This window comes from Hypanus sabinus, chromosome 3 (genome assembly GCF_030144855.1).
Source record: "Hypanus sabinus isolate sHypSab1 chromosome 3, sHypSab1.hap1, whole genome shotgun sequence".
NCBI classification, from domain to species: Eukaryota; Metazoa; Chordata; class Chondrichthyes; order Myliobatiformes; family Dasyatidae; genus Hypanus; species Hypanus sabinus.
In genome coordinates this window covers 53992891-54137069 of record NC_082708.1, presented here as the reverse complement: position 1 = coordinate 54137069, position 144179 = coordinate 53992891, and the positions used below count along the sequence as shown (strand labels likewise).

Genomic DNA, 144179 nt, shown 5'->3' with positions numbered 1-144179 from the left:
CCAGCTTTTCTCGTAAATAAGCCTTTAATTGAAAATAACAGAAAAGAGTGTTATTTGATATTTTATATTTATTTTTTAATTGATCAAATGACATCAATATACCTCCTTCAAAACAATCACCTATATATTTAATCCCCTTTTGGAACCAATTATGTAAAAGTTTATTATCCATTGTAAAAGGAATAAGTCTATTTTGAATTAAAGTTCTTTTTGCTAATAAAGATTTCTTTATCTCATCATCCATATTTACCTTATTCCATAAATCAATCAAGTGTCTTAATATAGGAGATTCTTCTTTTTCCCGTATCCATTTGGATTCCCATTTATATATAAAATCTTCTGGTATGTTTTCTCCTATCTTATCTAATTCTATTCTAATCCATGCCGGTTTTTCTTCATCAAAAAAAGACGCAATAAATCCAAGTTGATTTGCTTTATAATAATTCTTAATTTGGAAGTTGTAACCCTCCTAAATCAAATTTACATGTCAATTTTTCCAATGATATTCTTGACATCTTTCCTTTCTAAAGAAATTTCCTTACATATTTATTTAGTTCTTGAAAAAACTTCTGAGGTAGTTGTATTGGTAAAGTTTGAAATAAATATTGCAATCTAGGAAATATATTCATTTTTGCAGCATTAACTATGCCTATTAATGTTATTGGTAACATCATCCATCTATCAAGATCCTCTTTTATTTTTTTTTTTAAATAATGGCAAATAATTTTGTTTATATAAATTTTTTACATCATTATCAACTCTAATACCTAAATATTTTATCCCATTTATTGACCATTGAAATTGAGTTACTAATCGACATTGATTATAATTTCCTTTAGTAAGGGGTAAAATTTCACTTTTATCCCAATTTACTTTATACCCTGATACTTTCCCATATTCTTCCAATCTAAAAGATAATCTTTGCAAAGATTGCAATGGATTTGTTAAATAAATCAAAACATCATCAGCAAATAAATTAATCTTATATTCTTCTTGATTAACTCTAAAGCCCCCAATGTCTGAATCTGTTCTGATTAATTCAGCTAATGGTTCTATTGCCAATACAAATAAAGCAGGTGATAATAGGCAGCCTTGTCTAGTTGACCTCGTTAAGCAAAATGGTGTTGAACTCTGACCATTTGTAACTACTTTAGCTTGAGGATTAGTATTTAAGGTTTTAATCCATTGTTTAAAAGATTTTCCTAACTCATATTTTTCCAATACCTTAAATAAAAAATCCCATTCCAATCTATCAAATGCTTTTTCTGCATCCACCATTCAACAGTCTTATCACAGTTGGAAAGAAGTTGTTCCCAAATCTGGCCATACGAATGTTCAAGCTCCTGAACCTTCTCCCGGAGGGAAGAGGGACAAAAAGTGTGTTGGCTGGGTGGGTCTTGTCCTTGATTATCCTGGCAGCACTGCTCCGACAGCGTGCAGTGTAAATTAAGTCCAAGGATGGAAGATTGGTTTGTGTGATATGCTGGGCTATGTTCATGATCTTCTGCAGCTTCTTCCGGTCTTGGACAGGACAACTTCCATACCAGGTTGTAAAACACCCTAGAAGAATGCTTTCTAAGGTGCATTTATACAAATTAGTGAGGGTTTTAGGGGACAAGCCAAACTTCTTCAGCTTTCTCAGGAAGTTAAAGGCGCTGGAGAGCCTTCTTGGCAGCAAACTCTGCTTGGTTAGACCAAGTCAGGTCATTTGTGATATTCACCCCTAGGAACTTAAAACTTACATATCAATGTCCAACAAGGTTTTAATACCAAAAGAGAAATGTCCGAGACAATCACACTCAGATACACTGCATGCCACGTTCATGCACAAACTCCAATGCCTTCGAGTAGCAGGCAGCAACACGGTCTGCACACAGGCCACCTGCTCTGAACCCAGCCCAGCAAACCCGACACCCCGGCTGGCTCCTCTGACACACGGACCGGCTCCTCTGATCAATGAGGATGGGGCAGGTCCACAGCCACTGGAGCCCAGCACCATCTTGCGAATGTAAAAAAGACACATTTAACAAAGAAAATAAACACCTTTGGTTGGTCCCAAGAGTAGCCATCTTACCAGAAGATTTCCCCATAACTTCAGTCTTTGTGTCCTAATAACATCTCCACAGATCTCCTCTCGATCCTCTCCAGTGCAATCATATGGTGATGAGAAGGGTACAAGCTGTAATTTAAGAAATGTTACATACTTTACTAGCTTGACTTCTGCTCTTGAATGCTATGTCTTGGCAAATAAAGGAAAGCATCCTGTATGTCTTGTCAACTACCTTATTAATTTGTCCTGCAACCTTTAAGGACCATTTACACTCATTGAGGTTTTTCATGTAAATGTGTGCTGTAAATTTAAACAGAAAACTTCACTCAAGGAGGTGATAGAAGAAAATGTGAAATGTATATCTGGTATAGGATGCTCTTGGTGTTTAATTTGTTGATCAGACCCGAAAACTGCAGATAACTTTCCTAGGTATTTCCTCTTTCAATTATTATATCTAAAATCTTGAAAGAATTTAAATTTGACCTTGATGCAAACATTTCAGCCAGGCCTATTATTTGGTTTTAAATCCAAAACTGTTTTACTGATAATTGACAAGAAGGTACATTAGTCATATTTAATGGAGGATGGAAAATGCCTTTTGCAGATTTTACTCTGTCAAATTTCTTTTAGCTGCAGACATAACTGGATCATACTGAACTCCTCTGGGCCACTGTGTTCCTTGTTGTTAAACTTCCTGGTGATGTTACTACATAACAAAATGTCAAGTGTGGCTCAGTCAGTGATTTGAGATGTTCAAGAATGATATCACTACCTTTGACACACCAATTCACTGGCATTAGGAGAGCTGCATAGTTTCCATAGTCTGAAATACAAACATCCATGTTGATACTTCAGTGCAGCACTGAGCATGTGTCACTCTGCCACAGGTATTGCCTTTTACAATGTGATGTTAAACCAAAGTCTCTCCCAGTCCTGCCTTCTTTCTCTCTTTATCTCACTTTTTCTTGCACATGTTCCTTCTCTCTTTCACATCTTTCTCACTCGTGTTCTCTATCTCTTCTCTACTTTTCAACTTGTCTTTCTTTTCCTCAGCTTCCTTTTTCTTGTGTGCATCTCCGAATTTACTAATTTCTCAAGAAATTAGTTTTTCTTTATCTTCTTCCATTTCCATAGTGCTTTTGTTATCCTCCTCTTTCTTTCTTCTTTCTAGGATGTGCATCTTAATCTTGAGATAGAACCCATAGTTCACCGGCATATTCTCTTAATTAATTTACAATTTGATCTCTCTTGGTTTCCTCAGCTGCAGAATCATCTGATGAATCCTCTGTTTTTGTGTTCCATTGACTTTTCTTTTTGGCTTTCATTCATCCAGTTGGGTTATGGTCTTTGCATCCTCTTTTACAAGCAGCTTTTTATCTCCCATTTGAAGTTCATGCAATAATCGTAACACACACAGTGTAGATTCTGGCTCTCCATATTCACAAAAGCCGAGTGCTTGCAACTTTCCTGAAACTCCTTGAACTCTCTTCCAGCTTTAAACCAAGCCACATTTCACAAGTAACTGCCTGATTAACATATCGGAGGCTTTCTCAGATATGCTACCTGCAAAATCTGTTGTAGTCAATCCACTGCTTTCATCACTTTCATACTTCCTCTGAGCAGCATGGTCTTTTCATAATCCAATATGATTTCAAACCAGAGGCACAGAGGTTGGCATCAACATCTGTTTGCCCTCTGTTGGGCAACAGTTGATGGTGTACAGCATTGAGGTGGTTGAGGCATCATCCAGTACCTTTCTTAATTCACTTTCAGTTGACTCATTTACAGAGATGTGACATGCAAATGTTGGATGGATCTCCAATCAAGTTGTTGTTGTCTCAAACACTCACAACACCACAATGCTGGCCCTCCTGTTTATATCACACACAAGCCCAATGTGGCTTGTTGACTGTTGTATTTCATTGTCATGAATGTCTTTCCCACGAAAGTCATCTTTTCTCAGTACAAGTTCTTAAGTGGATAGCTGCGAGCTTCAGATTTCGCTGCCCAGTCTGAAGCCACTCTCAAGCCTTTAAATCAACTTGGCACCCAGAGCCATCCAACCTTGCACCTGGGCCAGTTTTACAGGCATTGAATCTCCTCTTCCATGCCCCCAACCTCTCCTCTCCAAACAGGTCACTCCTTCTGCATAGATTCTGCAACACACCAACCCAGCTCCTCAACCAAACTTGCTTTGCCATTTCTCACACCCTTACTGTTTGTGGTAACACAATTTACCTCAGAGAAGGTGATTTTTTAGTCGAATTCTTTGCCATTTGAACTACTAATGAGCTGTCGCATGCATTTGGCAGCACCATCTTAACCAGAAGTCAAGGCTAATCTCCCTTTCCACTTTAATTCTCAGTCTCACTTCATGTTGACCCAGGAAATATAAGACCTATTTCCATAAATGTTCTGAACTCACCGAATTCCTTCCCTTTCCTCCAAGTAACCAGTAAAACCCTGCAAAGATTCTTGGGCTGCCACAGTTGGTAGTGGTAATGTTCAATATTCACAATCAGTAATATTCAGTACATATAAGCAATAAAATACTCGTCTTTATTCTTTAAATTTTGAAAGCTAACTAGCATGATCACATACCAAATACAAATTAAAACATGTAAATAATAAAACTCACCCTACCTTTCTTCCAAGAGCCAATCTCTCCCATTCACTTGAATGGGGACTATGTATAATGTTAATAATTTAGTCTGCTCAGGCAGCTTCCAAATGTCAGAAATGGAGTGAAAATAAGTCATCCCAGACATCCAAGGGAATGCTTAAGAAGAATATTTCTACACTCACACCATTTAACCCAGCATAGGCTCAGAAGCAGATTTACCAGTTTAAGAGCTGGGAAATATGTGGATATGGCTGCTTTATTGGACTTAATTAGGAGCCCCCGGAGCCCTAAAAGGGCAGCTGGCAAAGCAGGTAGCAGGATGGATAACGTCATTAGTGATTTAAACAGATTCCACCAATAGAAACCAGGAATACTCAAGGCATGTCCCACCATCAATACTTGCATTAAGTGAAAAATTTGCCATTGAACTAGTACATATAATTTTCATTATCATATTGTTGTTTGCAGTAACGTGCTGAGTCCAAAGGAGGCAGCAACATTGCCTACATAACAGCAGTGAACAAACTTCAAAAGCATCATTGCCTGAAAGGCACATTGGGGTGTAATTCTTTTCCTAAAACCATTAAAAGGCTTCTTCTATATTCTCAGGCCAACAGGAACCCACAGGAGAAGAGTAAAAATCAAATAAACACACATTGGGCATAACTTCTGTATACACAATAAGCTTTGAAATCAGCTGCTTAAAGAGTCACTGATGTTGTGGCACAATATTTAATGAACTACCAATACTTGGGTTTTTATAGCAATAAATGCAACACATCACAATAACATACTTGTCCTTGGTTCTACTATAATTAGCTATCTTTCTCAGATTTAAAGACATTTTTAGAAGATCGAAGGTTATTAAGTACATGCATTTGAAAAATCATCACAGTGCAAAAAGGAATGACAAAGTAAACCATTGAGAAAAGATGGTATGGAATGACACAACCTTAGAACTTCCATTGACAATTTATGGACACTCAAGCAGAGTAACAGTTGAAGAAACACAATTACACAGATTGCCTCACTAAAGATGCAATGTTTGAACAAGGCATTTGTTCTCGTTCTCTGTCTCTCTCTCTCTCTCTCTCTCTCTCTCACTCGTAGAGCAAGCACCTTATAAATATAATGAGCAAACTGCAGTATTGCTGAAAGAGCCTGGCTTCAATTTTTTTTCTCTATTATATTACTTATGATGTGAAGGTCCTTCCCATCCACTTTTCTAATATAGGACAATATTGAGAAAGCCTCCAGCTTATCGAAATTGGGTAAGGCAAATGTCATGGTATATTGTATGTCAGTACACAATGCAGGGAGCATGTATTCTTGACCATTTTCAACTACAGTAACTACATTATTAATTCCCTACCTTCCCAAGCATTTCCTCAATAATTTTGTGTATAATTAATGCTTGTTTTCCAAGCAAGGTTGCTTATCTGTTTTCCAGAATTGAGCAATCCCTGTCACTTTGTAAAAGCATTAATAAGCTAATTCTCTATGAGATTGATCCAGATGTACAAAAAAAAGCTTCCAAATGGCTGGTAATACTTAATTGCGTTAAATTGAATCATGAGTTGTTATGTCTTATTACAAATCAAACAGTTTATGGTTGTGGCTTGCCTTTTACATTACATTCTGCATTTAGTTAAAGCTAGATGGTAAACTGAACACAAAAAGAACCAAAACAATAGTGTATTGTACTTAGCTTTTTCTATATGCAATGTCAAAGAAGCTGGCAGGAGCCTCTGGCAGAATTCCTAAGTGTACTGCCGAGAGTATGTGCACTGACTTTAAAAGGCCTTTTCTATGCCATTTTGTGCTTTGTGCCTCAATAACATCTTAGCAATGATAATGGCTGTAGGCTGACTGACAAAGTTCTCGATCAATGAATTCTGAAAGAATTCTATTTTTTTCTGTTGCAAAAATATAAATACTCTTGAAACGTCTCATACAATTAAGTTTATAACAAATGACAATACAAGAGGCCAGTACTGAAGAGTCAATACACGGAATTTCCAAGTACAGAGCTGAAGATGTCTTTCAGATCTCTTCTGTAATGCAAAGAATCACAACAAAGTATTCAAGAGCATACCCACAGGGAGAAATAAACCTCGAAAAAAGCAGCCAGATCTAAAATAGGGGGTTTTAGGTTGCAAAATAATCCTCAAACTAAATGATTAATTAGTCAATTTCTATTTTCAATCTGTAATTTATTTTATCATTTTCATCAGCAGATGACCTCACTTACTATGGACACAAATACACATGTTTTTACTAACTCTTTTAAGAGAAATAACACATCTGAATTGAATTGCATTTGTGAGATTGCTTCTACGTTGGATCGAGAGGCAAGATGACGCCACAAATGTAATATTTCAAATGGCACCATTAAATCTTTAGTGAGGTCAACTTCATTTTATACATTAATATTGAAATACATAAAGATAATTTTCCACATCTGAATTACATCCTATTGTAATTAGACCTTGATAGGCTGAATGCAGTTCTATGTCATAGATTTCTGTATTTTTTTTCTTTAGTAAATACTTTAAGTAGCTTGCATTACCAATGAAATATGATGAATTTTGGACAAAATAAGGAAATCATGTGGCAAATACAGAAAATCGAGTGAGGTGCCTTTCCCACTGTATAATCAGGGAGTCCAATAGCAAATGAGCCTTGGTCAGGAAGGTGACAATGAGCTTAGAATGTAACTTTAGTCTCACTTACTATCTCGGCAATTTTAGTCTCACATTAGTCTGATCATTTAAGAGGCTATACTTAAAGGATACATTTCTCACTTCCTCAAAATATTGTGAAAATATTAATGAAGAATAGTGAAATAATCACTTGGCTTTACTTATAACTCATTTTATCAAAATGACAGTGATTTATTATTTGAAATGACTGCCATGTCAGCTGCTTACTAGTTATGTTTTAGTAAAACAAATTTAGGTTTTAAGACAACTTAAACATCTCAAATTCACTTAATTCTATTACAATATTCCACATTTCCAATGTAATATTGCTAATAAATAATAAATTTACATGCATAGCAGGCATTTAATGCAAGATTGTATAACATATCTGTATTTTGGTCCTTTGGCATCCGAAGATAACTATTCCATTGAACACAGATTTAGCTACAGTGGCTGTTTCAGGAAGAGCAGAAGCTATCTTATCAAAATCTATTGAAAACTAGTGTTTTCTATTATTACTGCCCAGATGAGTGGAGTTTGTTGTAAAAATATATATCTAATACATTCACTGTTTGGTGTAATATATGTGAGTACTACAATAGCCAAAATGGTTCAGCTTTCCTGAAACCCTGAATTTCTGTGTGGACAGCCATTAGCCATGATTGAAAGGGAACCCATCAAGATTAAGATCTGGCAGGAAAATAGAGAGCGTCATTTTTATCCTGGAGACATCAGCTGTTGTGAACGATAAATGTCAGCTGAGCTAGCCAAGGAGAAAATCACTGCAAAAACTCAGCATAAAAGTGCAGTCAATTAATTGTTAGCATAGTACGTGCCAGAACACATAATTGGTCATATTTTATTTGCAAATAAGCTATCAGGAAAAAGAAGATGCAAAGTGTAATATATCCTGTGACACTGTGAAAGCACGGAGATACAAAAAAACAATTAATAATGGATGGTTTTGTGTATATGGATATTTTCTATAGTAATATAATTGACATGGATGCAATATACAAGTTATGATCATACAAATGAAGATAAAATTCTGCTCTGGTGTTCATATTACATAAAGCTTGAGGATCACTGGTTCTAGGTATTCAATGACCTGGTAAATTCATTGTAAATTCAGCTGCTACAGAAATCAGTGTTATTAGCATTGTACATATATATTTGATATATTTCACCTCTTCAATAATTTTCATTAAAGACTCATAGGTATAACATGTAACTTTGCCTAAATTCAACACATTCATAAATAAGCTAATGTAACTGAATTTTAAATATACTTTCAAACTTAGAAGAGTAATGCCTCGACACAAGAAAATCCTGAATGTGTTAAAATTGTAAGATTTTTAAGATATAAATTTTGCACTCTATTCCTCTTGCACCTAGCATGCATGGAGAACTAAATAGGTTTTAATAGACAATCATAATGAAAGTCTATTTAAAACATTTAAACTAATGGAGCAAATTTAGTTAGTTTTCTGGTAGGAATGGGCTGGAAGAATCCAATACGACACAACAATCCCTATTGATTCTCACTAATAACTGCCAGCTGTAGGCTCCCACCATTCTAATGTGCCCCTCAGAAAATTAGCAGGAGCCATGATGAATACACTAACCTGTGTTCCCAAACGTATTGTGAGTTGTACTGAGCTGGGTGTGCACTCCTCATTGTTGAAATGAATATTAAATAACCAAACTACAGTCCTTAAATATGAAGGCAGAGTGGTGGGATCTCCTGTAGACTTAGCTTTTTCAAAAATATTCCTCAGAGTGCCAATTTATTCTTCACACCCAATGGAATCCTTATTTTTCTTCCCACTTTTAGGTGTATCTTCTCTAAGAATTTATGTGCGGGTGGGAACTGAACTAAAGTGACAAAAGAAGAAGCAGTTGGCTCACAAATAGAGAAAGTTTGGAGACAGTGCAAGAGGGAGGATAGGCAGGTGATAGAGAAGGGACACGCTCAGACCAATGGTTTGAGATGTGTCTATTTTAATGCAAGGAGTATTATGAACAAAGCAGATAAGCTTAGAACATGAATCAATACTTGGAGCCATAATATTGTGGCCATTACAGAGACTTGGATGGCTCAGGGGCAGGAATGGTTACTTCAAGTGCCGGGTTTTAGATGTTTCAGAAAGGATAGAGAGGGAGGCAAAAGAGATGGGAGCATGGCATTGTTGATCAGAGATAGTGTCACGGCTGCAGAAAAGGAGAAAGTCATGAAGGGATTGTCTACGCAGTCTCTGTGGGTAGACGTTAGGAACAGGAAGGGGTCAATAACTCTACTGGGTGTTTTTTATAAACCACCCAATAGTAACAGGGACATCGAGAAGCAGATAGGGAGACAGATTCTGGAAAGGTGTAATAATAACAGGGTTGTTGTGGTGGGAGATTTAAATTTCTGTCAGGGTTCGGAATCCGCGTTCCAGTTCTCGATCTGGTCTGAGGGCCCCGGACTCCGGGTCCTGCAGTTGCCCCTCCCATCACTCGTGAACTAGTTAGGACCCTCCTGGCTCAAGGAGGCACACCTGTGACTCATTGAGCTGCAGGTGGTTACAAGGGGCTTTGGGACTTGGACCAGGGGGTGGTCGTTTTGTTCTGTTTCCTGTTTCTCCGCTGGCTCTGAACTCTTCTCTGCATTCTGTTATCCTGCCCGGGCTCAGATCCACTCCTCATCACGCTTCTCTGCCCTGTACCAGTACTGCCAGGTTGGTCCTTTCCCCCACCTTTCTTCCCATGCGGTGGTCCCGCTTCTCCGCTCATTTGTTTTGTTCGTGCGGTCGCGCTATCTGCTGGCCTTTCTCGATTTTCCTGCTATCATGGCTGTTGTGTTGGTCACCCTAGACCTATGCCTGTTCCTACCCCTTGCCTCCATCGGGCAGGCCTGGCCAGTCTGCCGCTGCCCGGCGGGGGTTCTGCCTCATCCTCCTCTTCTGCCTGAACCCTGGGATTGTGTCCTGCACCCGCCTAGGGGTTCGCGTCGTGCCCAGGCCTCTGGTGTTTCCGCCTGGGAGGCGGCCCTACCCGGGACATATGTGGCCCACCCAGGGAGGGCTCTCCTCTGCCCTGTCCTCCTCTTCTGCCCAAACTCTGGGATTGTGCCCCGCACCCACCTAGGGGATCGTGTTGTGCCCAGGCCTCCGGTTGCCTGCCCAGGGAGGGCTCTCCACCAGCTTATCTAGCCACCTAGACCTGCCTGCCTGCCTGAACCCCGGGGACCTGCCTGCCTGCCTGCCTGAACCCCGGGGACCTGCCTGCCTGCCTGAACCCCGGGAGCCTGCCTGCCTGCCTGCCTGACCCCCGGGAGCCTGTCTACCTGAACTTGAACTCTGGGAGCCCGCTCCGCCCTCCCTGCCTGACACTCTATCTACCTGAACCCCAGCTCTACCCTTAGATGGCATGGCATCCCCATCCTGTCCTCCCTCTAGTACTTCAGTGTCTGCGTCCTGCGTTTGGGTCCACCCAGCCGCGTTCCTGACAATTTCCCAAATATTGATTGGCATCTCACTAGACTGTGGGGTTTAGATGGAGTGGAGTTTGTTAGGTGTGTTCATGAAGGTTTCTTGACACCTTATGTAGATAAGCCTACAAGAAATGAACCTGTTCAGGTGTCAGATCTCTCGGTGGACAGCATTTTGGAGGTAGTGATCACAATTCTATCTCCTTTATCATAGCACTAGAGAGGGATATGAACAGACAAGTTAGGAAAGTGTTTAATTAGAGTAAGGGGAAATATGAGGCCATCAGGCAGGAACTTGCAAGTATAAATTCAAAACAGATGTTTTCAGGGAAACGTACTAAAGAAATGTGACAAATGTTCATGGCATATTTGTGTGGGATTCTGCTTGGGTAAGTTCCAATGAGACAGGGAAAGGATGGCAGGGTCAGGAACCATGGTGTACAAAGGCTATTGTACATCTTGAGTCAAGAAGAAAATAAGAGCTTACGAAAGGATCGAAAAACTAGGCAATGATAGAGATCTATAAGATTATAAGGCTAGCAGGAAGGAGCTGAAGAATGAAATTAGGAGAGCCAGAAGGGGTCATGGAAAGGCCTTGGCAGACAGGTTTAAGGAGAACCCAAAGGCATTCTACCAGTATGTGTGAAGAGCAAGAGGATAAGACGTGAGAGAATAGGACCAATCAACTGTGACAGTGGAAAAGTGTGTATGGAACCAGAGAGATAGCAGAGGTACTCAAAGAGTACTTTCCTTCAATATTCACTACAGAACAAGATCTTGGCAATTGTAGGGATGACTTACAGTGGATTGAAAAGCTTGAGCATGTAGATTTTAAGAAAGAGAATGTGCTGAAGCTTCTGGAAAGCATCAAATTGGATAAGTCACTGGGACCGGATGAGATGTACCCCAGGCTACTGTGGGAGTCGAGGGAGAAGATTGCATCATCAATAGAGATGGGAGAGGTTCCGGAGGATTGGAGGTTTACGGATGTTGTTCCCTTATTCAAGAAACGGCATAGTGATAGCCCAGTGAGTCTTAATTCAGTGGTTGCGAAGTTGATGGAGAAGATCCTGAGAGACAGGATTTATGAATATTTGGAGAGGCATAATATGATTAGAAATAGTCAGCATGGCTTTGTCAAAGGCAGGTCATGCCTTGCGAGCCTGATTGAATTGTTTGGGAATGTGACTAAACAGATTGATGAAGGCAGAGCAGTAGATGTAGTATATAAGGATTTCAGCAAAGCATTTGATAAGGTACCCCATGTAAGGCTTATCGAGAAAGTAAGGAGGCATGGGATCCAAGGGGACATTGCTTTGTGGATCCAGAACTGGCTTGCCCACAGAAGGCAAAGAGTGGTTATAGATGGGTCATATTCTGCATGGAGGTCAGTGACCAGTGATGTGCCTCAGAGATCCTACTCTTCTTAATTTTTATAAATGACCTGGATGAGGAAGTGGAGGGATAGGTTAGTAAATTTACTGATAACACAAAGGTTGGGGGTGTTGTGGACAGTGTGGAGGGCTATCAGAGGTTACTGCAGGACATTGATAGGATGCAAAACTGGGCTGAGAAGTGGCAGATGGAGCCAGTTAAGTGTGAAGTGGTTCATTTTAGTAGGTCAAATATGATGGCAGAGTATAGTATTAATGGTAAGGCTCTTGGTAGTGTGGAGGATCAGAGGGATCTTGGGGTCTGAGACCATAGAACACTCAAAGCTGCTGCGCAGATTGACTGTGGTTAAGAAGGCATAAGGTCCATTGGCCTTCATTAATCATGGGATTGAATTCAGGAGCCGAATGGTAATGTTGCAGCTATATAGGACCCTGGTCACACCCTACTTGGAGTACTGTGCTCAGTTTGGTCGCCTTACTACAGGAAGGATGTGGAAACCATAGAAAGGGTGCAGAGGAGACTTACGAGGATGTTGCCTGGTTTGGGGAGCATGCCTTATGAGAATAGGTTGAATGAACTCGGCCTTCTCTCCTCGGAGCGACAGAGGATGAGAGGTGACCTGATAGAGGTGTACAAGATAATGAACGGCATTGATCGTGTGGATAGTCAGAGGTTTTTTCCCAGGGCTGAAATGGCTAGCACGAGGGAGCACAGTTTTAAGGTGCTTGGAAGTAGGCACAGAGGAGATGTCAGCAGTAGTTTTTTTATGCAGAGAGTTGTGAGTGCGTGGAATGGGCTGCCAGCAAAGGTGGTGGAGGCAGATATGATAGGGTCTTTTAAGAGACTCCTGGACATGTACATGGAGCTCAGAAAAATAGAGTGCTATGGGTAACCCTCGGTAATTTCTAAGGTAAGGACATGTTCAGCATAGTTTTGTGGGCCGAAGGACCTGTATTGTGCTGTAGGTGTTCTATATTTCTATGTTTCAGTCTGAAGTGGATCTCCCACCATCAGCAAAAGTTCATTCAGGGAGCCAGTGAGTGAAATGATTTTAATGAGATCTCATCATGAGAATTGGTTGAGCTTTATACCAAATGGGGAACATCAAATATCCTCACCCACTCAACAAATTTAGACACATATGTCTTAAAGGTATATGTTTTCTGTTAACTTAAGTGTATCTGTCAACTGTTTACTTACTTAGTTAAGGACAGTAACTATATTCATCTTTAAATTTTTTCAGTAAGAACACACAAGTTCACACTTAATTAAAGATGAATAAAGTGTAACAGAATTAATCTATATGTAAAACTGGGTTTCTAGTAAGCAAGTAGGTGTTTTATTGGTAATTATGAGTGTATAGTAAATTATAATTAAACATAATTGCCAGAGAATGAATGTGTTCTTGGATGTGTAATAACATGTCAGACAGCTACTTGGATTGGACTGCTTAGAACCTGTGCCCATTCAGAAGGTTTAAGCTCAGAATATGAAGGAATATTCAACATCTATTCAAAAATGGCAGAAATGAAAACCTACCGATTATATCATTTCAACGAGTATGAGGAGTCTTTTGGACCCAGAATCCAGGAGTTATGATACACGGGTTAGTGAAGGAAAGTCAACAAAGATTTGTTAATGGCAAATAATGTATCATTTAACCATGTACAGATAATTGCGTGCTTATCAGTGGAAAAGTGTGTATGGAACTGGATGAGATAGCAGAGGTACTTTGTTTCACTATTCACGACAGAAAAAGATCTTGGTGATTGCAGGGATGACTTACAGCTGATTGAAAAGCTTGAGCATGTAGTTATTAAGAAAGAGGATGTGCTGTAGCTTCTGGAAAGCATCAAGTTGGATAAGTCACTGGGACCAGATGAGAGGTACGCCAGGCTACTGTGGGAGGTGAGGGAAGAGATTTGCTGAGTCTCTGGCAATGATCTTTGCATCATCAATGGGGATGGAGAGGTTCTGGAGGATTGGAGTGTTGCAGATGTTGCAGATGTATTCAAGAAAGATGCAGAGATAGGCCTGGAAATTATAGACCAGTGAGTCTTACTTCAGTTGTTGGTAAGTTGATGGAGAAGATCCTAAGAAGCAGGGTTTATGAACATTTGGAGAGGCATAATATGATTGGGAATAGTCAGCATGGCTTTGTCAAAGGCAAGTCATGCCTTACGAGTCTGACTGAATTTTTTTTGAGGATGTGACTAAACACATTGATGAAGGAAGAACAGTAGATGTAGTGTATATAGATTTCAGCAAGGCATTTGATAAGGTACCCCATGCAAGGCTTACTGAGGAATGAGGTATAGGATCCAAGGGAACATTGCTTTGTGGATCCAGAACTGGCTTGCCCACAGAGGGCAAAGAGTGGTTGTAGACAGGTCATATTCTGCATGGGGGTCGGTGACCAGTAGTGTGCCTCAGGAATCTGTTCTGGGACCACTACTCTTCGTGATTTTTATAAATGACCTGGATGAGAAAGTGGAGGGATGAGTTAGTAAATTTGCTGGTGACACAAAGGTTGGAGGTGTTGTGGATAGTGTGGAGGGCTTTCAGAGGTTACGGCAGGACTTTGATAGGATGCAAAACTGGTCTGAGAAGTGGCAAATGGAGTTCAACCCAGTTAAGTGTGAGGTGGTTCATTTTGGAAGGTCAAATATGATGGCAGAATATAGTATTAATGGTAAGACTCTTGGCAGTGTGGAGGATCAGAGAGTGCGAGTCTATTGGACTCTCAAAGCTGCTGCGCAGGTTGACTCTGTGGTTAAGAAGGCATACGGTGCATTGGCCTTCATCAATCATGGGATGGAGTTTAGGAGCCAAGAGGTAATGTTGCAGCTATATGGGACCCTGGTCAGACCCCACTTGGAGTACTGTGCTCAGTTTGGTCGCCACACTACGGGAAGGATGTGGAAATCATAGAAAGTGTGCAGAGGAGATTCTTGAGGATGTTGCCTGGTTTGGGGAGAATGCAAGTAAACCACGCAGCAGCACCAACGATTAGCTGGATAATCTGTATGCCTTACTAGGAGGCCTAAATTGTGTGCAATAGCATCATAGAGCAATACAGCATGGATACAGGCCTTTCAACCAACCGGTCCATGCTGTTCAGCTCGTCCCAAGTTCCTGCGCGCAGCCTATCTTCCTTTAAGCCAAGGGTTCCCAACCTTTTTTATGCCATGGAGCCTTATCATTGAGCAGGGATCCATGGACCCCAGGTTGGGAACCCCTGCTCTATGCCCCAGCTCTCCATTTAATCTAACAGTGCTTTTTAAATCATACTATTACGCCTGCCTCAACCACTTCTGGCAGTTCATTCCATGTATTCACCATACTGTGTGAAAAAATTGCTTCTCGGACCCCTTTTAGATCATTCCCCTCTCACCCTAAAGTTATTCCCCACAATCTTGGCCTCCTTTGCTTTGCCTATGCTTCTGATAACTTTAAAGATTTTTATAAGTTCACCCTTCATTCTCCTATGTTCCAATAAATAAAGAAGTAGCCTGGCCAACCTCTCCCTATAACACACGGCTTCTAGTCCTGTCAACATCCTTGTAAATGTTTTCTGCTCCCTTTCCAGTTTAGCCACATTTTTCTATAACATGGTGATGAAAACTGTACACCCTGTGTCTTCCATGTGCAGCCTCACCAATGACTTATAAAACTGTAACATAATATCACAACTCCAATATTCAGTGCCATGACTGACGAAGACCAGCTTGCTAAAAGCGTTTTACAACACCCTGTCTACCTGTGACACAGCCTCAAATGAATACACTTATACATCTCTGACTACCCCAGAATTCATAGCATAAGTATGAGTTTACTTCACAAAACTTTCCCTCCAGTAACTTCCCTCTCATGATGTCAGCTACCCTTCTTAAACAATTGCACAGCATAAGCAACTTTCCAGTCTTTGGGAACTTCACCAGTGGCTGCTGATTAGGGTATCTATCTCTGCAATTTCCTCTCCAGCCTCCCAAAAAGTCTGAAGATAACCCTTGTTCCAATCCTGGGGATTTATCCACCTTAATGCACTGTAAGGTCGCAAATACCCTCTCCACGATAACATGTACTCCAGAACTTCTCCACTTGTTTCCTTTATTTCTTGAGCAATCATGATTTTCTGCTCAATAAATTTGCTCTAAAAACACAAAATAGAAATATTCACTAAAAATCCCAACCAATTCCTTCAGCTTAAGATCTATGAAGCCCTGCTCTCTAGTGACAGTTTTATTCTTGATATAGCTATAAAACCTTTTGGGATTTTCTTTAATCTTACCTGCCAAATCCATCTTATATCCTCTCTTTACCTTCCCAATTTTTCTCTTAAGAGTATTCTTAATCTTTTTATTGTCATCAAGGGTTTTGCTCGATATCAACCTCCTAAGTCTGATGTAGACTTCCTTCTTTTTGTTGACCAGAGTCTTAACTTCTCTCATCAGCCAAGGTTCCCTAAACCTGCCAGGTTTACCCTTCATGCTAACAGGAACATGTTCCAGAACACTTTTAATCAACCTCTTAAAAGTCTCCCATGCCTTTCCTTTCAAACTGGTTCACCCAGTCAACTACTGCCAGATCCTGTATAATTCACCGAAAATTAGCCCACTGCCAGTTCAGAATCCGAACTTGTAGACTTGTCCTATTTTTTTCCATCATTATATTCAAACTGATAAAATTATGGTCACTAGAGCCAAAATGCTCCCTGAATGCCACTTCAGTTACATGATCTATCTCCTTCCCTAAAATGAGATCCAGTATTACTATATCTCGAGTACAGACCTTTATACAAGGGTAAATTGATAAGTTCATGGCTTAAGGTAGAAGAAGCCAATTTTAGAAAACCTAGCATATTTATTTTTCAACATAGTCCCCTCCTACATTTACACACTTAGTCCAGCGGTCGTGGAGCATACGGATCTTGGACCTCCAGGAAGTGTCCACAGATGGGTGATTGATAAGTTCATGGCCTAAGGTAGAAGCAGATGAGTTATTCAGCTCTCTTTACATACACATGCAGGTCAACTCTTTGAGTGATTATGCAGAGAGTTTGAAGTTAATAACTCATCGGGGTGATTGATAAGTTTGTGGCCTAAGGTAAAAGGAGATGTTATTAACTTCAAACTTTCTGCATAATCACTCAAAGAGTTGGCCTGTACATGTATGTAACGTGAGCTGTATAACCCATCTCCTTCTATCTTAGGCCACAAACATCAATCACCCTGCTATGGACACTTTCTGGAGGTCCAAGATCCGTATGCTCCATGACTGCAGGACTAAGTGCGTAAATGTAGGAGGGGACTATGTTGAAAAATAAATGTGCTAGGTTTTCTAAAATTGACTCCTTCTATCTTAGGCCACGAACTTATCAATCACCCCTCGTATATTGACCCAGAAAACTTACCTGGGCACATCTCACTAATTCCACTTTGACTAGGTTTTTTTATCACTCTGTGTGGCCCAGTCAATAGAACAGATTATGGTGGAGCCCATTAAGGAAAAGGCAATGCTAGATTGAGTAATGAACCAGATTTGATTAGGGAGTTTAAGGTAAAGGAACCTTTAGAAGACAGTGGTCATAGTATGATATACAGTAATACATCCTGCAAAATGAAAGGCAAAAGCTAAAGAAAACTGCATGACAAATACACAGAAATAAAGGGAGTTAGGAAACCATGAGGAAGGAGCTGGCCAAAGATGACAGGAAGGGAAGGAAACACCAAAAGGGATCATGGCAGAACAGCAAAGGCTGGAGTTTCTGGGAGTAATTCAGAAGGCACAGGATAAATATAAACAACGATGAATAAGTATTTCTAAAGGGAGGATGACACAATCGTGACTGGCAAGTGAAGCCAAAGACAACATAAAAGAAAAAGAGAGGGTGTATAATATTCCAAAAATTAGTGGGAACTTAGGAAATTGGGAAGCTTTTAAAAACCAACAGAAGTCAACTAAAACAGTAACAAGGAGAGAAAAAATGAAATATGAAAGTAGGCTAGTCAATACAGTAATATAAAAGAGGATACAAAAAGTTTTCTCAGAAATATTAAGAGTAAAAGAAAGTGAGAGTGGATGTTGTACCACTGGAAAATGATGCAGGAGAGGCAGAAACAGAGGACAAAGAAATGACGGACAAACCTATTATTAGTATTTTATGTCAATGGTCACTGAATGAGGATCAGAATCAGATTTAATATCACTAGCATATGTTAAAAATTGTTTGTCACACTAGTACATTGCAATACATAATAATCTAAAAACTATAAATTACAATACAAAGTATATTGAAAAATAAATTAAATAAATAGTGTCACGGTGTGCGCTGACAGATGACTACATCCAGTTGCGGAGAAATGACAGACTCCCGTGCAGAGACAGAAACACCAGTTTACTTATTGGAATTCCAACAGAACAGCAATGATTTGGCCAAGCAACACCACAACACGGTTGAAACTCAAGGACACCGCAAACAGTGTCAATTGGGAGCCTGCTTTAAATAATCTTAGCAGAAAACCCATGTCAGTCAAAATAAAACTTTCAAGATTAAACAGAAAGCACAAGGGCTTAATGACTCTAGATAAGACAACAAGTAACAAATATAGGTGCACAGGCCTGCAGGGCTCATGTCAATACCTTCCTCCCCAATGCCGGCACCTGACGGCCCAGGGAGCCTTGGAAAACTCAAGACAGGGCTGGTAAACTCAGGAGCATCAAATGTACCTCAGAACCATATGCATATATGTCAGAGCCATAGGCATATACCTCAGAACCATATCCATATAACTCAGAAACATTGTGAATAACTTGGATGCATAGAATCAATCTCAGGAACATGGAATCAAACTCGGAAACCTGGAATAGTTCTCAGAAACATGGAGGGCCATGGGAGATGCAGGAAACCTTGACGATCTTGAAAATAGACCAGAGAAACTCAGAGTGTAGCCTTGGGCCAAGCACTGAGAAGGGAAGGCACCATTGCCTTGAGCTGACCAACATCCAAGCCACTGTTGAACCTCCGATGGGTCCATTTAAGCTGTGGGCCCTACAGTCACAGTGACAGATGACTGAACCCAGGTTCAGAGAAATAACAGACTACCATGCAGAGGCAGAAACAACAGGAATTCCAACAGAACATTATTTGGCTTGACTGAGCAACACTGTGAGATGAATCATTCTCGAAGCACAAGGATCCCACAATAAGTGCCAATTGGGAGTCTGCTTTAAGTAATCACAGGACTCAGAAAACCTGTGCTAGCCAAAATAAAGGACAAGATTAACAAGAAAGCACAAGGGCTTAATGACTCTAGGCAAGACAACAAATACAGGTGAACCAGTGCACAGGGCTCATGAAAAAATAGTGCAAAAAGAGAGCAAAAAAAAGTGAGGTAGTGTTCATGGGTTTATTGTCCATTCAGAAATCTGATGGCAGAAGGGATCTGAAATGTTGAGTGTGTATATTGAAACTCCTGTACTTCTTCCTTGATGATAGCAATTTGATGAAGGCATGTCCTGGGGGTCTTTAATGATGGATATTGTCTTTCTGAGATATCACCTTTTGTAGATGTCCTTGATGGTGCCCATGACAGAGCTGGCTGAGTTTACAACTTACTGCAGCTTTTTCTGATCCTGTGCACTGGCCCCTCCATACCAGACTGGGATGCAACTAGTTAGAATGCCCTACCTGGTGCATCTGCAGAAATGTATGAGGATCTTTGTTGAAATACCAAGTCTTCTCAAACTATTAAGAAATATGGTTGCTGCCATGCTTTCTTTGCATGTTGAGCCCAGGATAGATCTTCAGAGATGCTGAAACCCCGGAATTTGAAACTGCTTATCTTTTCCTCTGCTAATCTCTTGATGAGAACTGGTATGTATTCCCTTGACTTCCCCTTCCTGAAATCCACAATCAATTCCTTGGGCTTACATATGTGGAGGGCATGGTTGTTGCAACACCACTTGAAAAGCTGATTTGGAGCTTTTTGATTAGAAATGAGGGTATGTTTGTGTTGAATGTTGAGCTGTAATCAATAAACAGCAGCCTGACATAGGCATTACTATCCAGGTGATCCAAGGAGAAGTGAAAAGCCAGTGACAATGCTGCTTATTGAAGCACCCATGACTCTGACTATGGATTTCAGCTGTAGTAGTCCTAAACAGGAATATTTTATGATTCCCATTGGAGCTGCATACAAAGAGTCGCCTCCTATCAGCACTAACTTCAAGTCATGTGGAAGACACTAGCAGTATGCCAGAAATTCAAGATTATCAGGGGGCTGAAGTGAGTGTAGTTGCTATAACTTTTTTGAGTCGCTGAAAGGTTTGGAGGTAGAGAAGTCACGTTGACCAGATGGACTGCACCCCAGGGTTCTGAAGGATGTAGTGGAAGAGATTGTGGAGGCATTTGTAGATCTTTCAAGAAGCACAAAATTCTGGAATGGTTCTGGAGGACTAGAACTTTTGCAAATCCCACTCCACTAACTGACTAATCAGTTGGTATTCTTTGACAAAATAACAGGCAGAATAGGCAAAGGAGAGCCACTGGATGTTGTTTACTTGGATTCTCAGAAGGCTGTTGACAAGCTGCCAGACATGAGGCTGCTTAATAAGATAAGAGCCTTTGGTACTATAGGAAAGATACCAGCATGGACAGAAGTTTGGCTGACAGGCAGGAGACAAAGAGTGGGAATAAGTGGGGCCTTTTTTGTTTGACTGCTAGTGACTAGTGATGTTCTGCAGGGGTCAGTGGTGGGACTGGTTCTTTTCATGTTATACGTCAATGATTTGGATATATTTAAATGCAGCATCTCCAAGTTTGCGGATGACACAAAGCTGGGCAGCGGTGTTAGCTGTGAGGAGGACGCTAAGAGGATGAAGGGTGACTTGGATAGGTTAGGTGAGTGGGCAAATTCATGGCAGATGCAATTTAATGTGGATAAATGTGAGGTTATCCACTTTGGTTGCAAGAACAGGAAAACAGATTATTATCTGAATGGTGACCGATTAGGAAAAGGGGAGATGCAACGAGACCTGGGTGTCATTGTACACCAGTCATTGAAGGTGGGCATGTAGGTACAGCAGGCGGTGAAAAAGGCAAATGGTACGTTGGCATTCATTGCAAAAGGATTTGAGTACAGGAGCAGGGAGGTTCTACTGCAGTTGTACAAGGCCTTGGTGAGACCACACCGAGAATATTGTGTGCAGTTTTGGTCCCCTAATCTGAGGAAAGACATTCTTGCCATAGAGGGAGTACAGAGAAGGTTCACCAGATTGATTCCTGGGATGGCAGGACTTTCATATGAAGAAAGACTGGATTGACTAGGCTTATACTCACTGGAATTTAGAAGATTGAGGGGGGATCTTATTGAAACGTATAAAATTCTAAAGGGATTGGACATGCTAGATGCAGGAAGATTGTTTCTGATGTTGGGGAAGTCCAGAACGAGGGGTCACAGTTTAAGGATAAAGGGGAAGCCATTTAGGACCGAGATGAGGAAAAACTCCTTCACACAGAGAGTGGTGAATCTGTGGAATTCTCTGCCACAGGAAACAGTTGAGGCCGGTTCATTGGCTATATTTAAGAGGAAATTAGATATGGCCCTTGTGACTAAAGGGATCAGGGGGTATGGAGAGAAAGCAGGTACAGGATTCTGAGTTGGATGATCAGCCATGATCATACTGAATGGCGGTGCAGGCTCGAAGGGCCAAATGGCCTACTCCTGCACCTATTTTCTATGTTTCTATGTTTCTATGGATGATGGAATTGATGGCTTTATGGGCAAGTCTGTGGACAATGTAAAGATAGATGGAAGGTTAAAAAGTGTTGAGGAAGCAGGGAGTCTGCAAAAAGACTTAGACAGATAAGAAAAATGGGCAAAGAAGTGATAGATAGAATAGAGTGTAGGCAAATGTATGGGGAGAAAATTCTTGATAGTCCTTGTGCAGGATTCCCTAAAGGTTAACGGAAGTTTGAGACAGCGGTAAGGAAAGAAAATGCATTGTTAGCATTCATTTCAAGATACCTAGAATATAAAAGCAAGGATGTAATGCTAAGGCTTTATAAGACATTGGTCAAACCATACTTGATAGAAATAGGGAAACTTCTTTGATCATTCTTGTCATGCTGCCCTGGAATATTTTATGTTCTGCTGTAAACAGACCAATTGAGCCTCTATTTATCTTATATGAAGATGTCATCTCAAATGCTGCAATCATCATCCTTGAAATAGACTTGGTGCATTAACATTGAAATTTCTGCACCAAAAATAATTTAACCTTTTAAAAAGTACGACTCATATGAAAGTTAATTGATAATTAAAGTCAGTGCTACAATCCAAAAACTGGATTGTTGATAAATGAATCATTTCAGTGTGGAACTTACCATCTCAACTCATCGCTGTGGCATGAATTAATCACACAGTTATCTGGCTCATATTGAGAAGAGTAAACTCATGAAAATATATATCTGCTGTCACATGGTTGAGACAGAAGCCCTGCTGATGAAATAGCCGTGATAAGTTTGTTGGATGGCAAAGTTATGCCCATAACTTTGCAATTTTCCACTGCTCAAGTTTTTTAAATGTTTCTGAGTGCACATTACACTCAAAAATCAGAGTAATTTAACAATTGCATAACTTTCAAGCGTTACCTTTAAAATATAGAAAATTATTCTTATTGTTAGATTATTAACTAATAATCCATTGATAGGTATTCTTACTGTTCTTTATAGTCATACTAATGATCCAAATGATTGAACTCATGGAAGCCGACTAAATGAGACTTGGCACATACATCCTCGGCAGACTTACAAGCATGAGTCGTGAATTCAGCTGGATTCTATATAAGGGGATCTTTGTTTCCAAAACAGTTATATTGTTGTAGGTAAGATTGAGTATTTAAGAATCATTCTAAAATGCACTTCTATTTCAATCATTTGCCTTATAACTCATAAAATCCACACTGCAGATGGAAAATAATTTTTTAAATGAAAACATGCCAAAAACAAAAATATTTGAGAGAATAAATTAGGCAATATAATTTTGAAATTAATAGTGCTTCATAATAATTTTAACAAGATAATTGAATTAATATATACAAGTCTGCATTATGTAACTAAATTAAATCAATATTCAATAGAAAAGGTCTATTCTCTCAGGGATTTTAACCATCCCCTATCCTCCTGACACCTTACCCCTTCTGTACTGCAAATGGATCTCAGCTTCACTCAGGGAACTGAGTATACAAACTGTAAATGCTGGGAAGTAACTGGATAGTTGACAAGAAATTGAACAGCATGGAATAACACAACCAAATGATCATATTACTGCAATACAACATCTAAATGATGTCACATTAAGATAAAAAAAAATCTTATAATCAGCACTAAAAGGGTGGGACTGAAGTATTGAGCAGCCATGACCCAGAAATCTGTAGAATGCCTCTTCACTAGTCAACAACACTCTTTAGTTCAAGATTCTTTAGCATAGTTAATCCCACTCTTTTCTTAGCCATACACAAGTCACAAAAGCTTAAGAAATTTTATTTCTACATGAATATAGATTCAAAACTAATCTTCAGGTATTTCTCATTTAGATTCAAGGTAAAGTGCCATAAGGGAGATCTTCTGCTGACCAACAAGCTTCTTAAGCTCACTGCTTCTCTGGTGTGATCCAAGAATAACCTTCCCTGTAGGGCTCTCCCCTCAGAAGTTCCTTGGATCTGCACTTCTTGTACCAGACACATATTCAGTTGGCAGAATTCCCACCATAGATGCTGGGGTATCACTCTGCACTTGTACACTGTAAGGAGTCTAGCATCAGAGCACAGCAGGCAACGTTGCAGCCAACATCAGTGAGAGATTTTCCGATTTTCACTATCATGCTGACACGTAAATGGGAAAGCTGGCCTGTTGCAAGTAAAACTTCCATAATTTGGCAGGAAACCCTAAGCTACTATTTTTGAATGTAGCCATAATCAATTAAATTCCACTGTCATGTTCATTGAATATTTAAAGTTCTCTTCTGTTACTTTCATGGATCTTTATGAAAAATAGTAGATCCAGAGTAGCTTCTATTCTAGTTAACTGTATGAAAAAATGAGCAAGGAAGCAATTATGCAGAAACTTTTTCAGTCTAACATGATAATCATTACACACCGATTGATATTTTAAAATTTTCTTAAGTCCTCTACTGTGTACAAGTCAGTGACCAATTATTACCACCTTTCTGTCAGCTCATCTGACATCGATCTGCAGTGTCTAAACCAAACCTCCAATTATTTTTTTCTCTTGGTGAGAACCATTACAGTCCAGCTAAATGTCATTCAAAGCATTCAGCATTTACCCCATGTACTTGACAGTTGCATGCATCACATAGGTGGATGCTTAATCTTCATCCTTAGCAGGAATACACAGTATGTAAAACTAAAATTATTTTGCCTCCAATAAAACATTAAAAGTTAAGTCATTAAAAGTTCAAAATCCTTTTGAATGTGAACTTCCCATCTTTCTTGAAAACAAATTTCAAAGCTTCAATAGCATTTTTTATTAAACAGTAAAATAAAATTAACATCCTTTATCAAAAACCTTCAACTTTAGTAAAATATTATCTTTATGTTATAACCTATGAAATGCATAAGTGTTTGAGTTTTGAACCCAGAACTGATATAATCTGTTAGGATAGAACTTGTAGCCCAAGTATTATGTATGAGAGCAGGGATTGATCATATTTTTAAATTACTTCCTCAATAATTCAGCATCTATCGAATTGAGGTCATGAAACATTTCTCAACAATGTCATGTTGAGTTTTTCACCAAGTATAAATGATGAAAGTCATAATAAATTTTGTCTGAGCCAGCTGGTTTGTGAAATACTAATGCATTTTTCTTTTGTCTTTTTGAGTACATACAAATTAATGTAATAGACGAGCTGGCACTTACTCAAGCATAACTGTTCTCCATAATGGGCCTGTTATTACGCACAGCATAAAGGAAAGATGTACAAGATAATCTAAGTACCTGCTATTTGGAAAATGTAAGTTCAAATTGTAATTTTAAGTCTGAGTTTAATTACTTGGCTCATAGTAAGAATATCATCCTTAACTCTGAAATTTGAGTGGGTTCCATTCTCACCAAGATTGAACAAGATGTGCAGGTGGAACAGCATGATGAGAAAGGACTATTTCTTTTGTCAGCATATTCTTTTGTTCTCATGTAATGATATGCTTCATTCTAGTAAACATAGTAACACATAGGAGCTGATTCCTTGATACTGGACTCATAGTTCAGTGTAAAACTTCGTTACCCCTTGGAACCCATGAACACAATATATACAGGCCTCAATAGTGACTTCCAGATTATGTAAGACCATAAGTCACAGGAACAGAATAAGGCCTTTCAATCTTGGCTGATTTATTTTGCCTTTCAGATTCAGATTCAGATTCAGTTTATTGTCATTTAGAAACCACAAATGCAATGCAGTTAAAAAATGAGACAACGTTCCTCCAGAATGATATCACAAAAGCATATGACAAAATGGACTACACTAGAAAATCCACATAATGTTTGGCAATCCCCAATCCAGAGTCCGGAGAGGCTGTTGCGTATTAATATCGCGCTACCGTCTTAGTGCGTTCCCCGGAAAGAGCTCCAAATCCACCAGACAAACAAGACCAAAAACTAAAGCTACAAGACCTGCACAAAACCACATAGTTACAACATATAGTTACAACAGTGCAAACAATAGCATAATTGATAAAAAACAGACCACGGGCACAGTAAAAATATTCCAAAGATGTTAAAGGACTATAAGTTCAAAAGAAATCACCACACAGTTTCCACAAGTCCCCAGGGTCCCAACAGACTCGCCATCCCACACAGGCGGCAGAAAGGAATACCCCCCACTATGGACTTCCACGGCACCGCCCGACTCAGCCTCGCAGGCACAGCACACACCGAAAGCGACCTGACCGCAGCGGACTCCGAGTCTGTCAAACCTCCGAGCCGATGACCATCCGCTCCGGCACAGCTTCTCCAAGCACCATCCTCTGCCGAACGTATTAAGATGGCCCCGCCAACACCCATCGGCAACGCGACCCCGAGGACTGGGGGGCCTGTTCTTCCCAGCAGAGTCCCAGACCTCACAGCAGCAGCAGCAACCAAGAAGGTCTTCCTGGAGATTTCCCGGTGTTCCTCCGTGCTCGCATGTCTGTTTTCAATCGATTATGTTTGTGCATGGCACCCCACTTCATAAATAACAGATAATCAGCTCCGGAGTGGCCGCTGCAAGCTGCATCACGCCGCCATCTTGGAAACAACCCCATTCTCTTGCCTTCTTCCCGTAACCTTTGAAACCCTTACTGATTAAGAACCAATCAATCTCTGTTTTAAATATGCCCAATGAATTGTGCTCCATAACCATCTGTGGCAATGAATTTCACAGATTTACTCCCTCAGCCTGCAGAAATTCCTCCTCGTCTCGATCTAAAGGGACCTCCTTCTATGCTGAGCTGTGTCCTCCAATCCTAGATTCTCCTGCTTTTGGAAACACCCCCTCCACACCCACTCTATCTAGGTATTTCAATGCTCAGTAGGTTTCAATGAGAACTCCCCCCCCCACCCAATTATGCTCCTAAGCTCCAGCAAGTACCACCCAGAGCCATCAAATGCTCCTCATACATTAAACTTTTCATTCCCAGGATAATTCTCATGAACCTCCTCTGGACCCTCTCCAATGCCATGACATTTGTGAATTCATTTGGAAAATAATCTACACCTTTATTCCCTCTACCAAAGTGCTTGACCATCTGCCACCTCTTTGTCCATTCTTCTAATCTGTCTAAGTCCTTCTGCAGACTCCCTGCTTCCTCAACACTACCAGGCCCTTCACCTATCTTTGTGTCGTCTGCAAATTTAGCCACAAAGCCATCCATTCCGTCATCCAAATCACAGGCATGTAACACAGAAAGCAGTGCACCTAACAGCGACCTCTGGGGAGCACCACCGGCAACCAAACAGAAAAGGCTCCCTTTATTTGCACACTTTGTCTTCTGCCAGTCAGCCAGTCTTCTGTCCATGCCCGTATCTTTTTTGTCATACCATGGGCTCTTGTCTTGTTTACCAGCTTCATATGCGGTACCTTGTCAAAGGCCTTCTGAAAGTCCACATAAAGAACATCTACTGATTCACCTTTGTCTGTCTTGCTTGTTATTTCCTCTGTCCTTCACGGGTAAAGCCCTTTCCACCTTTGAGCATGAAGCGCTGCCGGAGGAAAGCAGCATCCATCATCAAGAACTCCTACCGCCCAGGTTTGCTTACTTCTTGCTGTTGGTATAAGGAAAAAGGCACACCACCACACTCAGGAACAGTTATTACCCCTCAACCCTCAGGCTCTTGAACCAGTGGAGAAAACGTCACTCCCCCTTTTATTAACTGTTCCCACAACCTATGGACTCAACATTCAAGGGCTCTTCATCTCCGTTCTCAATATTTATTGTTCATTTATTATTTTTTTCCTCTTTCATATTTGCACGATCTATGCTTTTTGCACATTGGTTGTTTGCCCATCCTATTGAGTGTGGTCTTTCGTTGATGCTATTGTATTTCTTGGATTAACTGTGTATGTCCACAAGAAAATGAATCTCAGGTTTGGTAACATAATGTACTTTGATAATAAATTTACTTTGAACTTTGAAGAATTCCAACACACTTGTCAGGCAAGATTTCCCCTTAAGGAAACCATGCTGACCTGGGCCTATTTTGTCATGTGTTTCCATGTACCCCGAAATCCTATCCTTAGTCATGGACTCTAACATTTTGCCAACTATTGAAATCAGCCTAACCGGCCTATAATTTCCTGTCTTTTGCCTCCTTCTGTTAAAGAATGGTTTTAAAGAATAAAGTGACTTTCATGATTAGCTGAATACCCTGCATTGAATTTCTAGAGCAGTTTGGAATTGCACTTCAGAATTCACTGATTATTTGCATTAAACTACAAAACCTGCCAGCTGCTCAGTGAATGAAATGAGAAATTCTTAAATCCTGTCCTTGCTGCACATGCCTCCTACAATGAGTGCATGAGAGATTTAAACTATTTGCTTACAGACTTCCTCTCTCTCTGATGGACCAAACCTCCTCCTACATTCTCCCTGGCCTAGCTTCGTTCTATTGTAAGCTGAAATTTATTTTATCTTGGTTTTGTGGTGTTGCATTTTGAAATATTAATTCGTAAATGGCACCATAAAATAGAAATGCATTAATTCCTTCTAATTTAGTCCTGTTGAGTACAAAGGTGGTGGACAAAGCCTCTACAGCCTGGAATCTACCTGCTCTCTTTAGTTCAGTGTACAGTACTTCAGTTCATTCTAAGCACTTGCCCATGCATTATCTAGGAAAGTGCAGAACATTTAATTATCAAAATAAACAGCCTGATCTAAAGTCCATGTGTCTCAAGATCTGGATCAAGAAAAATAATCAGACACAATAGAGGATTTGAGTGATTGCTTTAGATTGAAAATCTTATGATAAGCTGAAAAACATAGTACACAAAAAAAGAAAATTATTAAGTTCTTCCATATACTATTAGATTACATAAATTATATCATACCATGACTAATCTGGGCAAATGGTAACAAATAGCATGGAACAATAATGAATGAGAAGAATTTTCTTCTTTAGACATCCAGTCCAGGATCATTTGATTTATCAATTTAAGACACACAGCCGGAATCGAGAATAATGATTCATTGAGTTGAACCAGAAATAATTGTCATTATAACAGTATGAGACATATGTCAACCTTAAGAGAATTTTCAGAATGAAACTTCAATTCTTCAGGGGCTCAGCATTAACAGAAATAATTAGCAATATTAAAATAGGAAAAATTAAGTCAGAGATAAAGGATACCTCTTTAACTGACAAAAATATTAATATGCTTTTCACAAAGGATAGTAAGGCAACATAGTAGATAATCAACACCTTTATAAAAGTGTATAGCTGTTTCATCGCTAATTATTATGCTGAGATTTCAATTCTACAGGTCAGGAAGACCAAAAAGTTCATGAAACCAAGGCTGCTATTACTGCTGAGAATGAGATAAATTCTTCATTCAATAATTAATCTATGCTTTATAAATGTATGACATATAAGAAAAAAGATATATTATTACAAGGATATGGTTTTAGCCTGGTTTTGTATAAAAGTTGATGCCATTGTTTCTTTATGTGAGTTGTGGTGTTTTTGTTGGTACTATTGATATGGGATCATGGGATGTGAGAGTTACTGGTTTAAAAAATTAGAATTTTGCATTTTCCTAATTGCTCTTAAGAAGAGGGTGGCAAGATATCTAATTAAGCTAAGTCAGTCCTCATTGTGAGTGTTATATTATCGAGTTGTCAGGCTGAAGTGGGAATATTGAACAATGGAAACAACAGTGCAGAGCCCTTCAGCCCATCATTTCTGCACTGACCACAATGCCTATCTAACCAATCCCATTTGTTTGCAAATGGTACATATCTCTCAACTTTCTGTTAATGTGTCTATCAAATTGTCTTTTATACTGTACATTGCGATCATAGCTGTTTCTACCATCTCTGTGGTAGGGCGTTTTACCACACTGTGTAAAAAGATTGCTTTGCAAATCTCTAGTATTTAATACTTTCACCCTGGGAAAACAATGCTGATAATCAACCCTGCCTCTGACTCTCATCATTTTATTCACTCAGTGGCCACATGATTAGGTACCTCCTGCATCTAATAAAGTGGCCACTGAGTGTATGTTTGTGATCTTCTGTAGCCCTTCCACTTAAAAGGCTCAACACGTTGTGCATTCAGAGATGTTCTTCCACATAACACTACTGTAAAGCATTGAGTTACTGTTGCCTTCCTGTCAGCTTGAACCAGTCTGGCCATTCTCCTCTCATCTCTCTCATTTACAAGGATTTTTGCCCATAGAACTGCCACTCACTGGATGTTATTTTTGTTTTACACTCTGTTCTAGAGATAGTTGTGTATGAAAATCCCAGGAGATCAGCAGTTTCTGACATACTCAAACCACCCCATGTGGCACCAATGATCACTCCACAGACAAAGTAATTTAGGTCACATTTCTTCCCCATTCTGATGTTTGGTCTGAACAACAACTGAACCTGTTGACCATGTCTGCATGCTTTTATGCATTGAGTTACTACCATATGATTGGCTGATCAGATATTTGCAATAATGAATAGGTGTAGAGGTGTACCTAATGAAGTGGCCACAGATGGTATACCGTGGTCAGGTTGCCTCCTAGTCTCTGACACTTCAGAGAAAATAACCTGATTTTGTCCAGTACAGAATTTCCAAGTGAGGATGATACATAACTTGGAGGTGAACCTGTGACTCAGTTAATAATTAAAATTGAGCTGTCACTTTGAATTATATTTCCCTTCTATGTTACAATTGTCATCACAACTGTAATATACAGTATTACAATATCTACCATTTAACAAACATTTGTCAGAAATATACCACTTAGTCCTGCATTTGTTGTTATTACATGGAGTTTTTTTAATGATTGCTTATGTAACCCTTGGGCTCAGCCAGCACGTGTTTGTCTAAGGGAAGAGAGCCTCTGGCCCAGCCAAACTGAGAAATTCCATTTGTGTGGATGCTGCATGATGTGTTGCCTGTTTACAAATCTGAACCGCAAAACATCAGACAGTACACCATATGCAATTAAACAACTGAACTTTATAAATCTTATCTGACTATAGGGTTAGTAAAGAAAATAAAAAGGGCCCATTTTAATTAAACAGTCAAATGTACATGTTGGAGCTCATGAATTCAGCCAGTCATTCCCCATCAACCTCCTCTGAACATCGCTGACCTTCGAACCCTCGGTCCTAGTCCACTCTGTCCGGCAGTCTACCAACTCTCTCCACTCACGTCTCCTCATCATCTCTCACCAACAAAAGACCACGAAGTCCCTGCTCCCAGACCCACAAGAAAGAACAACATCCCTCTCATTGGCCAGCATACATTCCAAAGCCCCCATTATCACTTGTCATAACCCAAACATTGCTGCTACAGAGAAACCATTACTTAGCAGTGAAACATTACAGAGAAACCATTACCTTAGAAGTGAAACATTACAGAGAGGCCACTACATTAGCAGTGAAACCTTACAGTGCATTACACTTATGACAAGTTCACTGATCTAGTGGAGAGTTGTGGTTGATGGAATGCAGGCCTGAGCATCAGTATTGCAGTGCCTCAAAATTACCTCCTTCAACCTGAAATACTTCCTCAACAGGTGCAGAATGTTAACTATTAAATTTAAAACTATTTCACCACAAGATGATATGCAGAATAAGGGAAGAAAACTGATACTATCAGCATTGGAGAAAGGTAATTGAAAGCAAGTCAATTTGGCAGTTTTTCAAGTTTATGTTCAGTTTTTAGTTCTGTTTAGCATATCACAAGAAAAAGCACAACATGGACAAAGTGGAGACCAGACTCTGATCAATAATTCAACATGAAGTCAGATTAAACGGCTAACAGCATCAAAGGATTTGAATCTTTCAAACCAGCTGGAAAAATCCAGTATGATTTCTTTCTTCTTGTTGGCAAATGATGTAACAGCTGGCAGATGAGAAGTGTAACCACAAGCTGATCCAACCTTGGGGACATGGTACCTTCTTTAGTTAGCATCTGTGAGTGCCCACAACAATGCATTGCATGCTCGTTTCAAATAAATATTCTTTCCATATTACAGCATTTTCATATGAATTTACCTTTGGTTAAATGGCCTGTTGTCTATGTAACAATTAATAGTTGCTAGATCTTCTTGTTAAACAGTCTCTCAGCATCATATGAAATCAATACAGAAACTGACATATTTTTCCTGTGGGGACAAGCAGGTAGGTATTCTGGAGGTAGTATGCTCCTTCTGTCATTCACACAGCCCTCTGTGTGTGTTCCTGATGCATGGACTCAAGGCTATTAATACCATATTCACTGCTCTTTCTCCACTTTGTGTAGTGATGGGCTAATGATTCCTTAGAGTAATCAAAGATACTCCCATTTTTTTCAAGGAGGCTTTGAGCATATACTTGAATCTCTTCCTCTGATCATCTGGTAATTTCTCACTGACAGAAAAGTTGTGTCTCCTTCAGGAGCTCCTGTGGCATGCTCAAAAGAGGTAAAACTAGGGCCTCAATTCCAGAGAAGCTGGTCTGAGAGAGGACACCGATGTTGTTTCACTTACCCCTCCAAAGAATGTGGAGAGTTTTGTAGAGCAACATTGGAGCTATCCTTGATATGCAGGAGGTACCTGCTGTAGATAGTCCAGGAATCAGAAGCATATTATAGAAGATAGGGATCGCTGCTATCCTGTCAGCAAAGTTCGGATACAGCCCAAATGCAGAGTGAGAGACACTGAAGCAGGTCAATAGTTCACAGACTTTAATGTGAACTGTGTTAAAGGGAAAAGCAAACAATAAAGGCTAGGCCAAACAGGGCCGTTAACTAAAACTCTCAAATGGAAAATGAAGCCTACACTGCGGCTGAAAAGAACAACTAAGAATAAAATGAATACTGCTCGTCTTCAGGATCAGTTGACTCAACAGTCCAATTTCTCAGGCAAGGCAGAATGCAAGCAGGCAGCGAAGTGATGTTGTGTCCAACTCTCGAAAAATACCACAACGGAATGAATGGAGTTAAATACTATCACAATAAAATAATACTTAGCTGAGTCATGCATATTCAAGAGCGCAATGTCGTATTTACTGCACTACCGAATCCGTGGCTGTGACACTGTCCTATAAACTATTGGTTTTGTGCTTGGTCTGATATCGTGATCATAAGATGTCGTTTTTGTCCTTATGAAGGGTCTCAGCTCAAAATGGCAACTGTGAATTCCTTCCATAGATACTGACTGACTTACTAAGTCCCTCCAGCACTTTCTGTTTGAGGCTGAGCATCCTACAGCAGATGACTTGCCTCCTGGCTTCTCACAATCAAGGCAGGATTCATAAATGTAATGGTATACTCTTCAGCTGAATGAGTGTAATTCTAAAAATATTCAAGGCACTAATCACCACCTGGGGTGAATCAGCTCCTTAATTAGGACCCTATCTTCCAGCCTAAATACTCAGTGCACCAGGACTACAATGTATATCATCAATAAGATGCACTTGAATCATTTAAAATAGCTCCTTAAGCCTATAATCTTTATTGATTAGACAGCCAAGAGCAGCAAACAAATGAGAATACCGTACCATCACCTACAAGTTCAAATTCCTCTGTAACTATTCCACTACAGAGAAATTGGTTGAGCAGGTATATCAGCAACCATTGAAAAGGTCCTTGGACAGGCACATGGATAGGAAAGACAAATTAATATGGGCCAAATGCAGGCAAATGGGATTTAGTCAATGGGAATCATGGACAGTTTGGACCAGTTGGCCAAAGGGCCAAGATCCTCGATGACTACAAGGCATATACTATCCTGATTTGGAAATGCATTACCCCTCCTTCATTGTTGCTAGTTATAAAAGGTGGAACTTCTCACCTAAAAGATTATTATCACTAGATGAAATGCAGTGGTTGCAAACCTATCCCATGAGTAAATTAGGGATGAGTAATAAAGAATGGTCTTGCAGAAATATCCACAATATCCAAGCTTTTCAATTATTTTATAAATTAAAAATTCTTCTGCAATAGCAAACATTGTCTCAATTTAACATCTTGTCTGTTATGAGACGCTCCCAACCGTGCCAGCTTCTGAGATTTAGGCGCTCAAACTCCCCGGAGTATGGGTAGCTGACACAGCACCTTTAAGGTTCAGGATGGTCCCACTAAGTGGTAATGATGTTTGGAATGACAAGAATGGAAAATTTAAGGAACACCTAACTGTGGTTCAATGCTCAATCATAAGCCTACTCGTGATACCGTCTAGTGGCTTTGAGCTCAGATCCAGTGTAACACCGTGCCTCGAGCCTTGCTTTGGATATCCTAGCATTTGGGTCCAATTCATCCTCCTCTAGGACTCTCATCACAGTATCAAAATGAGCCACATGGACCTTTCGTCCACTGTGGCCAGCCACAGTGAAAGGATTTCCAGACAATGCCTGGAGATTCATGACCTCTAGGAAGCCATTCATCAACTTTCGCAAGGAAGCCAAGGTGGCTCAGGAGAGCCAGTCAGTTCTTCTGTAGAGCCAGCACATCTTCCAATCCCAGAGAGATCTGACAGTGACTGGGTTCTTGCTGCGACTTTCTCACCCAATGTTCATTACAGTTTGAACTCCAGCTGTCCAGGTTCTCTTCGGACAGCAGAAAAGTGATCTTCCTATTTCTCTCCTGACTGGAAGACCCCTGACCTGGGCCACTGTGCAATGGAAACGCAGGATGAAGATTTGCTCGGACTCAGAGGAATTCATGGCCGCCATAAGGAAAGTGTTTTATCAACACACCAGGGCCAGCTGAGCCCCAGACTGCCCCATGGCAATTTGACAGGGGAGACGGTCAGCAGCCAACGACATGATTGAATTTCAGACCTTGGCCCAGGACAGTGGTTGGAACAGGGAGGCCTCGGTTACTCTACACCATCACAGACTCCAAGATGAACTAAAGTGTGCTCTTGCCTTGGGAGAGGCAGCAGAGAACTTAGAAGTTTTAATTGTCCAGTCCTTCTGTCTCGATAATCATCTGGCAGAGCGAAAGTGGGACCACTTCAGGGAGGTCAAAGAGAGCCAATCTGAGCCTAGTTCCAGTCCCCAACCTCAGAGCAAGACCAGCCTGACACATGCTCAAGATCCACCATACAGATTGGTTGCACTAGACTCTCTGCCAATGAGAGGTCCCGGTGTCATGGGCAATGCCACTGCTTGTACTGCGGGGAAGTAGGTCACCTACGGGCTGAATGTCCCAAGCTGCAAGCGTCAGGAAATTGCTGGGACCATCCAGTGTCAGGAGGACTGTGAAGGCAGCGGCCACTACTCCCAATGCCACAGATACTGGTTTTGTGCTGAAGGTGGGGTTCACCTGGGATAAGAACTTGAGGCAGGTAGAGGCTTTTGTGGACTCGGGGGCAGTGGGTAATTTTCTGGATTTAAGGACCCCCCTGTCAGCTCAACATACTGCTGCAGGAGTTGAGCAAGCCCCTACCCGCAACAGTCCTGGACATCCACCCACTAGATCCAGCAACAGACTGTGGCTTTGCAGATGAAGATAGGGGATCATGTGGAGAACATTAGTTTCTACATCATTGACTCTCCACTCATACCCTGATTTTTGGGTACCCTTTGCTATCTCAGCATCTGTGGACTGGAGGGAGGGGAGAATCATTGCTTGGTCCAGTCCTCTATAATGCCTCGCTGCCATTGCCTAAGGAACTTAATGGGTACTTTGCATCAGTCTTCACTGTGGAAGACATTAGCAGTGTGTCTGAGATCTGTAAGTGTCAGGGAACAGGAGTGAGTGCCATTGCTATTACAAAGGAAAAAGTGCTAAGCAAACTTAAAGGTCTTAAGGTGGATATGTCACTTGGACCAGATGGACTACGTTCCAGAGTCTTGAGAGAGGTTGCTGAAGAGATAACGGATGCAAAAAGATGCATTGGTCATGATCTTTTCAGAATTACTTGATTCTAGCATGGTCCCAGAGGACTGGAAGATTGCAAATGTCACTCCACTCTTTAAGAAGAGAAGAAGTCGAAATAAAGGAAATTATAGGCCAGTTAGCCTAACCTCAGTGATTGGGAAAGTGTTGGAGTCTATTATTAAGTTTTGGGATACTTGGGGACTAATGATAAAATAAGTTGTCATGGTTTCTGTGAAGGGAAATCCTGCCTGACAAATCTGTTAAGAGTTCTTCGAGGAAGTAACAAGTAGGGTGAACAAAGGAGAGGCAGTGGATGACATTTATTTGTATTTTTAGAAGGCATTTGATAAGGTGCCACGCATGAGGCTGCTTAACAAGACAAAATCCCATGGCATTACAAGAAAGATACTGGCATGGATAGTGGAATGGCTGACAAGCAGGAGGCAGTGAGTGGGAATAAAAGGGGCCTTTTCTGGTTGGCTGCCAGTGACTAGTGGTGTTCCTCAGGTTCGGTACTGGGACTGCTACTTTCACATTGTTTGTCGATGATTTGGTTAATGGAATTGATGACTTTGTGACAAAGTTAGTGGATGACACAAAGATAGGTGTCTTTGTCTACCTGGATGAAATCTTAATCTTCTCCAAGATAATAAAAGAGTGTGTGGCTCATGTCAGGGACATTTTAAAGGGGTTCTAGACCATGGACTTTATGTGAAGTTAGAGAAGTCGGAGTTTCATGTGATTACTGTTTCATTTTTGGGTTTCATCATCTCCAATGGCAATCTCAAGATGGACCCTACCAAGACCCAAGCAGTCAGAGACTGGCTGCCACCATCCAATATCAAACAAGTCCAGCAATTGCTGGGGTTTGCTAACTTCTATCAGTGGCAACTCCACCGGTGGTGCTAACTAAGAAATCCATTGACCTTTTCGTCTGGACGACTGAAGTGGAGGCTGCTTTTACAGAGCTTAAGTAGTAATTCACAACAGCCCCCATCTTAGTTTCTCCTAACCCAGACCCGGAGAAGTGGACACCTCTGACATCGGAGTGGGGGCTGTCTTGTCCTAACGACCACCTTCGGACAGTAAACTGCACCCATGTGTATTCTTCTCCAGGTAGCTATCCCCAACAGAGGGGAACTATGACATCAGGAGTCAGGAGCTTTTTGCAGTTAAGTGAGCCTTGGAGGAATGGCATCGCAGACTAACGGGTACCAAGAATGCTTTTATCAATTGGACTGACCACAAGAACCTGGCTGATAGTCAGGAGGCCAAGGAGCTGAATTCCAGGGAGGTCAGGTGGGCTTTGTTCTTTAACCACTTTGAATCCATCCTGACCTACTGACCAGGGTCGAAAAAGCTCAAGCCAGATGCCATGTCCCATCAATTTGATGAATCGGAATGAGAGCAGCAGCCTACCACCATTTTGCTCCACGGCGGGGCGGTAGTGCCAATTTATTGGGGTATTGATGCTCTTGTTCACAAGGCCCAAGTGCCAGGGGAGATTCCTGGGAACGGTCCCTCAGGTAGGCTGTTTGTCCCAAGTTCCATCTGATCCCAGGTACTCCAATGGGGACATTCATCATGAATGACCGCAACCCAGGGATTGTCAGGGCCCTCGAGCTTTCAAGAGGTGGTACTGATGGCCTGAAATGATGAAAGAGGTTTAGCAGTATGTGCAGGCATGCAATGTATGCGCCCAGAGCAAGAAACCCTATAATGAACCTCAAGGGCTCCTCTACTCGCTGCTTGTTCCAGAAAGAGCCTGGACACACATTTCCATGGACTTTGTCACAGGACTCCCACCGTCCAAGAGGAAGTTGGTCATCATGGTAGTTGTTGATCTGTTTCCAAATGCCAGTAATTTCATTGCGTTGGAGAAGCTACTGTCTGTGGTAGAGACCGCTGATGTTGTCCTGGACCAGGTCTCCAGGATCCATGGATTCCTAGTGGATATTGGCTTAGATTGTATTCCACAATTCACATCACATTTCTGGAAGGCATTCTTATAGGGACAACAGGAAGCCTTTCTTCTGGGTTTCACCTACAGTCCAACAGCCAGATGGAGCAAACCAACCAGGATTTAGAACATAGCCCAAGATGCCTGGCCTCATAAAGACCGGATGAGTGGTATGGCCATTTGATGAGGGCAGAGGTTGCCCACCACACCTTACAGCATTTGGCACACAGGATGTCACTGTTTGAGTGCCAACGTGTTTCCAGAACAAGAGGCTGAGGTTGGGGTCCCTGCAGCCAAAGATCTCATCCAATGCTACAAACAAAGATGGATTAGGCCAAGAGAGTTTTTACTGCTCTACCTGGAAAGTGGAGACCAAGGCGAACCGAAAGAGAAGCTAGGGACATGCTTTACAGCTTGAGCATCCGGTCTGGCTGTCCACTCAAGATTTGCCTCTCCAAGTGGAATCCCAAGTTTCACTGGACCCTTTGAAACCCTGAGGAAAGTAAATCTGATGGTTAAAAGCTTGAAGCTCCCAAGACCCTAAAGCTCAATCCCGCCTTCCAAATTTCTAAATTAAAACCTGTCTGCACCAGCTCCTTAGCCCCACCACCTTCAGCCACGCTACCACCAAGGTTTATCACGCCACCGAGGGAGAAGGTCTTCACAGTGAATAGAGTTTTGGACTTGCATACTGTTCAAGGGGTTCGGTAACACCTCATGGACTGGGAAGGATTCGGACCCGAGCAGAAATGTTGGGTGTGCGAAAGAGACATTTCGGATCCAGCTCTCATCCACGATTACAATCTCCGCTTCTCCCAGCAGCCAGGACCATCAGGAGTCAGCTATAGGAGAAGGGTCCTGTTACGAGATGCCCCCAACCACACCATCTTCTGAGATTTAGACGAGATTTATCCTGCGGTACGGATAGCTGACACTGCCCCTTTAGGTGTTCAGAATGGTCCCACTAATTGATAATCAACTTTCAAGCAACAAGAATTGAGTGTTTAAGGAAGATCTGAATTGAGGCTCGGTGCTCAGTCATATGCCTACTCGTGATATCCTCTAGTGTTTGTTTTGAGTTCAGATCCAATGTAATACCATGTCTTGAACCTTGCTTTGGATATCCCAGCATCTAGGTCTAATTCATCCTCGTCAAGGACTCTTGTCACATTGTCTAAAAGATGATATTTTTGCCAGTGTACGACTCCTTAAATACAACAGCATAATGCCAACTTACATAACTTCCCTCTGTAACTCAGTTATAATGCTCAGTTAAAGCACATCCAACTGAAACTCATTAGGAAGGCTTTTAACACTGAAAAAGCAAACAGTAATAATAACAGGTTTAAGAGCTTAGAGCCATTGTTATAAATAATAAAACCATATTTTGATTAGGGCATTTAGTAATGACTACCAATAATTAGATATGCCCTTGTACCTTTCAGCTAGCAATTTATTTTTGCTCATTAAGTTTCTGAAAATATGGACTGATAACAGCAGACTGAGGGGAAAAGGGCATTTGGAACCTAAGTGACAGCCTAATCAAAAGGATATCTGCCAATCACAAGAATTATGATTGGAAAAGCAATAGCAAAATGGAATGGAGTGTGACTTAAGGGATGAATTTAAAGACAAATCATATGCGGAAAGAAAATTAAAGGGAGTGAAAGGAAGATTAAGAGAGAGAAAAAAAGAGATGGAATTAAAAAAATTTAAATCTTCATGTTTGCTAAATATTTGCCAGCTGTGAAACAACTGAAAACTCCTATCTCTAAGACAGAAGGGGGATTTGACATCCTTTATAGAGACAAGCACAAAAATCGAAGCTCATAATCTAGTGCACTATTGAATGAGTGCTTTAACTTTGGAGAAGAAGCTGTTAAACCAAAGTTCCGACTAGCTTTTCAGGTAGAAGTAAAAGCTCCCCTGATGCTATTTAAAAGGAAAGACCATAAGACATAGGAGCAGAATTAGGCCATCTGGCCCATTCAGTCTGTTGTGCCATTCAAACATGGCTGACCTTTTTTCCTTCTCATCCTCAACCCTAGTTCCCAGCCTTCTCCCCGTAACCTTTGATGCCATGTCCAATCAAGAACCTACCAACCTCTGCTTTAAATATACCCAGCAACCTGGTCTCACAGCTGCATGTGGCAACAAATTTCACAAACTCACCACCCTTTAGCTAAAGAAATTTCTCCGCATCTCTGTTTTGAAAGGGCGCCCTTCTATCCTAAACTCTCCCACTGTGGGAAACATCTGAACCACATCTACTCTGTCTAAGCCTTTCAACATTCGAAAGGTTTCAATGTGATCTGCCCAGCAAGTACAGACCCAGAGCCATCAAACATTCCTCATGATAACCCTTTCATTACTGGAATCATACTTGTGAACCTCCTCTGGGCCCCCTCCAATGCCTGCACATCTTTTCTAAGATGAGGGGCCCAAAACTGTTCACAATACTCGAGGTGAGGCCTCACCAGTGCCTCAGCATCACATCCCTGCTCTTGTATTCTAGACCTCTTGAAATAAGTGCTAACATGGTATTTGCCTTCCTCACCACCGACTCAACCTGCAAGTCAACCTTTAGGGTGTTCTGCACAAGGGGAATTATTACCAGTCCTGGCCATCATTTATCTTTCAAACAAAATTTCTAAAACTAATTGCTGGTCAATATCATGTTACAGTTAATGGGAATTTATTATCACAAATAAGCTGCACATTTCCTGGATAAAGATAATGACATAATATCAAAATTTATTTCAATGACTATTAACATTTGAAGACATTTTGAAAAGAACAGGGAAGATATACTAAAGGATTCTGCATACCTTGGTTTATTTTAAAATCTAAAATAATTCACAAACTGCAGTATGAGATTCTACACAGTTAGAATTCTTCATATACTCTATTCAAAAAAAATTATATACAATAAACCATTCAATGACTTTCAATCCTTTACAACTGTTTCCATTGCTGTCTGAACATTTTCACACTTCTCGCCACCCACATGGCACTCTGTTATTCCATATTTACATACTCTTGTTTAGAGGTACACACCCCACACCCCCCCACCCCTCAACTCCAGCGGGAGAAGAACCCTAGACTGTGGTCCTTCCCCACCGGGCCCTTGCGGTGGCTGCACCGAATTTGAGTGTGTCCCTCAGCACGTACTCCTGCAGCCAAGAATGTGCCAGTCGGCAGCATTCTCCCACGGACATCTCCGTGTGCTGGTACACCATTAAGTTTCGGGCCAACCAAAGAGCGTCTTTCACCGAGTTGATGATCTGCCAACAGCACCGAATGTTGGTCTCCATGTGCGTCCCCAGGAACAGCTCATAAATCAGACAGTCCTCAGTTACACAGCTGCTGGGGATGAACCTTGACACTGTCCCTTCCATCCTCCTCCACACCTTCTCCGTGAACCCACAGTGTGCAAAGAGGTGGGTCACTGACTCCTCCTCACTGCAGTCCTCCTGTGGGCAGAGGGGTGTGGAGACGACGTTCCGGGTGTACAGGAGGGATCGGACTGGGAGGGCCCCTCTCACCGCCAGCCAGGTGAGGTCTTGGTGCCTGTTGGTGAGGTCTGGTGATGAGGCATTTTGCCAGATGAACTGGACGGTCTGCTCAGGGAACCACCCCACTGTGTCCATCTCGTCCTTCTCCTGCAGTACCTGCAGGACCTTATGTGCTGACCACTGTCTGATGGCCCTGTGGTCAAAGGCGTTGACCTGAAAGAACTTCTCTACGAAGGACAGGTATGGCGGCAACAACCAGCTGATAGGGGTGTTGCGCAGGAAAGGGGCCAGACCCATCCTTTGTAGCCAGAACGACAGGTAGAATCTGACACGTAATGGTACTTGGTGCCCACATACCTGGGATCCACATACAACCTGATGCAGCCACGCACGAAGCTGGCCATCAGGGTGAGGGCGACATTGGAAGATTAACAAAGCCACAATTTAAACAACAGTTTTACAATTAACTATACAAATGTTCTTACTGGACCATTCACACAAAGATTACAGTGAGTGGTACCAGCTTCAGCAGCTGTTATGGAACATTTCTGAACTATTAAAACCATCACAGAAAACCAGTAACATTGTGGAAAATGACTGCAAAGATTGGAGCAATACTCAATGAGGCAAAAAGAATTAAGTACAGATCTTCAAAATTCTGTAAGGGTTGGGTTATTTCTGAATGTTTGACAAGTTCAGTTAAGTAAATTCAGAATAGTACCAGAAGAGTAAATCCAGAGAGGTATTAGTATGTTTATTGTCTTTTAGGAGCAAATATCTTTTGAGTGGGGGATCCTTCAATAGGTAAATAAAGCACAACAATAGATAATTTTCATCACCATTACTCCTTTGATTACATGTGTATCTTGACAGTGTTTAGTACAACCCCTCAGAGGTTAATGAATAAAGAAACTGGAGTAATTACTTCAGTGATTTGCTAATTTTAATGTATAATTAGGTATCATGATCCAATGGTTAATATTAAGTGAATCTGAAAATTTTGCTTTCACTGTCAACCAGGATAAAGAAAGTCAAAACAATACTCAAATGTGTTCCTGTAGAACAAATGGATTAAAAATGTACAGGAGATACAAATACATGCTCAGCACTGGGAGACAAGGGATCATCTATTTTCTTTCATTAATAATAATCCCTAAGTGACTGTTATAGTGTGAGCATGGTAAGCCAATCACAAACAAGAGAAAATCTGCAGATGCTGGAAATCCAAGTAACACACAAAATGCTGGAGCAACTCAGCAGGACAGGCAACGTCTTTGGATATGAGTGCAGTCGATGTTTCAAGCCGAAACCCTTCTGCAGGACTGGAGAAAAGAGATGAAGAGCAGATTTAAAAGGGTGGGGGTGGGGAGGGATAAACATAAGGTGATAGGTGAAACTGCAAGGGGTTGGGGTGAAGTAAGGAGTTGGGAAGTAGACTGGTGAAAGAGATACAGGGCTGGAGAAGGGGGAATCTAATAGAAGAGGACAGAAGGTCATGATAGAGAGAAAAAGGGGGAAGAACTCCAGAGGGAGGCAATGGTCAGGCAAGGAGATAAGGTGAGAGAGGGAAATGTGAATGGGGAATGGGGGGCATTACCGGAAGTTACAGTAATCAATGTTCATGCCATCAGGTTAGAGGCTACCCATACGGAATATAAGGTGTTGTTCCTCCAACCTGCATGTGGCCTCATCATGACAGTAGAGGAGGCCATGGATGGACATGTCAAAATGGGAATGGGAAGTGGAATTAAAATGGGTGGCCACTGGGAGATCCTGCTTGTTCTGACAGATGGAGTGTAGGAGCTCGGTGAAGTGGTCTCCCAATCTACGTCGGTTCTCACTGATACACAGAAGGCCACACTGGGAGCACCAGATGATCCCAACAGACTTACAGGTAAAATGTCACCTGTTTGGGGCTCTGAATAGTAGTGAGGGAGGAGGTGTAGGATATATGACATAAACCTGCTACTTATTTTGCAACAAAGATCACTACCACAAATTCGACATTCTCCTTGCATTAAATTCACAATATCTTCTTGAATGTAATGACTACAGAATTGTTAATTAAACCCAGGGCTCCCTTTCTGGCATGCCGCTATGTAGACATAGAGCGTTGCCTGTCCAAGGCTATAGAATGTAGAGCATGGCAGCCTGATTGAGATGTTACTGAGCTGATGATCCATAATGTATTAATTAAATTATACCAGGGTAATAAAATAATTGAGTAAAGAAAGGCCCAGTAGGGGGATGTGGATAAAAGAGTGTGGAACTAGGATTACAGTTGTACTTCTGAAAAAAAAACTGAAGACAATAAGAGACTAATAGAGCAAAGTATTTAAACACAAGTGATTCTGCAGATGCAAGAAATCTTGAGCAACACACAAAAACTGCTGGTAGAACTCCACAACTCACTTCCTTCTAGTGTCCCCCTTTATCTCTTTCTTCCAAGGTCCACTAATCTCCTATCAGATTCCTTCTTCTTCAACTCTTTACCTATCACCTCCCAGTTTCTTACTTCATCCCCACCACCTCCCCAGCCAACCATCTTCCCTCTCTCTTGGTTTCAGCTATCACCTACCAGCATGTACCTACCTGTACTTATTCCCTTCCCTCCCTCCTCCTTATTCTGGCTTTTGCTCCCTTGCTTTCCATTCCTGATTAAGGGTCTTGGCCAAAGAATTAACTGTATATTCCTCCTTAGATGCTGCCTGACTTGCTGAATTCCTCCAGTATTTGTGTTGAGCAAAATACTTGTTCCTATTATAAATTTTATGTAGCCATGCAAGTCACAATATATTGTAAGTGTAGTATGTATACACATTCTGATGTTGAAGTTGCTCTAAAGTTGGGTTGAAATATCTATACTCTAAATCGTGGTTCAAAACTAAAAAAGTTGTCCAAAATTCCTTATAGTCTTCAGCTTTCATTATCTAAATATTGTAAAAAAAAATCCATTCATATGTTTTGCAATTCTGAGAATATTCCCACTTAACTCTCCATAGGAGTCTCTTGCTTGGAAAGACAATCACTTGATGACAAAGTGCACAAAAATATCCAGGTGCTCTGCTGCAATTGTCAGTGCAGATGCTACTTGCTGCATTGTTGAGAATCTTGCTATTCCCATGCATCCTGGGAATTTTCCTCAATACAGTATGTAGTCACTATTTCTCAAGTGAGAGCATAATTCTGAAGCCAAAGACAACCGTCTCCTCTATCTCCACTGGGAGGTGAACACTCTAGAGTGGGAGAATATGCAAATACAAATATGCAAATGATATTTTAAAAACCTCATTATACAGCCTTCCCTGGAGGAAAATCCTTGGGGGTGTGTTTGGGAGAAGACCACAACTTCAAGAAATAATGAATAAAACAGGGAATAATGAATAAGCTGGCTCTGAGGGTACTAGGATGAAATTTTGGGCCAGGCCTATTATAAAAAGTTAACTATTCCTCAGCAATGGTCTGCATTGAACATGCTGGCCAGGAGTGAGCATCCATCAATACAACTTGTCCCAATCTGCTACACAATAGACCTCAGTGCTACCCTCTGCATATTGCTTCAATAGTTCCTATCATACCAAATGGTGCAGCCAGCAGAGTTTAAGAGTTCACATCACACTAGATTCTTGGTATGTGGCCCGAGTGGGTGTCTTTTCTAAAGCACAGAGCTTATGGACTGGGGAGTGATCACATTCCATGACTTTAAGGGCTATATTTCAGCATTCTGCTGCAGTCAGAAGTGCTGTTTGTGCCATTTTCAATGTTAGGGTTCAATTTTCTGATCAATGCTGGCACCATGTTCGCCCAAGAAGTTCATTTGACTAGCTCCACCAGCGATACTCCAACTACATGCAGCATGTGAAATTGGAGCAAATGTTTGCTTAGGTTCCTCGGTAATTACACAGTGTTTTTGGATCCTGTTGGATGATCAACTCATTTGAATAGGAATTGTAGGGGCATGGGCAGGAAGGCAAGAACAAAGAGAAATGTACTTTTTAAATAAATTACATGTTTGCTTTAATGTTCTTAGTGATTTAAAGTGTTTTATATGTCTTAGTTGATATTATCTTTCTTTTCTAAAATTAAGGCAAATAATTTTATTAGTTTTGTTCCATTTTAATTTTATAAATGCTTTGAATGTCTGCAACTACAGGCAATCTTTGACAGCTTTTATAAAAGGCAAAGTTGAATGGGTTTTCACCTGGCATTAAAGGCTTTCTGAAGAGTTTTAAGGAATCCGCTTTTCTTCTCCTGCCAAATTACCCAACTATGCTATACAAGTTCCTGCTGCTTTTAAGGCATCGTCACTAAGCTCTAGAATGGTTTCAGCCTAGAAACTCCACCTTGTCAATTCTGAACAAGTGGGTTTTGAACCTAACTCTTTGCTCCTTGCAGCCTCATAATCCCCATTCAAATGAATGGACTTCTGGGCCCTCTGCTCTCCAGTGGAGAATCACAGCAAATTCCTGCTGGTGTCTGTGTAGTACTAATTGTGAACATATGTTCATTCAGAAAGCAATTGGACCATTAATTAAGAAACTTAAATTCCTGTACATAGAATGTATAACAAGTCAGCACAAGAAAAGGCCATTTGGACCATTATGTCTGTGCCATGATGCCAGTCTAACTCATCCTATCTGCTTGCACATGGTCTGTATCCCTATATTCCCAGCCTGTTCAGATGTCTGTTTAAATGCTTCTTAAACATTGCTATCTTACCACCTCCCCTGACAACACATTCCAGACACCTACAGTCCTATGTGTTAAAAAAAATCTCATAAATCACATTTTCAACTCTCATCTTAAACCTGGAAAGAATACTTAGACGATCTACACTACTTATGCATCCTCTTAAATTCTGAATCTCTTAATAGTGGTGTGAATTTTAATAGTAAAATAGATATACATTGGTTTCAATTTCAGGTGTCTGTTAAAACTGGTGAAAATACCGAAGTGTGTAGAACCCAATTCCAATGTAGACTTCTAGGTATATCTCACATACATTTTGACATATTTGCATAACTCCTCTAGGGAATCCTGCTATAGCTAAATGGGTAGCAATGTATGGAAACTGTGAAGTGTGGTAAATATGTGAATGTTTAGTGGGCTGTGTGGACACTTGACCTCATTCCTGATTGCTAGGGGTTCCTGGTAGGTGAGTCCTAGAGATGTGGCGTGGATAATCTTGTTTAAACTAATGATGCACTCAGTAGGAAATCATAGTTAAAAATGCTTTTATTGATTTTGACCATGTAAGGTTTAAGGGAGATGCTTTTGATCACCATTTGACATGAGATTCTACCTAAGATTCATAAAGTACAGAATTGATTAGTACTAAATACAGTATGTCCATCAATAAGTACTGTGTTCAACAGCTGCTTTCTTACCAACAATTATAAGAGAGCTTACTCAGAGCACTTGTCTTAAGAGACTAATTTTACACCTTAGCACACACTGAGACACAAAGTCAGTATTGAATGCACCATACTTGCCTTAAATGGGGTTTTTCAAAAGGACTATCAGCAGTAGAAGCATCTTATGGCAAACGGTTGGTCAAAGCAGAGCAACTGTAAGATGGACCAGAGAGAATGTGGGAAATGCTGCGGAATTCAATAATAGGAGCACGGCTCAAAGCTGTGAAAGCACTGCTGGAACAGAAAGACTTCACAATGTGTTATCAAGATTGACAAATGCTTATCCAAATGTGATCTTCTACCAGCTCCACCATCAGCCTCATTACACCAGGTCTCAATCCCTCACCAACCACCAACCTCTATGTTCAGGATTAGGGTTGTGCATAGGCCATTAGATATTAACACACTTACACCACCACCTCACAGCTTTCATACACTGCCACCAAATCAACCATATCCTGAACACAGTGCAAACCCCCGACCAACAGACTTCATATTCCTTGAAGGAGGAAGTAATACAAAATCAGGACAGGGAAATCGAAGGATATGCTGCCACAACATCTTGCTGCCCTGGTGGTAGGACTGATGGCCATTACCAAAGCACCTATTATAGAGTCTATGGCAGGTGGCAGAGCTGATACCATTGTAATAATGCATAACAGCACATTGACGATGATTCTGATTATCTTACTGTCATATAGACTGCACTAAATACAGACTGAAATTGGTAAGAGTATCAAATAAACCGCCATAACTTACTTAAATTCTTGTGTTCTCATCTGTCACCCAGAATCATAGTTAGTACTTAAAAATCATTATGTGCTCAATCATCCCCATCATATTCCATTTCTATACACCTTCAATCTCTGGAGGTTTACAAATCACAGAGCATACACCCCTCATTTTCTCCACCTCTCTCCTGCTCACAAGAATTCTCCATTTGTTCTTTCTTTTTTCCTTTCAAACTTTCAAGTTGTTCAAAGTATTCTGGAAGAAAAGAAGAATGAGGACAAAGACTCACCATCATTCAGCCTCACATTCGTGGATTCCAGCTCAGATACAGACATTTTGCACACAAGGAGACTACCTAAGAGGTGAGAGCTGCGCCACTGGGCAACTCAAGCAGAGACAGAGGGACATCAGTGCCAACTCTCATAAGAACAAAGTCACAAAGAAGTTCTGACAATGAGATCCTTGAGAAATCAATCTAAAGAAAAAGCTGACAGGTATACACAATGAAATATTTGGAAAAATGGGCAGGCTCTCTGATTAGGATGCAGGTGGTGTTAAGGAACATTGGCAAATTCAGGTTCAACTCTTCACAGTGGTTTGCAGAGAGATTGAAGTCCACTTCTTACATGTTTTCAAATGTAAGGAGTAGCCAACTCTTAATACTCTGGGTAGAAGCTGTTGAGAGTTTGCAGCAGTCTAGCAATTTGTCCTCCAATAAGTTACAAAGATCACAGAGAAGTTATTCTGAGGCAGTGTCATGGGGTTCCATAGAGCAAAAATCGATAGTTTATTTGAGGAAGGGCCGCATAATGACCATAGCGTTGGTATTCTGATGATATCCTTGTCCTTGCCTGTCAGTCCAGATAAAGAAGCTATGCTCTGAATTCAGGCTTTCTTTTCCAGAAATGCCAGAGTAATCTACAAGGCTACTTCCAGCATCACTCACTACAAATCAGCAACCTTTCATGAGGCATGCTGCAGACAGTAGGGAATAGGCTGTAGTAATAGTGGATAGGAGTTAAAGATAGTACTTGTTTTAGAATGCCTTTTGAAATGTCCCTTTAATAACGCTGCACACCAAAGCACACCACAAGAGATGGTCTCATAGAAGCATACAGCATAGGAATGCCCCCTTTTGGCCCAACTGTCCACACTGACCAAGATTCCCATCTAAGAAAGGCCAATTTGCTCTAAATCTGTCCTATCCATGTACTTGTCCAGGTGTCTTTTAAATGTTGAAAATGTACTTGCCTCAACTACTTCCTCTGGCAGCTCACTCCAGACACTGATCACTCTCTGGCTGAAAAGGTTATCCGTCGGGTTCTTACTAAATCCCACCTCTCTCACATTAAACTTCTGCCCTCTCATTCTTGATTCAAGTCAAGTCAAGTCACTTTTATTGTCATTTCGACCATAACTGCTGGTACAGTACATAGTAAAAATGAGACAACATTTTTCAGGACCGTGGTGTTACATGACACAGTACAAAATCTAGACTGAACTACGTAAAAAACAACACAGATAAAACTACACTAGACTACAGACCTACACAGGACTGCATAAAGTGCACAAAACAGTGCAGGCATTACAATAAATAATAAACAGGACAATAGGGTAAGGTGTCAGTCCAGGCTCTGCGTATTGAGGAGTCTGATAGCTTGGGGGAAGAAACTGTTACGTAGTCTGGTCTGCTTCGGAACCTTTTCCCAGATGGCAGGAGGGAGAAGAGATTGTATGAGGGCTGCATGGGTCCTTCATAATGCTGTTTGCTTTGTGGATGCAGCGTGTAGTGTAAATGTCCGTGATGGCGAGAAGAGAGACCCCGATTTTCTTCTCAGCTGACCTCACTATCCGTTGCAGGGTCTTGCGATCCGAGATGGTCTAATTTCTGAATCAGGCAGTGATGCAGCTGCTCAGGATGCTCTCAGTACAACCCCTGTAGAATGTGATGAGGATGGGGGGGGTGGGAGATGGACTTTCCCCAGCCTTCACAGAAAGTAGAGATGCTGCTGGGCTTTCTTTGCTGTGGAGCTGGTGTTGAGGGACCAGGTGAACACCAAGAAACTTGGTGCTCTTAATGATCTCTACCGAGGAGTCATCAATGTTCAGTGGGGAGTGGTCGCTCCGTACCCTCCTGAAGTCAACAACCATCTTTTTTGTTCACATTCAGAGACAGGTTTTTGGCTCTGCACCAGTCCGTTAGCCGCTGCACCTCCTCTCTGTAAGCTGACTCATTGTACTTACTGTTGAGACCCACCACGGTCATGTCATCGGCGAATTTGATGATGTGGTTCGAGCTGTGTGTTGCAGCACAGTCGTGGGTCAGCAGAGTGAACAGCAGTGGACTGAGCACACAGCCCTGGGGGGGTCTCCGTGCTCAGTGTGATGGTGTTAGAGATGCTACGCCCATTTTGAGGTGGAAAATGACATGGTGGCGAGGAAGTCCACCCCTCCTACAAATGACCAGGTGCTGTGTCTCACCATGGCCGAAGTGAGAAGAACTGTGCAGAGTCAACTCACGGAAGGCTGCTGGACCAGACAACATCCCTGGTAGAGTGCTCAGAGGATGTGCAGACCAGCTAGCAGATGTTCTCACTGACATCTTCAACATCTCCCTGAGCAGCACCACCGTTCCAATGTATTTCAAAGCCGCCACCATCGTCCCCGTGCCGAAGAAGTCTTCAGTGTCCTGCCTAAATGACTACTGTCCCTTTGCACTCACATCCATCATCATGAAGTGTTTCGAGAGGCTTGTCATGAGGCATATCAAGACCCTGCTGCCCCCCCTCACTGGACCCCCTGCAGTTTGCGTACTGTCCCAAATGCTCAAATGATGATGCCATTGCCATCACCCCCCCCACCTGGCCCTAACCCACCTGGACAAAAATAAGACACATACGTTTCCCCAATCCAGGAAAAACAATGTGTGCACATGGACCCTATCTACAGACTTATCTATAAGTCTATAAGACCTATCTATAAGTCCCCTATTTATAATTGACCCCAAAATACAACTACTAAGACTGACCAAAGCATGAACTGGGACAGTTTCTAAATGGCAATAAAATTATTCCATTGTCAAAAAAGAAACCAGTTTAAAATCCTGAACTTAATTGCCGTTCTTAATTGAAGAGCTTATAGTTTCATTCATGGCATTTCTGGAATTGAATCAACTTGTGATTAGTTTTTGCACTAGGGTATTCTCATATAGATATATCAATTACAATATGCATTATTTCACAATAAATTTATTTTCAAATTTGAAGTATTTAATTATCTAGACCTGCTAACTTCATAAACCACCTTTCTGGTTAACATAGTTTCCCAGAATTAAAAATAAATAAATTGCAGTTGACCATTTCCACCTTCTTCCTTGCATTGTTGTTTGGAAGATGCTGCTGTACCATTAATGTGATCGACAGGTAACCTTTAATCAGCAAACAAGGCCACACCAGATTGAACAAGGACAGTCAGAATGCCTTTCAACTAGCAGTCAGCTTTTCTGAGAGGTCTTGCTACAGCACAGAAAGATAGTAGTTAAAATGAAAATAGCCATAAGATTAGATGGGGGTGTGAATGAGAATTGTGTCTTTACATTAAAAACAATGAAGATTAACAAAATAAAATGGGAATCTTGGTGTCAGTAAAATATTTCAAAGCAGAAGGTAGCAGAATTTAAGAGTCTGTTTTCACTCATGCTGGGAGAATAAAAGCAAAGACTGATGATTTAAAGCAGGTTTACAATCACACAGACCAACATCAATTATTTTCCTTAGGAAATAACAAAAGTTGTGATTTCATTACAGAGGCCGTAAAATGTCAAGTTTCATCTATAATTAATAAAGAAGGCAACAATCATCATTCTCCCCAGTAGAGTTCAGCTTGGGTGAAACCTCAACCTGCCAGTGCCAGCGATGGCAGAGATTTTTTTTAAATTACCTTGTGTGGAACTTTCTCATGAAGCAATTATTATAAACCTTAACAATTTTATGCACACTGCTTTTCTGCTCAGTTGTAACTTTCATTATAACATTGACAGTCTCATTAACAATACACACATATAATCACACGTAGATTAAAATGTTTTTCTTTATGTGCCCTTTGAATTCTGTGTTTTAATAATAGGTGAATGCAGTCATAAATACTATTGTCATAGGTCCTTAATATTTTATTCAACTGCTGATTAATTTCTGTTGATTGAATGAAATCCTTTCTTAGACTGAAAATTTGATTTCCCTTTAATTCGTTTGCAGATACCCATGTTACTCTTATCACTTTTGAGCTGTTGCTTGAATTCCTGCTTGACTTTATCACAGAGTAGTTAAGAGTAGCCTTCATGAACCATGTCAGGTGAGCGTGACAGATTTCCTTCCAGCCATGATATCTTGGCAATCCAGTATTTCATAGTCACCAATACTAAAGCAAACATTTCTAAACTCCAGATTGATTTAATTAATTGAATTTAAATTCCACAGTTATCATGGTAGGATTTGTCTCTGGATCAAGAATCCAGACTAGATGCTAGTCAGTAATTTAAACTCGATGAGACATCATTATATAATGCCAACCTGAACACATTTAACTTCCTTTGTTGTCCATGTTGTGTTCTGGTCAGGATGGCAACAAAATGCGATATCTGTTCATGTCTTGGTTTAGGTTCATGGTGATGGTTTTGAGGACAAAGTGGGACTTAGGGGTCAGTTTGAGTCCAGGGACAGGGATGAGGGAGAGTTGGTCAGGATGGTAAATGAAGAGTCAGGAAAAGAGCAGGTGTTTGGAATCCACTGTCAAAGGTCAGTGTTCCTTGAGGTTGAGTCTACAGGCACTGAGAAGACCAATGATCCACAGGTCAGCCATCCCCAGATCCCCAGCTTTTGGACTGGTGGTCAGTACGGGCAGGAGTCATAAGGGTCAGTAAACCCAAATTTCCCCACATCACCTCCCCACTACGGACTCCGTAAGTTGAGGCCTGACAGTCCAACCAGTGAGCAGTGAGTTCTGGGATCAAGGCCCGAAGGTCAAACCCATGACCTGTGAGTCCTGAAGCTGAGGCTCAAAAGTCAAACCCATGTTCCTGGGGTCAATACCCCGAGGTCAGAAGAGTCCGGAGGGTGAAGCCAAAGGTCAAAATCCAAAGCTCGGTGAGTCTGGAGGTAGAAGCCCCAAGATTGAAGACAAAGGTCCCCAAGTTCAGAGGGAGAGGCCTGAAGGTCAAAACCACTGAGTCAGCATGTCTGGAGTCTGTGAAATGAGATCAGGGATTGAAGGTTTGAGGCTCAGTGTCTGAGAGTCCAAGATCAATGACTGGAGGCAATCTATCCTAGGGTGAGAGGCCTGTCTGTGTGTGTGAGTGGGTGGAAAAGAGACTTGGTTACATGTTGTCTTGTTGTTGTGATTTTGTTGTTGCTGTTTGAGCCATTCTGTTGAACATTGTTGGCATGCTGTTGGCACCAGCATGGGTGTGTTGGTTGTTAATGTAAACAACCATTTTTCACTACATGTTTTGACGTACAGGTGATAAAGAAATCTGAATCTGAATATTTATTACTAATCTTATATGCAATGAACCTGGAAATGGGATGAGATTTCATCAGTTAGGTATGAATCCTGGAATTCCCTGTCCAATAACATTGTAGGAGGACCTCAATGAGCAGACCGCAGGAATTCAAGAAAGTAAATCACCTCCAGCTTCTCAAGGACATTTTACGGATGAACAATAAATACCACCCTTGCCAGCTATCCCCAAATCCTATCAGTGAATAAAATCATAAGTCTATCCTTATTGGTGTTTGTCCATTGTATCCGACAAATGACAGGAAACCTGTGCAGGAGAGTGGGAAAGCTGTTGCACTGGAATAGTTCCACTCTCTCAATCTTAGAAGTCTGAGTCCAGTGGTTTGAGTATTAACCATATAACAATTACAGCACGGAAACAGGCCATCTCGGCCCTTCTAGTCCATGCCGAATGCTTACTCTCACCTAGTCCCACCAACCTGCACTCAGCCCATAACCCTCCATTCCTTTCCTGTCCATATACTTATCCAACTGTACTTTAAATGACAGTCCCACAAACCTGCCTCTACCACTTCTACAGGAAGCTCGTTCCACACAGCTACCACTCTCTGAGTAAAGAAGTTCCCCCTCATGTTAACCCTAAACATTTGCCCCTTAACTCTCAACTCATGTCCTCTTATTCCAATCTGTCCTACTCTCAATGGAAAAAGCCTATCCACGTCAACTCTATCTATCCCCCACATAATTTTAAATACCTCTATCAAAACCCCCCTCAACCTTCTACACTCCAAAGAATAGAGGCCTAACTTGTTCAACCTTTCTCTGTAACTTAGATGCTGAAACTCAGGTAACATTCTAGTAAATCCCCTCTGTACTCTCTCTATATTGTTGACATCTTTCCTATAATTCGGTGACTAGTATTCATCACAACTGGGATCTTCCTTGGCTGCAGTGGATGACCATGACTTCTTCTATGCCTTGTCATGCCCTTCACTCTCTGCAGAGCATTACAGAACCACTTTCCCAGCTGTTGGATCTCACGACAGATCTCATCCATCCATTCCTCCAGAGATGATTTCACATGCAAGGACAGGCATGTCCCCATCTCACTGGTGTATGAAGCCTGCCGGCTTCTCTCACCTGGTTTAGCCCATTAGGCAAAGCAATGTACCAGAGTGTGACCATTGTTGCATGCAAACAGCCCTTTGTGGCCACAGGTGAGAGCTGAGTGTCCGGTGGGGACCAAAGGTGAGTGAGCTGCCCCAGACTGGACATGACAAGCCCCTTCACCAGAGGTACTACCCCTCCCTGGACACCACATTCACCCTAAAAAGGTACCTTAACGGGAATAGTAAACAGATAAAACTGGAAAAATTGTTTTGTTTTGTTATGCCAGTCATTTTAGCAACCATCCATTAATGCCTTGAAATCCTATCACATCTCTATCTTGTTAAATGCTGCAGAGTTGAAAATTGGATTTTGGTGGTAATCTTGAAATTGCTGTTAATCTCTGAGAATTATGCCATTCAGGAAATTAAACCATGTATCTTTGGTAACAGTGCATGCCACAAGATGCCTAATATTTGGTGCACAAAATACACGTGGAATAACACCTTTTTGTGTGCAATATTCATTTCTAGAGTTGCCGGAATAAATTAAGAAACTTAACATGATACATTTAAGGAGAGGAAACGTTAAGGTATCATTTCTACTGCCTCTGCATGATTTAAGGAGTCAGTCACATAGGTATACAAAATTACTACTATTGACTACAGTGAACATGGGTAAGAGATCCTGATATTCCTGCACTTATACCTACTTGCCACATTTACTTCTCTAGTAATCTCACTGGGTTTGCTGAACTATAGACAAACAATGTGTGGTGAGGTGGTTACTCCACGCTACATTTCAACCGCATTTGACTTCACCTAAAAGCAAAGCCAAATGTCTTAGTATGTGTCTATAGTGAAAACAACAATAAGCTTGCTCAAAGTTGAGTGATTCCAGCCAGCTTTGCACTTAAGGACAAAGCATTCCTCAGCTATTGGGGACACAAGAAACTGTAGATGTTGGCATCTGAAGCAAAAAAAAAATAAACTGCTGGAATTACTCAGTAGGCTGAGCTACTCAATATGTGGAATAAACAGAAATGGTTTGTGTTTCAGATCAAGACCTTGATGCAGGAGAACAGAACATTTGGACACACTGGCAGGAAATATATCACTCATAATTTGACAAATGATGTACAATGATTTCAGGAAATAGCTAATTAGAACTGTTAACTTTTAACCAGCAGAAAGTTTCAGTAATTTCTTCTACATAATGCCTGTAAGGTGTTTGTACATTCTTGCCATGGCTTCGTGGGCTTCCTTCCACAGTCCAAAGACTGCAACCATTCGGGTGAAATACTTCTTCATCACAGATGAGTTACATACTACCGAGTAATTTTTGCAGCTTGCTTGAAGACAGTTTTTGAGATGTGGCTTTACAGCATCAGTCACTCTGTGTGTATGTGTATGTGTGTGTGTCTGTGTGCATGCACATGTGAGGTATTTGCAAGGAAGAAAAAGAGCCTAAAGCATATGAACACTGGGCCTGAATGTTACATTACTGTGGTACATAACGAGAAAGATTAGCTTTACTTGTCGCATGTACATCAAAACACAGTGAAATGTATTGTTTGTGTCAAATCAAATCAGTGCAGATTGTGCTGGGCAGGCCGTAACTGTCACCACATTTCAGCACCACGATAGCATGCCCACAAGTCACTAACCCTAATCATACATCTTTGGAATGTGGGATCAAACTGTAGCACCCAGAGTAAACCCACATGGTCATGGAGGTGAACATACAAACTCCTTATAGACAGCGGCAGGAATCGAACCCCTTACAGGTAAATCAATCTCTGGGAGAAAACCTCAGCTGCCACCTTCTGCCCCTCCTCTAATCCGGGTGTCTTCCTGCTTCCAACGACACACTGGACAGACTTCTCCACCTTATCTAGTCAGGATGATGAAATACTCACCAATGTCTGGATGACTGCAGATCTAACAATTTACTAGACGCTCAATACCATCCAAGAAAAACTACAGGCTTCTTGTTGCTACACTATTCATAAACATAAATATTCATTTCTCCCACCATAGTGAACCTTGGCAAAGGAGAATACCACCTACAAAATGCACTTCAGTTACTTCTCTAGTCTACCAAATCGACAGTCCACACACCAAGTTCAAAGTCAGCAGGTGCACAGAGAGATCAGCACCTGTACATTCCCCTCCAAACCGCACATCATCCTGAACAGGAAACATAGTGTGTTCTGTCATCACCGTCTAAATCCTGGAACTTCCAACCCACCATTAAAACCATTTACAAAGGTAGTTACCTACTATCAATTAGGGCCATACCAAAAAAAAATTAGTTTTATAGCCATACTCACATCACAATCAATCAATAAATAAATGATGTCCCTGTACCTATAGACATGCTGTCTGACTTGCTGCTTGCTTCCAATCTTTTCCACTATTGTTTCAGATTTTCAGCATCCTTTCTATTATGTCCATAAATATTTATGAAGTTATATATACTGTGGATCACAGTGACTAAATATTGTACTGGATTTCAGTCAACAGGATAGATTCAATGAGTTGGGACTACTTTCATTAATGAAACATAGGAAAAATTGTTAGTGGGTGCAAGAGCTAAATTCATTTCAGTTTGATTGGTAATTTCAGATGACTAGGAACATTATCAGTTTAAAAGCAGATGAATGATATACAGTTGTAGAGATTAGCTAGGTTCAAAGGATTAAAATTTTGGAAAACTCCTAAAGCTCTAATTCAAGAGGATTTGTCCAAAATTTTGTCTGAACTGGTTTTACATTTTATTTTCTCTCAGCAGTTTACATTATTTGTCAGGGAGTAAACAAATTCAACTGCACTAGATGTGTAGACGAGTGACTGAAAGGACTTTTTTCCAAGCTTCTTTTAATATGTGTAGATTTACAATGAATTCCCTTCAAAAAATAATTTTCCATTAAATAAATCAAACTATATGAAAGGTTTGATTCTGTTTTCAATTGAAATGTTTATTTTATAACATAAAATTATAGTATTATTTCAAATCTAGCTCCCAAATGAATTATCTTTTCTGCAGTGATTACTGACGATGGAACCAATGCTTTGATTTAGTTCCTGCTTGGAAGGGCCACTACAAAAGATAACTAATTTCATATGATACATTGTGATGAATGCTGTTTCATGAGTTTATTTCATTTTATGAATCCTAATAATTCCTCTTTCATTGGGAAGAAGCACAGGAAAGAGACAATGAGGATAGAATTTTGATCTGGTCACAGATCAGCAATTTATTTATAACATGCTAATAAATGTCAGTCTGGCAGCTATCTTTCCATTCTGCTTTTGCATGTATATACAATGCCACTGCACTGACAGATGGGCTGCGTGGCTCCCAGACTTAAGCTACAAGTCGCTTAGAGACTTTGGAGTATCTTCAACCAGATATGATCACGTCATTGTTCAATGAAGCAGGAACACAGCCTTTAAATATGGGATACTCTGTCAAATATGAAAACATTGCTGAAAATGACCTGTCAGCATTGTGTCGAAAAGAGACAGGTTCCATGACAAATGAATACCAAAGAGGTTGGGTAACTGTTGACAGGAACTGCATTGTGTTTTCTCTCTTACAATAGCTGTCAAAAGACATTGATAAAGGAAACAAACAGATTTCAAATATAAAATGCTTATTTTTCTATTTTTCTTTTATCCTGAGTAAAGAATAACAGACAGATCTCAGTAAAGTGTTAAAGTTGCAATTATGTCAGAAACATCTAAAACCAAAATATTAAAGGTGGCAATATATGAATCTGGATTAGAATAATGAAAGCATTTAATGGCATTTACTATTGTTTATAAGGCTCTATTGATACTTTGATAACAATATCCCATTCACCATCTATCCATTACTTTTTAGATGTCATACAATGTCTGAAAAAATTGCTTTGTTCAATTTAATAATAGAATAAATCATTTACCTACCAACAATCAGAATAAAAAAACATTAATTGTATAAAATGGTGCAGAAGAATAACGTAAAGTTCATTAGTCTATAGCTGCTATGAGGTGAACAAAAGTGCAATAAAATTACTCATACTTCTCAGAGACGTTCAGTCATTTCTAGTTATCATAATCAATTGACTATAAGTTCAACATAAGCAACCTAAGGTTACATTGGAGATCCTAGATCATCCAAACTTCTCATATCTCTTTAGATCTCATCACTCCTGCCCTGCTTTTCCTCATGTTTCTTTCATCATGTTTCTTGACTTTCAACTCAAATCTGTAATAATCCCCAAATAACCTTTAACTGATTAGTCTTTATTTGGTGGTGTTTTCTATAACTAGCTAGGAAATGTCAATTTCTTTAGGGTCTTTAAACAAAAATCTAACAGAAACAGACAAACTAAATACAAACTGGTGGTGCAGTGAGATCAGTGCCGGGCTCAATAACGGAGGTTCCCAAGTTCGTTCCAGTGACAGACTGCTCCCGAGTGCACTCTCCATCTGCGCTGGGTTGATGTTGAGCTCTCAACTCAACCTTGTAAAAAAAACACTGCCATCTCCAGTTTAAATTCCCAGGAGGAATATTGTGGAGGATCAAATTTCCTCATGTTTGTGCTGCTGGCGAAAATTATTTTACTGTTGTTAAGTATCTGAAAAATATATTTTATCTTGGAAAAAATTCAAATGCAAATTATTACTTCCTTTACTTTTCCTCATGACAGATAACCTTCCGTATTTGGTTAGACTCAAAACAAGATCTGATAGATTCTGAGGCCAACTTATTCATCTCTATTGCTTCTATCTGTGATGTTTTAGACAACACACTGAAATAATGGATGTGATTGTCCACTTTTGTTCTATGCCTTTCAGTTGAAATATATGACTTATTAAAGTCAAAAACAAAAGTCTTTCATTGCTGTTTGATTGATCTTAACACTATCTATTCAATTATCCAAATAGTTCTATGATTTTTGTGTGTACCTCATTGGTGAAACCTGCTAATTTATTCCACAGCCCAATTAATGTTTCTGCAGTTTCATTTCTCAGCTGAGTCTCTTTCTCACCTCAGCTTTTTAATTTGTGTCTCTTGAAATCTGAACCTTCTTCAATGTAAAATAATTACTTGCCTACTTGGTTAATCTCTTATTTTCTTTTAAAAGTCAACACAATTAGCTCCAAAGGAAATAAACAATTTTAGGCCTCTTTTCATTAATTCAAATCAACCAATCCACAATAATTCTTTTTTTAAATTTTCTTTGTTCTTCTCAAGGACAGTCCATTATTCCTGGAATTAAGTAAAAAGAAATGTGCTTCTAATGTTCAGAGGACCAAAGTCAGGTCAGACGAACAGCTACTGTATTACAGTCGGTCCTCCTTATCCGCGAGGGATTGGTTCTGGGACCCCTCGCGGATACCAAAATTCACAGATGCTCAAGTCCCTTGTTCAACCTGTCTGAATGTGGTGGATTTTAGGACCCAGCAGTAAAGCTCTGAATCCGCAGTGTTTCTGTTCACGAGAATAATCACGATCACCATTGAAAATAAAATGGAAATAATAACGCGATCGGAAAGAGGTGAAACACCATTGGTCATTGGAAAAGCGTTAGGCTACGTTGGGCAACGAGCGGAACAATTTCAAAGGACAAAGTGAGAAAAGCTCTGCCCCGATGAAAGCTACAATTATTACTAAGCGAAGCAGTGGTTTATTTATTGGGTTTTTAATCCTCCATATCAACCCGGCACGGTGGAGAGCACGCTAGGGGGACCCAAGAACTTCAGTTCCCGAGCCCAGCACTGAAACATACGTTCTTAAGTGTTTTATATGCGTAGAAAGGTAAAATATAAACAATATACTAAGACAAACATTTGACTAACTGACGTTAAATAATACTGGATGTGCCTGTTCCGACTTACTTAGTAAGAGAACTTGCGATTTTTTTCGATCCCGATCCACAATAACCCACGCACATCCTCCCATATACTTTAAATCATCTGTAGATTACTTATAATACCTAATACAATGTAAATGCTATGTAAAATAGTTGTTATACTACATTGTTTAGGGAATAATGACAAGAAAAAAAGTCTGTACATGCTCGAATGACAAGTGCTGGAAGAGCACTTCCAGGTTTTTGCGATTCGTGGTTGGTTGAATTCGCGCGCGCGGATAAGGAGGGCCAACTGTATATTACCAAAGAAATTTATGCCTTTTTCCTTTGACATGCATTCTAATCTTCTGCTAAGTAATTAGTGTATCACATCTTACTGAAACCGACTGAACAGACAAACAATGACCATTCCAGTACCAAGACCTCATTACGCTCAGTTGGTTACATTTGAAAGGCCATATTACTTCCATGAGCTTCCCTCGTAAGCTGTCCAGGAGTGCAGCCACACCGTAACTGAAATGTACCTGCACACATAACATTTGTTGCCGCACAGCTTGAATTTTCTTTCATATATTGTTAATATAATTATGAAATACTTTGTAATTAATTATGTATTAATATAATTCATAAATTTTCTAAATAATAAACGGAGCTCAACCTTCGAAACATTTTAGAGCCTCAGCATATTTACATTGTTGTTATGGTCCGGTCCGGAGTCCGCATTCCGGGACTCCGGGTCTTGGAGCCGTCCCTCCATTTACCCTTAAGCCCAAATAGGAGCATCTTGGCTTAAGGAGGCGCACCTGATAACTATCGACTGGCAGGTGTATTTAAGGGGCTCTGGACTGAGTCTAGTTGGGGGTTGTCTTGTATGCTTGTCTACTCTGTTTTGACCTGGTTGCCCTGGCTTGGTGTACCCACTGTTAATCATCTAGTTCTGTAAATCTGTTCTTGTAGTCACCCTGGACTGAGCTCCCCTCCCATCCCTTGCCTCTGTTGGGTAAGTAGGCTGGACTGCTGTTGCCCATTGGGGGACTCTGACCCTTTCTTACCCCTCTCTTCTGATGGGTTGTGCCCTGTGACCTGCCTAGGCCCCTGTGTTCCTGCCTGGGAGGCTGGGCCCTGCCCAGGAGTTATGCAGCCTGCCCAAGGGGCTATCCTCCCAGCATTCCTTGTCCCATAGACCCATCCTTTAGCCTAGCCAAGATCCTGCCTTACCATGAACTCCAGGGTCCTGCCCTGCCATGAACTCTCTCTGAACCCCAGGATCACCTTTGAATGCCATGGTCTCCCCATCTTGTTCTATCCTTTAATTGTTCCTGTCCTGCTCCTAATACTTCAGTTGCTGCATTTGGGTCCAGTCCAGTCTGGATGCTGTATCTCTATTGTATAATTGTCTGGGATACTTTGAAATTAACAGCATATGACAGTATCACTATTGTTGAAGCAATAAAAAATTATACTAATGGCAACCTTGATATTCAAAAGATGATGTTTACATCAGACAGGGCAAATGTTATGCTTGGAAAGAGTAATGGTGTGGCAGCAATCCTTCAGTGAAAAGTAAAGCATTAACTAAGATTTGGGATTAGATGACACATGGAGAAAAGTATCAATGATGCAGGATATAGAAACACTGCTACAAATACAATGTTCAGCAGGTCATCAGAAAGCTAGAAGAATTAGCTAATGTTACTGAATGTGAATTTGCATTAGACTACAGAATAAAGTATGATAGCTGTCAAGATATTTTGCTATTACTGAGGAATTAATGAGAAATTATGAAGTTTTGATCCAGTATTGCAATGAGCAAGTTAATGAATGCAACAATCCAGCAACTACTGCCTGAAGATTTTGACCAATCCACAAGATCAAGTAGCATAAACTTCATGGTGTTTTAGAAGAACTACCATCTCTTTGTAAATTCTTTTAGGAAGGCTGTTTGCATACAATTGAAGTCTGCAATACTATTCATTGGAGTGACAAAGTGAAAGACCTGCTTGTACCTTTAAGTTCTGTTGTCAATACTGTGCCTGTTATTCAATTCATTCAATGTGTGTGTAACCACTTGGATAATAGATTACCTGACAATGAGTTAAGAGAATGACATGCTTTTGACCCATTTGCTATTGCAAATACAACCAATTTTGAATTTGGAAAAGAGAATGTTGTACGGCTGACAGAAAAATACTCAGCTACTTTTACCAACTATGAGGAAAGTGTAGCCTCAAAAGTATCGCAGCATTACTGTGATTTCAAATTCTTCATTTGAAGAATTCTTGTTAACATCATTAGAACATTTCCAGCTTCTAGTGCTGATTGTGAACGTGGATTCAGTTGTATGAATTCAATCAAATGTAAACCCAGCAACGGACTAGAAGTGGAAAATTTGGATTATCTAATGAGGATTAAGATGTATCAATCATCTGGATGCAAAATTAATCTGGATGGTGTTTATAGACAATAGATTTGTAATAAAGCCAGACAAGAAAAAGTTTAAAAGCTTATGAAATGTGAAAACAAAAGATTTTCCTTATTGTGCTGTATTTCATTACACCCTTAAATTAATAAATTAAATCAAAATTGTGATTTTCAATTTTCATTTGAAATATTCAGAGGAGGCACACAGTTTTCAGGCCATGTAAAAACTCCTGCTCTTAGCAATGGTTGGTCTGTGCATTTACATATAAATAAAGCTCCCATTGCTTGACCTAACCTCTGAAACAGACACTCTACATTGAATTTTGTCATGGGCAGAGACTGCCAGGCAGATGAGGGAAAATATTCACAATATGTTCAATGTTTCTTGAAGAAATGCAATATCCCTACTAATTCCTGGGAAGTTCTGGCTACTCAAGGCTATGGACTAGAAGCACACAAAGCCCTGTGCAAGAGAGGGACAAATATATCACCTCTCAACAAACCTGCCATTGACTTTCCAGCTATAATTTGTCCTTTTTAACTAAGAAACTGTAGTTCCCAAATTAACTACATTATGGCCCACAAAATAGGAGTGGAAGTCAGTCATATTAAGTTATGAGGGCCTCCCTAAGAAATAAGAAGTAAGCCAATAAGCTAATAATTGGATGAGATTTTGTAGAAATATTAAATTGAACATGCTACACAGAAACAACCTTTTGAGCTCAATTGCACAACTAATCCTGTCAGTGTTCATGATTTTCTGCCTGTCATTCTTGATTTAATTCAATCTAAATTATACTCTTCTCCCTTATAGGCTTATCCAGAGTTACTTTAAATGCATCTACACTTGGGACATCAGTTATTCCTGTTGAAACAGGTTGTGCATTTTAACACCTTTTGTTATCTATCTTAATTCACTGTTTCATTTCTTTATGACTACCTTATAAACATTGTGTCTGCTTATTAGAAGGGGAATCTGTGTCCATTCCATCAGTGCTTTCATGTTCAATATCATCCTTTAGCCTCTTCCTCTCTAGTGCAAAAAAACACTATCCTATTTAATATTTCTAGTGGGCCTAACCTTGCAATTCTTATGTCAACAACATAGATCTGTATTGTACCTTCCCAGTGCTCCCTCATCCCTTATGTCTGTAAATATTAAGTAAAAAGATTTCTATTTTTCAATTCCAGCCCCCTATATATAAATCAAATGTTTGGTTTACATTTCATAGGCTTTTTAACTCACAATATTAATTTCCATGTTTTTAACTCTTGCAATACACACACAGTGCTGGAGGAACTCAGCAGGTCAGGCAGCATCTATAGAGAGGAATAGACAACCAAAGTTTCAGCTGAAACCCTTCATCATTTGTATCTTCTTTTGCTCAATTTAGATTACTTTATCCAATATCTGGCTTCCATATGTTGCTTTAGACCTCCCAGTCACCTGCATTGAAATTTAATTCGAGATTATATACCTATTTTTCAGGTTCATTACTTAACTAGATCATCTGACAGTAGGTCAGCCATTAGAAAAACCAGGGATCTCTTGGCCTCTTGTCATGCTGCTGTAAACTTACTATCTCAACATATACATCAGCCTGTACCTTCCTCTTTGGCCAATCCATATTCCACAAGATTTCAGCATGCTGAGATTTTTGTGAAGCAAGAAGCTTCTGCTGAGTGAGCTCTTCGGAAAGAAATGGGACTGGCAGCTTCAGACATGGGTGGAGGTGTGAGAAGGGAGGGTATGAATTCAGAGCACATTGTGGAATGGGAGAAGTCAATGGGAAAGGATATTTCTGAGGATGATCAGAGCGAAATCTAGGAAAAGCGATTCATGAAAGGAATAAAATGGTGGAACAGAGGTTGGGGAGGGACGGTGGTGAAATTACTGACACATTTTAAAAGAGGGTACAAAATGCAGTAAGATTAATTTTTCTATATTTTTAAAATATCACTTTTCTCCCAAATATCTTGATTTTTTAAAATTGTAGTCTTATTTGTTATGCTGTATGTATAAAGCCACGCCCAATGCCAAATATGGGTGCAGGCAAGAAACATCTTCAAAGACTTTTCTTTCTTTAACTAGCTACATGGTATCACCACACACTGATAGTTAACAAACAGTGCAAAGAGCAACCTGATTACTTGAGTCGGGAGATCAGCAATCAATGACTAATGCATTTTACAGCTCAAACTATTCATTGGTCAATGGTGGTCAACCAATTCAAAATCTGATCCATCAGCTCTTTTAAATTTGTTGCCAACATTCTTCATATTGAACATCTCTTCAACTTGGTGTTATACTCAAATTTAGAAATTATGTTTTTGATTCTGAAGTCTAAATCATTAGAATAATGTGCAATAGTGTTGGAGCAGTGTTTTAAATTATCTGACTAGTAATCCCAATATCTGGATTAATAATCTAACAAGACAAATCAAATTGTTTCATGGTAGCTGTGGAATTTAAACTCAGCTAACAATCTGGAATCTGTGAAAACTAGTCTTAGTAAAGGTGACTACAAAAACTAGTCTTCTCCATGAGAGAGCATCTGCCATCCTTACCAAGTCTGGCCTTTATGTGACTCCAGACCCACCAAGCAGTTAACTCATTTTTAAAAAAGGCCTAGAAAGCCATTCAGTTATCACCATCTTCTCTAGAGGTGATTAGGGATGCCCAGATTATGAAAAATACATTTTAATAAATTGGTCCCAACACCAATTCTGCAGCACTTAGAAGCACTCCACTTTCCACTTTCATTCATTCCACTCGAAGTCTTGCTGATTCTAGGCATCATAGGAAGCGGTCAGACTGAATCTATGTTGTTTGAACCTAATTATAGCTGCATAGCAAGTTTTTAAAAAATTATACATTGTTTCAGAGGCAGAAATATGCATAAGAACATGAGAAATAGCAGCAGGAGTAGGCCATCTGGCACATCAAACCTACTCCACCATTCAATAAGATCATGGCTGATTGGCCATAGACTCAGATCCATCTAACTGCCTTTTCCCCATAACCCTTAGCTCCCCTACTATGCCAAAATCTATTTAACTGTGTCTTAAATATATCTAATGAAATAGCCACAGCTTCCCTGGCCAGAGAATTCTTTAGATTCACTGCTCTCTGGAAAAGCTCTGTTCTAAATCTACTTCCCCTGAATCTAGAAGCTATGTCCCATAGTTCTAATTTCACTTGCCAGTGGCAACAACTTCCCTCCCTCTATCTTATCTATCGTCTTCATAATTTTCTATGTTTTTATTAGATTCCTTCACATTCTACTAAATTCCAGTGAATATAGGCCCAGGCAGCACAATCACTCCTCGTAGATTAAACCCCTCATCTCCAAAATCAACCTGCTGAACCTCCCTTTCACCACCTCCAAAGACAATATATCTTTTCTCAAGAAGGGAAACATAACTGCACATAGCAGTCTTGGTGCAACCTCCCCAGTACTATATACAGTTGCAGTATAACAGCCCTGATCTTAAATTCAATCCCTCCAGCAATGAAGGCTGACATTCCATTTGCCTTCTTGATGATCTGTATAACCTGATCTTCTTCTAGTTTCCCTTTCAAGATAGATGACCTTGCTTTTACCAACATTGTACTCCATCTGCCAGACCTTTGTCCACTCATTTGAGCTATCTATCTCCCTCTGCAGGCTATTGACATCCTCTGCACAAGTTGCTTTTCTGCTCAATTTAGTGTCATCAGCAAACTTAGATATGGTATGTTGAGCCCCTCTTCCAAATCATTAATGTACATTGTGAACAGTTCTAGCAACTACTCCTACAGCAACCTACCAACCAGTGAAACACCCATTACCCCAATTCTCTGCCTTCTGTTGGTTAACTAATCCTCTATCCACACTAATACATTACCTCCACACTCTTCTCAATCTAGGAGTGATAGACTACTTTCTATTTCCTTGAAGTGTTGGCGCATGGCCAAGTGATTAAGGCATTCGTCTAGTGATCTGAAGGTCACTAGTTTGAGCCTTGGCTAAGGCTGCCCGTGTGTCCTTGAGCAAGGCACTTAACCACACATTGCTCTGCGATGACCGGTGCCAAGCTGTGTGGGTCCTAATGCCCTTCCCTTGGACAACATCGGTTGCGTGGAGAGGGGAGACTTGCAGCTTGAGCAACTGCGGGTTTTCCACAAAAAAAAACCTGGAAACTTTCCAAGGCGCAAATCCATGGTCTATCGAGTCTAACAGAGGCCTACACACACACATACATTTGCTTGATGCAAGTAGCTGAAACAACATGCAAAAAGTTCAGTAACGTTCTGTGCAGAGCAAATGCAAAGCATTCTGTACTCTGCATCTCACTCACAAAATTAAGCACCTTCATCATCAATACACAAAGCTCCAATTTGCTTTTACTAAAAACTGCACATAAGCAGTTTATGAAGACTTATTCACAAGATCTACAATATTCATTACCTTGGAAGACTTGGTACCAGGCACAGGAAAACATCAATGCTTCCTCTTCCTCTTTATAACATATAATGTCATTCCTTCATTATCTCTGGGTTAGATCCTGGAACTTATATCTAACACCACTGAAAGGCACTTTCACCACTGCAGTTCAATCCCTTAGGAAAATTTAAGAATGGATTTTAAATGTCAACCATGCTGGTGATATCTGCTTCCTTACAACAAATAAAACAATAGTTTTCTAGTCATCTTTGATACAGCATTTCAGAGGCAGGCAAAAAGTTATTACAGCAGTAAATAATTTTTATGCACTTTGGAAAAGCCAAATTTAAGGAAAACAGGAGTGCAGGAGTCCATGATGTCACTTGACTTAACAACTGAACAACAAAAGGAAAACATTTATTTTCCTTTTTACTGCAAATATTAGTCATTTAAATCATAACTATATTGCAACTTACTATATACGATACCACTTAAACTAAAAATGGCTTAGTTCCTTAGTCATCACATCTCTCAACATGGTACCACTGAAAAAAAAGTACTGTAAGTTGGTAATTTATTAGTTCCTCACAGAGCAAGTCTCTACACAATAACAGAACTGAGGAATGAAGGAAGTAGAGTGTTTAGGAGTTCCTTTAAGAAGATAAACCAGCATTTCAATGATCCATGTCAGAAAAAATATTTCCTTTCTCCAAGCCAGAGCTTTGGTACTCCCAGTGCATGATGTATATCAAGCGTGAAACAACATATAAAAAGAAAAATCTCAAAAAATCCAGGCAGACCTACCTAGCTGCACACACTTTGCAAGCTGTTGAAAATAATGTCAATACTGTGTACTTTCAACAACATTTCATTGCATAACTTCACTATTTTACAGCAACATTGTCTGTGGTGATAAAGGAGAAGGGGTGAGGTGCTATAAACAGATGGAGGAAGGCTATTGGAAAACTAACAATTCTTGGCTGTCATGAAGACGCAGGTGGATTTCAATAGCCCATGACTTGGGCATGACACAAGTCTTTTAAGTTTAGTCTGAAGTAAAACGAAAGCAGTTTATTGAGAGGTCAACAATAGATATTTAAACAATATAGTCAACATACATGCCCAGCTGGAAAAGAACTCATCATAACATCACAAACAAACCATAGTCGCTGCAGCATTATTTCAGCAAGGGCTTCTGAATAACTACTTTTCCTGTTACAAGCATGTTACAGAAAATACATACACGCAACCAAGTAAACACAAAAACATGATTTGCTGCAAAATGCATTGACAAGTGTTTCACAGATGAATAAACTAGTAATTGGAACTTACCTTAAGAAGGAAACATCAGCTGCTGTGACAAGAAGATGTACTTTAGGGACAGTACTAAAACAAGTTTGATTTAGCATTGAATTCCAGGTCACATTGTGGGACTAAAGAAGAAAGTGTAAAATGTGTTGTGAGCATTCAGAATGGGTTAGAGAACTCAACAACACACTAGGTGCAGTTTATGGTGACCAACTAGACTACAAATCCACACATGCTGTGGATGTGGAAGTAACTGGAAACACTGGATGGGAAACCACAAGCAGAACATGCAAACTCCACGTACCGGACAAGACTGAACTGAACTGGGTTGCTGTGAGGCAGCCTGTCTCCTAGCCGTGCCACTCTCCCTAAAATGTTGCTATCAAAAGCCAATATTTTTCAAAGACACCATTGAATGTGGAACTGGCAAGAGCTCCCAGAAGAAAATCTAACTAAGTAAATGTTTCAGATTGTATTTATGTAATTGTACTCAACTGGATAATATTAAAAATGGAATTTTTTGCACAAAATATCCAAAATTTTAAACCAAACCCAGAAAATTATTTTAAAAATACATTTAACAATAGAACCAGAATCAGGTTTATTATCACTGACATAGGCCATAAAATTCATGGTTTTGCAGTGTCGGTACAGCATAATACATAAAAATGACTATAAATTACAATAAGAATATATGCAAATAAATAGTGCAAAAAAAGAGCAAAACAGTGAGGTAGTGCTCATGGGTTCTGAAATATGATGGTGAAGGGGAGAAAGCTGCTCCTAAAACATTAACTGTCCATCTTGAGGGTCCTGTACCCTCTCGTTGATGGTAGTAATGAAAATCAGAATCAGGTTTATTATCACCAGCATGTGACTTGAAATTGGTTAACTTAACAACAGCAGTTCAATGCAATACATAATCTAGCAGAGAGAGAGAAAAAAATTAAAATAAATAAACAAATAAATCAATTACATATTGAATAGATTATTTTAAAATGTGCAAAAACATAAATGCTGTATGTTAAAAAAGTGAGGTAGTGTCCAAAGCTTCAATGTCCATTTAGGAATCAGATGGCAGAGGGGAAGAAGCTGTTCCTGAATTGCTGAGTATGTGCCTTCAGGCTTCTGTATCTCCTATCTGATGATAACAGTGAGAAAAGGACATGCCCTGGGTGCTAGAAGTCCTTAATAATGGATGCTGCCTTTCTGAGACATCACTTCCTGAAGGTGTCCTGGGTACTTTGTAGGCTAGTGCCCAAGATGGACCAGGCTGGATTTACAGTCTTCTGCAGCTTCTTACAGACCTGTGCAGTAGCCCCTCCATACCAGACAGTGATGCAGCCTGGCAGAATGCTTTCCACGGTACAACTATAGAAGAGGGCATGTCCTGGAATGTGAGAATCCGTCATGATGGATGCTGCCTTCTTGATGTCCTCGCTGGTGGGAAGATTAGTGCCCATGATGGAGCTGGCTGAGTTTACAACCTTCTGCAGTTCTTTCCAATCCTCTGCATTGGTTCACACTGGACAGCAGCATAACTAGTCAGAATGCTCTCTACGGTACATCTGTAGAAATTTGTTAAAATCTTTGGTGACATACCTCCTCAACTCCTAAGGAAATATAGCCACTGCCGTGCCTTCATTATTACAGTTAGTATATTCAAATTATAAAAAACATAATTTATTGACTCCCTATTGTTTCTCTGGCAAGTTTATTTAAGTGTTAAGCTCATCAATCTTACATAGAATCTTGAAGAACTCAATAATGAGGTAGTGTTCATAGTCACCATCCGATCAATAAATAGTGGAAAGAAGCAGCCTCATTTTACACAATGAGTAAGTTTCTAGATGGTTCTGCAACAGATAGAAGAGAACTACAGACTCGCAATTTTAGATAACCATGAATTTTTTTGACAGATTGCTAAAGTGAAGTTAAATCTCATTAAATCCTGTAAAGGCAATTTATTTCTTTATTCTGCAAACAACATTCTGTGATTGAAATACAAATGTTCCTAACCAATTCAAAATTCTAATAAGTACATTATAATGCTCTACAACCTTATTTGCAGCATCACCATATTAACAGCAACAGCACTCTGTGCACATAACCATAACCCATTTTATTATAAATTTGTTGTACAAAAGGTTACATGTAATTCCAAGATTGAGTTGGTGTTGTGAAAAATTCATCTCACTTCATTATAAAGTAGATGCCACATTTTACCAATCATGAGATGGCTGCTAAATGTCATTAATGGTACCAAATAATTATTTAGATACTTTTATTTTGTACGCTGCCGCTGGCAACAATAAAATTAGGACATTATATCCAAAACTTTGCATTTCTTAATCATATAATCATGGAACAAGTTTGTTAAAATGTATATCCATAGAAAATGAAAGCTTGAGTCAGTTTATACCATTTAATCCTAAAGTGGAAATGATATACAGTAGATTCTGGTTAATTGGGCCATCAGTTAACCCCATCAGCCACTTATTTGGGATAACTCTTAAAAAACAGAAACCAATCAAGAAAATAGATGGGATGCCCTTCATTTATTTGGGACATTGTGCCGCTTAATTGGGACAGAAGACTTGCCAGTTTGTAACTAGCATCAGTCACTTGTGCTTGTGTGGCCATTAGACACAACACCATGCTTAGAGCAAACAGTTTTTAAATAGCATCAGTTGCATGTGCTTGTGTTCAAAAAGCAGTGATTTTTGTTACTGATAGTTGGTGAGAAATAAGCAGTAAGACAATTCAAAACTGTTTGCTCACTGCAATTTCAAGTAGACAAGCTTGGAAATGCCAGATGGCCGGGATTTCACTACTTCAAAAGTTAGGACAATGAAGAATTTGATGGTATCGACAATCTTCTTGAATGTTACATTTGGTCCCCACTGGCCAGTCAGCTCGCACCTTTGACTCCAAGTAGTTCTTTGCATGAAACAGCGGCCACACTCCAGTACACCGCTCGACAAGGCTAAACCAAGTGAGGATAGTGGCGGACATTATTCCCCGGTGAGATAGAGGCCGTACATATCCTAGCATGCAAAGTCGGCTCCAGTGGTCTGGGCGGATGAGATCTACTGTGAGATCAAACGGCCAGGAAGGTGGTTCTGCAACACTCCATGAAGAGCAAAAGGCAGGAGAAGGCACAGAAGAAGTCATGGTCACTCACTACAATAAAGGAAGACCCAGCTGTGATGACTATTTGTACCACTGGATCTGGACTTCCAAGGGTGAGAGAGTGAAACTGCCCCAATGCAATGGATTTTCCACTTTAAAAATACTCCTACACAGGTTTCCTGTCATTATCAGATATGATGGACAACCACTAGCAGTATTGGTAGTGCTATAAATTATTCAGTATTTCATTTAAATACATAATTTGTTACTCAGTTAAACAGTAGTTTGCTTTTTTATACTTTTATAAATACGTATTTCCATAAAACATCAGTTAATTGGAGCAACTGCATAATTGATCCATATATATCCTAATTAACCGGAACCCACTGTAATTGTATTTTTATTTGTGCTTCATATGATTTTTTCAACCACAACCAAAATCTAAAAGAACTGTTTATTTATCTCAATAGATGCTGCTTGACTTGCTGAGTTCCTCCAATATTTTATGAGTGTTGCTCAAAACTTCCAGCATCTGCAATACCTCTTTTATCTATGATTATGCCCATATTAAAATTATTTGGGTTTACTGATGCCAACTGTGGGAACATCTCACAAAACTGGTATCTCTAGTGATCTGTCTAAACATACGTTAACCTTAGGATAATGATAAGAAAACTGAAAAATTGGCAAACTACAGTACCAGCATGGCACCTAATCAATATAAAAACATGTAACAACAACCTGTGTACTGAACTCACCAGTATACAAGGAATATTTCCAAGTAGCCAACATCTGAACCATTCAAAAATAACTCATATGCAAAATTAACAAGCATAAATAGAATTGAGAGTCTTTCCCTTTTTTACTGTGAATTGGGCAGATATAGAAACATGACAAAGATGAATATATAAAAGGGATCATGATTCATCTTTTGGAAAAATGGAAGGAGAAAGTTAATTATTACAAAATAAAGGAAACCAAACCTGGAACATTAATTGTTTCTCTTTCCACAGGCTCTGCATGACCAGTCTCATTTCCAACATTTTCTGTTCATACTTCAGATTTCTAACGCCTACATTGCTTTGAAATCCTACACTATGAACATGAAAGAAAATAATTGATCACTCTATTAAAACTGTAGGCTTCAGCTACTCTACAAATGGAATGGCCATCTCCCCAGATATTTAAAAAGCTGATCTAGAGCTATCCCTAAATCATGGGCCAGAATCAAAGGTCTAATGAGTATCCCCATCATTGCAGTTTTACCAATATCTGTTAGATATGTGATCAATTCCAGCACAGTGTTTCTTTACAAATCCTGGTAGATTTTTAGGAAGGAAATGATCTCTTTATTACTTTGAACACACACTTCTCTGCGCATTCATTACACTCTAGTTTCATCTCTGGGCCCATTGATTCTACTCAAATTATACCTTATCCAGTCTTCATCTACCAGCCACTTCATGTACCTCAACTCATTGACTACCCTGCAATTTTTGGAGTATTCATCCTTTCTTTCCCATATCACCTTCTTCAATTATTCCACCTTAGTTAAATGCTTAGCTTTGCTTTGGTTTTAACTTCTAATGAAATACACATTCTTTATCAGCCTGCCTTTTTCTCTAACCATTACTGCCTTGCAGTATCTTCCATTTCTGTTCCACATGTGTTTTCAATATTTTTTCTTTTTAGGAAGAGAGCCAATTTTCTTTGCTTCCTAACTAATAACTTTCATTGCTTAATACTTGGCAGATTTGTTATAAAAGAACCTTTTGTCTTAAGGTTTCCATAAAATACAAAAAAAATTGTTTTCCTTCTCAACTTTATAAATCTATTGACAGTGGTTTCTTCTTGATCCACTGTGAACACCTGAACTGCAGGATTGGCTGTGATTGCCATGCATGTTAAAATTGTTCAAAGAACCAGAGTTAAGACTCATCCAAGATAAGTTTTTGTTTTTCCCTGATTTAGAATCCACAGTATGTGCACTGCACTACCTAGTGGTCAAACTCAGCACTAATGCAGTTACCATATAAGATATTTCAGCAACAGGCAGCTTTTTGAACAGCACCAGCTGACTTACCTTAGATAAAGCATCTTAAAGCAACACAGAGAAAATAAAACAGAAAGTTATACTTTGGCCCAGATCTACTCCAGCTCTTTTGAACACCTGTCCAACACTCCCATTCTTTCCCCATTTCCTTACAGTATTATCCCCTGCAAGTACTTATCCATACCTTTTAAATGTTAATTATTGCTTAATTTATTTTTCTCAACAGTTACTTTAAATTGGTTTAATTGACTTAAATCGGGTTGTTGAGCCGTTAGAACTTGAAAACAATTTTCCTTACTTACCTTCACACTGCCATCCATTTCTCTTTTTACATTTATTTGCATTCAAATGCAACTTCTCTGACCTGTCTTCACAACTGCAATCCCTCATTTCTGAAACCATGTTAAGTAAAACTTTCTGCACCCTCTCCCAAGTCCTCATGTCCCTCCTAATTTGTAATTAGTTGGACAAAATATTCCAGCTACAGGATACAATTGTTAATTGTTTGTGCAGTACTCTGTAATCTTCTATTTAGAAATCCTGGGATCACATAAACTTTATTAACTGTTATGTTTATCTGTTCCACTATTTTCAAAGACTTGTCCACATTTGTTCCCAGTTTGCTGTTTTCTTAATTATATCATTTAGTTGTCACTGATTTTGCTCATTCTTCCTATCACTTCACACTTTCCTGTGCTGTGCTTCCCCTTCTCTGCATTTATCCACTCCCCCAACCTAGATGTGTCTTTAATTATCTTCCATATAGTTCACTTTACACTCAGTGGCCACTTTATTTGGTATGGGGGTATCTAATAAAGTAGCCACTGTGTGTACGTTTGTGGTCTTCTGCTGCTGTAGCCCATCCACTTCAAGGTTTGACGTGTTGTTCATTCAGAGATGCCCTTTTGCACACCACCGTAGTAACACATGATTATTTGAGTTACTGTATCCTTCCTGTCAGCTTGAACCAGTTTGGCATTCTCCTCTGATCTCTCTCATTAACATGACATTTTTAGACAAAGAAGTGCTGCTCACTGGATTTTTTTTTTTGTTTTGTTTTTTGCACCATTCTCTTTAAACTCTAGAGACTATTGTGTGTGAAAATCCAGGACATCAGCAGTTTCAGAAATACTCAAACTACCTGTCTGGCACCAACAATCATTCCACAGTCAAAGACGCTTAGGTTACATTTCTTCCCTGTTCAGATATTTGATCTGAACCTCTTGACCATGTCTGCATGCACATGTTTTTATGCATTGCATTGCTGCCACATGATTTGCTCATTAGATATTTGCATTAACAAACAGGTGTACAGGTGTTTCTAATAAAGTGGCCACCAAGTATATCTTCAAACTAAAACAGCATATCCTAGTACAGAACCCTGGAGAATACTTCAGGACCTCAGCTTTTATTACCCACAACCAATCCACATTGAGAAGGTAATGGTGAGGCACCTTCTTAAATTGTAGTCCTTCTGGAGGAGGTAATTTCAAAATACTTTTGAACAAGCATACTTAGGGTTTAAACCCATTGAGATGAACCAGTGATATATTTCCACATCAAGAAGGTATGTGATTTGTAAGAGAAGATATAGATGTTGTTGTTCCCAATGTGACTGCTACCTGTGCCCTTCTTGATGATAAAGGCTGTGGGTTTCAAAGGCACTCTCAGGGGTAGTCAGCTTGAGTGACTCCAGTGAGGTCCTCCAGCCGAATATTTGTTCCTTCAGATTCCAGCATCTGCTGTCTCTTGTGTTTCCTTAACATTAATCTTGTCCCTTGCACTACTCGCAGGTTAATTTTCTACCTCCTAACTAACACTGGTGACAGGTTTGAGCTTGAAATCATGTAGCAATGCATCTTCATTATCTTTTCCTTCGCTGCCCGGTCATATGTCAATTCATGCCAGTCTATTATACAAGACAGATACATCACCCAGACAACTGTCTTTACCATCATTCATGTAACTGCACACTGTTGAAAAAAATCATTAAAATGTACCAAAGGCATTCAAACCACTTACAGAAATTGGAGTTAGAAAAAAATAATAAATTATTAGCTCTCTATCAGCTACTGTAGTTTCATGTTGCATTAGAACTTATTCAACTCCAGCATTAGCTGTTGTTTGATTTAACCTTTATCTCAAATGAGAACTTCCTTGAACATCAGATTTAATATAATCCAATTTATTAAAAAGTACAAATGGTACTTTTCTATTCTTATTGGATGGTGTACTAATCTACAATGACTTTATTTTCCTTTATCTCCACATTTTTAAAATGATTCCAATCTCTTACTTGAGGACAAACAGGTGCCTCACTGATCAAACTAAGTTTTTCTACGGTAACTGCCCATCTTCATAGGAACTCTGAAGGTGAAGGCAGTTGTCTGGATGCTGTATCTCTGTTGTATAATTGTCTGGGATAACTTGACATATGATTGGGCAGCGAAGGGAAAGTTAAATGTAATTCCTATAGACATTGATGGATCTGGGGTTGAGAGGGTGAACAGCTTTAAATTCCTTGGCATAAACATCACCGAGGATCTCACGTGGTCTGCACATTCCAGCTGTGTGGTGAAAAAGGCACAACAGTGCCTCTTTCAGCTGAGACGGTTGAAAAAGTTTGGTATGGCCCCCCCAAGTTCTAACAACTTCCTCCAGGGGCACAATTGAGAGCATCCTGACTGGCTGCATTACTGCCTGACATGGGAACTGTACTTCCATCAATCACAGGACTCTGCAGAGAGTGGTGTGGACAGCCCAGTGTATCTGTAGATGTGAGCTTCCCACTATTCAGGACATTTACAAAGATAGATGTGTAAAAAGGACCCGGAGGATCATTGGAGACCCCAGTCACCCCAACAACAAACTGTTCCAGCTGCTACCCCACCTGGGAAATGGTACCACAGCATAAAAGCCAAGACCAACAGGCTCCAGGACAGCTTCTTCCACCAGGCCATCAGACTGATTAATTCATGCTGACACAGCTGTATTTCTATGTTAGATTGACTATCCTATCAGACATAATATTTATTATAAATTACTATAATTGCACATTGCACATTTAGATGGAGACATAACATAAAGATTTTTACTCCTCATGTATATGAAGGATGTAAGTAATAAAGTCATTTCAATTCAATTATGAAGATACATTGCTACATGATTTCTATAATTACTCATAAAACTCAATGGTGAAGGCTTTTCCTCAGGGCAGAATCTGTCATAAAAGACCCTATTACCCAGGCCATGCTCTTTTCTCGATACTACCATTGGGCAGGAGGTACAGGAGCCTTAGGTCTCACAACAGGTTCAGGAACAATTATTACCCTACAGCCATCAAGGCTCCCAAACCATCGTGGATAACTTTATTCACCTCAACACTAAACTGACTTCATAACCTACAGATTCACTTTCAAGGACTCTACAACTCATGTTCTCAATATTATTTATTTACTTTTTTAAAAACTTATTATTGGCATGATTTGTTCTCTTTTGCACAATGGATGCTTGCCAGTTTCTGTATGTATAGTTTTTCATAAATTCTTTACTTTCTTGTAATTGTCAGCAAGAAAATTAATCTCAAGGCATTTTATGGTGACATAAACAGTTTCTACTTTGATAATAAATTTACTTTGAACTTTGAACCTCTATTAAAAGGTGCAGCTTTGAATGATCTTTGAGCCACAAGTCAGGGGTGTGAGGTAGTATGCTCTTTTTGCATGAGGGTTATGCTGCAAAACCACCTGCCAGTTCCCCTTCAGGCCATCATTCCCACATTGATGCTGAGTCTACATTCTGCAATACACTACCTAACAACTCTGAAGAAATATCTTCATCTCATGGACCACAGAAGTTCAAGATACTTCATCACTCCCCTCCCAAAACATGGATACTAAAAGATGGTCTTACTGTCATATCCATAGCCTGTAACTTAATTAAAATAAACCTGAAAAAGGAAATAAGAAACATGTAAAATACTTTGCCATTTTGTTATCATCTTTTTTATTTTTACTGTACTCTATCTTAAAATTCTCATGAGTGGAATGTAACCCAGTTATGTCTTGAAAATTTACCGTAGTAAAGGCAAGGATGAATATTTTTCATAAATTCTGAGAGGCTGGTTCAAAGTTCAAATTTCAAAGTAAATTTACTATTGAAGTTTCTATATACTACCATATATAACTTTGACATTCATTTTGGCAGGCATTTACAAGAAAAAAAGAAATATAATAGGGTCGATGAGAAACTATACATGAGCAGACAAAGGCTAACAGCCAATATGCAAAAGAATGCAAACCATGCAAATAGAAAATACAATACTGAGAATATAAATTGTAATGAGACCTTGTCAGTAAATCTGTAGATCATAGATATTTGATTGTACTGACAAATTGGAAGCTGTAAGTATTCAGCATTACTCTCAAATTCACGGTCTATTTCCAGTATTTTTTCCTTTTCCTAGATCATTCTATCTCAAACGCAGGCAGGAGACAACTATCCACTGAATCTCACAGCTATCTAGACTACACTTCTTCCCACCCCACCTCTTGGAAGAGCCCACTCTCTCTCATTTCCTCCATCTCCTGTGCTTCTGCTCTCATTCTTCCTCTTCAAACAGAACAGCGATGAAGATGCCCCAGTTCTTCCCAGTCCTTTCCTTTTTATACTAGTCATCTCCCCTCTCCAGGGTCTTGATCCAGGGTCTCAGCCCAAAACACAACACACTACACACACACACACTCTCTCTCTCTCTCTCTCTCTCTCTCTCTTCCTCCAGTTGTTTGCTTCTTCTGTAAATATCTGTTACTCTATCTTAGTAACAACATTAAATTAGCTCACATAGCATATTATAATCCTTAACTGTGCAATGTATGTTGGAAATCCTACCCCTGTTAGTGTATAGGAAGGAGATCTTGGTTTTCCTTGTCTTTCATATTACAAAATTGCAATGGCTTTCACCAGTTATTTCTGCTCTGCACCTTATATGCACTAGGAATTCTCACTTCTTGTTCTTTTTCCTCTCAGGCACTGAAATTATGGAAAGCTCTCTGCTATCCTGAGGAGAGGAAATCAACCTCAAGATTCACTGTCTTTTTCTCTCAAACTGGTGAGTACCAGCTTAGAGAAGCAATCTTCATTGGATGAATCCCTCATCATGAGCTATAGCAGGGAGATAAAATGCAACAGGTACCCAAAGTACAGTGTCAGCTGGGGGATGGTTTGTCTATTTGTTAACCACTTCTTTTTTTTATTCCACATTGTTCTGCAAGTGAATGAAATGTATAATTATGTTAAAGTGTTTATGTAATATGTATGCATGATCTGAAATAACAGTGTGTGAGGACATAGAGGAATGCACTAATGATATGTGTGACTTTTCAACAGGGACTGTGCTCTGCAAATGTCTTAGGCACATAAATATAGCAGTATGGCACAGTACTGCTGCCGCCAGTAAAGCAAATTTCATGACGTATTGATGCACCATCAATAACTCTCGGAGACGGGAGGCGAACGATAGGCTTTTATTAGCAGCAAGAGACCACGATTTGCAGCAAGAGACCGCCACACAACATCCTGAAGACTGAGGGAGGAGCAGTGCCTCCAACCGCCTTTATACAGGGGTCTGTGGGAGGAGCCACAGGAGCAGTCAGCAGAGGGGCGAGTCCAGACAGGTATATGTAGTTCACCACACGTATCTGAGTAATAATAAACCTGATTCTGATATTGGTCTCCAATGTGGACTGATAGCAGGAAGGGGGCAGAGAGAGGGGGAATCATGGTTGGGAAAAGAGGAAGAGTGAGGGGAAGGAGCGGGAAGCACCAGAGAGACATTCAGTAAGGATCAATAAACCAATTGTTTGGAATCAAGTGACCTTACCTGGTGTTTCAGGACTGTGTATGTCTACACCCATGCCACACCTCACCCTTGCCACTCCTTCTCTGCCATCTATCCCACACCCCTCTCACCGTGCTCCACCCTCACTACTCCCAGCATCCTTTGTTCCAGCCAGATTTACAAACTCATTCTCCACTCCACGTTGACAAGTACAGTACTGTGCAAAAGCTCTCAGCACCCTAGCTAGAGTATATATATATGTGCCCAAGACCTTTGCAGAGTGCTGTGTACGATTACTGGCAGTGTACTGGATTCAGCAGCAGCATGCAGTAATGGTGTGATTAGTGGGATCTGGTATTCGGAGATGAATTCACTGAGCTCACCAAATCTTGAGGAGAAATCAAGACTTCAGAATAAGACTCCTAGCATTTTCACTGTCTTTTATCAGGCAGAGATAGGAGAGTTTTTTTTTTCTGTATTTCTTCCTCCAAATCATTCAGCGCTGCTCTAAGGATATTGAAGTCTGTTCTTTCCCTTATGATCCCCTGCCCTCTACCAAACCACTTCTGGAATGGCTTCTACTGTACCCACATTTACTTCCCCTCTAAGAGCTGCAGGTTAACACTAAGCAGTGAAGGCTATCCTCAGTGACACTTGCCATTCATGAAACAACGGGCAAAGATAAGGTTTGTGTTGGATGCTTTAATTTCACTCAGCAGGCAGTACAGTATAAGTATTAACCCTTCCTTGAGCTAGAGGCATGAGGACCCACACTGCAAACCTTAATTATTGTCCAATTTAGTCTCCATTAACTCCCACCGAGCAAAGGCCTAATTTAGCAACACTGAGCACTTCTCAACTAAATTGTTTTTTCTAATTGTTTTCTTGTAAAATTTGTGTATAATTCATGCTTAATTTATGTGAATGCTGCGCTTAGGATACGTGCCTGTGTTGCTACTGCATATTTTCAATTGGATCTGTGCATAGGACAATAAGATCGATTTTGATGTAGCAAACTTCCTTCCTTTTACCTTCTCAGCCTACATTTGTGTTATTTGCAGTAGGATCGATATGACTATTGATTTAATTTTGGACAGGATAAATGACATGAAGGGTCTCACCTGCAATGTCGACTGTTTACCCTTTCCCATAGATGTTGCCTGGCCAGCTCAGTTCTCCCAGCGTTTTGTCTGTGACTCGTCTTTTTTAAGAATGAGGATCACTTTGTAGAATCTGAAAAATGCAGACCGGATCTCTCCAGGAACAAAACATAATCTGAAATTGTTTTAATAATGTAGCATGCTCTTTTTAACGTAACAACTTCAAAAAAAAAATCATGCAAGCTGTACAACTTGTAAAAAGCTAACAGCTCAAAAAGCAATGTATTAAGGAAAAAAACAAGAGGAAATCTGCAGATGCTGGAAATTCAAGCAACACACAAAATGCTGGTGGAACATAGCTGGCCAGGCTGCATCTATAGGGAGAAGGACTGACGACGTTTCGGGCCGAGACCCTTCGTCAGGCCTGCTGTGTTCCACCAGCATTTTGTGAGTGTTATCGAGGAAAAATGCGATCATAACCTCGGCTTAATCAGGGAAGAAAGTATTATTAGAGCTGTGCATGACAGTATTAACATTTCAGGTTATGTGATCAATGACCTTTCACCTGGACTATACCGCCGTACAGTGTTTTGCTGTCATTCCCCACGTGTACAATCACAGCACTGGGCCGCGCCCCCGTTGTCATGGTTCTCCTCACTTCCGGTCTCCGCTCCAGGCTTGCGACGTCATCAGGCACGCTGCCGGAAGAGCCTGAGCTCGGTCCGGGTCCGGGTCCGGGTTCTGGTCCAGGGGCCGAGTGGGGCCGGTACGTGGGCAGAGAACCATGGAGGTGAGTGTGGGGCTCCAGGCTCCGTCACTGTCCGGGCGGCCTTCTGCTGGAAGGGCCATTCGATTGTTTATCAACCAAGAGCATAAGCAAATCGATCACGAATACCGCGGCAAAACCTGCTCTACGGGCTTCTTTATTATTGGTATTAGATGTGACGTTTCAGTGTAGTATGCACTCATTCGGGCTACAACCACCGTAGCGAAGATGTAATTCCTAATGGTATCTGCGTCATCTGCGAGTAGGATGTTAGCAAGCACATCCTGGAGGAACTGAAGTGAATCTCAAACACAAGTGATTCTGTAGAGGCTGGATTCTGAATAGCACGCAAATTGTTGGAGGAACTCAGCAAGTCAAGCAGCATCTATGCAGCATATACTTCGGGCCCGAAACGCCGACTGTTTATTCCCCTCCATAGATGTTCCTGACTTGCTGAGTTCCTCCAACGCTTTGTGTGTATTGCAGAAATTAATTCATTTGGGAACAGCAATTGCCCCGATATTAAATGTGCTCTTTGATGTAGCTGCATCGCGGACTGCAATTTAAATGTTCTATTTAAAGGCTGAAGTACCTTTTCAACCTTATGAGTGAACCATTCATACACGTCTATATATGAGCAACAGTGCTTAACTAAAATATCCAACTTGCATAGAAACGGATTTTTACAGTCAGCGAGTAAGGAACATAGATGATTCTTCATTATGACACAAAGTTAAACACTGGTTGTTGCCTTTTGACATGAAGCTTGCTATGTTTTAGTAATATAATTCTCGTTTCATGTTATATTGGAGAATTATATTACTTACAGATAGTTAATGGCATGCCCCTAGAATGTACCAACAAATCTTAGTAAACAATTAATCAACAAATGCAGCAAATACCAGTTTGTTGTTGACTAAGGAAAGAATATTCTGATCCTGAAAGAATAATGATGTGGGAATTTATTCAAATTATATGTCTGCTTTTCTAACTGTGTAGTCCATCTGAAACATCTTGCTTGTAATATTTGTGGACCCCATTAATACTGCACTGAGTCGGCTAATATTCTGTAACTTGAATCTTAGAATCAGAATTGAACTCATGATTTTTTAAGAGTTTAAAAATTAGCCAAACCATCAATATAGGTGAATATATATATGAAAAGCATCTAAGTTCCCATTGCTTTCAATCTGTTTAATTTTATTAAAATAAAATGTCAAGTGTGTGATACTGGAATGGTGTAAAATTTGCTGGAGATACAAGTAAGCAATTTATGCCTCCATTAGCTCTTTCCCACTAGTGGCAAGGAAAGAAACAAAGCAAATTTTATCAGTTCCTTGTTTATATACATGCCATCATGTATTTCAAACTTGCCTCAAGAGAGAACATGATATTAAACAGTAAGTGAGATGGAGGATAATGCCTAAATGAACTAAAGTGTGATTACAAGTGCAGGGGAACCGAAAAGACCGCAGAGAGCGATGGACACAGCCCACTCGATCCCTGGCAACACCCTCCCCACCATCGAGCACTGGCACAAGCAGCATCCATCATCAAGAACCACCTCCATCCGGGCCACGCTCTCTCCTGACTAATGCCATCAGGCAGGAGGTGAAGAAGCCCTAGGTCCCACACCACCAAATTCAAGAATAGTTATTACTCTATGACTTCAGCCACCGCTGTTCTGTGCTGGTTTTATGAGCTATGGACTCACTTTCAAAGACTCTAGACCAGGGGTGTCAAACTCATCTTAGGTCACGGGCCGGATTGGGCAAAATGCAGCTTCATGCGGGCCGGATCAGTTGGGCGCGTGCAAACACAGCTTTCATTGCCTCCGTTTTTTCAGCCTGTTCTCATGTGTCTCAGTCTCTGCTATAACTACAAAGTGTTTCACTTCACAAATTCCATTTCTTATGAAGAAGACTGCTGAGCAAGCGTTATTTTTATGATTGATATTAACTTACAATCATAGGCTTCATATTGCCGGGCCATTAATAATTAAAATAATAGATCTATCTAAAATGATCTCGCGGGCCGGATATAATTGTACACCGGGCGGGATTTGGCCCTTGAGTTTGACACCTATGCTCTAGACAATTGATGCTTTCAGTATTTTTGCAGCAGAGGTTATCTTTTGCACATTGGTTGTTAGTCTTAAATACAAAGTATGCTGCAGATGCTGGGGTCAAAGCAACACGTACAGCAAGCTGGAGGACAGCATCCATGGAAACGAGCAGTCAGCGTTTCGGGCTGAGACCCTTTGTCAGGACTGAAGAGGGAGGGGGCAGGGGTGTAGTAGAGGAGGCCATGTATGGACATATCCATGCCAAGGGGCTGGAGACTACCCAGAGGGTATGATGAGGCCAAACTCAGGTTGGAGGAGCAACACCTCATGTACCATCTCGGTAGTCTCCAGCCCCTTGGCATGGACATTGAATTCTCCAACCTCCGGTAATTCCCTCCCTACTAGCTTCCTTCCCACCCTCCCCCCACCTTCTTTATAGGGCCCCTGCCCCCTCCCTCTTCAGTCCTGACGAAGGGTCTCGGCCTGAAACGTTGATTGCTCGTTTCCACTGATGCTGCCCAACCTGCTGAGTTCCTCCAATGGGTTGTTAGTCTTTGTCTGCTTATGTATAGTTTTCTTGTGTTTTTTTCCTGTAAACGCCTGTAAGAGAATTAATCTCAGGGTAATATATGGTAACATATCCATACTTTTAATAAATTTACTTTGAATTTTAAACATAGTCATCGCTAATCATTGATGGAAATTCAATCAACTATTATTTTGGCTTGCAAGTATAGTGGAACTTAAAATATATTAATGTAGCACTTTTAACATTTTTTAGTTAGTAACCTCTATAAAGAAGGCAGTTTAACTAAAATGCCATGTTTATGAGATGCTTCTCACTGACACTATTGCATGATTTTCAAAGACTACATTATATAGAGGAGTATAGTATACAGTACTTTTTTGTGTCTGATGCCAAGGCATATTTTGGGACTGTCAGGCCAACTTCAGGATTTGGGGTATACGCTAATGATTGGGCTTTTATCCTGGTCTGGTGAATGCACAAAAATGAACGTGTCCTGGTAAAAGTTTATAAAAGGAATGCTACAGAAGTGGTGTTCAGTTATTTAATGTTTCAGTAAAATAAAGATTTTAAATAAATAGTATCAAAGTGAAAAATGTTGCGGCCACAAATATATATATATATATTTTTAAACTGTCATTGCTTTCTTGTTGCATTGAAATCTAATTTACTCAATTGAAATCTTTTAAAATCCATCTGAGAATAGATGTTGTGCAAGAGTCCATTGTTAACTCGAGATATTTCCACAAATTTATTCCAAGTGTCCAGTGCACACTGAGCCCTATCGACATTCATGTGGATTTCCAAACCAAGTACTGAAAATGGGAACTGCACTTGAAAAGTGTGTTCTCGTGCATTGATTTAGGTCAGAGCATGTCGAAAAAAGAAAAAAATATTTACGTATTTAATGAGAATCCAAATCTGTTAGTGTAAGGTGGATTACAGTGCCTATAAGAAGCATTCACCCCCCTCCCAAAGTTTTCATATTTTCTTTTTTTACAACATCTCAGAAGATCTAATTCAGCTTTTTTGATGCTAATCAACAGGAAAAGTCATTTGTGTCCCTACAAAGTGATTTAAATTAATTACAAATATAAAACACAAAATAATTGATTGCATGAGTATTCATCCCCTTCAAGTCAGTATTTAGTAGATGCACCTTTGGCAGCAATTATAGCCTTGAGTCTCTGTGGCGACATCACTATCAACTTAGCACATCTGGAGACTGCAGTTTTCCCCATTCTTCTTTACAAAACTGCTCAAACTCTGTCAGCTTGCACAGGGATCGTGAGTGTACAGCTCTTTTCAAGTCCAGCCACAAATTCTCAATTGGATTGCGATCTGGACTCTGATTTGGCTACGCAGGACAACTTTGTTGTCTTTAAGCCATTCCTGTGTAGCTTTGGCTTTATGCTTGGGGTCATTGTCTTGCTGGAAAACAAATTTTCTCCCAAGTCACAGTTCTCTTGCAGACTGCATCAGGTTTTCCTCCAGGATTTCCCTGTATTCAGTTTACCCTCAATCTTCACAAGCCATCCAGGACCTGCTGCAGTGAAGCATCCTCACAGCATGATGCAGCCACCACCATGCTTCATGGTAGGGATGGTGTGTTTTTGATGACGTGTGGTTTTTGGTTTACGCCAAGCATAGCATTTAGACTGATGGCCAAAAAGCTCAATTTTGGTTTCATCAGACCATGGAACTTTCTTCCAGCTGACTTCAAAGTCTCCCACGTGTCTTCTGGTAAACTCTAGCTGAGATTTCATGTGAAGTTTTTTTCCCAACAGTGGCTTTCTTTTTGCCAGTTTCCCCTAAAGCTGCGACTGGTGAAGCACCCAGGCAACAGTTGTATGCACTGTCTTTCCCATTTCAACCACTGAAGCTTGTGACTCCTCCAGAGTTGTCAAAGGTCACTTGCTGGCCCCCTCACTTGCCCCCTTCTTGCATGGTGTCTCAGTTTTTAAAGACAACCTGCTCTAGGCAGGTTTACAGCTGTGCCATATTAGTTCCATTTCTTGATGATTGACCTAACTGTACTCCAACAGATATTCAGTGACTTGGAAATCTTCATGCATCCATCTCCTGACTTGTGCTTTTCAATAACCTTTTCAGCGAGTTGCTCAGAATATTCTTTTGTCTTTATGGAGTAGTTTTTGCCAGGATACTGACTCACCAGAGGTTAGACTTTCCAGATACAGGTGTATTTTTACTACAATCAATTGAAACACCTTCATTGCACATGGTGATCTCCGTTTAACTAATGTGACTTCTTAAACCAATTGGCTACACCAGTGATAATTTGGTGTGTCATATTAAAGGGTGTGAATAGTTATGCAATCAATTCCACGTCCCATTCCCATTCTGATATGTCTATCCATGGCCTCCTCTACTGTCAACATGAAGCCACACTCAGGTTGGAGGAACAACACCTTATATACTGGCTGGGTAGCCTCCAACCTGATGGCATGAATATGAGGTTCATGAACTAACTTCCGTTAATGCCCCTCCTCCCCTTCTTACCCCATCCCTGACATATTTAGTTGTTTGCCTGTTCTCCATCTCCCTCTGGTGCTCCCTCCCCCGCTTTCTTTCTCCTGAGGCCTCCTGTCCCATGATCCTTTCCCTTCTCCAGCTCTGTATCACTTTCGCCAATCACCATTCCAGCTCTTAGCTTCATCCCACCCCCTCCGGTCTACTCCTATCATTTTGCATTTCCCCCTCCCCCCTCTACTTTCAAATCTCTTACTATCTTTCCTTTCGGTTAGTCCTGACAAAGGGTCTCGGCCTGAAACGTCGACATCGCTTCTCCCTATAGATGCTGCCTAGCCTGCTGTGTTCCACCAGCATTTTGTGTGTGTTGCAATCAATTATGTTGTGTTCTTTTATTTGTAATTAATTTAGATCACTTTGTAGAGATTTGTTTTCACTTTGACATGAAACTTTTTTCTGTTGTTCAGTGTCAAAAAAAAACAAATCCACTGTGATTCAATGATGGAAAACGATAAAACACAAAAGCTTCCTGGGGGGGGGGGGGGGGTGAATAATTTTTATAGGTACTGTATTTGTTTTCGAATTTAATTGCCACTCTCCCACTGTCTAAACTAAGATGAAGTGCAAGTTTGCCGACTGTATCTGATAAGGTAGTGAAAGTTATTTAAAGAGAATGAAGCATTTTGTAGGATTGAGATTGATTACAGAATGGAAGTTAGAAATAATTTTCAAATAGTATTTGTATAGATTGAGAACTGCATTATGATAAATGGATTGAGGAGTTTGATTTCAGAGGTTAAATTTTGAATTGTTCTTTCAGCATTACCCAGCTATTCTTAACAGGTGAGGAAAATGTCAGGAACCGTGTGAATGCTGGTAACATATTTAAAGCAGCACTATCAGTGTTATAGGTGTTAAAAGCTCAGTTTATTTTTCTCAACAGGAGAGTGGTGTAGATGGTGCAGCATCGCCAGCAACAACTGGAACTGGAAAATCTAAGGTTTGATAAAAGGAAATCTTTTGAACCTTAACCACAGCAGTTTTTCAAAGCTGTTAAGCTTCTATATCTAAATATTCTTTGTAAAATAATATTGAAATGCATCAGGATCAAACTAATCCATGTTCTGTTGTATATGCAGCTGGACACTCTATCAAAGGATGACCTGATAAAATTTGCAAAGAAGCAGGTGGTGCTTCTACAGAAGACAAAGTCAATATGCACTGGTAATATGCTTTTGTGAAAGGATCCATAACACATCAACATGATGAAAATTGCTGTTTTTTGTACTTCCTGAATTGTGAATACCATCTAGTTAAGGAATTAACTGAAAAAAATTAATTTTGTTATTCTTAAAATTGTGTCTTTCTAATTACTTCATGTAACATGGATGCTGTCTTTTCAATAGTATACCTAGCTGCCATGTTGTATGATCGCCCAATCCATATGAGAAACAACAGTTTTGATGCTCTAACCTTGGAAACCTGTCCTTTAGTGTAAATTCATTTGCAGAGAATGGCATTCACATGTTGATTTCTAGAATTTCCATTACTAAAACTGTTGTAAAATTCCAATTCTAAAGTATAACTTTACTGTCCACATAACAAGTTAGTTTTGGCTATCTATGCCTAAAAGAATCAATGTATGGATTGATTTTTTTTCAAGCTGACTTCAGTCAATTTGCATTTTATCAGGCCCCTTTTAAAATTGTCCTGAAGTACTTCCCAGGAAGAGAGTCATTGACTATGATCATTCATCAAGACATTGATGTATTGCAAAACATAACATGCCAGGAGGTGCAACTAAATCCTTGGGCAAGGAACTAGTTATAAATAAGATATTTAAAGGAGTTGAGGGAGGCTTAAGTAAGTAGTGCACAACGTGTGCCTAAATGTCAAAAATCAGGAATTGTTATTTGTGGGGTACAAATGGTGGGGTGGCCTTTCAGTGCGTAAGATACATTTAGTAAAATGGTGAGTCCAAAGGCCATGGCTGTTGGGAAACTAGAAGACTTTAAGTACAGGAAGAAATTAAAGCTTAAGAAATGGAAGCAAGATTAGTTATGTGACCACTGAAATCTGCTCTGCCATTCAGTAAGATAATGGTTGTTCTATGATGCTTTCTTGCTATGCAACATTATACCTCAGTTAAAATCTATAATACTCAACTTGATATTTAATTACTGGTCATCCACAGTTCTCTTAGTATTGCAAATTCCTGAGATTCACAAACTCCCCTAAATGAAGAAATTGTTCCTCATCTCATCCTTAAATTCTGAAACTCGTATCCTCAATGAATTCATTCCAAGGTCGCCGACCCAAGGAGTCAACCTCCTAGAATTTACGCTGTCAATTCCTCTGAGAATCTTGTGTTCCAGTGCAATACTTCCCACTCTTCTAAACTCAAGACAGCATATTGAGCATCTGCCCATCCTACTTGACCTTTCCTCATGATATCACCACATCATCCCTGAAATCAGGTGAATCTGCCCCATGTCACTTGAAAAGGTTTCATTCCTGAGGCTGAGAATTTAAAATATCAGGCCCAGGGGAGGATAGAGATGATGATTGAGCAAGAATTGGTCTGTAATATAAAAAGTTTTGGGGACTTCATGGAGGATAAAAAGCTCGCGAGACATAGAAAAGCCTAATGGTGGCAACAGTAAGAGTTTTATTGATGTTCTAAAATGGGTGGAGGTAGAATTGACAGAAACAAGTATAAGGTTATATCTTAATGCTCTGAATCCCTTCCTGTGATCTTTTACAACTATACTTGCCAAATAAAGATGTAGGGGACCTTCCTTGCTGGTGTGACTTGTACATGACTGCAACAAAGAGGGTGAAGGGCAATAGGATGTCCAGTAGTGCACATCCCAAAATCATTACTAAAGGCTTTAAGAACTAGAAAGGCCCCAACTTCAATTGTCTAGGTTACTAAACTTTTCAAATTTATGAAATTTTAAATATAACTTGTATTCATACATTTAAGAAATATTAAACAAAAAAGTATATGTTAATACTTTCAAATGGGGCTTCAAAGTTCAAAGTTAAAATGTATTATCGAAGCATGTATGTCATGTACAACCTTGAGATTCATCTTGCAGGCACCCACATAAAGAAACCCAGTAGAATTCACTAAAAAACACACAAGATTGCCCCATATCCAATTTTCAAAAAAAGACAAATCACACAAATAGTTAAAAAAAATAAACTGTAACACTTAGAACATGAACTGCAGATTCCACAAGAGCGAGCCCACTGCTGTGGAGCTTGGTCAACACTGAGGCGAGTGAAGCCTGCCCAGGAGCCCTATGGCTGAAGGGTAACAACTGCTTCCAAACCTGATGGCGTGGATCCCAAGATTCCTGCATCTCCCACCTGACAGTAGTCGTGAGACTGATCAAATGAAGGCATGTGGCGCTGAACACCTGTTCATTTTCCTCAACACACACAAAGTGCTGGTGGAACACAGCAGGCCAGGCAGCATCTATAAGGAGAAGCACTGTTGACATTTCGGGCCGAGACCCTTCGTCAGGGGAAGCACTGATGGTGTTCAGTGAAAAGGTCTCCCAGTCTGCGTCAGGTCTCACCAATCCGTGGCCTATTATATATTGGTGAGACCCGATGCAGACTGGGAGACCATTTTGCTGAACACCTACACTCGGTCCGCCAGAGAAAGCAGGATCTCCCAGTGGCCACACATTTTAATTCCATGTCCCATTCCCATTTTGATATGTCTATCCATGGCCTCCTCTACTGTCAAAATGAATCCAAGCTCAGGTTGGAGGAACAACATCTTATATACCGGCTGGGTAGCCTCCAACCAGATGGCATGAAAATTGACTTCTCTAACTTCCGTTAATGCCCTTCCTCCCCTTCTTACCCCATCCCTGACATATTTAGTTGTTTGCCTGTTCTCCATCTCCTTCTGGTGCTTCCCCCCCCCCCCCACCCTTTCTTTCTCCCAGGCCTCCCATCCCATGATCCTTTCCTTTCTCCAGCTCTGTATCACTTTCGCCAATCACCTTTCCAGCTGTTAGCTTCATCCCACCCCCTTCGGTCTTCTATCATTTTGCATTTCCCCCCTCCCCCCAATTACTTCCAAATCTCTTACTATCTTTCTTTTCAGTTAGTCCTGACGAAGGGTCTCGGCCCAAAACATCGACAGTGCTTCTCCTTATAGATGCTGCGTGTCCTGCTGTGTTCCACCAGCATTTTGTGTGTTGGTTGAATTTCCAGCATCTGCAGATTTCCTCGTGTTTGTTTGTTCTCCTCTCTTGGTCTCAGCGATTTTAATCTTGCTCGACATGTTAATCATTGTAGAGTAATGGAACTGACCATGGATTCATCTTCCGCTATCAAGCGTTGATGCAGCGTCCACCCCCAGCAATAGCCATCCTGGCCGCACCTGCACTTTTGAAAGTAGTTTGCCAAATCCCTCAGGAGATCACTAAAATGCCAGAATGTTTTTGTTTCAAAAATACATTATTCAAAGAGAAATTACAGGCTGCACACTGCAGTGATCACAGTTCAGAGGAAGTATATGTACTAGAGTTCCTAGTAGCTTTGTGAGCTGTCAGCAAAACATCGCTGTTGGTCGCTGGTGCAATCTTGCATATGGAAGATATCTTGCCTATTCTAAAAGTAGAAGTAATTATTTATTTTTATAATTAGAAGTATTAAATTAAACTGAATTATCAAAAAAGTAGAACATTGCTGGAAGTGAATCACAGTTGTCCGCTGTTAAAAGCCAGGGAAGCTCATCAGTAAGAAGTTTTGCTTTGGATTCCGTGTGGACTTCAGCAATGACATCCTGAATGAATATATTTTGGAGTGCGGGCCAATTTCCTAATTTTAAGGAATGCAGGAATCCTGAATTTTTTTTCCAGTTAAATGGGTAAAACTTGCTAATTTTGTTTGCTGGGTCGTGGTGTTTGTGAGAGGCCTAAATATGCTCAGTTTTTCCTTCCCATTTTCTATATGAAGAAATTGCAACTGACCCAATACTACTAAATATATCATCAGTCTATGGACAGAGGTAGTGGTGATGGTAAGGGCAATGGTGGCATTGTGGAAATTGATTTGTCTTTTTGATATTGTTACAATGGAGCACCATGATTATGATTATGAATATAAAGAGATACAATTTGTTAGGCGTTATTGAATAGTAGGTTCCTTTTTGGTGTATCTGACCAGATCATACATTTCCTTAGCTCTACCAATTCAATCATCATGACATGACTGATTTCTGACATTTTCAATTCTTGCTAAATAATAATATTTTATTTTAAATAAAGCATTTTGTGTTTCAGTGTTTCTCATCCCATTAATATTTACTTATGGTTCAACCTTCTTGTGATATGTTATTATCTAACTAAGGTCTGTTTACAAATCTTGTATTATTATTTCAGAACTGGAAAATGAAATTGAACGGCTTAAGGCAAAACCATCTATTGAAGCTAATGATGCAGTTATCCAGGTAATGTTTAAAAAGCAGATTATTATAATAACATTCCTGTTTACGGGTTGTTCAAATGCACAGAATTGTAAATTGTGTCCTTCAGCAGATTTGATGATTAAATGACATTGCAATAACATAATTTTCAGGGTAATATAATCACGAACAAGAGAAAATCTGCAAATGCTGGAAATCCAAACAGCACACACGATACTGGAGGAACTCTGCAGGCCAGGCTGCATCTATGGAAAAAGTCACTGCCCAAAACGTCAACTAGACTTTTTTTCCATAGATGCTGCCTGTCCTGCTGAGCTCTTCCAGCATTTTGTGTGGGTTGTTTCAGGGTAACGTAATTTTACATTAGCTACTTCAGCTGAATAATGCACTGAAACATTTTGCTAAATATAATACTCCTACTGTAGTAAGAGGTGATCACACATTTTGAAGATCTTTTCATTGATAATTGCTTCGCTTCTTTTCAGCAGCTCTCTGTTAAGTTCAATCTGCCCAATGCTCATTTTTTCAGATATTTCCAAATCTGACACTTTATTGCTCCTTTAATTCCTAACTTCCCTGAAATGCCTGCGAAAAATGCTATGGACCTATTTCTTCCCATGAATCCACTAGGTAAAGGCTTAATATCAATCATCCAAGATAAACTAGCGGCCTTACAACAGGCCCCCATGGATAAAATCAAAATGGCCTGGGAGCAGGATTTATATATCTCCTTATCTGAGGAGAGCTGGGATTCAGTTCTCAAATTGGTTAACTCAACCTCTCTTTGTGCTCGCCAGTGCCTTTTACAGTTTAAGATTGTTCATAGAGCCCATATGTCTAAATCTAAACTATCTCGATTCTACCCTAGCGTTAGTCCGCTCTGTGATAAATGCAAGAGGGGCGTGGCCTCTCTCATCCATATGTACTGGTTCTGTCCTAGCTTGGAGAAATTCTGGAAAGATGTCTTCACTACGTTATCGTGTAATCTGAATCAGCACCTAGAACCAAACCCCTTAATTGCTCTGTTCGGTTTTTGGGGCGAGACAGATTTATGTCTGGGTCCGACCAAATGCCGAATATTATCCTTTGCCTCTCCCCTGGCTAGACGCTTGATCCTCCTCAGATGGAGAGATGCTGCCCCGCCCACTCATGCTCAATGGCTTAACGACAAAATTCATTATTCAGTTCTCAATTCAGATCTAAAGTTCCATAAGGTCTGGGGACCTTTTATCAAGTACTTTCATAACCTTCCTCTTGACTAGGGTTTTTTTTTCTTTTTGGTCCCTTGCTTTCAGCTCCTTTTTTTTCTGGTAGAAGGCATTATTATCCTCTGTTGCTGAGTGTATTCACAGTCTGGGAGCTTGGCTGTCCTGACTTATTCTCTCTATATTGTGTTGTGGTTGGTCTGGAGTTGCTGTTGTTTTTTCTTGTGTTGTGGGGCTTGGGGAGGACACTAAGCTTACTTGTCTTTAATTTAGGTGCTTTTTTTTTTGCTAAATTCTCTTCCTTTGTAGCATATTGTTATTGTATGCTTAATTTTGCACTGTTTTAATGTTCCTCATTGGGATTTGGGGTTTTTAATTTGTAAAATGTTTTGAAAAACTAATAAAAAAAAATTTAAAAAAAAGGTGATCAGAACATATGTCCATGACATATGGACGATAATAAAATTATTTTTGATTATTTTTAGGTTGCATTGTCAAAAGAAACGGCACTTCAGGAAGAAATTGAATTATTTTGTAAATTTTGGATTATGTCACAAGGTTTTGTTTTCATAGTGATCATGAATGAACTACTAAATTATGTTTTTCAAAGACTTTTAATACATTAATTTAAAGTTCATCTGTAGGTTATTGTAAATTGTACTGTTTTGTTTCTTTGAACAGGAACTGACAGCCAGGCTAGATTCAGTACTCTTGGAAAAAGCAGAAGCTCAACAAAGTACGCTGTCACTAAGAAAAGAAAATGAAAAATGCAAAGAAGAATTGAAGGTAGTGATGAGCCATTGGTTGTGCTCATACAAATTTTGGTATAGTTTAAAATGCTGCATTGTTTATCCTGTTCATCAGTATTTTCATTTTGTTTAGCCTCCACATTTTAACCTCTGGTTTAGATTTTCATTGCTACATGTTTAGTTTGACCTTTGCTCTTTGGTTACCTCAATACATTAGCTACTTTAGCTGAATAATGCACTGAAACATTTAGCTAAATATAATACTCCTACTGTGATCAGAACATATGTCCATGACATATGGACAATAATAAAATTATTTTTAATTATTTTAAGGTTGCATTGTCAAAAGAAACAGCACTTCAGGAAGAAATTGAATTATTAAAAAATCAACATATAAACAAAATTGAAGCTTTAGAATCAGCTCAAGCAAAACACAAAGGTGAAATAATCAAGTTAGAAAATGAACTTCAGGAGTCAAATCTCAAGCACATAACCCACATTGGACAACTTGAGCAGCAGCTTGAAGCCTACTCCCTGCAGCAGACTGAAGCAAAGAGGCTGGAAGGAGAATTAAATGAGATTAAAAAGTCTTCTGAGGATCAGATTTTGCAGTTGCAACAGCAATTGGAAACAGTCACCAAAGAAAAGGAGGGAGAATTGAAAAGGCTGGATGATATTAAAAGGAACTTTATGTCTGAAAATGAAAATGAAATTAAGAATCTTAAAAACACCCATCAAGAAGAATTGGCATTGTTGAAGCAACAATTTGAATCTGCTGTCATAAAACACAAGCAGGAACTTGAGACCTTGGAGGAAAATTTAGTAGAGAAGCATTCAAAGAAAGAGAAAAGCCTTGCAAATGAGCTGATGGAGAATGCTAGCAATTATGAGCTTCAGTTGAATCAACTGAGAGATCAGTTAAGAAAAATGACAGAAGAGCAAAAGGAGGTCCAACATTTGCAACAAGAGCTTCCAAAAGAATCACCTAACTCCGGTGAGCAGGTGACGTACCTAGAGAATTGTGTGAAAAAATTAGAATCACAGCATTGTTTAATGCAGAGGGAGCTTGTTTACATGAAAAATGAAAAGGAGAAGGTAGAAGTAGAAGTGCAGCATGCAAAAGAGGAGTTATTTCATGAGCGAGAAGATTGGGAATTTAAGATAAATGAGCTCCAATTATCCAAGGAAGAATATATGACCATGGTCACAAAACTGACAGATGAACTTCATTCTGCTCAAGAGCGTTGTGAAATGGCAGAGGCTCAGTATTCCTCTGAAATACAGGATATAACAGAACAACATAAAAAAGATGTATCAATGTTAAAGCAAACTTTACTTTCTGCAGCTGAAAATGAAAAACAAGAATCTCTTCTTAAGATAGATAATTTGACAAAACAATGCCAAACATTATCGGAAGAGAAAGAGGAGGCAGAGAGACAGTACGAAAACTTGCGTAACACCTTGGAAATCCTACAGGCGGAATTGGGAGAATCTGCTTCAAAGATTAGCCGTGAGTTTGAGGTTATGAAACAGCAACAGTCTGATGAAATTCATGACCTGCAACAGAAACTCAGGAAAGTTTTTAATGAGAAAGATTCTCTTTTGGAATTAATCAATAAATTGCAGGCTGAAGTAGAAGAGGCTAAGGAACTAAAACAAATTGTAAATAATTTTGAAGAGAAGAATCAAGAATTGGCATCTTCAATTCAGATGAAGGAGGCAATTGTGATGGATTCGAAAGGACATGTAGATAATTTAATGAAAGAGAAGGAGGAACTAATATCAAGAATTGGAATCTCTGAAAAGTCAATAAATAGGTTGGAACAATCTTTTACACAGGAGCAGGGTAAATGTGCAGAACTTCAACAACAAATAGAAGTACTCAATAAGAACAACTATGAGTTGGAAAAGAGATTGGATGAAACAGCACTGCATTTAAAAGAGGCTGTTTCTGAGAAAGATGCTTATTGTCAAAAATTCAGTGACATGGAAAACAGATTAGAAACTATAAAAACTGAGAAGGAGTATTTGGACTCTGAAACAAAAAAAATGGAGGAACTTATTACAAACTTACAAAAGGAAAAGGAATTGGTGCAAAGTGAATTATCTACATTCAGATTACAAAATGAAAACGTGGAAACAAATGAAGAAAAACTTCAAGATCTCAGTAAACAACTACAGGCTTTGATTCAAGAAAAGGAAAACTTGGAAATTACAGATAGACTTGAAAAACAGCAATTTTTAAATATTAGGCATGCGATAATTAATATTCTTAAACAAGAAGCTTTTAGTTTTACAAATAGTGCAGATGAAATCAATGTAATTGAGGCAATGCAATTACTTGAAAACCATGTGACTAAAATTAGAGAAGAAAAGCAGTCTGAGGCACTGCTGTCTAATGAGCGCATACAGCATTTGCAAGAGGAATTGCAATTACAGAGTGATGCAAATAGAGATCTGCAGGCTGAACTAGGTTGTTTAATCGATGACCTCAAACAGGAGAAAAGTCTTTTGCAAAAGCATCTAGATGAAGCACTGCTTGATAAGGAAGGTTTGCAAAGAGATCTGCTGGAAATGAAAAATCTGAGTGAAAAAAATAATCTTGAGAATGAAGATCTGCTCATTCAGCTTCAAAATGTTACAGAGAAGCTTGAGAACATGGAAACACAAAAGCAAGTACAGGATGAGAAAGCGGAACAAGAAGCTGCAGAGAAACTGAAGTGTCAATTGAATGAAAAAGAATCTGAGCTGTCAAAATGCAAAGAGGAGCTTGAAACATTGAAGGTAATAACATGAAAATTTTAAACATTGAATAATTGGTAAATAATTGCTAAGGAAATAATTGGGGGGGCAAAGAATTTGAAATCTTTTGTTTGAAAATCTTTCTCTTGAAGGCGTAGATTCAAATCTAAGCTGAGCTTCCAACACAGATTACATAGAGTACAACACAGAAACAGGCCCTTTAGTCCATCTAATCAGTGCTGAGCCATTTCAACTGCCTACTGCCATCAACCTGTACTGCAACCATAGCCCTCCATACTCATCCACATACCTATCCAAACTTCTTGTAGACATTGAAGTTGAGCTTGCATGCACCTCTTGTGCTAGCAGCTCATTTCACACTCTCACAACCCATGAGTGAAGAATTTTCTCCTCGTGTTCTCTTTAAATTTTTTTACCTTTCACCCTTAACCTATGACCTCTGGTTGGAGTCCCACCCAACCTCAGTGGAAAGAGCCTGCTTGCATTTACCCTTTCTACAACCACGTGTTGGTGCGTGGCCAAGTGGTTAAAGCCTTCGTCTGGTGATTCGTCTAGTGCTAGTTCAAGCCTTGGCTGAGGCTTGTGTGTGTGTCCTTGGGCAAGGCACTTAACCACACATTGCTCTGCAATGACATGGGTCCTAATGCCCTTCCCTTGGACAACATTGATGGCTTGGGCAACTGCTGGTCTTCCATATATAAAAAAAATACCTTGCCCAGGTTCGCGCCCTGGAAATTTTCCAAGGTGCATGGTCTGTCGAGACTATATACCTACATACCCCCTCATCATTTCATATACCTCTTCATTATCACCCAGATCATTGAGAGAGATGATAAACAAGTGGACTCAGCACCAATCCCTGTGGCACTCCACTACTCAGACAACCATCAACTACCACTCTCGAGCTTCTCCCGCAACATGTAATCCAATTTACTACCTCATCTTGACTGCCAAGCAACTGACCCTTCTTGACCAACCTCCCGTGCAGGACCTTGTCAAACGCCTTACTGAAATCCATGTATGCAACATCCACTGTTTTGCCTTCATCAACTTTCCTGGTAACTTCCTCAAAAAAAACTCTACTCTTGTCAGGCTTCCAGCTGGGTACAGGTATCAATTTTAATCGATGTTTCAATGACAAATTATGCCATCTTTGTCAGGGATGATGCTTGGGCACATCTAGTCCAGTGGTATATATACCCCTCTCATCCATCCTATCCAGTCAGGTTTCCACTGTCCCACCTTGTTTACAATCAAATTCCAGTTCTTAGAGCAAGACCTTCATTTTTATTAAAATTATTTTTCTGTAGTTAATTTCAGTGGCTTCCTTCACCAAATGGTCCCAAAAACCATTGGCAAGGCACAGTAGTTTTGTGCTGTTGAAGTCAATCTTGTGGCCATTGTAAATGCAAAGTTCAGCTACCGCCAATTTCTCCAGGTAACTGAAACGGATACAGCTCCTGTCCTCCTTGATGCAGGCTTCCACTGTGTGCCCCGTCTGGCTGATAAACACTGCTCTGCAGTTACAGCATCATAGCACCCACATCAAGGAGCAAGGGAGGTATATCCATTTGGGTGGCCTGGAAAGATAGGCAGTAGCCAAACATTGCAGTTGTAATGGTCATAGGATTGACTTTGACACAAAACCACTGTGCTGCCCCGCTGGCTTTTGGGACCGCCTGATGAAGGAAGCCATTGAAATAAAACCAGAGGAAAATAAGTTTAACAAGGACAAAGGTCTTACATAAGTAAGAACTAGTGGAATTTGATTGCAAACAAGGTGGGTCAGTGGAAACCTAATTGGTTAGTCCTCATCCAATCAAAAGGAACGGACGATGGGGGTATATATACCACTGGACTAGACATACCCATGCATCATCCCTGATGAAGAAACAGAATTTGTAATCAAAACGTCTGTTTAAATCAACACCTGTACCCAGCTGGATGCCTGAGAAGAATTTATTCATCTATAAGATTGGTTAGACATGAACTACCACGTACAAAGCCATGCTGACTATCCTTAATCAGTCCCTGTCTATCCAAATACTTATATATCCGCTCCCTCAGAATATCTTCCAATCACTTTCCCACTGCTGATGTCAGGCTCACTGGCCAATAATTTCCTGGTTTATTTTTAGTGTCTTTCTTGAACAGCAGAACAACTTTGTTAAAAGTTAAAGTCTGTCCCAAGCCTTATAGGCTCATCAGGCTGGTGCTTATGCCGGTTTCCATGACATGAAGCAACTGAGAGTACGAGACTCCTCCCCCCTCCAGACAGGATGTCAATCGCGAGATTAACCCCCAGCATTTTGCCGGTACCAATTTTCAGCTGGGTGAACTGGAGCAACATGTGGTTGCTCTTGGTCAAGGACACAGCATGCTACCTTGGCTGGGGCTTAAACTCACAACCTTCAGATTACTAGTCTAATGCCTTAACCACTTGGCCCCGTGCCACACGGAACAACTTTGGTTACCCTCCAATCTTCTGGCACTTTGCCTGTCACTAAGGATTTAAATTTCTCTGTAAAGGCCACAAAAATTTTGGCACTTGCCTCTCATGGGACCCTGGGGCTTTATCCACCCTAATTTGCCTCAGGACAGTAAAAACCACCTCCTCTGTAATCTGTGTAGGGTTCATGTTTGTTGCTGCTTTGCCTCACTTCTGTAGATTCTGTGTCTGTCTCCTGTGTAACTATAGATGTAAAAAAAATTAATTAAGATCTTCCACCATCTGTTTTGGCTCCACACATGGATTACCATTCTGATCTTCCAGAGGACCAATTTTGTCTCTTGCACTCCTTTTGCTCTTAACATATCTGTAGAATCCCTTGAGATTCTTCTTCACCTAGGACAACCTCATGCCTCCTTTTAGCTGATTTCTTTCTTAAGTGTCCTCTTGCATTTCTTGTACTCCATAAGCACCTCATTTGTTCCTACTTGCCTATACCTGCCATATACCTCCTTTTTGTTTCTTAATCAGCACCTCAATATCTCTTGAAAACCAAGGTTCCCTAACCTGCTATCTTCACCTTTTGTTCTGATAGGCACATACAAGACTTGTACACTCAAAATTTCACCTTATGAATGCCCCCACTCATCAAGTACACTTTCGCCAGAAAACATTCTGTCTCAATCCAAATTTGCCAATTTTTCTGATGCCATCAAAATTGACCTTTCTCCAGTTTAGAATCTTAACCCGTGGACCAGACCTATCTCTTCGCTACTTACTTTGAAATTAGTGGCATTATGATCACTAGATGCAAAGTGTTCCCCAACACAAACTTCTGTCCCCTGCCCTGTCTCATTCCCTAGTAGCAGATCAAATACCATACACTCTTTGGTTGGGACTTGACAAGCTCTATCCCATCTAGTCCTTTTACAGTATGGGATTCCCAGTCAATATGTGGAAAATTAAAATGGCCTACTATAACAGCCTTGCATTTCTTGCAACAGTCTGCAATCTTTCTGCTAATTTGTTCCTCTGAATCCCACTGATTGTTGGGTGGGCTGTAATACATTAAAGTGGTTATACCTTTCTTATTTCTCAGTTCCTCTCATATTGCTTCACTAGATGAGTTCTTCAGTCTGTCCTGACTGAGCATTGCCATGACATTTCCCTGACTTGTAATGCCACCCATCCTCCTTCAATCCCTCCTGCTGTGTCACGTCTAAAACAATGGAATATTGAGGTTACGTCCACACTACGCCGGATAAATCCGTAACCAAAGCTTTCTCTCTGTTTTTACCCTCCGTCCACACTAAAACAGCGTTTTCATCCCCCGAAACTGCATCTTTTCAGAAACGCTGTCCAGTGTGAGTAATTTTGAAAACGCCACTTGGGCAGATCAGTGTGGACTGGGTAACTGGAGAAATCTGAAAATGCTATCAGACGGCAGTGCACTATTTCATTGTTTTCCTGAACGCAACCCCCCACACGATCTAACAATTTCAGAACAGACAGCAACGAGACTGAAGCCAGAAGAGTTAGAAATGTACTCACCAAATACTTTGACCCATAACTTACTGAATAAATAAGTATACTCACTTTGCCCTGTTTTCTGTCCTTGCTCGTATGAAGGTGGTTTACCTATTTATGCAAGTACTTCTCTGACAATAGATGCGTAACAGCCTAATGTAACATTGTATGGAAATACAAAATAATACTGATGCAGACATGTTTTACACATTTAACAAGGAGCTTTATTAATGCAACAGAGTTCATCAGTTTTTCAGTGTTCGTCGTCAGCCGGTTCATACTGTCCATGAACTCCCTGTCAGTTGCCTCCATACGCTCCATTATTTGTTTTTTTTTAACTTTTAAGTTCTCCTGCGCGAGAGCCAATAGCTGTCCGCCTTTCTAGTCTGTAACTGCACAAACGCGCACTTTCACAGCGAGATTCAACACCAAACATATTGCTTGTTTTTGGTAGATACGTCCTGCGCATGCGCAGTAGGAGGAGATTCGCCGAAATATCTGTTTCAATGTGGACAGAGATATTTTTAAAAACGCCTGGTGTGGACACCTATCATTTTTATGCAAAATCGGCGTTTTCAAAATTATCCGGTCTAGTTGCCTGTCCTGCCCCTCCTTCAGCCAAATCTCACTAATTGCTACAATGTCATAATTCCAAGTGTTGATCCATATCTGCCTTTACTATGATACTTCTTGCATTGAAATGTATGCAACTCTGACATCAGTCACACCATGCTCAACCTTTTGGTTCCTGACTTTGTCTGAGGTCCTAGGTTATATCTGATAACCCAGATATAAAATATTCCTTTGCATTTCAAACACTAGGGTGCCATTACTAAAAAAAGTCTGATTTCTCTTTTTTTTTCATTTTTCAAGGCATAAATTTGATAGTGCATCAAATATATTTGAAATTAGTGAAATTGGCTTGGGATATCATCATGTGTAGTTATAAAAAATAACAATGTTTTCAAATTTAGAACATTTTAATGAGGATCTTTCTAATGTTATGAGATATGCTGGGTGATTGCCAGGGTGAAAACCCATCCATAATTGGATGAAGGAATGAGGCAATTGAAAGGTATCTTGCCAGTGACCTGCTCCTGTGGCCACAGTATACAGTACATGTGTATTTGGTCCAGTTGAATTTTTCAGTGACAAAACGTTCCTTATCAGAGGGAGTTTGCTATTAGCTATTGTTCCTCTGTTGACCAGATCTTGTATCATTTAGATTTGGAGAGTTGGTAACAAATATTATGAAATTAACAAGAAGCATCCCTTTGTGTGGCCTTATCATGGATGGAAGATTATTGATGAAGTTGGTGATGACATTTCCTGACGAACTCATTGCAGTGGTGCAACTTTATTTTAAAAGAGCTGCAGATGCTGGAAATCTGAAATAAACACACAAGATGTTCCAGAAGGTCTTCAGGCCTAAAATGTTTACACTTGCTTTACTTCCAAGTACAGTACGCTGCCTGACCTGAATGCTTGCAGCATCTTCTTTTTGTTCATGCAGTGATTTTTATGGGATTGGGTTGATTTATTGTCCAGCAATTATATCCATTTTCCTCTTTTCTCTTCGTATTACTCCAAATATTATTTTGAATTTTTCCTTCATTCCCATTGACTTCAGTTTCACCAGGTGTCCTTGATAACATACTTGGATTCCTGAAGGTCATTTAATCTTGAATTAAAAAGCTAGTATCCACAGTGGTCATGAAACATATCAGATTCACTGATGTTCTTCAAGGTAGGAAATTGCCTACCTTTTTTGATTTGATCTACATGTGAGTCCTGATCAATGCCAATTTAGTTGATCGGCAGTTACCGTCTGGTCTAGAAAGCAATTCAATTGCATTAAATTGCCATGTTACTGACAGGTCATGGCAGAAGACAACATCCCAACTATGGTGTTGAAGAATTTTGCCGGAGGGCTTACATACGTTTTTAGATTTGACACCTTTTTTTAGTGCTTTATCTTAGTTTTTTGGGAGTCTTTTTCCAGCCTTGTCTTTTCTGTATAGCATGCTAAGTTTTGTCAAATTATTGAATTCCTTTGAACTACAGGTTTGTCATGAAGAGATCTTTGATATAATATAGGTTTAATCAGAAAAATCACTCAAGACATGTATGTGTTAAAACCAATTCACTTTGGATCTGTGGTGGGTGAAATGAGAAATTAGTCCAGATGTTATCATTGAGTGTGAACTAAAAAGTTCATAGATGATTCACATCAGTGGAACGATACCTTAATTCTGTTTGAGGTCAAGTACTAGTAACTGACATTCTACGGATGGAAAAATCTTTTTGATTTTTCAAATCATATTTGAATCTTTAGCAAATTTTTGCAGAAGAAAATCCATAGCACCAAGCTTTTTGATAAAAAAAATCTATATTTTGCCTTGTTTCAAAAAATATTATCATGCAAACAAACTGCAATTTGAGGGTAACGTTTTTTCTTTAATACAGGATTTGATGTTGAAAATCTCCAGTGAAGAAAACACCTTTAAAAACACAATTGTGGAAATGAATGAGAAAGTTGGTATGTTTTCATTTTAGTGCTGGTTCATTGTCATTGAAATTTTGGGATGCATGTATCCAATTTAAAATTTTATTTCAAATATTAAATTTGGAATAAAAGCAACAAATATTTTATTTTGTCCTACTAACTCATTAATTACTCATTACTCATTTTTGTAGTAATTGATCGGGGCATATAGATATGTAATGCTGTTTTAAGTAGTGTTTTATTTTTATGTGAGTTTTAAGTAGAATCCTGAAAATTAAGTGAAATTTAGGCTTTTTGTAAGACAGCGTAAAGCTTGCATTGCAGTTTTTATGCTTTTTACTTATTTTAAGACAATCTTTTAAATGTAAGCATGAGTTATTTCTGGGAGAGATACAAAGTGGGCATCTGTAAATGACAATAAATCATCAGATGAAAAGTCATCAACCAGAAATATTAATTCTGTTCATTTGTCTTCGATAGGGCAGGTAGCAAGTGTATTTTCAGCATTTTCTGTTTTTGTTTCAGTTTGCAAATACTTTCCTTTCATACTAAAGCTTTTACAGTGAGCTTTGTAGGTTACTATTCTGTCTGGCAAAATGGTCTGAGGTTTTGATAGCTTGTCTGTTTGATAGCTGAGCTCTTAAGGATTGCAATAGCTCTCCAGTCATTTATGACAAGCTGTATAAATTTTACAACAGTAGCAAAATACTCTTACTGTGATGTAATTTTGACATTTGATTGCTTTCATTGGTTGTCTGCTTCAGTTCCTGCAGAAGCGAAATACTTTAATAGTCATGGTTAAAAGTAATTTAATACTTTGTGTTTTAAAAGTAAAGAATGAGTTCAATGTGCAAACAATAAAGGTATGTTTACAATCTATAATATTTACATTATACAGTGGGCCTATAAATAGGCACATAACACAGATAAGTAAACTTTGTTAACATCTCAAATATTTAATCTTTCTCCTGCTCAGCTCCACAATCCGTGTCTGTAAATTTTCAGATTTCATCTTTGTTAAGCCAACTATTCCTGAATGTTTTTCTTGTATGCTACATATTTTGTATTTCAGTGGCATTATTGTCATTTTAATAGCTATTTACTCACCAATGTTTTGGCTGATTTGCACAGCTTGCCCGTTTTTGTTTGTTGCTTTCTTGTAGCAAAAGAAAATAGAATAGAAAGGTTAGTTGGCTCATCAAGCTCACGTCAACTCTTATAGTCTCCTACAACTGATTCTGTCTCAAATGCCCAATAATGCCATCTTAATTTCCCTTACCACCTATGTAAACGGAATAAATTAAAATGAACCTACCAGCCTGTATGTCATGTCATATGGGAGGAAAGTGGGATGAGCAAATGGAACAAAAATGATTATAGGTAGGACATGAAAATTCCAAACAGACAATACCTGAGATTAGAATTGAATCTAAGTTTCTGGAAGTGGGAAGCACCAGCACTGCCCTTTACAATACAGAGCTGCCCTATACCCCAGGAATTCAAATGTTAATTTCAAAATTATCTGCAGAGATTTTGAACCTCTGTGTGGAGCTGCCCCACATTTGAAACTTCTTTGTAGTACAGTCTCTCCTGCTCTTTTGTGGCTCCCAATTTAGACCTATATAAATTGAATCTTAACGCTGCTGTCAGTGAATTTCGAGCTTCAGGTTCTAAGTTATCACTTCTTTTAATTCTGAAGTGATGCATACCCCTCCAGCAAATCTCATTTGTTCTCAGGCTTCCAATCCTTAAAGTATGCATCCAGGCCTTTACAGAAGAAAAAATTACCCAACTGCAATTTATAAACTGGTGTTTATAATCTTGCCCTAAACTGAATAAGTTTGGTAAAATTTGAGATTATTGTTTTCTTAAAGGTGGTTGTAGGCTTGATATTTTAAAATCCTAGTGATGATAGATAAAATACTAATTTTAAAAAAAGTTGATAACATCCTGGCTTATTTATAAAATTTGTGTTTTACTGTGAAATTTCAAGGGCCAAATATTTTTATGGATTACTAATATTGAAAACTCTTTTAACCTATCTATAAAGGCAGTGGTTCATGTATTAGATAAATAGACTAATTCTATTATCAGCCTTGGGCTTGGGTTATTTATCTTAAAATTTTCTTTCAGTTTTTGTATCTTTTTTTGTTTCCCTTGTCTTCCCCATTTGTCGCCTGGTCCTAAACATCTTATCTAGTATATGAAAAGTTTTGAAATACCCTTCATTACTTGTATTGGCAGTTAAGTATTGATAAATATACCGGAAGAATTGTAAAAACATTCAGTCAGTGTTTAAGATACTCAGCAAGGTCACAATACCTATAAAAAGTATTCGCCCTCCTTGAAGTTTTCATGTTTTATTATTTTACAACATTGAATCATCATGGATTTAATTTGGTTTTTTTGACACCAATCAACAAAAAAAACTCTTGTGTCAAAGTGAAAACAAATTTCAGCTAATGGGTCTAAATTTATTACAGTTATTAGACACAAAATAATTGATTGCATAATTACTCACCAACCTCAAGTCAGTATTTAGTAAATGCATTTTTTGGCTGCAATTACAGTCTTGAGTCTGGGTGGATGGGTCTCTATCAGCTTTGCACATCTGGACACTACAATTTTCCCCCATTCTTCTTAACAAAACTGCTCAAGCTCTGTCAGATTGCATGGGGATCGTGAGTGAACAGCTCTTTTCAAGTCCAGTCACAAATTCTCAATTGGATTGAAGTCTGGACTCTGACTTGGCCACTCCAGAACATTAATTAACTTTCTTGTTTTTAAGCCATTCCTGTTTAACTTTGGCTTTGTGCTTGGGGTCATTGTCTTACTGGGAGACAGATGTTCTTCCAAGCCGCAGTTCTCTTGAAGACTGCATCAGGTTTTCCTCCAGGATTTCCCCATATTTTTGTGCATTCATTTTACCCTTGACCTTCACAAGCCTTCCAGAGCCTACTGCAGTGGAAATAATCCCACAGCACGATGCAGTCACCACCATGCTTCATGATAGGGATGGTGTGTTTTTGGTGATGTGCAGTGTTTGGCTTACATCAAACATAGTGTTTAGTCTGATGGCCAACAGCACAATTTTAGTTTCATCAGACCATTGAACCTTCTTCTAGCAGACTTCAGAGTTTCCCATATGCCTCCTGGCAAACTCTAGCTGAGATTTCATGTGAGTTTTTTTCAACAGTGGCTTTCTCTGTGCCACTCTCCCATAAAGCTGTGACTGGTGAAGCACCCGGACAACAGTTGCTATGTGCATAGTCTCTCCCATCTCAGCTCCTCAGATTTGTCATGAGTCTCTTGATGGCCTCCCTCACTAGTTCCCTTCTTGCATGGTCACTCAGTTTTTTGAGGATAACCTGCTCGAAGCAGATCTACAGCTGTGCCATATTCTTTCCATTTCTCGATTATTGACTTAACTGTATTCCAAAGGATATTCAGTGACTCGGAAGTTTTCTTGTATCCATCTCCTGACTTGTGCTCTTCGATAAAGTTTTTCACAGTATTTCTTGGTGTGTTCTTTTGTCCTCCTGGTGTAGTTTTTGCCAGGATAATGACTCACCAGCAGTTGGACCTTCCAGATACAGGTGTATTTTTACTACAGTCAATTGAAATGCCTTGACTGTGCAGAGGTCTCCAAAAAAAATCTCCATTTAACTAATAATCTGACTTTAAAACCAATTGGTTGCACCAATGATGATTTGGAGTCATATTAAAGGGAGTGAGTACCTATGCAATCAATTATTTTGTGTTTAATAAATGTAATAAATTTAGAGCACTTTGTAGACGCTTGTTTTCATTTTGACCCAGAGTTTTCTCTGTTGATCGGTGTCAAAAAATCCAAATTAATTCCACGGTGATTCAATGTTGTAAAACAATAAAATACAAAGACGTTCAAGGGAAAGTCTTGTAGAGGCATCATATTTTCATTTATTTAAAACTGGGTTGCTCATAAGTAGTGAGCATCTTAAGCTCTAAATGTTATTTTATTTATAAATCTGTCCAGCTTTTAATTAAAAATGACTCATCCCAACTAATGATCTCCTAAAATGACAGTTTTGTTCTGGTTCTTGCCAGATTATAATATATGAAAATAAAGTGAATGAAATTTGCTTCTCAAAGTTAGCAGAGTTTTCAGTGTAACTTGAAAGTTGGTGAATTGCATAATTGTTCATGTTTTTATTTGATCATCATCAAGAACGCAATATCTTTTGGGTGTGAGGCTGAGTACAGAGGACAGAAAGTTTGTCATTAGCTTATTTCAATTTTTTTTAAATCATTTTAAAATAGCTCAACTAGAAAAAGTAAGCAATGAGAAGGAAAATCGAATAAACAAGATAAAAGCTGTTGCTGTGAAAGCTAAGAAAGAACTTGATGCCAGCAAAAATCAGGTACGTGTCCTGATAAAATTTCTCTTTCCACTTGAAATTAATATTATGTAGGTATGAAATTGTATAAAGAAAAACTTGTTTTCAACCAGGTGTTACTATTAGCAGAAGAGATGGAGATTGTAAAGTCTGAGCGGGATCGACTCTCTTCTTCAATTAAAGACCTCATGCAAGGATCTGAAAACTACAAGGTAACCATTCTAACATTGTTTAGTCTTTTACAATTTTCCCCCACAATGTCTGATGTTTGTACTTGTTTTCCCTTCAGAAAGTGACAGTTGAAATAGATAGTGGACAGCTTTATATTATTTTCAGTAAAACCTATAAAAGTCCTGCTGAAATGCCATTATGCTGGCTTCAGGAAGTGGATTAAGAAGAAACCCTGTGGTTATGAAATAGAATTCAAATACTGCAAATATTGATTAAAATGATCTTTTGTAAATATTTATGGTCTAGACAAAGATTTTTCAGTTTTCATGGGGAAAAAAGACAGGAAGCAACAGAAAATAGTTAGGTTGAGGAACTTTAATGAGTAAGTGTGATTTCTATTAAATATCACAATTTTAAAAAATGAATGCAACAGTGTAGTTGTCATATCATCATGACATCTGCTGCTAAAAAGAATATTGAGAAAACAAAACTATCCTTACTAATCCTATCATGAGAATTAATGCATGGTGTAATTTCTTGTTGCTTACCAGTATCTATAAGATTTAAAATTGTACTTAAAGCTCCTTAAAGCTTCTATTTCATAGCTTATCCTGGAAATTTGAACAATTGTGCTGTTCATAATTGTAATTACTATTAGCCTTGCATTGTTCTATGTATAGATAATTTTCTGAAAATCTTAACATTTGCTAAAATATGTTCAGAGTACAAGATGTTTATCATATTTGATCAGCGATATGAGAGTTAGGGTTTATGATTGGTAATATAAATAATCATATCTGCAGCTGTTGCATTGCTGAGAATAATATTCTTGCCATGAACATAAATGGTAATGCATACGTTTGCTATTTACCAGTCTTTTCCCACAAGTTTTCCCACACCAGATTTTTGGTGTTGATTATCAATGAGACTGTTCGATTCAACTCTGGTGCCTCTTTGTGGTCATTACATTTGTGTCTAATACATGGCAACCTGTCCTGGTACTGGTCACGCAGATCCTGTCCTCATCTAATTAACTGAATTATTAGTTCAGTCTTTTAGTTGAATTATGGTCAATGACAGAGAAAAGGATTTTGGTTTTTTTTGCCCGATGTAGGATCCAAACACTTCCTATCAACTACCCTAGCTAAAAACTATCTAACTTAAGTAAACACAAAGTACACTGCAGATGCTGTGGTCAAATAAACACGTACAAACAAGCTGGATGAACTCAGCAGGTCAGGCAGCATCCATTGAAAGGAGCAGTCAACGTTTCAGGCCGAGACCCTTCGTCAGGACGTCTTGGCCTGAAACGTTGACTGCTCCTTTCAATGGATGCTGCCCGACCTGCTGAGTTCATCCAGCTTGTTTGCACATGTTTATCTAACTTAAGGTTACCCCAAGCTCATGCCTCAACAGTCATAGGGGAAAGAAACTTATTAAGCAGTTTGTCACTTAAACTATAACACTTACAGGAAGTCCATTTTTAAATTAGTTGTTAATTAGTTTAAGATTGTGTTTCTTTCACTCAGAATCTTTTGCTAGAATATGAGAAGCAAGCAGAAAAGCTGGATATGGAAAAGGAGCGAGCAAATAACTGTGAAAATCAGGTGGAAGAACTTACACAGCATTTGAACGCATGCCTTCAAGAGGTATGACACCATCTTCCATCTATTGAGCAATATTTTTCTATCAGTGAATGTAGAAGACTTCTGTTTACAATAGGCACCATAGTGTTTCAAGTGCATAATTAAAATTAAAGTAATACAAGGAGACCTATAAAAATCTGTACAAGCAGTGTCAATAACATATATTTTAATGCCACCTGTTAATAGGAGTTGGCTAATGATGCTTCACAATGAGGAAATGATGAGCAATAATTATGAGCTGACAGAAAATGTGTTTTGAATAACAGAGAGAAGTGAGGGAATTGTAAAGATTATGAGCGAAATTGTCAATGCACTTCAGAAGCATTTAGAAAAGAGAAGAATACACAGGGTGGAAAATTAAGTAGAAAAGTCAGTGTCCTACATTGCAGAACTTGGCCCTTCAGTCCACAAAGTCCATGACAAATATGAACAAGCCCAGGATTCCTTCATATTTGTTCGTGAGCATAGAAGTTGTGAATGTGGTTGCTTGCTTTTGACAGCTTTTTGCAACTGGCTAATTTAAGAAGCATTAGTTATGCCAGCTGCCACAGCTTTTGGTTTTTTTGTTAATTTATGGGCAGAGCTTTTTCTTCCTCTGTGTAGATCTTTGCCTCTGAGTATTTTTCCAAAAGCCAACACTAACACGTCTTCTGAAGGTTAGCATAGGCTTGGATTATAGGCCAGTGTAGGTTGCTTGCCAACAAGAGTAAATTCCAGATCTGTATTTGTTTATGATAAACGTACAGTAGGGAACACTTTACAGTGCAAGTTGATCATTTAGGACCTCCATTTATGCAAAGTTCACCCTTTTTTGGACAAGGCTCATTAAATAACGTTTAAGCCTTGTCCAAAAAGTGATCACTTTGAAGAAGTCTACTGCTGTACAACATATTAATGAATTTGTTATGTCTTTCTGTTATCTTCCATTTAGCATAAACAGTTGGCTTCAGATAAAGAAGATTTGTTGAGCCATTTAGGAACGTCACAGTCGAATGCCAAACAGCTGGAAGTACAGATATTAGAATCCGAAAAAGCTAAGACAGCGGTTGAAAAGGAGTTGGAGGCCATAAAACTTGTTAAGGAACAGGTATCTAAGGTACTGGAAACTAAATATAGCTCAGAGCCTTAAAGTTTTAAGTATATTTTATGGAATTGCCCAATTTTTTTTCTCAATTGATTTTCTTGTATAAATAACTTGTATATTTAAAAAATATATTCTTTTCAATGCAGGACAATTGTACACTGGCAAAAGAAATTGAAGAACTTAAAAAGCAACTTCAAAATGAGAAACACCAACTGCAACAAACAGTACAAGAACTGGAACATGTGAGAAAGGTAGTCAAAAGACACAACCCACTGCATTCAAAAGCAAATCACTAAAGTTGCCAGAAATCTGATATAAGACAAGATTGCTACAAATATTCAACTTTCAGTTGTCCATAACTTTAGTTCGTCACATCAATCTCACTAAAAATCCAGCCTTTTACATTGTGCCTGCTAATCTCAATGTAACATTGATTAGCAACTTACCATACTTTACCCATCTGGATTGAAGCAAAGCAAGATTATTTGGAAGAGCTGGGAGTAGAGAATTTTGCCTCCCAAAGTTGCCACAAGATTTTGTACATCAGATCATAAAACATAAAGTACTAACATTTTTCTTTTTGTCCATGTTTGATACCTGGTGGGATGTTACTGGGTTTTTTTTTGCCTCAGATTTACATCATTTTAGTATATTATTTCCAACCAATGGTGGATCAAAATAGTTTTAGAGCAGGCAATAATGATTGAAAGTGAATTACCAATATAGCATTTAGGCATGATGTGAAGAAGAAATGAAGCAGTGTTTCAAAGAAGTTCTGATCTGGACCTTTAAAAGTCAAAGAAGGCACTGTAAAAAGCAATTTAAAGTTACTGCAGGAGAAATTATTATGCAATGTCTGTGACATTGGAACATAATTTTACTACAAATGGAAGTGTATACGCCACTGTGTACAAATGAACAATGTAAAGATGTACACAATAAATTTGATCAATAACCAATTATTTTGTCCTTTTTGTGTATTGATAAGGACGGTGGGATTTAATTTGGCTCAAATACTGTAACTCAAGCAGTATAATACTTGTTTATATGGCACACAAATGGACATTGAGGATTTATATTGCTATCTATGAGGATTTGTATTGAATCCTATCTATTAATAGGATTCTTTCATACCAATGAAATAAATCCAGTAATACTTGATTATCAGTGGAATTTTGTTTTGGTTGAAATCTCAATGCAGTGCAAATTATTGTCATTTATTTCCCATTGTTGCTAGGATGCACAAAAAAGCACGCTAATGGACATGGAGATCGCAGATTATGAGCGCTTGGTAAAAGAACTGAACCAGAAAATTACTGACCAAGACAACAGGATTGGTGAAGCGGTGGAAGAAACAGCATCATGCAAACAGAAAATGGTTAACTTGGAAGATCAAATAAGTGAGTTGATCAGTTTGGTTGATTGAAGTTCATTATCTTTTATTCCTGATTAAGTATGGATTCAGTGAACTACATGAAACCACTTTGTTGAAAACATTTCCTCCTTAATAGTGATATCACAGAAGTGGCAGGTCCACATCAGACAAGGATCATCGTCTGAGGGGTGAGATTGTTCACTGCAAAATGGATGAATTAAGCAAATAAGACAAAGGCATGCGATATAAAATGATGTGTTCACTATCAAATTAGTTTTGCCACCACTATATTTTTTTAAAAAAAAGGATTTCGTGTTTTTTCATAAAAGCATCAGGACTTGGAATAATACTTCTATGGATTCTGCCTTAATTTATCATGATCTGAACTTAAATTTTTATTTGGTTTTGGGAAAACTTACAGGCATTCAGTGTTTATACTGTATTCATATTCATACTGTTATTCCAATTGCATGTTTACCTGGAAATATTTATGAATAAATTATTATTCTTAATAAGTTCTATATAATTTCTTTCAGCAGATGACTTCTATAATAGATATCAAGTAACCTGATTGTGGTCATTTGCAGGATCTCTTCAGAAAACATTGGAGGAAAACAAAGAGAGAAACACCAAGATGAAACAAATGTTAGTGAAAACAAAGAAAGAACTTACTGATTCAAAAAGAGCTGTGAGTAACAATGGTATCTCCAGAATGTTCCATATTATTGTAAAATTCTGTTACAGAAATGTAATAATTTTATCAATATGTGTATAATTTTAGAAAACATCCTTGATTAACCTCAGTTAGATATCAGGATGAGACTTGCGTATGTGTGAAATTTCATTCAGACAAGTTCATTGCTGAGAGTTGGAATAGCAAAAAACAATGAAATATCTTGTTTGTCTGGTGAACACTTTGCAAAATTATGGGCACTTAAGACAATGAACTGTAAGAAAATAGAAGGCAGTCTTAAAAGGTTTCAAGATTCGCAACAGAGTCTAAAAGATTTACAGATAAAACAGGAAAATTGCCACAAAATAACCAGCAAAGCAAATTCAATAATTCTGAAGTACTAATATTGTCCTTATGTTAAAATGGAAATGCAGAACTTGAGCACTGTGAGGAAGTGGTGGAGAGGTATGTGGATTCAATTCTTTGATTTAAGATTTGTCATCTGACGTAAAATGTAAATCTAAAGTGTAATTGCACATTCACAACTCCTTATTTTAAATAAAGATTGTACCATTAATGTCATCTGTTGGGATTTGCTGGAAACCATGCAATTGATTTGTCTTTTTAGGAAGCAGAGCAATTAGTTCTTCAAACTTCTATTAAAGGAGATCTGGAATTAAGCCAACAGCAAGTGGAAAATTACAAGGTACATTCTTTAAATGTATTTTTCAATTAAGCTATTGCAGGTAGTTTTCAAGTACATTTAATATGTTTGAAATAAAGGCACAAAATGCTGGAACTACTTGACAGGTTAAGGAGCATCTGTGCAAAGAGAAGCAGTTGATATTTCAGGTCATCATGACAAAGGATTTGTGACTTGAAACATTAACTCTTTCTCATTCTAGAGATGCTACATGACCTAACAACTGTTTCGAAGACCTGCAGTGTCTTTTTAAGTTTTCCATTTAACACCTGCTTGATATGGTTTGGTGAACTAGTTTTCTTCCCATGCAATAAAATGACCATTCCATTCATTGGGATGATGTTTGAAGTTCAGTTGGAATGTATTTTATTGGGTATTGTTTTTGTTGGAGCTGGGAATTGGGTCACACTTTGTTCATATGCATCATATAAGTGCATTTGGTAGAACTAAATATGTGCCTTAAATTTAAACCCGTATGAAATACTTATTTTCTGATCTTTTTGCTATTTAGAGAAATCATTGAGAATTAGGAACAGAAATGACGGACTTTATTTTGATCCTGATACTTGTTTAACATTTGAAAAAGTAGAATTTAATCCAGTCATATGCCTGTTGTGAGTGAGGAAACAGATTCGATAGGTCTCACGGACAAGGACTGGACAGGCAGCCTTGGTAGTAAAGGATTTTATTTACAGAAGGCAAACATGGAAAAATAGAAACAGGAGCAACACACACACATGCACAACTTACAATAGTCAGATTGGCAATTAAGAGCACACACGGACAATTAATAACAAATGTGGGGAAATCGCGTGGGAACAAGGTGCAAGCGTGGGAGCGCGCACACACACACACCCCCCCCCCCCACCCCAAACCAAGGAAAAAGTCAATATGATACCCGACCTCCTTGACTTTGTGCGGGCACGGCTTAGGGATAATACTCACACTCCCAACCCTATTCAATGCACAACTCACCAATAGCAGGCTGGGCCCTCGGAGATAGCAAAAAAGAGAGCGGGTGGAGCACACGTGGCTTCCTTTATAGTGCAGGTAATTCACAGGGATACCAATGGGTCGGTGCCAGCCCAGTTAAGCTGATTACAAAGGCCAATTGCCCAACGCCAAGTACAGGGCTAAATAAAGGGGCCAATGGTTAGGTTTGCATTGATGGGCGAGGAGGGGTCAAACCTTGCTTGGCAGGTGGTGTGTCTTTTGACCAGGTAATGGGCACGTGACAGTCACGACCCCTCCAATACAATGCCCCCAGTCTATTCAATGGTCCTGTGACAATTTTGTAGTCGTGAGGTTATAGGTAGCCCTTCTTTGGTAAAATACAACACTGAATTTTCCTATTTAAGTCACCTTATACATTTGCTGCAGTGTTTCTTCTTTGCATCCTTTGTGTTTTCTTTCTTTCTTTTTTGCTACCAAGTTTCCACTGGCCTTGTACTCATCTTATACTCTTCATATTAGTAAGGCCACTTAAGTCTTTGCTGGCTATATTTTCACTTGCATCAACTCTGACTGCAATTTTGCTCACTGACCCACATTGATACCTAGAGTAGCAAAGACCTTACTATTTCATTTTTGAATTCCTCCTCTGACGTTATTGATCCTTGCCCCTGCAACTTTCTCCAAGCCAGTCACATTCCAAGATATTAGCGCATCTCCAGTTCTGGTCTTTCTATTGCATATTAGCAGCTGTATCTTTGGCTACTGAGGCCTCAAATCATGGAATTCTTGCACAAACCTCAATACTTGTCTATTTCTGTCTTTTTAGAGGTTCCTTAAAATCTAATGTTGTTGATTGTTTTGGTTGCTTTTGACATGGATTGATGTGAAACTGATAACGTTCCTGTGAATAACCATGGGAAATTTTAATTCACATCGCTGTTTTGTGATGGTGGTAATAGTAGTTCATAGAATTGACCCAGATTTCACCTTTTTTTAAGAGCTCAGGAAACCAGGCAGGGAAATAGGGGGATAAAAAGCTATTGACTCCAGCAGACTAATACTTTTTATCACTCCCAGGAAGGAGGAAAACAGAAGTGCTTCAATCTTTCACCCAGATCAATAATGCACTTGCCACCCCCACCCCATCCCCATTACTGACTGTGATCTTTTGAGGATTTTGCTGTCCTATTTTGTCTATGCTCTTTGCCCACTAATTTCCCTCTCATTTAGATGAACCAAGACACAAAAAATATTGATTTGAAAATCTAATTTGCATTTCTAGTGTGCAGAGCTTTTAGTCATTTAATTTCTGAAACTAATTTAAATGAAGTGATTAAACATTGAATCCATATAAGTGACTGAAAAATAATAGGCTGAAATTTGATAAACAGGTATCCTCCAGAATATGGTGTGATTTTATATTTCGGTCTGTATGAATTATACGCCTGTCAATAATTCGAATAGAATAATTTGTTTCTGTATTTTTCATCGTGTTTTCTTTAAGGAACACTAATGGTAGCCTTCGAAAAATTGTCACACCATATGTAAGATTGACAATAGAGAAGTGAGTTAATGATGTGGTGATGCTCAATATTTGAGTGTGTGCAAACACAGATGCTGTCTCCATATTGTAAATGTGAACCACTTCCCATATCTTAGGAATCAAATCAAGTTTAATTATCATTCAAACTCTGCATGGATACAGCTGAATGAGACAGTGTTCCTCTGGGACCAAAGTGCAAAGCATTCAAAGTAGCAAGCAAGCATTCAAAAATAACGAGTATCATATATCGAGCAAAAAAGCATATTCATTGGAAGGAAGAAAGAGATTACTAGATAGAGGAAAAGACCTAAACAAACAACAAAATGGTTAAGTTTAAACAGAAACTTCAGAAGTAGCAAAATATGTCATTGCATCAGATTGATTGCAGTGGCTTCACCCCTTTGTACAACTAGATAATAAGTGCTGATCTTGTTGACAATATCTGTGTATATAAAAAGAGAATGACTGTGAAAGACAGTTTGTAGCAGAGCCTCGCCCTGTGTCTACTACATAAGTTTCAAAAAGGGATTACTGAATCATATTGAAACTACTGTACCTAGTTAAGAAAACTGAATTGAATTATGGTATTATTTTATTACCTAACAACAACCCTATTTCCACCTTGAGTCAACAAATTGAACATAAACCAGAAATGAATTGTGAATGAATTATCTAGTCCGGATGGTATGTATCTCAGTTTTGATCCAGTAGCAAAAGCTAATATTGCAACAATACTTCAAGGGTTTTTAGACTTCATGATCATGGTAATTACAGCAGTGGCTACTAAAAATAATGTACTTCCATCTTATATTACATTTCTTGGTCTGTGCATCTAATTCAAAATAACAAAGTGGTATGGATAATAGCACATTACAAATGGGTTTTCAGAAAATCAGTAAACCTGTTGTTGCAGATTCAAATGGCGGAATTAACCGCCGAAAACCATAAGACTCATGAACAGTTGCGTCAGGCAAATGAACAAAACCATCGGACTTTGAGTGCATTTACACAGAAGATAGCAGCTCTGCAAGAAGAATGCAATAATGCTAAGGTACAATCTTGAATGCATTTGAAACGTAATCTGAGATATAAAATTTTTGGAAAACAGTGGGTTTAAAAGGTAGCAATTTGTAATCAAAGTTGAGTTTATCGTCTTATGCACGGGAGCAATGAAAAACTTGAAGCAGCCCCAAAGGCATCTAGCATCATATAAAAATCACAAGAAAAACATAATCAAACATAAATTATACACCATTTTACCTGAAATAATGCAAACTTGGAAAAAAAAGTCTGTTTAACGCAAAGTAGTCATAGTGTTGGAATTAGCTGTGTTGTGGAACTTCAGGCATCTGTACCTCTTCCCCTATGCTGGCATGTGTGTGCACGAGTGGAAGAATACTGGCCCTCATTGCTGTGACCAGTGATGTTCATCTGTTAAAGAATTGGTCTTTGAAATCAAAAACACTGCTAAGTTTGTAGATTATACCAAATCAAGTTCAGATTATCACTGCTAAGGAGAACAGCAGAATCCTGCAGGGGGAAATTTGGTGAATAAGTAGAGAACTAGCAAGTTCAAATATGGTAGAGTGACAAAAGGGATCTTGGATCAAAAATGCAACAGTCATTGAATGGCCAGAGTTTACCAAAGCCTCAGGGAAAGCAAACCACTAAGCAGGAGTGGCAAACCGATGGCACGTATGCACAAGATTACACATGCAAAATTTATAATGCCACAAGGCATACAGTGGTGCCTCTCAATGTTTTAAATCTCACTCATAATTAAAAGATACGTAACGATTACCTTTACTGCTAAACTGAGCAGCAAATTATTTTTTTATAACCTGAGAGCGGTGAGGTGTTTACACAAGCACCAGCTAAATGGTTGTAAGAATGCGTGATGACAAGTTAACCTTTAAAAAAAGCAACTGATGGTACACCCAGTATGAGTTGTGAAGAGGAGGGTTTTGTTAATCTATTTGCAAAATGTGTTGGACGTCTCCTGATAAGGTTTCATCATATAGTACATATTAAGACTGTGTGCAAAAGCTGGCCTTCAGGAACTTGAAGTGATGAAAACTGTAACCAAGGTAATTAATTTTAATTCTGGATATGCTTCGAAAAAGGACAATTTCAGAATTTGGTGAATTTGATGTACACAGGACTTGTATGTGACGATATTCATTGGATTACTAGAGATTCTGTCTGTAAAGAATATCTGTTTTTGACAAATGAAAATTTTTCTTGTGAAGAATTATATGGCATTGTGTTGTTTCGTAGATTGTTGTTCTTTTGCAGATTTCTCATTTAAATTACTTAAACACCAGTTTACAAGGATCTAGCAAATCACATGATGCTATGTTTGATATAAAAGTCTATGAACTCAAGCTGGCAGTATTTAAACATAATGTCAAAAATGACATTTTTACATATTTCCCAAGCCTAAGTAAACTCATTACAGACATTCAGCGCCTTCTAATAAAATTTTTGAGTATCACTGGTTCAACTACTGAACTTTTAAGATTCACTATATTCAGGTCAGTTGAAAAAGCTACAAAATTCAAAGTATGCAGACAGTGTAACATTAGACAAACTAATTTGAAAATGTTGCAGTGGATTAATATGGATAATTTTGAAATCCATTTGATTTACAAAGCAGGAATTTGGAGGCAAAAATTTGTCGACTTAAGAGCTGAACTAGAAAATAGAGAAAGAGATCGGTTAAACTGGATCAAAGTATAAAAATTCAGACAATGAGGTTCTGAAACCTGGAGTGGCACTATTAACAGAATTTTCATCAACAAGTTCATGTCAGTAATTGTTTTCAGGGATGAATATGGCCAAATCAAATTATAATAGACTTATTACTAAAACTAGTGCTATATGCATAGCTCTTCAATACAACCAAATACAAGGTGGATATAAAATGTTTGTCATTGTTAGTGCAACAACAAAATTCTTGCTGAGAGTAAAATGTTTATTTCCCTTTATCTTTTGTTGAATATCCACCAAAGCTTATAATTTCATGTTCACATTTCTTAAGACATATGAGATAACATAACAATACTATTTAGAAATTATCTTAATTACATCTTGACCTCACCACTGCTTGCAACAGAGATCACTCCCTTTATGATTCCCTTGTCCATCCGTCCATCCTCACTAATCTCCCTCCTGCAAACGACAGAAATGCTGCACCTGCTCATTCACTACCTCCCTCACCTGCATTCAAGGTCTTGGACAGGCCTTCGCGTGAGATAACACTCACCTTTGAACCTGTTGGTATCATCCTCCCGGAGTGGCCTCCTCTACGTCAGTGAGTCACAATATAAATTGGTGGGGGGGTGGGTGTGCACCTCCACTCCATCCTGATGGCCTCCTCTTCTCCAATGATGAGGCCAACCTAAGAGTAGAGGAGCAACACCTCATATTCTATCTAGGCAGCCTCCAACCTGATGCGTGAACATTGATTTCTCTTTCCAGTAATTTACCCTCCTCTTTCCCTCTTCTATTCCTGACTCTGGCCACTTACCACTTCTCACTTGCCTATTACCTCCCCTCCTTCTTCCCAGCCCTTCCCTCCTCCCCTCCTTCTTCCCTTTCCTTCCATCCCCTCCTCCTCTTCCCCTCTCCCGCCTCCCCTTCCCTTTCCTGTCCCCTCCTCCCCTTCCCTTTCCTCTCTCCCTCCTCCCCTTCCCCTCTCCCTCCTCCCCTTCCCTTTCCTGTCCCCTCCTCCCCTTCCCTTTCCTCTCCCCTTCCCTTTCCTCTCTCCCTCCTCCCCTTCCCTTTCCTGTCCCCACCTCCTCTTCCCTTTCCTGTCCCCTCCTCCCCTTCCCTTTCCTCTCCCCTCCTCCCCCTCCCTTTCCTCCCCTCCTCCCCCTCCCTTTCCTCTCCCTCTCCTCCCCCTCCCTTTCCTCTCCCTCTCCTCCCCCTCCCTTTCCTCTCCCTCTCCTCCCCCTCCCTTTCCTCTCCCTCTCCTCCCCCTCCCTTTCCTCTCCCTCTCCTCTCCCCTTCCCTTTCCTCTCCCTCTCCTCCCCTTCCCTTTCCTCTCCAGCTTCTCCCCTTGCCTTTCCTTCCCTCCCACTCTTCCCTCTTCCTTTCCTCTCCCCTGTCCCCTTCCCTTTCCTTTCCTCTCCCATTCAGCTGCTCCCCTTCCCTTTTCTCCATGGTTCACTCTTCTCCTGTCAGATTCCTACTTCTCCAATCCTTTGGTTCTTCTGCCTGCCACTTCCCAGCCTCCCCACCCACTAGGCTTCACCTTGTACCTTTTCATTTATTCTCCTCCTGCTCTCCCCATCTTTTTATTCTGGCATTATCTCCCTTTATGGTCCTGAAGAAGGGTCTCAGCCTGAAATGTTGACTGTTTATTCACTTCCATAGATATTCCCATTTTGTGTGCATTGCTTTGGATTTCCAGCATCTGCAGAATCTCTTGTGTTAATAATATCACTGTTCAGTTTTTTTTTTAAGATTAATATTAATAATTTTTGAACAGGTTTTCTAAAATGCTTCATTTATTTCAATCTGTCTCTGTTATACTTTTATTCATAGTAAAGCAATGAATACAATGAATACCACAGGTCTCATCCTTCATCCTTGCAGTCCATAATATTGTTACTAATTCATTAATCAATGACCATCTCTGTTCAAAATTATCATAGCATGTGAGAGAATTTTTTTCAAAGGCTATTTGAGTACACTCTCAAAAGGATTTGTCACCCTGCACTAGCATTTATTTCCAGAAGAGTAGCATTGAAAACTTAGGGAAGTTGTGCTTAACCTGTAACAATCCTTAAACCACACTTGGACTACAGCATACAGATTCTGGTGATCTTTTAGAAAATGGGTAACAAAGCACAAAGAGGTGCAAGGAATATTTACAAAATTGGTGCCAAAAGTTGTGTATACATATCAGGAAAGGTTGAACAACTTGAATTTTTGTTTCCTCTTGTTGATCTTCATGATATCTTGGTATTTAAAAAAAATTGTGTGTGCTGTCAGAGGTTGATGGATTCTTGATTAGTCAGGGCACGATGGGATATGGGGAGAAGGTAGGAGATTGGGGTTGAGAGGGAAATGGATCAACCACGATGAAATGGCAGAGTAGACACAATAGGCCAAATGGTCTAATTCTGCTCCTATATCTTACAGTCTAATAGATGCAAATGAAAAATTTCAGCATGGCTAAAGAAACATAATTAGAGTTTCATTTTTAAATGGTTATCAAGAAATAGGTAGTTCAAAGGAAACATCTTTGTTAAAAAATGATAAACATAGAACTTGCTGCAACTGGGAGTAGTTAGTGCAGTGGTGTTAAATAATCCTGATCAGACAGAAGAAAAAGTTCAAAGTACATTTAAAGGGTGGCTGAACAAGTACAGAAGAGAGGGGAATAGAGAATTGCATTCAAAGATAAAGAATGAAGATTTTCATGCACATCCTAACTGTGGCATGATTGCATTGAATGGTCGGTTTCCTGTGCCATCTGTCCTAAATAAGATCTGCAAAATATCTCAGCCAAAGCCAAGTGATGACTAATTTCATAGATGCTAGAACATTTCATCATCCATAGCATCACATAATTTTCCAGTCCATTGTCTTTAGTTTTTATAATCGTATGACATAAATTCATAACTGTAAAAAAAAAGTTTTGTGAAACTAGAATTTTGCAGAAGGTCTAAATATTTTGTTCATTTGTTTCCATGTTGTGCAGTGAAATGACTATTGTATACAACTTTAAGAAAAAAATAATTAATGGAAAATATAAATTTACAGCTGAAACTACTCCCTACCTTTGACAATTAGCTCTAGGTTCTTTTGAGATCAATGCCTACTAGCTGCCATTTATGAATGTATTATTTGCTTTGGGAGGTTGCTATTTCATGGCACAACGGATGTGATTTCTTTCCCCTATTTCTAATTTTAATAACCTTATCACCATATAACAATTACAGCACAGAAACAGGCCATCTCGGCCCTTCTGGTCCGTGCCGAACGCTTACTCTCACCTCGTCCCACCGACCTGCACTCAGCCCATAACCCTCCATTCCTTTAATAAGTTGCCCTACTCAATCTCTTTTAACTCCTTTATAGGAAATATCTATTCAGTATCTAAGTATGGGGACTATATATGAAATCAGAAATTAGGTTACTTGTATACAAAGGTAATTTATGTTATAAATCACTGAGTAAAATTTTCAGTCCTCCTTTTCTGCAAGCTACAATGTTAAATGTAAACCTAATCGTCATTGATTTCCTCCCCAACTTGGAGAACTCAGCAGTTACCAATGGTTTGGAATTGCTCTTCATCTGATCTGCACTCCATTTAAGCATGATTGTATGGTAGAATCATCACTTTGCAAAGCATTTATGCTCATCACATGGGAATAGATTTGTAGTCTCCAGCAGTATACAAAAGAAATAATGATCTATCTCAAAGAAAACAAAACTATCAATGAACATCATTAACTGCTGGGAATTGAGGAGTGATTGTGTTTTAATGATCTATAATACCAAGGTGTGAAGAATGAAACTCCTTAAAATTCTTCTCTACTTAGTGATTTTTTTAATATATATATATTGTCTTACAGGCTGAACAAAAAGCAACTGCTGAGGATTTTGAAAGTTACAAGGTTCGTGTTCATAATGTCTTAAAGCAACAGAAGAACCGATCAGCTACCCAGAATGAAAATGAATTGTCCCAGCAAGAAAAGTGAGTTATGGAAGCCAAAATAATTTTTCTCTTTTTGGTATCACTTTTCAAATACCTAATTGCAAATTCACTGTTACTTGTTGATGAATTTTACACTGTTTCCTTCACTTGTGTAAGTATAACATTTTGAGTTCACTGGTGATGTGGCTGGCTGGGGCAAATTAGCACAATGGACGGGTCAGAATAGTTTCTGGAATAAAACTTTTTAAGTGTTAATAATAAAGCTACACTAATCTAGTTATTGGTAACTGGTTAAAAACCTCTAGTAACATGAATTCATTGAATTAATGGATCATGGGAGTAATAATATACTGATTATTGTCAATGATAAAAAACAAAAACTTGGAATGTTATGCTAAAATAGCTAACGATAACAAAAGATTATTAACGTTACATTAAAACATTCAGAAGGATCAAAATACTTGCATTTTAAAGAAGTTCATAAATTATGGAGGATGTTCGCAAAATATCCAAGTTTCTAGCAATGTTTAGTTTTGATTATGATGAGAGTAAAAGACAGGCAAGGACAGCATCAAGTAAATAAAATTCAGATGAGTTGAATGTGCAATATTGTATCGTGGTTTGAATAGAAAAAAAATCAAACAGATCTTTGAAAGTTTTCAATATTCAAAGAATGAAAATTGTTTAGAATAATTTGTCTTTTGCTATTTTGCAACAGTGATTTGGAATGTTTTGTGATGGTGAAGTTACAATTATAAATAGTTTTAATCTTAGAAACATTAGAAAGTTAAAAAGAATTTGCAGTGCATTTGTTTAAATGAGTGAAAATTCAAGATGTTGATTTCTTATGCTTGCTTGATGTATCATTTTCTTTCCTTGCTTAATATGTCAATATGCTCATACTATAACCACCAAAGAGAAGTTGTTAGGAATGAAACTGTAACTACATTCTTTCATTGAGTCAAATTTTGCTTAACCTAGCTCAGGACCCCATACTATTCCAAGGGCTGTATAGAGGCTATGCTGAATAATTACCATTTTTTTTGTAGAGAACATCTCCAAACGGTGATTGATCAGTTGAAGGCCAAATTACATGAAAGTCAGTGCCATCTGCAAGTCAGTGTGGGTGACTTGCAGGCTCTACAGTTAGAGCATGACATGCTGCTGGAACGACATAACAAGATATTGCAGGAAACTGTTACCAGGGAGACAGAGATGCGAGAAAAGTACGTCCAACTCTACTTATGATTTTACTTTTGTAACTTATTTATGTATTTATTTGCTCTAACTTTAACCTGGATATTCAATGGGTTGAGCTGCTTAATTGGCAGAGGTCGATTGGTTCAGAGAGAATTAATCAAGTTAGCCCAAACCACAACTTGAATAGTATATGTAGATCTTGTCTTTAGACTCTGGATTAGGGTTTCTCAACCAGGGTTCTGTAAGAGATCATGATTTTTTAAAAATAAGTATAATTTTTTGAACTTCGCACGATGCTAGCGCTGGCAGTGGTGGGCAGCGAACCAGCAGTCCTGATAGAGGTCTCTCAATCCAATATGGCATTGCCATGTTTATTTAGTTGTCCATTCTCAGTTTCGACACAAGCTGGGGAAGCTGTTGATAATTGGTCAGTGGTGCTGTATTGCACAGAGGGGAGGACTGTAGGCTGATGAGGAACGTGAAGTGCATTTTCCAAGCTTTGGATAACTTCGGCTGTGACGTCAGCCTCTCTCTCCCGAATTACCTCCCTCAACTTCCCTCGTGCACCGCCGACCTTTGGGAGTGAACAAATTCTACCAGTGTAGTAGAAAATCGGAAGGAAATTTTCATTTGAAAAAAGGAATTTTTACGTGCCACTAGTGTGGCGATTTTTGAAGAGGAGGATTCTAGGCCTATGGACAATTCTGATAAGGTTAATGATGAAAAATTACAATCTTCTGAGTCATTTCACTGCACTAGTGCAACAACGGACACAAAAAAAAAGCTGTCTTTCCAATGAAAGCTACTTACCAATGGGTTTTATATGGACTGATGATCCACGTTGTCCTGTTCCATTGCGCCTCGTCTGTGACAAACAACGTACAAATACACACAATGGCTGCAATAAAATTGAAAAGACACTTAACTACAAATCACAGCTGTATGACGTGTAAAAGTGCTGATTATTTTAAACGACTGTTGGAATCTCAAAACAAACAGTAAAGTTTTTGTTAATAAATCACATTTAGTAAAAGGATTCAGGAAGCAAGATATTTAGCAACAGAACTTATTACAATTATTTTTGGATTATTGTATCTACAACTTACTGATCACACTAAGCTGTAGATATAATAGTTTTTACGCAGGAGTTCCCTGAAACCTGAAAATAATTTCAAGGGTTCCTCCAGGGCAAAAAGGTTGAGAAAGGCAGCTCTGGATGAACTTCGTATTTGGATAGTGATGAATTGGGCATGGTTCAGTGGAAAGTGCAGGCTTCTAAGGCCACTCCTGCTTTTCCTAAGCTATTTGAATGCTCTTCAAAGCTTCCTCCACTTTTTCTCAGGCCCTACAAGCCTGATTGCCATGTTAAATCCTCCAAAGCTAGTTAAGGCAGAGACTTCCATCTGCATTAATGTATTTAAAATGTCATCTTGCCTCAGGCAGTGGGTTGGCTACCCAGCAATAGATTAGTTGTCCATCCATGTCATACCTCTGTGAGCTAGCAGTTGAAACTGGTTTTCTGACAATCTTAGAATTTCTCTACATTTACCCATAATCATACACGCAATCACAGTTTTTACTCATCTTAACATTGTTATTCCAGGCACACTCAAAATTCAAAGTATATTTATTATTTATTTCATTATTGTCTGATTCTTGGATATTTTTAAGCTTGGCATTACTTGATGCTAAAATTAGAGGATTAACACATCCAGTTTTAATATTTAGAGAACATCCATTCTGGAAATTTGAATATTAGTTGATTTCTCTGCTCACACTTTAACAGTAAACCACAGTAGTATAAGATCTTTTATTTTCAAAGGAAAACGGCTATTCTCATAAACTAGTTAAATTTGTACACATACAATTTCTTTACATCAGGATTGTAGATAAATACTGAATTTTATGTTTCACAAAGTGAGCATTAAAAGCATATTTTAACTTTTTGATCCATAGCATAAACTGATAAAAGGACAGATACATGAGTATCATTTTACCTGTTTATATATGTTATTTAAAGTGTTAGTCATTCTAAAGGTGAAGTCTGACATTATTACACATAAGCTATATGTCATACTCAGCAGTACGTCATTAGAAATGACAGTAGCAAACAGTTTTAAAATTCAATTGAAAAGGTGCAAAACAAATATAGATGATGAGTATTTTAATTGGAAGACAAATGACTCTTAAATCATCAGCAGTTTACGCGGCTGTTAATGTTTCTCAAGTAATTGTTTTAACCCATGTAATCATGTACTGTTTATTGTGTCTATGGTGAATATTATGGTGAATTTCAGTATAAGTAGCAATGCTGAAATTTCTCAAAGGCATAGAAATGTTTATGTATATCTTTTTTTTGCATTATCTGACTCAATGAGTTGCTTAAATTAACTTAGAGGTGCTTGAGAATTAATTTATAGTGCTAGATTTCATTATACCATAACATGATATAATGGCAGAATATAGTGTTAATGGTAAGACTCTTGGCAGAGTGGAGGATCAGAGGGATCTTAGGGTCTGAGTCCATAGGACGCTCAAAGCAGTTGCGCAGGTTGACTCTATGGTTAAGAAGGCGTATGGCCTTCATCAATCGTGGAATTGAATTTAGGAGTCGAGAGGTAATGTTGCAGCTATTTAGGAACCTGGTCAGACCCCACTTGGAGTACTGTGCTCAGTTCTGGTCACCTCACTACAGGAAGGATGTGGAAACTATAGAAAGGGTGCAGAGGAGATTTACAAGGATATTGCCTGGATTGAGGAGCATGCCTTATGAGAATAGGTTGAGTGAACTCAGCCTTTTCTCCTTGGAGCAACGAAGGATGAGAGGTGACCTGATGTACAAGATGATGAGAGGCATTGATCGTGTGGATAGTCAGAGGCTTTTTCCCAAGGCTAAAATGGTTGTCACAAGAGGACACAGGTTTAAGGTACTGGGGAGTAGGTACAGAGGAGATGTCAGGAGTAAGTTTTTTACTCAGAGAATGGTGAGTGCATGAAATGGGCTGCCAGCAATGGTGGTGGAGGCGGATACGACAGGGTCTTTTAAGAGGCTTTTAGATAGGTGCATGGAGCTACTAAATAGAGGGCTATAGGTAAACCTAGTAATTTCTAAGGTAGGGCCATGTTCGGCACAACTTGGTGGGCCGAAGGGCCTGTATGATGCTGTAGGTTTTCTATGTTTCTATGTAACAGCATATAACTGTTGGGGTGCCACGGTACCATAACGGTTAGCACAATGCTCACTATTACAGCTCAGGGCACTGGAGTACATTTCCGATGCTGTCTATAAGGAGTTTGTACGTCCTTCCTGTGAATGCATGGGTTTCCTCCAGGTGCTCAGGTTTCCTTCCACACTCCAAAGATGTATTGATTAGTATGTTAATTGGTCATATAAATTGTCCTGTGATTAGGGTAGTGTTAAATAGGTGGGTTTCTGGGTGGTGCAGCTCGTTAGGCCAGAAGGGCCTGTTCCACGCTCAATAACTAACTAAATAAATTATTTATGAATTCAAAATTGCTTCTTAGATTTTCACATATAATTAATAATTAAACCAGGGAATGAGCTTGAGGGAAGTTGCCATTATTGTGTCTCCCAAGAACCAATTGAATAATTGATCTTGATCTATATATTTGTACAATAATTTGCAGACTTTGCAGTGTCCAGTCAGAAAATGCAATGTTGAAATCAGAACATGTTCAGACTGTAAGTCAGTTGAACATCCAGAACGAAGCAGCTCAAAAGAGCTTTCGCGAGCAAGTCCAGCAACTACAGGAAAATCACAAAAAGACTGTTGAATCATTACAGAACCAATTGTCTACAATGGAAGCACAAATATTCCAGCTTAAAAATGACAACATTTTAGCAAGTGAGTATCAATACTTATCAGAGTGCTGTCTGCTCATTTGAGATGGTGGATAAATTTACTGAATATGCTGTGTTGGTGCAACACTCACAAAATGCTGGAGGAACTCAAGTCGGGTGGCAGGGGAGAAATGATCAATGTTCTGGGCTGTATTGCTCCATGATTTGCAGGATCACAGCTATGATGTGCTGTGTTGATGTAAAAGGGGAAAGAACATTAATCGCTTGCATATATTGTTCTTTCCATGTTGATTTTCAAAGGTACATTTAATGTCAGAGAAATATATAGAATTAACATCCTGAAATGCTTTTTCTTCGCAACCATCCACAAACACAGAGGAGATCCCCACAGGATGAATGATAGTGAAATGTTAGAATCACAAATTAACCCACCTAGCAACCCCTCCCCCAGGGGTAAGCAGCAGCAAGCAACAATCCACCCGCCCCCACCAGCAAAAAAAGCATCGACATCCGCCACCGAGTACTCAAGTGTGCAGCAAAAACGACAGCAAAGACACGGACTTGCAGTTACCCCAAAGACTTTGCATTTCACCCGGCATTTGACATACCACAGGTTCTCTCTCTTCCTAATAAGGGAGAAAGAGGTGTCTCTGTTTCACAGCGAGAGGAGAGACATAACAACCAACTCACTGGTTTTTGACTTTAAAATCCGTTGCGTTACTTTTTCTGAGCTCTGTGCCCAAAGATCTCAGGTCTCAGGGCACACAGCCAAAGATCGTCCAGCTCCCACAACACACCGGTCTGGGACACCAACCTTCAATCAGTCTGTCTCCACAGCCCTGAGATCCTGGGCCTCCAAAGGCAAGCTGAACTCTTAGGCCGTGCCCTTGGCATGTCGGATAACAGCCAGTCATGACACCCCAAGAGCGGGTCCCATTCCCACAAAGAACTGAAGTCAGCGTGTAACTCCAGGTTGGGGTCTTCAAAAGAACCCCAAAAGGGAAAAATAGAGATATTAAGGATGGAAATAGAGCTGTTTCCGAAGATACAAGCAAAGGAGTTGCTGTTTAGTGCCATTAGGTTTTATTACCTAATTGGTGAATACAATTGATAATTGATTAAAGAATATGAACTTGCTTATAAATCAGATTGTTATATGAAATTCGTTCAAATAGTTAATTGAAATATACTTAGAGCCTTTCACAAATGATCTACAACTTGGATGAGGAATTATTCATTTACATGCTGTTCTGCATATTAGAGTTAATAATAAGGTCATCAACCAAAACTTATTAGTCACCAGCTTACAGGGTTCATGCAGCGTGGAAAGTGATCGATTTTAGTTTCTTTCAGGACCAGCTGGCTACAGACTTCTTTGCAGTATTGGTTCAAACATAGGCATGGGGGCTAAATTCTAGAAATCAGATGGGAGTGACTGAGCAGTGGCTGGAAACATCCCTAGCAGAAAAGGAAGTTCTGTGGTTGTTGAAGGCTATTCATATTGCCCAGGGCTTTGCAGCAGGAGTTTCTCCAGGGAGTATTTACAAAGGGCCCTTGGCATTGTTGAGGATCCTTACCACCCATACCACTATTTTCTTGATCCACAATGGTTAGGAAGGAAATACAGAAGCATCAGGACTGGGAATGTCAGACTGTCACAGCTTCTTCCCTCAGGCAGTGAAATTAATGGATATCCTGCCATTACCGAGGTCTTGTAACTAGGACAGCAAGGTGTTTACCGTTTAGTGCTTTACTACATGTATTTTGAACTATATTTTATTAACTTATTTATAGTATAATATTTTGGGGAATGTGAGATATATTTTGCTATGTGTCATACATCTTGGTGCACCATGGGCTGGATGAAAGTTGTTTCATTTGGTTGCATATGTGTATAGTCGGATGACAATAAACTTGAATTTGAGCTTGACCTTGAAAGGGGGAAGGAGATAGAAAAGAGAGATTGAGGAAAGGCATGTGGACTACCTCTTACTACTTCAAACCAAATCAACATATCCCTCTGCTCTTCCTGTCTCAACTAAATGGAGTTGTAATCCTGGGTGCTTTAAAAAAAGACACATTGGTTTGTTTTGACTACATTCCTCTGAAATAAAACTAGATTTGCTACCAACAACTGCTGAGTCATAATAATTCTTCAGCACCACCAGACAGTGACTCATAGCGGTTACAACAAAGTTATACTGGCTTAGCATAAACAGGAGCTGTGGGCATATAGAGGAATATAATAATAGTTTTCACAAATAATAACTTTTAATTATCTTGGACCAGTGTAAAATATGGGAACATAATTTAACTTTTGTTCATGTATATTTGTTTAAGGTTCTCCCCCAATTCAACCTTCAGGGAAGATTTTGCGTGACCGAAAAAGCATGGACTTATCTCTAATAGATATAAATTCCATTGATCGTGAAGAAGGAGAGGGAATGGAGATGACCGAAACAGAGTCAGTGCTATCAACTAGTAGCCAAGTTGCATCGCTTGAGCAGTTACTCAGTTCTCCTGAGACTAAGTCAGGTTGGTTAACAATAATGAATTTGGAGCAATCTTAAAATGGTACTTAATTAACTTTCACCATCCAAGTCTATAAGATTTAAGATCGTGAAAATTTGTTCTGCATTTGTTAAGATTTTTTAGAAAATTTTCTACTTAATTTGTAATATTTAATTATACTTTCGTAAAGGACAAATCATACTAAATACTATTTTCTAAACTTGTATAATGTAAACATTGAGAAAGAATTTTAAGATTTCTAATTATCTAGAACTTACTTGGTGCCCCAAATGCCATGTTAATTGTGAGGCATGGCAAAAAAATAATTTGCCACTTGGGGAAAAATGTGCAAAGCTTCAGCTGTCAGGGCCTACTAACACTCAGCAAAATGGCAGAACACGTAATGCCTATGTGTTAGCTGTGACTTGGAACTGATCTCTGGAGTGCAAGGAAGGGGGCAAGGAGTACTGTGGATTGGAAGGAGAAGTTTATTAGTATCCATTTAGAACAGCACAGTGCAGAAACAGATTTTTTTTAGCCCACCATGACTGCACCAAAACAATGCCAATGTGAACTCATCCAATTTGCTTGCACGCGGTTGGTCCCTCCATTCCCTATCTATTCATATGTCTGTCTAAATGTCTCTTAAAGATTATCATATCTGCTGTTATCACCTCTCTTGGCAGCATGGTCTAGGCACCTATAACTCTGCAAGAGGGAAAGAAAAAATTCTTCTTGTGGTCTCCATCAAGCTTTCCTCTCTCCCCTTAAACCAATGTCAACTTGATTTGACCTTTTCCACTCAAGGAGAAAAGGCCATCTACCTTATTTGTACATCTCCCAATTTTATTTACATTGGATTCCAGTTAATTGGGACACATCTGGACCAGTACATTTTGGCCCAATTAAGCAGCTGCTCCAATTAGCCGAAGTTTCATAGAAATAGTTAAAAAGAAAGATGAACTGAGTAATGAATTATATTTTTTAAATGAAATACAGAACAAATTAGAATGCTGCCAATAGTACTATAGTATTATAAACCTGTTAGTTCCTAATACCTATCGACGGAGGAATTCATCTGTGTCACATTCTTTTGACTGTAAATGAACAAAATCAGGACAGGCACCTAGTGCAGATAATGGACTACTTCATATAATGCTGTTGACAAGTCAAATCTTCATTTCAAGATGATTGTCGATACCTTAAAATTATTCATAGTTTGCAACCATTTTACTTTCACTCCCGACCATTCCTGGCATCTCTAAGCTTGAATGCTTGAAACTGCAATGAGCAAAACAGTTCTGAATTGTCTTGTTACTTATTTCTTGCCAACTGTGAGTGAAAAAAATCCCTGCTTTTCGAAAACAAACTGTCGCAGCCGGTGCAATTTAAAAACTCTTCACTCTAAGCTCAGTGTCATGTCAAATGGCCGCACAAGTGCATGCAACTGACACTAGTTAGAAGCTGTTCGGCAACCGTCTCCCATCCCAATTAAGCGGGATAATGTCCCAAATAAACAAACTGAATCCTGGCTACTTTGTTAAGAGGTGTCCCAAATAAGTGAATTTCCCAGTTAACCGATGGCCTAATTAACTGGAATCTTCTGTATTTCTATTTGGTCACCCCTCAACCTTGGACTCTTCAGCGAAAATAAGTTTCTTCCAATTAATCCTTATTGCTAATACAGTCTAATAATCTAGGCATCATGCTGATTATCCTCTTCTACACCCATTCCAAAGCTTCCACGTTTCCTGTATTGGGGTGATCAGAACTAGATACAATATGTTATTTAGAGATTCAGCGCAGAATGGGTCTTCCAGCCCTTTGACCTGCATCGCACAGCAATCCTCGATTTAACCCTTGCTTAATCACAGGACCATTTACAATGACCAATTAAGCTACTAAATGGTATGTCTTGGGACTGTAGGAGAAAACCCAGGTATTCCACAGGAAGGATGTAGAGACTCTTTCTAGATGACGTCAGAATTGAACTCTGAACTCCCAACATCAATGTAATAGCATCGCACTACTATCTTATCCACTTGTGTTGCCATGTTCAGGGAGCTGTGGACTTTTAAGTCAAGATCCTTCTGTATCTCAATGCTCCTTAGGGTCCTGCCATTTACTGTTTAACTCCTCACTTGCATCTGACCTCACAAAATGTAACGCTTCACACTTGTCCATATTAAATTAAATCTGCCATTTCTTTACCCAAATTTCCAACTCATTAATATCATGCTGTATTATTTGACAGTTTTACTCACTATCCATAACTCCATCAAATTTCATATTGTCTGCGGACTTCCTATTACGGAACACCTTTTTCATCCTGACAAGTAAATGTCCTGGCACTGATCCTTCAGAATACCACTGGTAAAGAATTCCAATCAGGAAAACACCTGTCCACTATGACTTCACTTTCCTTCACTACCCCCTTGCTCCTGATAGGCATATAAGATACCTTAGGATTGTCTTTAATGCTACTTGCCACACATTTCACAACCCCTTTAGTCTTCCTCATTCCTTGTTTCCTGCTTTCTTTATGATTCTCAAGGGTCTTGTTGAGTTTCAGCTTACTAAACCTTGTGCTTCCTTTTTCTTGTTGGCTAAGCTTACAATATCTCTTGTCATCCTAGATTTGCAAATGTTGCCATCCTTATCTACTGTATCTTCTTTCATCTTCAGAAGAACATGCTAGTCCTGAGCTCTACCTGCTGGTCTTTAAACAAATTCCTTCATGTCAAATATGGATTTGTGCTTAAATAGTCTCTCCCAGTCTATTTGTAATTATGTTGCAATTCGCCTCTTCTCTCTCCCTCCTCCCCCCCACCTATTTAGCACTTTTCTCCTAGTCTTATTCTTATCCTTAACTATCTTAAACTTAATGAATTATGATCACTGTTCCCACAATGCTCCCTCACTGAAACTTTGATCATTGGGCCAGGCTCATTCCATATCATAGTGTAGTTCAGCCACTTCCCTGGTTGGACTATTTACATATTATTTCAAAAAGCCCTTCTGGATGCACCTAACAGATTCTACCCCAGCTAGTACCAACAGAATCCCAGTCAATATTAGGGATGTTAAAAACACTCACATTTTTTACAACTTTACCTGATCAACTTGCATATCTGTTCCTGTAGCTCCAACTGCCTATTGGGAGACTTGTACTAAAGACTTATTATAATAATTGTACCTTTCTTATTGGCTAAAATCCTACCTATCCTCACTAGATTTAGTCCTCCAAGATGGAGAGGATATTCTCCCTAATTAGTAACTAACTCCCCCTCAGTTGTCGGGGGAGTGTCAGTAGAGAGTGATCAGTATTGACATTGGACACACCATCAACTAGAGAAGGTTGTCAGAGATGGTGTTTGGTTTGGGAGTGTTGTGGCAGTATTGTGGTGGGGGTGTAAGGGAGGTGATGTATTTGTGTCAGTTTCTTTGGGGGAGGTGGATGGCTTGTGTGGCAAGGATTCAGTAAAGAACTGAAAAATGGGAGTTGATATGTTGATGATGGGGTGAAATGAAGGAAAGTAAAAGCAAATCACCTCAAGGGTCCTGCTCAGGAAGTGCTCCTTCAGACCATGTAGAAGAAGAAGCAATGTTAAAAAAACACTTGATTGGGTTGTGAATGTCCAAAGACAAATGTTCTTTGGAGCAAAGAGACTTAAGTTTTTGGCTGCATTGTAAGTAAACATTTTAAAGGATAAAGTAATTTCACGTGTTTTCAACTTTGATAGCTCCTCAGTACATATATAGTTCATGAAAGGAAATAGCTGGCGTGGAGTGGATCAAGCTGGAAAATGTGCTGTGGGAAATGTAGGTTTTATTTTAATTGTGCTAAAATACCAGCAGCGTAACCAAATTCCTATCTAAAAAGATGCAGGCGTCCCTGTTTTCACATGGTTTGCTTTTCCATTGAAGAAAGAAATGGTCATGAAAAATGATGGAAATAATTTTGAATTTATGTTCTGTTAACTCTACAAACCTTTCTCATTTATTCTATTGATGGATTTCAGATGCTCCTCAGTGGCAGCCTGAGCCAACTAAAGAAGAAATTGCACAAAAGTTAAACACAGCTACAAAGAGCATTGACCATTTAAATGGGCTCCTGAGAGACACAGAAGCTACCAATGCCATGCTTATGGAACAGATTACGGTAGGCATGTGCACATAGTGGGTTAGAGCTCAAAGCAGACTGAAATAATTTATTTCAAACAGTTTGCTGAAAACATAAAAGAACAAAATCTGCTTCAGTACTTTGTTTTCTTCACTTAATATCTGGATGCCAGGAAACTTGTCAGTTTATTAAATAAGATAATGATGAGAAAGACCATACGTTCATTCTAATTTACCTATTAGAAAGGCTCTAATTGTACTTTGATAGGCTGCTTCATTCAACCCAAGATTTTCACTTCCACTAACCAATCTGAAATCCATTCTGAGTATTGATCCTCTTTTCTGAAACATGAGAACATAGAAAATATGTTTATACTTCCCAAACAATCCTTTGGTCCTACTCCAACATTCAATACGGGCAGAAACGATATCCTCTGTGTCCACTATCTCACTGGATGCCGATGTTCTGTTTGTCTAATAGTCAAAATATAATAAAAGAAAATTGATTTGAACTGATCTCTTTTGAATAAAAGATTTGACTCCAGCCTATCTTGTATCCAGTGACTGTGCATTCTCAGTCTCCTATGTAGAAAATTCCCAATACTTTAAAGTCCTCTATGTATTTTTCTAGTAAATATCGAAATGATTGTTTACTGACTGTAAAATCTTCAACAAGATTAATTTTCATACTTATTAATTCCAGTGATTAAAGGCAGGTCCGAGCCGGCTGGTGGCGTAGTGGTGTCAGCGCCGGACTTAGGAGCAAAGGCTCCTGAGTTCAAATCCAGCCAGCTCCCTTGCACGCTTTCCATCCATGCTGGGTTCAGCGTCGAGCTAGCACCTCGGCCTCATAAAAATAAAAAAGCCTGCTAAAAAAACGCTGTCACGACAGCATCCCGATGACTCCACTCGGAGTTAAGGGCTTTCCTCTTCTAAAGGCAGGTCACTATCTCTTCTCATAAAATAACCATCTAGTTAATCTCTGCAGCACATTGTTGTTCCAAAATCTGATATAGTGGCTTAACTATCCAATGAAAGTTTACTGTGAGTGCTTATTGAAATTTTGAATGAGGTAATTGACAAAATGGCAAGGGAGGAGTTAATCTGGAAATGAACATGTATGTTGGCCTAATGATGTTTATAGGTGAGAAATTGGTTGTTCTGATTTTGCTTCTGATGGTCAATATTGTGGAATTAGAATACAGTCTTCTTAAGCTTGGCTGTGGATGTCATTGTGGCCCACACAGATGTTCCTTTTTGGGGGATGGGGCAGAAGAGACAGCATTTTAGCTGTTTGAGAAGTTGTTTAGCTTAATCTAGGTCTATGCAGATCACAGATTTGCATCTGCATCTCTCGGTAAGTAGGAAGAGCACAATTAATTAACTTGGCTTGATTGGTGTTAAATGTTCATGTAAATTTCTTTTTAATATAGGTAGATGGTAGGTAGATTCAAGGCAATAGGTTTCTGAAGGAGAATAGATTACAGGGGAAAAGTGGTAATGTAAGATTGGTCTGAGAGCCAGAATGTATGACATGGACCAAATGGTTATTCTGTGGTGGGAAATATGATAAGCTTTCAAAAAGCTGTTGTGAAATCTACTGGTCCTTAATGATACAAAATTGTGTGGCCCATGACATGCTTCCATTAATTGTAGGTTCCTTTCTGATTTCTGCATTTAACTATCAATTATACTTTTTTTTTTCTTCTACCACATAGCTGCTGAAAAGCGAAGTAAGGAGGCTAGAAAGGAACCAGGAACGCGAGAAGTCTATTGCAAACCTAGAATACTTGAAGAATGTTATGTTGAAGTTCATATTCCTAAACGCGGGAAGTGAGAAGCAGAGTCTTCTCCCTGTAATTGACACAATGTTGCAACTGAGCCAGGAAGAAAAAAGTAAACTTGCTGCTGTTGCTCAAGGTAAAACATGAAATCTGACATGCTCACCTTTTCTCACAGATTCTCAGTGGGCCATTGCTGCCTTTGTAAAAATGTGAGATATACTTTTTGTTGTAAGTAGGGAAAAACTACATTCCATCTTTCCTTGATCCTGCAAATTACCCACTTCAAGCAGATGTGCAATTGAGTTTTGTAGGCTAATACAATGTCTCCTTCTATCGCCAAATTATATATTCATTACTTTAGCGATGCTCTGAAAAAAAATCTCATTTCCTTCTCGTTCTCTTAATGGTTTTAAAATTTATAACTTTCACTTATCATCCTACTTCCCCCAGTCTGATCTGTTAAATGGCTTCATTTGACTGATTTGTCAGTGAACAAATGGCATCAAGTTTTAAAATACCCAGGCTTATTTCCATTTCCCTTGATGGCCTAGTCCTTCTATCATTGTAGCCCTCTAAATTCCCAACTCTGGCCTCTGACACCATAGACATGAGTCAACTGCAAAAGCAAAAGCTCTGGAATTCCTTTCTTCAACCACTCCATCTTTGCTGTTTGTTTCTTACGAGTCTTTAAAATCATATTTGCCTAAGCTTTAAGATGAGCACCCTAATGTTTCCTTATATAGCTTGTCAAATTTTGGTGAGTAATGTTCCTGTAAAACACCATGAAATATTTTACTCTGTCAAGTAGAAGTTGTCATTGATATCCTCACAGTGCCCTAGTCATCATTCCTTGGAACCTCAACCAGTGGAAGACTGCCAGCAAACCAAAGTAGTCATGCTGTTAAAATCAGTTACAAGTAATTGTGGGAGAGAAATAACATGGCATTTTTGACTATTTAAAGAAATTTGACTCCCCCCCCCCCCCCCCACATACCCTCATGCATCTAACACAGGTTACCTCGAAGCAAATTATGCTTTTGCTTTGTATCCAGGAAATAGAGGGCCTTCATTCTTAAGCATACAAGATTACTTGCCAAATTTCAGCTACTGCTCAGTCTAGCAGAATAATCTTTAGTGATAATGGCAACCCCCTTTTCCTTGGCTTCTGACCCTCTCCAGCATGTGCAACCAGGATTACATACCATGTCGACATGTCAAAAGGAAAAAAAGTGACATTAACCAGAACACTATCCAAAGACTTGCTGAAAGAATATTTACACTTGCTCCCCGTAAAATTAATTCTCAGGCTTAAGTGGAAAATGGGTTTACAGGAGGACTCTATCCAAACAGAACATTTTAAGTCAAAGAGGCTGATGTAACCTCCATCTATTGGATGCATTACAGAACAAGATCATGGAAAGCCTTGTCAAAAGTGTCTTGTTTTGGAAATATTATGGTTGGGGGTAAAATATCTTTACAATTTTAATTCATAACTTGTATGCCAGTAATTGTGCCTGGTCTTTGACTTCCTAATGTTAGGTGTCCTGTCAAGGATGATGAAACTTTCAAGCACAAATGAAGTGCTGTCCAAAAATGTGAACCACTGTACACATTCCCTGTGTATTTCAGGATTCATATTACAGAACAGCATTGGCAACCTTCCAAGCAGTTTGCCTGCCCACTAGACTAGCAATTTTCCATGACGTAGGAAGAAAATTCATAGACATTTTTTCCCTATTCAAGCAAATATAACTGCAAGAACTGTTATATCCCTTGATCTTTATTTCTCTGTTGATATGAATTATATAATTTTGACTTTTCATTGGTGTTTTCTGTTTAGGGGAAGAAGAAAGCACTTCAAGGTCATCAGGTTGGGCTTCGTATCTTCATAGTTGGTCTGGACTTTGATATGATTCAGTAGGGCAAAATATTTCAGTTAACATTCCAGCCTCACCACAAAGTGCAGATAATGACAGAGGACTGCCTTAGACCTCCCCCCCCCCCCCCCCCACCCCCAAATTGATTTGTTGGTGTATGGAGAGAAGACTGCCTTAGACTTTTTGTTTTGTGTGTTTCTAGTTTTATTTGTAAATATCTCTTATTGTGTTCATGTTCTTTTTTTATTATTTCTAACTTGACAAACCTATGGGGAAGAAACTGTAACTGGAAGAATTAACTTTAATGTGATTTGCACAGGAGAGTCATTGATCTTTAAAGTAAATTTATGATGAGTCTATTTTTCTTATTTCAATACTGTCAAAGCAGTGTTAGGCATGTATCTGATAATACTTGGCATGACAGACCCAGTTACTTAATATACTACTGTAAAAGCAGTTACTGATGATATGTAATCTACGGAAATGAAAATGCTGAAACTACTCCAGGTCACGCATAATCTTTGAGCTTACAAATGTTAACATTTCAGCATGACCTTTCGTCAAAACTGCTTGCTATTCTACAGGTATTAAAGCAAATAACAGGGTAGTAAAGGGAAGAAGACATCTGTACTGGGGGGAGGGATTTTAAATCTAATTAACAACCCTGATAATTTGCATTTGATCCCTCATCCTGCTTATCCAATCCCATCATTTTCTGTTTATTTAAGATTTTTCAACACTTGCCGTCTTACTTATGGAAGCAATAGTTTACGTACAACAAAAGTTGTTTGTTTAGTCTAAAACCAAATTTTATCATGGCCAAAACATAAATGGATTGTATAAAAAAACTGTTGTTTAAGTATGGGCATTATATAGATATATTAAAACATTGCATTCCAATGTTATTAGGGTTAAACATGTTATCATATTGGCACAAAATCTTTTTGGAAAATTAGACGTATTTTCAGTTATATGTTTAAATTTGTTCAACTATTACTAGGTGTAGTAATTTAACTGGAATAAGTCTATACTAAAAGGGTGTTGGAAGATTTACCCACCACTGAGATTTTTGAAAGGTGTTTCTGGAAGTGTCTAGGGCTGTTGGATACATTTTTTCTTTAAAAATACAAGTAAAGTGCACTTTCTTCAGTTGTGTATGCAATTTCACCTTGAGCTTTTCATTGGAGGGATCAAATGAATTATTTTGAAATAATATATATTTGGTATTTATTTTCTAAAACCATCCCTTCAAATTGTACATACTGGCAATTGAAGATTATTCTGTATATGTTGGTTTACTATTTCTTATTTCTGATATATGAGGCTAACTGATTTCCCTTTTCCAGATTTCCACGATTTCCATTAAGCACTTGATAGTGGTGGCTGAATTGTCAAATGTTCAATTTGATGCCTGAACTAGAAAGTGTATTAGAGCATTAAAGTGTTGAGCCTTCTGCAAATGTTTCCCAGCTTTCCATAAATGCATCCACAAATCATCAGATTTCTTTGCTAAATCAAATGTTTGCCCCTAAGTTTTATTGACATTTTACACTCAACCATGAGCCATTTGTAAAATAACACTGTTCGTTTTTTCAAAACTACAGCAGAAAAGGGTATTCCATTTATAATATGCAAAGCCAGAAATGGGAAGATTGATCTCAGGTCATTTGTTGATTGTGTTGATAGACTATTAAATGGACTTTAAACCAGTGTGCATATTCGTTTCTCAGCACATCGTAACCAGTAAGGAGGATCAGAGTTAACTATTGACTATTGTGTTCTTGAATAAATCACATTTAATTCTAATGCTGACTTCTTGTTATAGACATACTTTGTAAAATGTTATAGATGGCCACACAGATGATGTTGATTTATAGAAAAATTTGTACCATTCTACTGTGTGAATTTTTTAAATACCCATTCTACCCTCATTGTAGCAAATTTCTTGAAAGCCCAGAATTGTAATTGATCGGTTTTAGTAAAAGCCATTAATAACGGGGAGGGAGCTCCAGAATTTAGACCCAGTGACAACAAAGGACCAGTGATATATTTTCCAGTGAGGATATTCTGCACCACGGACTGGGACCTGCATGTCTTGGTATTTCCATGTATCTGCTACCCTTGCCCTTTGTTAGTAGGTGTTGTATTTTGGGAGGAGTGCTATAAAAATGGCTAAGTACGTAACTGCATAGAATTGTACAGATGGTACACTGCAACCACTTAATACCAATGGGGAGGTAACATATTAAGAGAAGTTAAAGGGATACCAATCAAGTAGACTGCTTTATCAATATGCTTTCAAGTTTCTTGTCTCTATCAGTAACTAAGATGCAGAACATTGTGTTTGACCTGCGTAATCGAAGTAAAAAGCATTCTAACATATTGCAAAGTAGTAGGTAAAAGTTTGATGTGCAGTTGTCCAGTTGCTATCATCTTGGGCATCGTCTACCATACTTCCTCCTGTATTCTCTTTTCCATAGATGCTGCCTGACCTGCTGAGTTTCTCCAGCATTTATGTGCGTCTACCACATCAACTATTTTCGTTTAAACTAAGCTAGAATTTTACTAGTGTGTTTGAATGCAATTTTTGTTTACTTTTCAAATGATTGCTTTAAATAGAATGTAATCAATCCCCTTGCACTGCATATATATTAAAATGCATTGTTTTATCGGTTCGGTTTAATTTACTTTATAGGGTTAGTACATTTTCTCTTGGCTATTTAACCCTACTCTTTGCATAAAATTTATTCAGGCTATCAATTACTTAAGACTGATATTCATATTGTAATGAATGCCTTGAGGGAAAAATCGTTTCCAACTAGAGAGCTCTCATTAACTCCTCTCCAGATATGGAATTAATGAATCTAATTTCATTTTCAAAAGGTGCATCTTGCTTCCAAGGTTTGTTTGCAACATGTGAATAGATAAATAACATCAATGCCACCTGTCAGAGCTGATAGAATGGAAACTGAAAGAGTATAATCTTCTGTGTTTCTATGACACTAGGTTGCCAATAAGGAGTCTCGTCAAACATGAAGTTGCTTTATCCACATTATGTTACATTAATTCCTTAGAAAGCAAGTAGTTCCATCTTAATCCTGCTAGCTCCAATTTATATGTTCCTTTCAAAAGATTTTACAATTACATTACATTCATAAATTAACCTACGTAGCTGTATGAACTAGGAGCAGCAACAGGCCACATGATCCTGCTCTACATGATTGTGGCTGATCTAATAGTAACAATGTGTTCTACCACCGAACTTTCAGCTGTTCATTGGAAACCAGCCAACACTATCTAAAAATACTGAGATGTTACTTCCATCGTTCTTAGATAGATACTTTATTCATCCCCAAGGGGAAATTCAACATTTTTCCAGTGTCCCATACACTTATTGTAGCAAAACTAATTACATACAGTATTTAACTCAGTATAAATATGAAATGCATCTAAAATCACCCTCCCAAAAAGCATTAATAAATAGCTTTTAAAAAGTTCTTAAATAGTTTACTAAAGTGCATTGAGTGGTAACTTAAGCTCAGGCCTAACCCTGGCACTTTAAACATGTCTTGCCCCTGGTGGTTGAATTGTAGAGCCGAATGGCGTTGGGGAATAATGATCTCTTCATCCTGTCTGAGGAGCATTGCATTGACAGCAACCTGCCGCTGAAGCTGCTTCTCTGTCTCTGGGTGGTGCAGAGGATGTTCAGGGTTTTCCATGATTGACCGTAGCCTACTCAGCGCCTTCTGCACTGCCACCGATGTCATACTCTCCAGTTCTGTGCCCACGACAGAGCCCACCTTCCTTACCAGCTTATTAAGACGTGAGGCGTCCCTCTTCTTAATGCTGCCTCCCCAGGCTTTGACAATTCCAAAGAGAAAATATTTTGCCTCATCTCTGACTTTGAGAGATACCTTGTTTTTAAAGTTATCCCTAGATTCTTTCCATGTAGGTTACTGACATGACTTCCTTTTTCATTTATTATGACTTCCCCCTGACATAATTCACGGTCGTTGGGCATATATCATCAATTTCCGACACCTTCACTCATCCTCCAGCAAGAGTAAGGATAAGGTTCCCCTGCCCTTGCCTACCTTCCAGCCAGTAACTTTATTAAATGAATTGTCCTTTGCTATTTTTGGTACCTTCAATGACATTCCAAATTCAAACCTCAAATGAGGCTGCTTAACAAGATAAAATCCTATGGTGTTAGAAGAAATGTACTGGCATGGATAGAGGAATGGCTGACAGGCAAGAGGCAGCAAGTGGGAATTAAAGGGGCCTTTTCTAGTTGACTTCCACTGACTAGTGGTGTTCCTCAGGGACACCACTATTGGGACCGCTACTTTTCACATTGTTTGTCAGTGATTTAGATAGTGGAACTGATGGCTTTATGACAAAAGTCTGCAGATGATTCGAAGATGGGCAGGGGGGTGGTTGTTGGTACGGCTGAGGAAGCAATGTAATTACAGCAGGATTTGGACAAATTGAAAGAATGGTCAAAATAGCAGCAGATGGAATACAGTGTTGGGAAAAACATGATGCATTTTGGTAAAAAGAACAATAGTGCAGATTATTATCTGGATGGCAAGAAAATTCAAACATCAGAGGTGCAAGGGGACTTGGGAGTCCTCTTACAAGACTCCCAAAAGGCTAATTCACAGATTGAGTCTGTGATAAAGAAGGCAAATGCAATGTTGACATTTATTTCAAGGGGAATAGAATATAATAGCAAGGAGATTATGCTGAGTCTTTGTAAGACGCTTGTCTGGTCGCACTTGGAGTATTGTCAACAGTTTTTGGGCCCCTTATCTCAGAAAGGATGTCTTGTCATTGGAGAAAGTCTGGAGGAGGTTCACAATGATGATTCTGGGAATGAAGGGGTTAACATATGAGGAGCATTGGGCAGCTTTGGACCTGTACTCACTGGAATTTAGAGGAATCCTTTGGAATCTCATTGAAACCTACCGAACGTTGAAAGGACTAGATAAGGTGGATGTGGAGAGGATGTTTCCTATGGTGGTATCCAGAACTAGAGGGCACAGCCTCAAAATTGAAGGGTGAATTTTTAGAATGGAGGTAAGGAGGAATTTTTTTAGCCAAAGAGTGGTGAATCTATGGAATGCTCTGCCACAGGCTGCAATGGAGGCCAAGTCCGTGGGTATATTTAAAGTGTAAGTTGATAGATTCCTGATTGGTTGGGATATCAAGGGTTATAGTGAGAGGGCAGGTGGATGGGGTTGAATGGGATCTCAGTTCAGCAATGATGGATTGACAGAGTGGACTAGATGAGCTGAATGGCCTAATTCTGTTCCTATGTCTTATGGTCTTAAACATCCACTTATCATGTGGCCATTCCCTTCACATCTCCCCTATCTATTTTTCCATCTTCAGCAATTACTGTTTGCACAGCACTCTGGAGCAATGGCAGGAGATGCAACACCAACTTTTTTATCTTTCTCCTTGCAACACCCAAAAACTGAATGTTTTAGATGCATGTGAATCAGCGTTTTCAATCAAGTTTGCTTATGATGCTCATTTTGTGTCTTTACATCGGAGAAATGCAGATTTTATAACCTCTCGTTATACGATTGCCACACCTGTGCCTATACCACCTCCCTCACCACTATTCAGGGCCCCAAACAGACAACTTACCTGCAAGTCTGTTGTGGTCATCTACTCTAGCCGGTGTGACCTCCTTTATATCAGTGAGACCCAATGTAGATTGGGAGACCACTTCACCAAGCACCTTCACTCCATCTGTCACAAGAATCAGGATCTCCTGGTGGCCACCCATTTCAATTCTACTTCCCATTTCCATTCGGACATATCAGTCCATGGTCTCCTCTATTGCCACGTTTCACCTATCGCAAGCCACCTTGTACTACTACTTCCTTCTCCACACTTTCTTACTCAGACCTCTCCCCCTCTTTTCCACTCCTAATGAAGTGTCTCAACCCGGAACATTGACTGTTTACTCTTTTCCATGGATGTTGCTGGCCTGCTGAGTTCCTCCAGCATTTTGTGTGTGTTGCTCTATACGGTCCACGGGGGTAACCCCACACTAATTGTCAATTCCACTCCTACCCTTGCCTATCTGGCTGCAGTGTCCTGCATTGGCCCAATGAGACCTAACATAAGAATAAGGAGCAGCATGTTATCTTAGGTCAAAACGTATTGTAGTCTTAAGATCTCAAAATTCAATTAAAATGTTTCAGGTATTGAGTTTTGCATTCATATCAACTTTTTTTCCTTCCCACATACACTACCTGGTGTGCTAGGAATTTCACAACTTTAATGCGCCCTTTTGTGCTCTCTTCAACTTCCCTCATTACCCTATTGTCTTCATTCCCATTAATCACCGCAACAATCAGAGATTTCTCCTTTCACTATATCCATCCATCTCCTAACATCTCTGCCATACAAAACTGAGCAAAACTCAAGTGCGCTTATATAACCACTTCAATAATAGTAAGATGAGTATTAAAACCTTATCATGTGAGATTTGAATGATGAAATTTTCTTTTAATATGAATTAGTGCAAATTTACAATTCCCATTCACTATTCTCTGATTAAACCAGCGATTACAGTTCCATAAGCGTCAGCAGCCTCCAAATCTCCTCCAACTGCCTACCATTAAATCATGAATAGCAATCCTATTTGTAGGGATTGTGACAGGTGCAGTGAACATTATTTGATTGCTTATCCTTCAAGAATTGTACAAATAGAGCAGGTAGCCAACACATTCCACACTGCTGGTATCACACTTTAAGGATATGAGGATCCATTAGCAAGGTGGGCTTGAAGCATGGGATTTGCCACGATCTCACTAAGCATGAAGGACCTGAGAGGAGCAGTATGGCTTTTTCCTGCCTGTCATTCATTTGTTCTTAAAGCTGCACTTCTTAATCAGAGATTGCAGTTGGTCTGTTTAATCCAGAGTTATAAAAAAAC

The 144179-nt window shown here is 39.3% G+C and overlaps 1 protein-coding gene across 1 annotated transcript; it reads left to right on the top strand.

Moving 5' to 3' along the window:
- Positions 1–80881: 80881 nt before the first annotated feature.
- LOC132391328 (GRIP and coiled-coil domain-containing protein 2) lies at positions 80882–139893 on the top strand. Its single transcript, XM_059964367.1, has 23 exons — positions 80882–81004; positions 87005–87061; positions 87201–87285; positions 91470–91537; positions 93400–93504; positions 93801–96251; positions 102673–102745; positions 107012–107112; positions 107202–107300; positions 108789–108908; positions 109837–110001; positions 110136–110240; positions 111227–111389; positions 111952–112052; positions 112666–112743; positions 116151–116288; positions 121825–121946; positions 122957–123133; positions 126756–126973; positions 129271–129465; positions 133464–133603; positions 135282–135483; positions 137188–139893. Exons 1-23 carry the CDS (start codon positions 80999–81001, stop codon positions 137253–137255), a joined length of 5037 nt encoding a protein of 1678 aa, XP_059820350.1. The 5' UTR covers positions 80882–80998; the 3' UTR covers positions 137256–139893.
- Positions 139894–144179: the final 4286 nt, after the last annotated feature.

Bases quoted from the DNA above. Each gene is read 5' to 3' on its own strand.
- LOC132391328 (XM_059964367.1), top strand. The intron at 107,301-108,788 runs GTAACCATTCTA...TCTTTCACTCAG, and splicing joins AAGGATCTGAAAACTACAAG to AATCTTTTGCTAGAATATGA. The intron at 129,466-133,463 runs GTTGGTTAACAA...GATGGATTTCAG, and splicing joins TTCTCCTGAGACTAAGTCAG to ATGCTCCTCAGTGGCAGCCT.